Source organism: Ovis aries, chromosome 14 (assembly GCF_016772045.2).
Source record: "Ovis aries strain OAR_USU_Benz2616 breed Rambouillet chromosome 14, ARS-UI_Ramb_v3.0, whole genome shotgun sequence".
In the NCBI taxonomy this organism is placed as follows: domain Eukaryota; kingdom Metazoa; phylum Chordata; class Mammalia; order Artiodactyla; family Bovidae; genus Ovis; species Ovis aries.
In genome coordinates this window covers 15,985,195-16,129,373 of record NC_056067.1, presented here as the reverse complement: position 1 = coordinate 16,129,373, position 144,179 = coordinate 15,985,195, and the positions used below count along the sequence as shown (strand labels likewise).

Genomic DNA, 144,179 nt, shown 5'->3' with positions numbered 1-144,179 from the left:
CAGTTGCTCAGTCATGTCTGACTCTTTGCGACCCCATGAACTGCAGCACGCCAGGCCTCCCTGTCTCTCGCTGTCTCCTGGAGTTTGCCCAAGTTCATGTCCCTTGAATCGGCGATGCCACCCAACCAGCTCATCCTCTGCCCCTCTCTTCTCCTCTTGCCTTCAATTTTTCTCAGCATCAGGGTCTTTTCCAGTGAGTTGGCTGTTCACATCAGGTGGCCACAGTATTGGAGCTTCAGCATCAGTCATACTGGAGAGTTCTAACAAAACATGGTCCACTGGAGGAGAGAATGGCAAACCACTCCAGTATTCTTGTCCCAAGAACCCCACAAACAGTATAAAAAGGCAAAAAGATATGACACCTAAAGATGAGCCCCATAGTTTGGAAGGTGTCCAGTATGCCACTGGGGAAGAGCAAGGTCAGTTACCTCTGCAAGCCTCTCTCCTCTTATACTCACTGATGTCAACACAAGTTCAGTTTAAAAAATGCAAGCAAACAATCCACAGAAAATAGACTCCGCACAAAATATCCTCACGGCTCTCTACAGGAACATTTGTAGCAACTCTAACAGTTTCAAACATTCATCAATAGAAAAATGGATGGATTGTGTAATTTGGATATAGAATGTTACTCCATAACTCATTTATTTTGTGACTAAGAGTGTTTTTACCTCTTAATCTCCCTCACTATTTCATTCACCCTTGCCTCCCTCTGGCAACTGCCTGTTTGTTATCTTTATCTGTGAGTCTGTTTCTGATTTGTTATGTTTGTTCATTTGTCCTTTTAGATCCCACATGTAAGTGAAATCATATGGCATTTGTCTTTCTCTGTCAACTTATTTCACTTAACATAATACCCTCTGGATCTACCCATGTTGTCGCAAATGCCAAGATTTCATGAAGTGTAATCACTGGATTGTACGGCAGTTCTATGTTTAATTTTTTGAGGACTCTCCATATTGTTTTTTTATAGTGGCTGCACCAATTCACATTCTTCCCAACAATGCATGAGGGTTCCCTTTTCTCCACATCCTCCTCAGCACTTGTTATTTGTTGCCTTTTGACGGTAGCCATTCTGACAGGTGTGAGGTGATATCTCATTGTGATTTTGATTTGCATTTCCCTGATGATTAGTGATACCGAACATCTTTTCATGTGCCTATTGGCCATCTGCATGTCTTCTTTGGAAAAATGTCTATCAGGTTCTCTGCCCATTTTTTAATTGGGTTGTTGGAATTTTTGATGTTAAATTTTAAGACTTCTATGTTTATTTTGGATATAGACCCCTTATCAGATGTATCATTTGCAAATATCTTCACCCATTCAGTAGGTGGCCTTTTCATTTTGTTGATAGCTTCTTTTGCTGTGAAAAAGCTTTAGTTTGATGTAGTCCCACTTGTTTGTTTTTTCTTTTATTTCTCTTGCTTGAGAAGACATAACCAAAAAATACTTCTAAGGGCAATGTCAAAGAGTGTACACTGCCTTCATTTTCATCTAGTTTTATGGTTTTAGGTCTTTAAGTCTGAGTTTATTTTTTTATATGGTGTGAGAAAATAGTCCTGTTTGATTCATTTCCAGGTTGCAGACCAGTTTTCCTAACACTATTGAAAAGTCTGTCTTTCCCCCATTGTGTATTCTTGCCTCTTTTGTGTGGATTAACTGACCATACCAGTGTGGGTTTATTTCTCATCTCTTGATTCTGTTCCACTGACCTATATGTCTGGTTTTGTGCCTGTATCATACTATTTTGATTCCTGTCACTTTGTAATATACTATGAAATCTGGCTTTGTTCTTTCTTAAGATTGTTTTGCCCACCTGGGGTCTTTTGTGTTTCCATACAACTTTTAGAATTCTTTATTCTAATACTGTGAAAAATGCCACTAGTCTTTTGATATGGATTCTGTTGAATCTGTAGGTTGCCTTGGATAGTATGGTCATTTTAATAATGCGAATTATTCCAATCCATGAGCATAGTGTATCTTTCCATTTGTGTCATCTTTCATTTCTTTCATTAACCTTGTAATTTTCTGAGTACAGGTCTTTTAACCCCTGGTTTGATTTATTCCTAGGTATTTTATTCTTTTTGATGCAATTGTGAATGGGATTGCTTCTTAATTTCACTTTCTGATAGTTCATTGTTAGTTTATAGAAGTGCAACAGATTTCTATATATTAATTTTGTATTCTGCGTTACTAAATTCATTGATGAGTTCTAATAGTTTTTTAGTGGCATCCTGAGGACTGTGTACATAGTGTTATGTTATCTGCAAACTGACAGTTTTACTTCCTTTCTAATTTCTTTTTTTTCTTTTTTTTTTAATTATGAAAGTATGATAACACATTTATAGGAGACAGAAAATACAGGACAAAGTTACATATAATCCGGCTATCTATTCCAATTATTTTTTAAGTAGATAAATTAAGATTTTTTTTGCTTTCGAACTGTGACTCTTGAGAGTCCCTTGGACTGCAAGGAGATCAAACCAGTCAATTCAAAAGGAAGTCAACCCCGAATATACATTGGAAGGACTGATGCTAAAGCTGAAGCTCCAATACTTTGGCCACCTGATGCGAACAGGCAACTCATTGGAAAAGACCCTGATGCTGGGAAAGATTGAAGGCCAAAGGAGAAGGAGGGAGGCAGAGCATGAGATGGTTGGAATGCATCATCGACTTAATGGACACGAGTTTGAGAAACTCTGGGAGATAGTGAAGGGGAGTCTGGCATTGCAGAGTTGGACATGATTTAGTTACTGAACAACCACATCAAAATTAAGATTTTTAGCTGGAGTTTCAATATCAAACTCTCAAAAATCAATAGAATGAATATAGAGAAAAGTAGAATATAGTAGACCTAAAAAGCACTATGAACCAATTCAACATATTTATGCAATTTTCACACATCAGTAGGATACAAATTCTATTCAAGTTCCCATAGACTATAAACTAGGAGATACTGGGACATATACAGGGACATAAAACAAGGTGCAAAAATTTCATGGTCTTGTAGTAGTCTCAAGATCTTTTTTATTTCTGTGGTGTCCATTGTCACTTCTCCTTTTAATTCCGCATTTTTAAAATTTGGCCCCTTTTTCTTTTTTTCTTGATGAATTTGGCTCAAGGTTTATCAATTTTATTTTTTCAAAGAAACAGCTATTACTTTCATTGATCTTTTCTATTGCTTTTAATCTCTATTTCATTTATTTCTGAGGATCTGTTCTGATCTTCATTATTTCTTTCCCTTTACTAACTTTGGGTTCATTTGTTCTTCATTTTCTAGTCCCTTTAGCATAAGGTTAGGTTGTTTATTTGTGATTTTTCTTATTTCCTGATGTGGGGTTTTACTGTTATAAAATTCCTTTTTAGAACTCTTTTGCTGTGTACCATACATTTTGGATCATTTCGGTTTCATTTGTTTCCAGATATTTTTAAATTTCCTCTTTGACTTATTCAGTGATCTATTGGTTGTTTAGTAGCATATTGTTTAGCCTCCAGGGGTTTGTGTTTTTTGCAATTTTTTTCTTGTATCGGGTATCTAGCCTCATACATTTGTGGTCAGAAGAGATGCTTGATATGACTTCAATCGACTAAATTTATTTGGATTTGTTTTGAGGCCTAGCATTTGGTCTATCCTAGAGAATGTCCTGGGCTTCCTTGGTGGCTTACTGGTAAAGAATCCTCCTGCAATGCAAAAGCCCCAGGAGATGAGGGTTCAATCCCTGGGTTGGGAAAATCCCCTGGAGGAGGGCATGGCAACCCACTACAGTATTCTTGCCTGGAGAATCTCATGGACAGAGGAGCCTGGTGGACTACAGTCCCTAGGCATGCAAAGAGTTGGACATGACTGATGTGACTTAGCATTCACTCAGAGAATGTTATACATGCACTTGAAAAATTTTCAGGCCAGAAAACTGGAGTGGGTAGCCATTCCCTTCCCCAGGTGATCTTCCAAACTGAGAGATTGAACCCAGGTCTCCTTCACTGCAGGTGGATTCTTTACCAGCTGAGCCACCAGGAAAGCCCAAGAATACAGGAATGAGTAGCCTATCCCTTCTTCAGCAGATCTTCCTGACCCAGGAATCGAACTGGGGTCTCCTGCTTTGCAGGCAGATTCTATACTAGCCGAACTACCAGAGAAGTCCAAGGAATGTGTATGCTGCTGCTGTTGAATGAAGTGTTCTGTATGTATACCTATCAAGTCCCTTTGCTGTAATGTATTATTTAAGGCTTGTGTTCCCTTGTTGATTTTATGTATGATCTGTCCATTACTGTAGGTGGAGTGTGAAAGTCCTCTAATATTATTGTGTTACTGTCAGTTTTCCCCTTTATTTTGTTAATATTTGATTTATGTATTTAGCTGCTCTCATGTTGTGTGCATATATATCTTCAATTATTATATTTTCTTGTTGGATTGATCCTTTGATCTCATGTAATGTCTTTTTATCTTGTTACAGTCTTTGTTTTAAAGTCTATTTTTCTGATGTATGTATTGCTCTTCCAGTTGAGCTATTTCAAATTCTGAAAGATGATGCTGTGAAAGTGCTGCACTCAATATGCCAGCAAATTTGGAAAACTCAGCAGTGGCCACAGGATTGGAAAAGGTCTGTTTTCATTCCAATCCCAAAGAAAGGCAATGCCAAAGAATGCTCAAACTACCACACAATTGCACTCATCTCACACTCTAGTAAAGTGATGCTTAAAATTCTCCAAGCCAGGCTTCAGCAGTACATGAACTGTGAACTTCCAGATGTTCAAGCTGATTTTAGAAAAGGCAGAGGAACCAGAGATCAAATTGCCAACATCTGCTGGATCATGGAAAAAGCAAGAGAGTTCCAGAAAAACATCTATTTCTGCTTTATTGATTATGCCAAAGCCTTTGACTGTGTGGATCACAATAAACTGTGGAAAATTCTGAAAGAGATGGGAACACCAGACCACCTGACCTGCCTCTTGAGAAACCTATATGTAGGTCAGGAAGCAACAGTTAGAACTGGACATGGAACAACAGACTGGTTCCCAATAGGAAAAGGAGTACATCAAGGCTGTATACTGTCACCCTGCTTATTTAACTTATATGCAGAGTACATCATGAGAAACGCTGGGCTGGAGGAAGCACAAGCTGGAATCAAGATTGCCGGGAGAGATATCAATAACCTCAGATATGCAGATGACACTACCCTATGGCAGAAAGTGAAGAGGAACTAAAAAGCCTCTTGATGAAAGTGAAAGAGGAGAGTGAAAAAGTTGGCTTAAAGCTCAACATTCAGAAAATGAAGATCATGGCACCCAGTCCCATCCCTTCATGGGAAATAGATTGGGAAACAGTGGAAACAGAGGCTGACTTTATTTTTCTGGGCTCCAAAATCACTGCAGATGGTGATTACAGCCATGAAATTAAAAGACGCTTACTCATTGGAAGGAAAGTTATGACCAACTTAGACAGCATATTAAAAAGCAGAGACATTACTTAACCGACAAGGGTCTGTCTAGTCAAGGCTATGGTTTCTCCAGTGGTCATGTATGGATGTGAGAGTTGGACTATAAAGAAATCTGAGCACAGAAGAACTGATGCTTTGAACTGTGGTGTTGAAGAAGACTCTTGAGAGTCCGTTGGACAGCAAGGAGATCCAACTAGTCCATCCTAAAGGAGATCAGTCCTGGGTGTTCATTGGAAAGACTGATGCTGAGGGTGAAACTCCAATATTTTGGCCACCTCATGTGAGGAGTTGACTCATTGGAAAAGACCCTGATGCTGGGAAAGATTGAGGGCAGGAGGAGAAGGGGACGACAGAGGATGAGATGACTGGATGGCATCACTGACTTGATGGACATGAGTTTGAGTGAACTCCGGGAGTTGGTGATGGACAGGGAGGCCTGGCGTGCTGCGATTCATGGGGTTGCAAAGAGTCGGACACGACTGAGCGACTGAACTGAACTGAACTGATGTACTTATTGCCATTTTGTTAACTGTTTGGAGGTTGTTTTTGTAGTTCATTTTTGTTCCTTTTTCCCTTTGCGATTTAATGTCTATTTTAGCATTATCTCTGGATTCCTTTCTCTTTTTTGTGTGTATATCTATCACAAGTTTTTGGTCTGTGTTCCCATAAGGTTTACATAGTAACAGACTGTATAATGACTGGCTGGTGGTTTAGTCCCTAAGTTGTGCCCAGTTCTGGGAACCCCGTGGACTGTAGCCTGCCAGGTTCCTCTGTCCATGGGATTTCCAAGGCGAGAATACTGGAGTGGGTTGCTGTTTCCTTCTCTTCCTGACCTAGGAATTGGACCCAGGTCTCCTACATTGCAGGTGGAATCTTCACTGAATGAGCCTCCAGGGATAGCCTGTGTATATAGCGAATTATTTTAAGTTGATGATCTCTTAAGTTTGATTACATTTTGACCCTGCATTGTTTACTGCCCCCATCTCTCCTGTTTAATGCTTTTGATATCACATTTTACATCTTTTTTTTTTTTTGCTTATTTCTTAACTGCTTATTGTGGATATAGATGATTTTACCACTTTTGTCTTTTAACCTTCCTTTTATCCTTGTACGTGATTGATATATTACCTTTACTGTATATTTGCTTTACCAATAATTTTTTTTAGTAATTCTTGTATTTCTAGTTATAGTCTTTTTCTCCATTTGGAAAAGTCCCTTTAACATTTCTTGTAATGCTAGTTTAGTGGTGCTGAACTCTTTTAGGTTTTGTTTGTCTATAAAACTCTGCCTCTACATACAACCTGAATAATAGCTCTGTTTAGTAGAATATTCTTGGCTTTGGGCTTTTTCCTTCCATTGCTCTAAATATATTGTGACACTCTTTTAGCCTGCAAAGCTTTTGCTAAAAAGTGATCTGACAGTCTTACGGAAGTTCTCTTGAATGTAACTGGTTACTTTTTCCATGCTGCTATTATGGAATTGTTATTATGGATTGTCTCTTTATCGTATTTTTTTGCCATTTTAGTTACATGGTGGATCTCTTTGGTTTGATCTTGTTTAGGACTCTGTGGTTCCTAGACCTGGATGTCTGTTTCCTTTCTAGGAACTTACTAGGGAAGTTTCAGCTAGTAAGTCTTTAGATATATTCTTTGCAATTTCTCTTGCTCTCCTTCTGGGACCTCTATAATGTGAAAGTTAATGGTTTTGATGTCTTTCCAGAAGTCTTGAAAACGGTCCTTGTTTTTTAAAAATTCTCTCTTTTTTTGGTTCAGTTTGGGTGTTTTCACTACTCTGCCACTTCACTGACCTAGTCCTGTCTTCTAATCTACTGTTGATTTTTCTAGACTCTTTAATTTCAGTTACTGTGCTCTTCAGCTCTGTTTGGTTCTTCTTTCTATATTCTAACTGTTTGTTAAACTTACCACTCCATTCTTCTCCTGAGTTCATTGAGCATATCTGTAATCATTACTTTGACCTCTTTATTGGGGTAAATTACCTCCACTTCATTTTGTCTTTTTTGGGGGATTTATCTTGTTCCTTCATTTGGAACCTATTCCTCTGTCGCTTCTTTTTGTCTGATTTTCTGGTTTTATTTTTATATATTAGGTAGACGGGTTAGTTTTTTGATCTTGAAGAAGTAGGCTGTGTAAGAGATGTCCTTGGGGCCAGCAGGACCCTGTCTTCTGGCCACTGCATCTCTGTTCTAAGGGTGCACCCTCTGCAGACTGCATGCTCCCTTCTGTTGTGGAAGGGCCAATTACTGTGGGCATGTTGGTGGTTGGGCACGCCTCCAGCCCTGTTGGTTCCTAGGCTCTGCCTCATATGTGATCTCCCTGTGGGCACATTCAGGTCTCAAAGCAGCTGGCTCTGGGTCCCAGAAGGTCCCAAGGCTGGTGCTGGCCCAGTGATGGGTGGAGCCCAGAAGGTCCCAAGGCTGGTGCTGGCCTGCTGGTTGGTTAGAAAGATCCTAAGGTGACAGGAGTAGGGCTTGGGTGGGCCTAGCTGGAATCTTAATTTATTTTAATTTACATTTTTTAAAAAGTATCTTTTGATTAATGACATATTTTCCTTTTTTGTATTTACTGTACTCTTAAAAGCACTTTATTCCACTTGATTAAGCTGTTTATCAAAATGCTTTTGGGTTGACAATTCTGATACTGTTATCATGGTTTTTTGCATCCTTTTTTTTTTCAACCCATTTGTGTCTTTATATTGAATGGATCTCTCATAAGCAGCATATCACTGGGCATTACTTTTATATGCAATCTGACAATCTCTGCTTTCTAACTGAAGTATAATCTCCATTTATATTTAATGTAATTATTGATTTAGTTGTGTTTCTGTCAGCTTGATATTATCTTCTATTCGCTTTTCCTCTGTTCCTCCTTGCCTATATTTTTTGGAGTTAATCTGCAACTTAGTGCTCCATTTTATTTCCTGATTGACTTCTTGGCTCAAAGTCCTCATTTGTGTGTGCACGTGTGTGTGTGTGTGTTTTCTAGGGCTAACACTATGCTTCCCTGGCGGCTCAGAAAGTAAAGAATCCGCCTGCAATGTGGGAGACCTGGGTTTGATTCCTGGGTCGGGAAGATCCCCTGGAGAAGGAAATGGGAACCCATTCCAGTAATCTTCCCTGGAGAATCCCCATGGATAGAGGAGCCTGGTGGGCTACAGTCCATGGAGTTGCAGAGTCGGACACGACCGAGCGACTAAGCACACACGAGACTATGCTATGGATCTATAGTTCCATGTGTGTTATTGTGTGATAATTTCTCCCTTCTGGAGGAAAGGAATTTTGTCTTAGAATTCTCTCCTATTATCATTATTCATTCATTCAATTCATTTATTCATTCAACATATTGTTATCAAACATCTACTATGTACCAAGGACTTTTAAGTGTTAGAAATACAACTGTGATCCACACAGATATGAAGCCAACAGTCTGCTTGGAAATAGATAATTAAGTAGGACAGTTTTCCCAAAGGAGGAAACATCTGAACTAAGCCGTGAAGGCTCAACAGTGAAGTTCAATTTTTTCAAGGGAAGGGAATAATGTTAGATTGTTTCAGATTGTGGCAATAGTGATTTCAAAGACCCAGAAACAGGAGCAACTGGTAATTCGCTCAGGGAGTGGTAAGACACGCAGCATGGCTGGAGCACAGTGTTAGATGGAGCAAATGGGGTGGAATGTAGAGTATGGAATAGGTTGGCAAGAAGTTTAAGGAGTCCCTATGTTGCGATTCATGGGGTTGCAAAGAGTCAGACATGACTGAGCGACTGAACTGAACTGAACTGATGATAACTTCTAATTTTGGGAGGAGTCTATGATATATCCATGATATTCATGTTATTAATGTTCATTAATTGAATGGCTGAAGAGATTTTGAACCAAACTGTTGCCTATAAACCATGTGCCTCGTCCAGTTGTCTATAATGCCTGCTTTCACTTAGAGAGATTTGTCTTTTGGAGGTGAAGAAATTTTGATTGTCAAATCCTATTATAAAGAAGAATATATTATTCCAGAGGAGTGCTTTTTGTAACATAACATAAGCAAGGGATTTTCCAAGGTTATTGGAGAAGAGAGTGTGCATCCATTTACCTATACCTAGATTGCTTCAGATGAGAAAGTGCTCCTTATTTTACATATATTCTCCCCCTGCCCAGCTTCATTGGGATGTAATCGCTCTATAACATTGTGTAATTTTTAGATGTACAATGTGTTATTTTTCTGTTTTTTAACTTTATTTTTAATTGGACGATAATTGCTTTACAATATTGTGTTAGTTTCTGCCATACATCAATGTAAATCAGCCATAGGTATACATATGTCCCTTCCCTCTTCAACCCCCCTCCCACCTCCCCTTCCATCCCACCCTTCTAGGTTGTCAGAGAGCATCAAGCAATGTGTCAGTTTGACACATGTGTATATTACAAAGTGATGACCACAGTAGCATTAGTTAAGTCCTCTATCTATTCACATAATTACCAGTTCTTTTTTATGGTGAGAACACTTAACGTCCACTCTTAGCAACTTTCAAGTGTATAGTACAGTATTGTAAACTATAATCGCCATAATGTACATTAGATCCCCAAAAAACTTATTCATTTTATCACTGGAGGTTTTTCATACTTTGACCAATAGCTCCCTATTTCTCCTGACATCCCAACCCTAACCCCTGACAATCGCTAGTCTATGCTCTGTTCCTATGAGTTTCTGTGAGTTGGGCATTGAATATATATATTTACTTGGCTGCATCAGATCTTAGTTGCAGCCTGCAGGATCTTTATCGCATCATGTGAGGTCTTCCGTTGCGGTGCATTGGACTTTATAGTTGTGGTGCGACAGCTCCGCGGGCACGGGGCTCTGGAATACGCACATTCAGTTGTTGCCATGCACAGGCTTTGTTGCTTCACAGCATGTAGATCTTGGTTCTCTGACCAGGGATAGAACCTCTATCCCCTGCATTGCAAGGTGGATTCTTAACCATTGGACCACTAGGGAAGTCCTAAAGTGAAAGTGAAAGTGAAGTCGCTCAGTCGTGTCCAACTCTTTGCGACCCAGGTACTGTAGCCCACCAAGCTCCTCCGTCCATAGGATTCTCCAGGCAAGAATACTGGAGTGGGTTGCCATTTCCTCTCCAGGGGATCTTCCTAAGTTAGGTATTTTTAGCTTTCACACATAGGTGATATCATATAATATTTGTCTTTCTCTGACTTATTTCACTTGGCATAATGTCCTCAAGGTCTGTCCATGTTGTCACAAATGGCAGGGTTTCCTTCTTTCTCATAGATAAATAATATTCTACTGTCTATACAACTGACCCTTGAACAAAGCAGAGGTTATTGCTGCTAACCCCCCAGTGCAGTGCAAACTCATGTACAGATACCAATGGACAACTATAAACTTGGATACCGATGGTATCCAAGGAGAACTGGTTCCAAGACCTGGCACAGATATTCAAACCTGAAGACGCCCAGATCCCACAGTCAGCCCTCTGCATCTGTGGTTCTGCGTCAGTGGATTCAACCACCCTGGATCATATAGTACTGCAGTTATTGAAAAGAACTGTATATAAATAGACCCACACAGTTCAAACTGGTTTTATTCAATGGTAAATTATATATACACTTCATCTTTATCCATTACTTAGATTGTTTCCATATCTTGAAAGTGTTAGTCACTCAGTCATGTCTGACTCTTTGTGACCCTGTGGACTGTGGCCCGCTAGGCTTCTCTGTCCATGGAATTCTCCAGGCAAGAATACTGGAGAGTATAGCCTTTTCCTTCTCCAGGGGATCTTCCTGACCCAGAGATTGAATCTGTATCTCTTACGTCTCCTACATTGGCAGACAGGTTCATTACCACTAGCGCCACCTGGGAAACCCAAGATTGCTTTATCATGCTGTATTTTACTTTCATTCTCTTTTTTTGAAAAATATAAATTTATTTTTTTTAATTTGGAGGCTAATTACTTTACAATATTGTAATGGTTTTGCCATACATCAACATGAATCCGCCACGAGTGTACATGTGTTCCCTGTCCCGAACCCCATTCCCGCTTACCTCTCCATCCCATCCCTCTGGGTCATCCCAGTGCACCAGCCCCGAGCACCCTGTCTCATGCATCGAACCTGGACTGGCAATCCATTTCACATATGATAATATACATGTTTCAGTGACATTCTCCCAAATCATCCCATCCTTGCCCAAAGCCGTGGTACTTTCATTCTCAAAGGATAATTTCATTGAACATAGAATTCTTGATCCTTTTCTTTCATCCCTTTCAGCCACCAGGGAAGCCCTTCCATATCTTGGTTATTGTAAATAAGGCTGCCACGTACATGGGGGTGCAGATATCTCCTTGAGATACTGATTTCATTTCCCTAGGATATATACCCAGAAATGGGATGGGTTGGATCATATGGTAGTTCTATTTTTAATTTATTGAGGAACCTTCAGACTGTTTCTATAGTGGCTGTACCACTTTATATTTTTACTAACCATATTTTCTGTATCTTTGTCAACACTTGGTTCCCTGGTGAATCAGATGGTAAAGAATCTGCCTGCAATGCAGGAGACCTGGGTTTGACCCTTGGGTCAGGAAGATCCCCTGGAGAAGGGAATGGCTATCCACTCCAGTATTCTTCCCTGGAGAATCCTATGGACAGGGGAGCCTAATGGGCTACAGTTCATGAGGTCGCAAAGAACTTGACCAAGTGACTAACACTTTCACTTCGCTTTCAACACTTGGTTATGTCTCATCTTTTTGATGCTAGCCATTCTCACAGGTGAAAGGTGTTATGCCCTTGTGATTTTGATTTTAATTTTTATGGTAATCAGTAATGGTAGCACCTTTTCATGTACTTTATGACTATTTGTGTGTCTTGTATTCAGTTCCTCTACCCATTTTTAAATTGAATTGTTTTTTGTTTTGTTACTGAGTTCCTTATATATTTTGGATATTAACCACCTATCAGATACACAATTTTTTCTCTTCTTCCATAGGTTATCTTTTCATTTTATTGATTGTTTATTTTGCTGTGAAGATGTTTTTCAGTTTGGTGTAGCCCTACTTAATTGTTTTTACTTTTTATTTTGCTTGTGCTTTTGAGGTCATATTAAAAAAATACCTGCTGAGACTATTTCCCTATGTTTTCTTCTAGGATTTTTATGGTTTCATGGCCTATGTTTTAAGTCTTTGATTTAAAAGTGTGGGTTGTGTGTGATAGGAGTGCAATTTTATTCTGTATGTGATTATATGGTTTTTCCCAATACCTTTTATTGAAGAGTTTATCCTTTCTTCATTGAGTGTTCTTGACTCTATTGTCAAATATGGGTTGACTGTGTATGTGAGGGTTTATTTCTGGCCCTAAACTATGTTTTATTGGTCCATGAATCTTTTCTTATGCCAATATCATACTGTTTTGATTAATAAAGCTTTGCAGCATACTTTGAAATTAGGAAGTGTTGTGCCTCCAATTTTCTTATTCTTTCTCAGGATCACTTTGGCTATTCAGGGTCTTTTGCAGTTTCATACAAATTTTAGGATTGTATTTTTCTATTTTTGTGAAAAATGCCATTGGAATTTTGCTAAGCATTGCATTGAATCTATAGGTAGTTTTGGGTAGCATGGGCATTTTAACAGTATTGATTTTTCTGATCTATGAACACAAGATATCTTTCCATTTGTTTGCATCTCTTCAATTTCTTTCCTCCAAGCCTTGTAGTTTTCAGTGTACAGATCTTTTACTTCCTTGGTTAAATTTATTCACAAGTGTTTATTGTTTTTGATGCTACTGTGAATGGGATTATTCTCTTTACTTCTTTTTCAGATATTTTATTTTAGTGTATGGAAACACAACTGGTTTCTATGTGCTGATATTTTATCCTATAACATTATTAAATTTGTTGATTAGTGATAATGGTTCTTTTGGTGGAGCCTTCAAAATTTTCTCTATATAAGGTCATATCATCTACAGAGACAATTTTATTTATTTATTTCCAATTTCCTTTTCTTGTCAATTGTTATGATTTCCAATACTGTGTTGAATAGAAGTAGTGAGAGTAGGCATCATTGTCTTTCTGATCTTAGATGAAAAGCTTTTAACCTTTCACCACTGAGTGTGATATTATGTATGGGTTTGTCAAATATGGCCTTATTATTTTCAGGTGCTTTTCTTCTATACCTAAGATTTTTCTTTTTATTATCATGAATGGATGTTGTATTTTTTAAAAAATACATCTGTTGAGATGCTTACATGATTTTATCTTTTATTCTGTAAGTATGGAGTATTTATTTAGTGATTTATGTTGTTGAACCATCCTTGCATCCCAGGGATAAGTCCCACTTGATCATGGCATATAATCCTTTTAATGTGTCATTGAATTAAACTTGCTAATATTTTGTTAATATTATTACATTGATATTTATTAGGGGAACTGGCCTGTAGTTTTCTTTTTTTTTCCTTATAGCATCCTTATCTGGCATTGGTATCAGGTAACACTGGCCTCATAAAATGAATTTGGGAATATTTCCTCCTCTTTAATTTTTTGGAAGAGTTTGAGAAAGAGTGTCATTTAACTCTTCTTTATTTATTTGCTAGAATTCACTACTGAAACCATCTGGTTCTGGGCTTTTTTTTGTTACGAGATTTCCAATTAATGATTAAATCTCCTTACTCATAACTGGTTTGTTAAGATTTTCTGTTCCTTCATAATTCAATCTTGCTGTTGCTGCTAAGTCGCCTCAGTCGTGTCTGACTCTGTGTAACCCCAGAGATGGCAGCCCACCAGGCTCCCCTGCCCCTGGGATTCTCCAGGCAAGAACACTGGAGTGGGTTGCCATTTCCTTCTCCAATGCATGAAAGTGAAAAGTCAAAGTGAAGTAGCTCAGTCTTGACCGACTCCTAGCGACCCCATGGACTACAGCCCACCAGGCTCCTCCATCCATGGGATTTTCCAGTCAAGAGTACTGGAGTGGGGTGCCATTGCCTTCTCCCAATTCAATCTTAATAAACTGTATATTTCAATGAATTTCTCCATGTTCTCTTACAGAATTTGTTGGTATATAATTGTTTATAGTCTCTTATGATTTTTTGAATTTCTGCCTACTCTTTCTTTCATTTTTTTTCCCTTAGACTAGTTAAATGCTTGTCAGTTTTATCTTTGATATCCCCCTCCCCAGCATTTTGTTTCATTGGTCCTTTCAATTGTTTTTAAATATTGTATTTCACATATTTCTTCTCTGATACTTATTTCCTTCATTCTGCTTTGGTAGACTTAGTTTGTTCCTTGAAGTATAAAGTTATTGTTTATTTGAGATCTCTCTTTTTTCTTAATGTAGGCATTTATCACTGTACACTTTTATCTTGGAACTATTTTTGCTGCATCCCGTAGGTGTGGGTATGTTTTGTTTTCATTTGTTTCAAGATTATTTTTATTTCCCTTTTTATTTTTTTCTTTGACCCCTTGGTTGCTCAGAAGCATGTTGTTTATTTCCACATACTTGTGATTTTTTTCAGCTTTCCTTCTGCTATTGATTTCTAGTTTCATACCATAGTGGTAAGAAAAGATACTTGATATGATGTTAACCTTCTCAGATTTGCTAAGTCTTGTTTTGTGACATATCATCCTCTATCCTGGAGAATATTCTACGTGCACTTGAGAAGAATGTGTATTCTACTCAGTTGGATGGAATGTTCTATACGTGTTTGTTAGGTCCATTTGATCTAAAGGATATTTCAAGCCCATTGTTTCCTTATTGGTGATCTGAATGATCTATTTAATGCTGAAAGTGAGGTATTGAAGTCCCTTATAATATTATATTATTATCTATTTCTCTCTTCCTCATCTGTTAGTATTAATATATTTAGATGCTCTAATATTAGGGATATATATATATCCCCAATATAATTATCATATCTTCTTAATAAAATGACACCTTTACTATTATGTAATAACTTTTGTCTCTTCATATAGTTTTTGGCTAAAGGTACATTTTCTCTGGGCTGGAAGAAGCACAAGCTGAAATCAAGATTGCCGGGAGAAATATCGATAACCTCAGATATGCAGATGACACCACCCTTATGGCAGAAAGTGAAGAAATAAAGAGCCTCTCGATGAAAGTGAAAGAGGAGAGTGAAAAAGTTGACTTAAAGCTCAACATTCAGAAAACTAAGATCATGGCATCTGGTTCCCTTCACTTCATGGGAAATAGATGGGAAAAGAGTGGAAACCGTGGCAGACTTTTTATTTTTTTGGGCTCCAAAATCACTGCAGATGGTGATTGCAGCCATGAAATTAAAAGACGCTTACTCCTTGGAAGAAAAGTTATGACTAACCTAGATAGCATATTCAAAAGCAGAGACATTACTTTGCCAACAAAGGTCTGTCTAGTCAAGGCTATGGTTTTTCCAGTGGTCATGTATGGATGTGAGAGTTGGACTGTGAAGAAGGCTGAGTGCCAAAGAATTGATGCTTTTGAACTGTGGTGTTGGGGAAGATTCTTGAGAGTCCCTTGGACTGCAAGGAGATCCAACCGGTCCATCCTAAAGGAGATCAGTCCTGGGTGTTCACTGGAAGGAATGATGCTAAAGCTGAAACTCCAGTACTTTGGTCAGCTCATGCGAAGAGTTGACTCATTGGAAAAGACTCTCATGCTGGGAGGGATTGCAGGCAGGAAGAGAAGGAGATGACAGAGGATGAGATGGCTGGATGGCATCACTGACTCGATGGACATGAGTTTGAGTGAACTCTGGGAGTTGATGATGGACAGGGAGGCCTGGTGTCCTGCGACTCATGGGGTCACAAAGAGTCCGACATGACTGAGCGACTGAACTGAACTGAACTGACTGATGCTTTCTCTGACGTAAATGTAACTACCCTGCTCTTTTGGTCTCCACTGTCATGGAATATCATTTTATATCCCTTCACTTTGAACCTTTGTGTATTCTTAGAGCTGAAATGAATCTCTTGTAGGTACATAGAGTTGTGTCTTGTTTTTTAAAATCCATTCAGACACTATGCTTTTTGATTGGAGAATTTAATGCATTTACACTTAGAGTAGTTGTTAATACATATGGACTTTCTAGTGCCATCTTATTGTCTTCTGACTGTTTTGTAGTGTCTTTGTTTCTTTCTTCCTCTCTTTCTGCCTTCCTTTGTGAACTGATGATTCTCTGTAGTGTTATGATTTGATTCCCTTCTCTTTTTATCTTTTGCAAATCTATTGTAAGATTTTGCTTTGTGGGTACCATGAGCGTACACAAAACATTTTATAGATATCAGTTCAGTTCAGTTCAGTTGCTGAGTCATGTCTGACCCTTTGTGAACCCATGGGTTGCAACATGCCAGGCCTCCCTGTCCATCACCAACTCCCAGAGTTTACTCAAACTCATGTCCATTGAATCAGTGATGCCATCCAACCATCTCATCGTCTGTCGTCCCCTTCTCCTCCTGTCTTCAATCTTTCCCAGCATCAGGGTCTTTTCCAATGAGTCAGTTCTTCACATCAGGTGGCCAAAGTATTGGAGTTTCAGCTTCAATATCAGTCCTCCGAATGAACACCCAGGACTGATTTCCTTAGGATGGACTGGTTGGATCTCCTTGCAGTCCAAGGGACTCTCAAGAGTCTTCTCCAACACCACAGTTCAAAAGCACCAATTCTTCAGTGCTCAGCTTTCTTCGCAGGCCAACTCTCCCATCTATATATTACTACTGGAAAAACCATAGCCTTGACTAAATGGATCTTTATTGGCAAAGTAATGTTTCTGCTTTTTAATATGCTGTCTAGGTTGGTTATAACTTTCCTTCCAATGAGTAAGCATCTTTTTATTTCATGGCTGCGATCACAATCTGCAGTGCTTTTGGAGCCCCCAAAAGTAAAATCTGCCACTGTTTCCCCATCTATTTGACGTGAAGTGATGGGACTGGATGCCATGATCTTTGTCGTCTGAATGTTTAGCTTTAAGCCAACTTTCTCAATCTCCTCTTTCCCTTTCATTGAGAGGCTCTTTAGTTCTTCTTCACTTTCTGCCATAAGGGTGGTGTCATCTTCATATCTGAGGTTATTGATATTTCTCACAGCAGTCTTGATTCCAATTTGTGCTTCATCCAACCCAACATTTCTCATGATGTACTCTGCATATTAATTAAATAAGCATGGTGACAATATACAGCCTTGACATATTCCTTTTCCTATTTGGAACCAGTCTATAGTTCCATGTCCAGTTCTAACTGTTGTTTCCTGGCCTGCATCCAGGTTTCTCAAGAGGCAGGTCAGGTGGTCTGGTATTCCCATCTATTTCGGAATTTTCCACAGTTTATTGTGATCCACACAGTCAAAGGCTTTGGCGTAGTCAATAAAGCAGAAATAGATGTTTTTCTGAAACTTTCTTGCTTTTTTGATGATCCAGAGGCTGTTGGCAATTTGCTATCTGGTTCCTCTGCCTTTTCTAAAACCAGCTTGAACATCTGGAAATTCACAGTTCATGTATTGCTGAAGCCTGGCTGGGAGAATTTTGAGCATTATTATTAGCATGTGAAATGTGTGCAATGGTGTGGTAGTTTGAGCATTCTTTGGCATTGCCTTTCTTTGGGATTGGAATGAAAACTGGCCTTTTCCAGTCCTATGGCCACTGCTGAGTTTTCCAAATTTGCTGGCATATTGAGTGCAGCACCTTTTCAGCATCATCTTTCAGGATTTTAAATAGTTCAATTGGAATTCCATCACCTCCACTAGCTTTGTTCATAGTGATGCTTCCTAAGGCCCACTTGACTTCACATTCCAGGATGTCTGGCTCTAGGTGATTGATCACACCATCATGATTATCTGGGTTGTGAAGATCTTTTTTGTACCGTTCTTCTGTGTATTCTTGCCACCTCTTATTAACATCTTCTGTTAGGTCCATACCATTTTCTGTCCTTTTTTTGAGCCCATCTTTGCATGAAATGTTCCCCTGGTATCTCTAATTTTCTTGAGGTGATCTCTAGTCTTTCCCACTCTTTCCTGTATCTGACAAAGATACTATTCAGAAATAAAGGAGAGATAAATATTTTCCAGATAAAAGCTGAAGACTTCATTACCTCTAAACCTACATTAAAGAAATGCTAAAATGAGTTCTTCAGGCTGAAATTTAGATCTCTGATCTGAAAACATAGAAAAATATACCACATATTGGTAAAGTAAGTATGTAATCAAATTCAGAATGTCCTACTACTATAATGTGTAATGTGTTAGCCATGATGGGTGAAGCTGTCTTCCCTCCCTGCTGTTTACCTGGAGCCAAATAGCGAGGCAACAGCAAATGTTCAAGGAGAGCTTGCCATGTGCCAGGACCTGTTTGGGTGCTTTACAAACATCTCATTCACTCCTCACAACCACCCTGGATGTGATTATATTTATCTGATGTGTGAATAAGTGAGGCACAGAAAGGTTAAATGTAATAGATACAGGAATAGAGCTTTCCTCTATTTCTTTGCACTGATCACTGAGGAAGGCTTTCTTATCTCTCCTTGCTATTCTTTGGAACTCTGCATTCAAATGGGTATATCTTTCCTTTTCTCCTATGCTTTTCACTTCTCTTCTTTTCAGAGCTATTTGTAAGGCCTCCTCAGATAACCATTTTGCCTTTTTGCATTTCTCTTTCTTGGAGATGATCTTGATCCCTGTCTCCTGTACAATGTCACGCACCTCCGTCCATAGTTCATCAGGCACTCTGTCTATCAGATCTAGGCCCTTAAATCTATTTCTCACTTCTACTGTATAATCATAAGGGGTTTGAATTAGGTCATACCTGAATGGTCTAGTGGTTTTCCCTCCTTTCTTCAATTTAAGTCTGAATTTGGCAATAAGGAGTTCATGATCTGAGCCATAGTCAGCTCCTGGTCTTGTTTTTGCTGACTGTATAGAGCTTCTCCATCTTTGGCTGCAAAGAATATAATCAATCTGATTTTGGTGTTGACCATCTGGTGATGTCCATGTGTAGAGTCTTCTCTTGTGTTGTCGGAAGAGGGTGTTTGCTGTGACCAGTGTGTTCTCTTAGCAAAACTCTATTAGCCTTTGCCCTGCTTCATTCTATACTCCAAGGTCAAATTTGCCTGTTATTCCAGGTGTTTCTTGACTTCCTACTTTTGCATTCCAGTCTCCTATAGTGAAAAGGACATCTGTTTTGGATGTTAGTTCTAGAAGGTCTTGTAGGTCTTCATAGAACCATTCAGCTTCAGTTTCTTCAGCATTACTGGTAGGGGCATAGACTTGGATTACCATGATATTGAATGGTTTGCCTTGGAAACTGAGATCATTCTGTCATTTTTGAGACTGCATCCAAGTAGTGGATTTCAGACTCTTTTGTTGACTATGATGGTTACTCCATTTCTTCTAAGGGATTCTGTGCTTTGCTGGAGCAGCTGTGAAGGTATACCCCATGTCCAAGGTCAAAGAAACCCCAGTAAGTGGGTAGGCCCTGGAGTGGCTATGAGGAGACACCCCACATCCAAGGGGCAAAGAAGAAGCCCCAGCAAGATGGTAGAAGGGGCTAATTCACATTTAGGATCAAACCCTATTCCCACCAGAAATGCTCAGAGGGCTTAAACAAACTTTGTGTGCACCAGGACCCAAGTACCTCACAGAGACTGAGCCAGAACTGTGTTTGAGTGTCTCCTGTGGAGGTACAGGTCAGCAGTGGACTGCCCCAGGGACAGGGTCTCTGGGTGCAGCAGACCTGGGTATGGCATAAGCCCCCTTAGAGGAGGTCACTATTAACCCTACCTTAGAGCTGCTAGAACTTACACAGGACTGGGAAACAGACTCTTGGAGGGGCAGAAACAGAACCTTGTGCACCAGGACCTGGGAGAAAGGAGCAGCGAACCCACAAGAGACTGACCCAGACTTGCCTGTAAGTGTCCAGGAGTCTCTAGCAGAGGCGTGGGTCCATGGTGGCCCGCTGCAGGGTTGGGGGCACTGTGTGTAGCAATACATGCATGGGACCTTTTGAAGGAGGTTGCCATTGTCTTCATTAGCTCCACCATAGTTTGGCCCCAGGTAAACAGCAGGGAGGGAAGACAGCTTCACCCATCCTGGCTAACACATTACACATTATAGTAGTAGGACATTCTGAATTTGATTATATACTTACTTTACCAATATGTGGTATATTTTCATACGTTTTCAGATCAGAGGTCTAAATTTCAGCCTGAAGAACTCATTTTAGCATTTCTTTAATGTAGGTTTAGAGGTAATGAAGCCTTCAGCTTTTATCTGGAAAATATTTATCTCTCCTTTATTTCTAAATAGTATCTTTGTCAGATACAGTATTCTTGGTTGGCAGTTTTTCCTTTTGAATATACCAGCCCACTCTCTCCTGACCTGTGAGATTTCAGCTGAGAAATCTACCAATACCTTTATGGGAATTCGTTTGCAAGTAATGAGCTTCTTTTCTCTTGCTGCTTTTTAGATTCTCTTGTAGTTTGATTTTTGACAGTTTTATTAAAACGTGACTTGGAGAGGATCTCATTAAGTTCAGTTTGTTTGGTGACTATTAACTTCATGAAATGGGATATGAAAATCTCTACCAAATTTGAGAAGTTCTCAGTCATTATTCCTTTAAATTAGATTTCTATCCCCTTCTTCCTCTCTTTTTCTGGAACCCCAATAATTTGCATATTGTTTCCTTTGGTTGTATTCCATAGATAATGTGGGCTTTCTTCACTATTTTTCCTTTGTTGTTCTCTGTCTGGATAATTTCAAAGTTCTTATCTTCCAACTTTTATATTTTTCTTGCTGTTGATATTCTTTATTACAGTTTTCATTTTATTTGTTGCATTTTTCAGATCCAGCATGCTTTTTTTAAAGATTTCATCTCTTTGATAAGTTTCTCATTTGCATTTAAAGTAGTAGTCATCTCTTCTAGTCTTTACTAACTGTCTTTGGGAGAGAAACACCTTCTGTTAGTCCTGCTAGGGACTCTGAGGTTTTCTCAGAGTCAGTTCTGTGGATTCGCCTACAAATTGCTTTTGTTGGACAGGAGGCAGAGAAGCATAAATGAGGTATATCTTAGCCATGAATCTGACGTCACTACTAAATATACTCTTGAGTAAATCCTTTCTCTTCTCTGGACCTCTGTTTACTTTTCTGAACAATGAGGAGCTTGTAAAGATTGCATTTGAGGTTGCTTCCAACTCTGAAATGCCATAGGTCTATCAATGGGGATTGATTAATTTTATGTCTCTAGTCATGAAAAATTCCATAGTGAATTCATGTATTTATAATGGTGAGGGTTCCAGTTGCTAGTGACAGAAACTAACTTGGGATAATTTAGGTTGAAAAAGAGAATTTATTGATAGAATAAGAAGAGCAGAATGTCATGGAACTTTAGGGCAAGAATAGAGCTACGTACCAGGAAAGAGTTTGAACCAGGCATAGAAAACCTTCAGGAATTGTTCTCTATTACTTAGGATTAGGTGATTGGTGAATGGGGTGGTTGGTTTGTGAACTGGACAGGCATTCCCAAAAGTGTCCTCTCAACCTAAATTTTTGATTTCTCTTTGGGACAGTTGTCACAGAAGTGGGGGGAAGGATGCAGACTTGATCAGATGTGCCTGGTCCTGAGAGGTGGTCTCTTTGAAGTTCTCTGATCCTTGGGTTTGGAGACATAGGAATGTGGGTATCTGAAAGAATTAGGGAGAAAAGCCTGTCTGTATGTGTGACAAACTTCAATCTGGGTCACATTAAGGCAGCAAACACACCTTCTTGGGTTCTTTTGCTGGGCTGGTGCTTAGGCTTGGTCATGGGCTGGCTCCTGGTAGAAAACTTGCCATAGCCTTTTCTCCCGGCCAGCCCAAAATGGGAAAAAAGAGGGACAGAATGTCTTTGCTAATAAGGAAGTCTCTTGGTGGAGTTGAGGGAATTATGGGGGATCTGCACTCTCCTCCATGATGTGAAGGCTGATTGGTGAAACCAGACTGGCACTGATCTGGGTGGAGTAGGGGCTGCCTAACCCCATTTCAGAGTGTCCTCATCTCCTCACCTTTCTGCTGCAGAGTGAAGGTCGCTAGACCAGGAGCCCAGGGCTCTAGACTGCCATCAAGATGGTGGGTGATGGCCCCTACCTTATCTCTGATCTGGACCGGCGAGGCCAGCGGAGATCATTCACAGAGAGATATGACCCCAGCCTGAAGACCATGATCCCCGTGAGACCCTATGCAAGGTAAGTCAGGAGGAGGATTGAAGGGAGGTCTGGGCAGAACTTCCAGGAATCATTTCCAGCCCATCAGGACAGTGGACACTGCCCCTGCTCCCCAAGTTGTGGCTCTGTATGCTTGTACTTTTGGCCTTCCATCCATCCATCCATCCATCCATCCATTTAAAAAATTTATTGACCATTCACTTCAAGAATCCTCCTTTCCTTTGGTGGAAAGGAGGCAACAGCAAATGTTTAAGGAGAGCTTGCCATGTGCCAGGACCTGTTTGGGTGCTTTACAAATATCTTCTCATTCACTCCTCACAACCACCCTGGAGGTGTTGTGATTATATTTATCTGATGTGTGAATAAGAGAGGCACAGAAAGGTTAAATAATGTGCACAAAGTTAATCACCTAGATATTACTTTGTAACAAACTGCCTCTGTACTTGGTAGCCTAAAACAATCACCATTTCTTTAGCTTGAAATTTTATAGGTGGTTCAGCAATTTGAGCTAAATAAACGGGATTGTTTTAGGCTTGACCAGATTTTCTTATGCATTGCTGGTCAGCAAGATGGCTGTGCTTCTGGGGGTGATGGGCTGGGGGAAGGTGGGCCCCATGGACTATGAACTTCCAGCAGGCTAGCCTGCACTAGGTTCTCCATTTCTTTCACTGCATTCTATTGGCCAAATCAAGTCACATGTAAGCCCAGATCCAAGGTGTGTGGAGAAACAGATCTGACATCTTGAAGGAAGAAGCTGCAAGGGTCTGGAACACAGATGGAGAGAGAGAATTGGGTTAAACTGCAGAATAGGAAGTCGGGAAGTCTGATTTCCAAGCTCACATCCTTAACTATAATGTGATGTTATATTACTATATGTGTATTCTTAACATTACATTAACTATAATATTTTAAAAAGCTGCTTTTTCTCAGTGGTTAAGAGTCTGTCTGCCAGTGCAGGAGCACAGGAGATGAGGGTTTGAATCCCATGGACAGAGGAGCCCGGGGACTAAAGTCCATCAGGTCACAAAGAGTCCGACATGACTGAGCGGCTGAACGCACATGCACCAAAGCACACACACCTTTTCTACATGAGAAGTGCTCTATAACCTGTCCTCTGAGCAGCAGAAGGCAAAGTGACATCTCCATGGTGAGATGACATAGTACTGCTCTCCTTTCAGAATATGTAGACCAAAGATAAACCTGTGAACCCTCTAAGGTGAGAGGTGAAGGTTGAAGGGTCACAGCATGGGCTACCATCTTTAGTTCCAGGCAGGAGAGCTCTAACTACCCACTGTTTTGGCTCTGTTCACAATTTTGTGGAGAGGCAGTGTGATATAGTGCTTAAGAGAAAGATGGGAGTCAGCAAGTGTTAGTCTTGATTTCCTGCTTCACCACTGACTAGCTATAAGACTTTGGGCAAGTACTATAACCTCTTTTTGCCTTGATGTTCCTGTCTATGAAATGGGATCATAATATCACCCCAATACTTGGGCTGTTGTTAGGATTATATCATGTGATGCATTAATGTTACCCTTTGGGAAATGTTTACTATGTACCAGGCACATAGTATTAATATGTTATTCATGAGTTGGCTTAAAGCTCAACATTCAGAAAATGAAGATCATGGCATCTGGTCCCACCACTTCATGGGAAATAGATGGAGAAACAGTGGAAGCAGTGTCAAACTTTATTTTTGAGGGGCTCCAAAATCACTGCAGATAGGGACTGGAGCCATGAAATTAAAAGATGCTTACTCTTTGGAAGAAAAGTTATGACCAACCTAGATAGCATATTGAAAAGCAGAGACATTACTTTGCCAACTAAGGTCGGTCTAGTCAAGGCTATGGTTTTTCCAGTAGTCATGTATGGATGTGAGAGTTGGACTGTGAAGAAAGCTGAGTGCTGAAGAATTGGTGCTTTTGAACTGTGGTGTTGGAGAAGACTCTTGAGAGTCCCTTGGACTGCAAGGAGATCCAACCAGTCCATTCTAAAGGAGATCAGTTTGGGTGTTCATTGGAAGGACTGATGCTAAAGCTGAAACTCCAGTACTTTGGCCACCTCATGCGAAGAGTTGACTCATTGGAGAAGACTCTGATGCTGGGAGGGATTGGGGGCAGGAGGAGAATGGGACGACAGAGGATGAGATGGCTGGATGGCATCACCGACTCGATGGATGTGAGTTTGAGTGAACTCCAGGAGTTGGTGATGGACAGGGAGGCCTGGCGTGCTATGATTCATGGGGTTGCAAAGAGTCAGACATGACTGAGCGACTGAACTGAACTGAATACTATCTTAGCTTGGGTTCTCCCAAAAGCAGAGCATGAGTCAAAAGCTTGGGTGCAGGTAGCTTACCTGTGAGGCGATACCAAGCAGCAGGAGGAAAGATTTAGGGAGAGTGCGGCAGGGAAGGAGAGCGTGTGTGTTGTCGTGTCACTGCTTGTGGACATGGGGACTGGATTCTACTAGGCCCCCTCCAGAAGTATGCAATTTTCTACCCATAGGGTGGGAGGTGGGGGCAGTTGTCTGTGGGCTCTTATACTCCATTAGTTAGGTTTTCTTCCTGGGGGCATTGAAAGTGAAAGTGAAGTTGCTCAGTCGTGCCCGACTCTTAGCGACCCCATGGACTGCAGCCTGCCAGGCTCCTCCGTCCATGGGATTTTCCAGGCAAGAGTACTGGAGTGGGGTGCCATTGCCTTCTCCAGAGGATCTTCCCGGCCCAGGGATTGAACCCAGGTCTCCCACATTGTAGGCAGACGCTTTACCGTCTGAGCCGTCATTAGCCCCCTGAAATTCTGGGCTACACTTATGCTCTGAGAAGACCCTGAAGGTAGTGAAAAGAGGCACAACACACCTGTGAGAGGGGACACTGTCAGCAGAGCCCAAGCTGCACAGCGTTATCCTCCACAGCTGAGATTGGAGGTAAATGTGACAAAGTCTACACAGAGTCTGTGACTCAGAGCATCTTGACAGCATCTGCTACAAGTACAAAGCTCTTCCAGGGCCTGGAATACCGCAAACACTCAGGAATTAGGAGGTAACACCCTGTGTCTCTGACTCTTATTCCATCTTATATGGTTAATTCCTCAAGGGCAGAAACACAGCTCTTCCTCCTCCCTTATTGCTTTCCTTTTTCCCTTCCTTCTACCTCCCCTGTCCTCCTCCTTTATCTGCTAGCTAATATTTATATCATAGTTGTTGTTTAGCGGCTAAGTTGTGTGCAGCTCTTCCTACTCATGGACTGTAGCCCACCTGTGTAGGCTCTGTAGGCTCCTCTGTCCATGGGATTTCCCAGGTAAGAATGCTGGAGTGGATTGCCATTTCCTCCTCCGGGGATCTTCTCAGCCCAGGAACTGAACCAGTGTCTCCTGCACTGGCAGGGAGATTCTTTGCCACTAGCGCCACCAGGGGAGCCCAGTATTGTGTAGTAGCTTACATACATTAATCCATCCCATCCTCACAATAAACCATGAGTTTGACTTTAGCTCTTGCCTCCTTGGGCAGGGTCACCCCCACACCCTGCTCTGACCCTCCCCGTCCTCCCAAGAGCAAAAGCCAGGTACCCAACTCCTCTGATGATCAGCTACCTGGTCTCCATTTCCTCATGGCAAATGAAGCAGGCACCCTCTTTCCCATGGGGCGGTCATTGCTAAATGTTTAACAACTGGCTCACTAAAAGAATTCCTTCGTTTGTAGCATTTCTCATTTTTTATGGTGTAAATTCTCCCATCATGGCTTATTTCAACATGCTGTCACTGATTGCAAAGTTGAGGAGGGATGCATGGTAACAGAGTCCTATTATGTGTGCTATTTCTACCACAGAGGTCATAGACTTAAACAATTGAAAGAATCAGTTCAGTTCAGTTCAGTTGCTCATCATGTCCGACTCTTTGCAACCCCATGAATCGCAGCACGCCAGGCCTCCCTGTCCATCACCAACTTCCGGAGTTCACTCAGATTCACGTCCATGAGTAAAATCCAGTAAAATAATCTAGGAAGCTATGAGTTTTGCGTATTGATTGCATTTGTCTCTAAGATAATTTACTTACATTAATGTAATTCAATTTTTCATACTGGCTGTGTTTAAGAATTGACTTGCAGAATTCCTAAAAATCAGCTCTTACAAGCTAGCAAGGGCTGGCCCAGCACACGGCTGCTCACAGGGCTGTGATGTGAGTCACCGCCTGAGAGTGGCTATGGTTATCACTGTAGCTTAGAATTCTAGCCAGGGACTCGAGGCAAGGACCCCAACACCCTGGGACACCGAGCGTTTTGCCTGTTTCAGGTTGGCGCCCAACCCCGTGGATGACGCAGGCCTCCTCTCGTTTGCTACATTCTCCTGGCTCACACCCGTGATGGTGCGAGGCTACCAGCACACGCTGACCGTGGACACCCTGCCCCCACTGTCACTGTATGACTCATCCGACACCAATGCCAAAAGGTACGAGGGTTTGTTCGGTCTATTTTGTCTAGAGAGGAGCCCGCCTTGGGAAGGGACCTTCGAGCCCTTTTATGTGCTCCCGTTTTCCCATGGGGAAATCTACACCCACCAGTCTTGGTGGCCACTCTCCCTGGCTCCTCCCTGAGATGTGGGCTGGGCTGACTGGGCTAATATTTCACAGTTTGACTGGCAAAATCACACTTTTCATTGGTTCCTGGCCTAGTCTCCGGGGAGGTGAATACTGGGGCGTTGGTGGGGAGAAAGAGCTTCTTGAGAGCTTGAGGGTTCCGGACCGCTCGGGCGCAGCTGTCAGCTGGTTTGTAGGATCACCGCGTCAGGACAGGAGTGTCTGGAATCTCACTTTGCTCTGTGCTGGCTGGACTCCACCTGCGCTGCTGCCTGCCGTGCCAGGCACGGTGTTTGGTTTCACTTTAAAAGTTGTCATTGGACTTAAAAAGTTTTTTTAAATTTTAAATTGGAGTATACTCCACTAACAATGTTGTATTAGTTCCAGATGCTACAGCAAAGTGATTCACGTACACACACATGTATCTATTGTTTTTCAAATTCTTTTCCAGTTTAGGTTATTACAGAACATCGTAGACTTTCATATTACAAAATACGTTTTGGTTGAACCAAATGAAATATTTGATAATTTTGACTTGCCAAAACATACATTTCAGTGGTTCAACCTAATTCAGATTCATTACAGAAATGTTAAAGCAGCAAAAATTTAAGCAGTGGAAGTGCCCCCACCACACGTCCACCCCACTCCCCAGAGGTCAACAGTGTTAAATGCTGGTTTGCATCTGTCTGGAATTTTTCTACTCTGATTAAACACACCCCGTGCTACCATCTTCTGCAGATCAATACCTCTTCTTCTTTCCTGCTCACAGGTCATCTTTTTTCCCTTTGAAGAAAAACTGAAGCATACTATTTCATGGTTAACCATTGTGCTATTTTCAGTTAAGAGTTTGTATTTTTCCACAGCACAAAAACCTCCCGCTGTGCAGCCCAGTTCCTTCATTCTTGCTAATGGCTGCATTGTTTTAAGCAGTGGGGAAGCTCTCAAAGTCGTCTCTCTGCATTTGTTTCTCTTGGAATTCTCCTTATTTTTGGTCTATATGCTTGAAGGGCTGTGAGTTCCAATCATGCTCCTGCAATTGTGCCTTCCCATCCCCTTATCCGTGTCTTGAAGAAATCTCAGCCAGTGGTGGTTTCCAAAACCTACGGTCCAGGGAGCAGAGAGAAATGGGCTGGACCCGTGTCTGGGGAGTACCAGGTTTCCCTTCTACCCCCCTCTCTTTAATGTTGCCTTCCTTCTACCCAATATCAGCTTAGATCCTTTTCCAAACACATGCTTGACAACCTTAATAACACGTGATCTTCAGTCCATGCCTCTCTTCCGGACTCTGAGTTCATACACCCACCATCCAACAGGACTTGGATGATTCACAGGTATCCTACATCAAAAGCTATGTTCTTGATCCTCAGCCCTACCTGATGATATTCCCTTTCTCCGTCTCTGTCAACTCCATTCCCACAGTTCCCCTTTTCTCCCGCATCTAATTCATCTGCAAGTCCCAATGTCTCCCCTGTCTACCTTTCTGTAAATTCTCGGCCACCTCCCACCTGGATGCCCGTGCGCTTCCAAGGTGGTCTGCCTGCTCCCCACCCTCATAACCCACCATTCTCACAGCAGCCAGATGTTCTCTTAGATATGTAAAGCAATCCTGTCACATCAGCTTGAAAACCTGCGATGGCTTCCTTTGTACTTGGAATGAAATCTAATCTCCTTCCTGAGGACCATGAAGTCCCATGAGATCTGGCCTTGCTTTGCCTCCCTGTGCCCCTACATGCCTGGCACACTGGCCTCTGTTCTGATTTTTGACATGGACAAACTCCTCCTGGCACTGGAAATTTTCTTCCTGATTTCTCTATTGCCTCTGTGTTTCTGTCACAACTGGTATTGTGCCAGGGACAGGCAGGAGGAGGAAATCAGGGCCTGGAAAGAGCCCAAATGCCAGATCCCAGCTTGTTCTGTGTCAGGGCTCTGGCCACTGCCAGTCCCATGTCCCACCCACCCTGTGAAACTGTGGTCCCCAGTTATTTTGGCATCAAGGACCAGTTTTGTGGAAGACAGTTTTTCCACGGATCAGGGGTGAGGGGATTGGTTTCATGTTGCACAGTATTGATTTCGTATTACATATAATAAGCATGTTACATTTATTGTGAACTTTATTTGTATTATTACATTGTGGTATATAATTAGATAATTATAGAACTCGCCTTAATGCAGAATCAGTAGGAGCCCACCAGTTCAGTTCAGTTCAGTCTTTCAGTTGTGTCCAACTCTTCACGACCCCAGGAGCCCACCAGACGCAGCTTAATTGTCCCTTGCCACTCACTGATAGGGTTTTGATATGAGTCTGGAAGCAGTTGATTTATTGTGGTCTCTGCAGTCAAATCCGGAGAAGGCAATGGCACCCCACTCCAGTACTCCTGCCTGGAAAATCCCATGGATGGAAGAGCCTGGTAGGCTGCAGTCCCTGGGGTCGCTAAGAGTCAGACACGACTGAGCGACTTCACTTTGACTTTTCACTTTCATGCATTGGAGAAGGAAATGGCAACCCACTCCAGTGTTCTTGCCTGGAGAATCCCAGGGACGGGGGAGCCTGGTGGGCTGCCGTCTATGGGGTCGCACAGAGTCGGACACAACTGAAGCGACTTAGCAGCAGCAGCTGCAGTCAAATCTCTCTGCTAATGATAATCTGTACTTGCAGCCACTCCCCAGTGCTAGCGTCACCACCTCAGCTCCACCTCAGATCATCAGGAATCAGGTTCTCATAAGGAGCGTGTAACCTAGATCCCTGGCACGGCAGTTCACAGTAGGGTTCATGCTCCTGTGAGAATCCAGTGCCATCACTGATCTGACAGGAGGCAAAGTTCAGGCAGTAACTGAGTGATGGAGAACAGTTGTAAATACAGATGAAACCCACTGCTCACCTCCCGCTGTGCAGCCCGGTTCCTAGCGGGCCACAGACAGGTATCAGTTCGTGGCCCAGGGGTTGGGGACCCCTGCTGTAAAAGGTGACAGAACTAATGCTGTTCTGAAGCTGCCACTGCCAGGGATGTGGGTTGTGGATCCTTGCACTATTTTATCCATCAGCATAGCTTTCAACAGCAAGTGGGAAGGAATATAAGTCCCTGTCCTTCTTCCTGTTCTTTTGTCACAGATTTCGAATCCTTTGGGATGAAGAGGTAGAGAGGATGGGTCCCGAGAAAGCCTCTCTGGGCCGAGTGGTCTGGAAATTCCAGAGGACGCGTGTTTTGATGGATTTCGTGGCCAACATCCTGTGCATTGTCATGGCAGCCATAGGGCCGGTGAGTGCAGTGTGCCTTCCCTGCTCTTGTCTCCCAGGTCCCCAGACTGGCAAAGAATGTTATTAGTTACTTTCTCTACGAGCTGGTGGGTTTAGTACATTGTTGTTATCTTTTCACTCCTTGGGGGAGAATTTTCATAAAGCTAATCCTTGTCAAGCACGGCAGCTACCACTGAAATTAATTAAAACGTTTGCCTCATAAAGTCTGCTTGCTGACATTATCTGAAGCCTCCTGTACCTGCCTCGAACCCCAGCGGCACTCTCCTCTCCTCACCGCACTGTTTTACAGACAGTTCTCATTCACCAAATCCTCCAGCAGACCGAAAGCGTCTCCAGGAAGGTCTGGATTGGCGTTGGCCTGTGCGCAGCCCTTTTCACCACTGAGTTTACCAAAGTCCTCTTTTGGGCCCTCGCCTGGGCCATAAATTACCGCACGGCAATCCGGTTGAAGGTGGCCGTCTCCACCTTGGTTTTCGAAAACCTGGTGTCCTTCAAGACGCTGACGCACATCTCTGTTGGTGAGGTAAGCTGGTCCAGAAGGAGTCTAACTTAAGGAAGCTGCATTCAGACTTTTCTGAATATGAGTGAGGTGTGCTTCCTGGGTGGAATATCTGCCCCCTCTTTCGGTTGTCTATGTCCTGTCCATCATTTCCCTTCTTCCTGCTAAGTGAAGTGGTGGACACTCAAAACACCAGAAGAATTCAGAGAAAGGAGGATTCCATTCGAGCTGAAGAATTTGGAAAGGCTTCCCTGTTCCAGTTGGAACAGGGCTTAGGGGTGAGCTCATTCAGTCCCTCTGATTGTCAGTGAGGACATCGAAGCAGTACAGAGCACACTACGGCATTTAATAAAATTGACTAATGGATCTGATGATTCCAACTGTGTAGCATTTTGGATGCCAAGTCACAACAAAGACCATGCCTGTTAGACTTTAGAGTTGACATTTCCTTAAGCCCTTAATCCTTAGCAATAAAAACTTCACCTTTTACATGGGAATATTTCCCTGGCCAAGGGAACCCTAGGTAGTGTGAGGTAAGGGAAGAGACTGTTTCTTTCAGTTGCTCTTTCAGTTTGTTTAAAGCATCCAGTATCAATTGTGATTAGATTCACTTGTGTTAAACCAAAACCCCCAAATAACAGTGGGTTAAACAGGATGAATTTATTTCACTCTATGTAAAAGGAGTCTGAAAGAGGGTGATCGAGGGCTGGAATGGGGGCTTCCAGGTTCGTCTATCTTTCTTTATCACTACCTTAGTACATGGTTTCCATAATTGTTCAGGATGGAAACTGCAGGTCCAGACATCCAGTCATGTTTCAGAGAACTGGTAGGAAGAAGCAGAGAAGAGAAAGGGATAAGTCTTCCAAGTCGAGCTGGCTCCCTGTCAGAATTCACCCCCAAAGCTCCTTGGCTTGTGTCTCATTACCCTTAGCACAGACGCATGGTCACAATGCTTCCGCAAAACAGGCTTGGAAATGTGCTCTTTTTCCTGGGCCCATGGATGCCCTGATTAAGCAGGGTTGAGCTAACAAAGATGGAGCGAGAGCTGTCAGGTAGACAGTGGGCTTTGCCGATGTCTTCCTAGGTGGTATTTACGCCTTTCTTCATTGGGATTCTCAGTCCTAAAAGATGGGCTTCTCCAGAGTCATACTAGCATGAAACTCGCAAAACTCACTGTGTCGGTTCTCCGATGACCTCCAACCCCTTTAAGGCAGTTTTCCCTTTCCTTCCGCAGATGCCCCAGCCATTCCAAAGGCCGTCCGTTGAGGAAATGCTCGGGTGGCCCTTCCAAAGCCTGAACTTGTGTGCTTTCTTTCCAGGTGCTCAATATACTGTCGAGTGATAGTTATTCCTTGTTTGAAGCTGCCTTGTTTTGTCCCTTGCCAGCCACCATCCCTATCCTAATGGCTGTCTGTGCAGTGTACGCCTTTTTCATTCTGGGGCCCACAGCTTTCATCGGGATATCCGTGTATATGCTATTCATCCCCATCCAGGTAATAGCAGGTCTTTGCAGTTGTATTTCACGCACACTCTCACTGAAGTGGGTAGAAGGCTTTGCTTCCAGGGCCTGGCCCTGAAACCTGAGCCCTTACTTTGGGCTCAAGGACAGTATAGTTTTTAAAGAACTTGACTTTGAATGCCCTGGGGAAGTGGGCATGCTTCTTCAATTTGCTAAAGTCCCCAGTGTGTCCCTTGTATCCTGGTGATTCATGCATTTATATTACCTGGCCAGACTCAGGTCGTGTCCCCAGAGAACATTGACCACAACTCAATGGAAGGATTCAGCTGAGAATCTCTCCCTTAGAACTTTTCCTGGCACTTACACTCCGATCCCTGGATTTTTAGGCCAACAGCAACTCAGCAATTCTCTCTGAACACTGTACCTTGATTTCAGATGTTTCTGGCTAAGCTCAATTCAGCTTTCCGACAATCAGCAATTTCAGTGACAGACAAGCGAGTTCAGACAATGAATGAGTTTCTGACCTGCATCAAGCTGATTAAAATGTATGCCTGGGAGAAATCTTTTACCAACACCATCCGAGGTAGGATGAGCAACTGCTGATAGAACCACTTACCCCGTAGAGTGTGCTTTTCCAATGGGTTCTTAAGATTTTGGGTTTGGGAATTCTGGAAATGGACTGAGGGGACCTCCAAGCTGATCTGCAGGCTTTTCAAAAGAGTATAGAGATTTTGGAATAGTCCCAGGCATCTCTTCTAGGGAACCGAAAGCTTAGTAGGTGAGTGGCATATGGTTTAGCCATACTGAGGCTGGTGAGTGCTTGTACTGGCCAGCTACCCTTCACAAAAATAATCCACTAAAGCATTATGAGCAGAAGAGCTGGCTCAGGCTATTTTGTTGACTTGGAAGCTATCCATATGGGCACATGTATGCACTCACACTTATACACGTGTCCCCTCCTTGCTGGCAGCAGCCTCATCAGGATCGGATGTCCCACTGACTTGACATGCTTTAGGCAGATAGGAGAATGCATATATAGCTGTTTTGTTTTAAAGATGGTTTTTGAAACTCTCAATCAAATAAAAATGCAAATCGAATTGCAGGAATATTTACATAATTGCTGACATAGACTCAGGTGGTTGACCAGCTAATGATCTGAACCACTGTTACACCCGACTGTCTGGATCTACAATTACACGTGTAGACCAGCCTGTAATTGGGCCCAAAGTTGTGTATCCACTGTTTCGAAAGTGGCTTTAGAAAATCTGCTTTTGAACTTGCCAAAGGAAGGGTCCCAGGTTGAGACACTGGCAGCCTTATGTACCCTCTTTCAAGAGCCAGAAATATTTCCGTGCACACTGAACTTCACTTTAATACAATTTATTTGATGTGATTATATTTGATTCCATTTTATGTAATTCAATGTAACTCAATTTAATTCAGTAAATATGTACCAAGTTTCTACTATGTACAAGGCCACAGGAGTCACACAAAATAATTAGAAAGGATCTCTATTTTTAAAATGAAGGAAGGATGAGCTAACTAAGTTCAAAAATAGCTATAAGTTTGTTGGCTCTGCTTCTAGGATATATCCAGAATCTGTCTACTTCTCTTCATTCCACTGCCACCCCGGTCCAAGCCAATATCCTCTCCCTTCCCATTTATGGAAAGAACTTCTAGATGCAACCTCTGCTTTCTGCCTGCCCCGTAAAATCCATGATGCACTCAACAGCCAGAATGACCTTTTAAAAATGTCAATCAGATCCTGTCTCTCCCCTGCTGAAAAATCGTTAGTGACTTCTTATCACACTTAAGTGTTTTCAAATTTAGGACTTCTGAATGAAGTCCAGATTCCTTCCAACAGCCTATTAGATCCAGCACCATCTGACCCTGCTGACCTCCTGACCTCATCACATCTCATCCCAGGCTGATAACTCTGCATGAGCCACTCGGATCCTCTGTTTTTGAAACAGCATCCGCATCCATCCACTCTGCAGCTGCTGTTCCCTCTGCCTTGGATGTCTTCTGCTAGATGTTTGTGCTAACTTTATCTTAACTGTGGGTCTCCTAAAGTAATGTCAGTGACGCACGAGGCCTTCTTGACCACAGTCCCAAGCAGGTCCACTCCCTCTTTAGCTCTTAGTCTTGTCACCCTGTTCATTTCTTTCATATCACCCAACACAGTTTGTAGTGATCTTATTTACTTGTTTATTTCTTGTCTATTGCTCCTACTGGAAAAGCTGAGACCCTCTTTACCCCTATATTCCCCAGAACCAGGCACAGCCCCTGGCATATAGTAGACATCAGATTAAAATTTATTAAAAATAATAAGCAAACACGTGAATTAATTATAGAATAAAATGGGTAAAAAGCCACAAAAGAAACTGAGAGGAGATCCGTGGGCATGAGAGATGAGGAAAAGCCTCCTGGCAGAGGTGGCATTTTAAAAAGGCCCTGAAGGACAGGAGGGATGTGGACACCGCAGGAGCTGGGGAAGCCCCACTGGGCAGGCGCAAAGGCCTAGAGGCTGTGCTTGGAAAGGAGGTGGCTGCTGTTCTCGAGGGGAAGGGTGTGTGGACAGCAAGTGTTGAATCCCAGAACTGGATTCTAATTCTGCCCTGATCTCTTAAGGATCAAGTCACTTAGCCCAGGAAGACTTTCCTCTACTGTCGGGGGGCATAGTGATGGCTTCTCGTTTGTCACACGGTGGGGAGAGTAGCTTAATGAGAGCCTGCCTGTGCAGGGCTCAGCCCAGCACCTGGTCCACAGGCCGCACTCCCCAAGCAGGGCTGTGGCACCATGCTGCTAACGTGGAAGGGTTTCTGTGGAGGAGGCTGGTGTTGGTGTTGAGAACTTTAAACACCAGGGGAAGGATGCTTGAATTCTATCTGAAAGTGGTACAGAGTCTTGGTGTCATCTGGACTACGGAAGGCAGACACGTTCTTGGGGTTTTGTAGCTGTTCCTGAGATACAGGGCCGGGGCCTCAATCTGGCAGTCTTCAGGCTGGCATATGTGTTTTGTTTGGCTCCTACAGTACTTTAACTTTTTCTATTAGTTCCCAAGATTTAAATGTAGGGCGATGTCTCACAAAATTCCAGATCTCAGATTTCAGAACAGTCTAGTGAGCCTGGGACACCCTCGCCCTGGTCTTGCTCTCTGCCTGCTCCCTTTATTTACATTACTTAGCTGTAGGCATCTGAGTGTATGATTCCTGACACACAGGGAATCAGATCAGAAAGGACCTTGGAGGCCATCCAGCAATGGCAGCTGACAAGAACTGAGCCCCCAGTACATGCCGGCATTGTGCTCAGGGCCGTCTGTGCTTCCTCTCATTTAAACTTCTCAGCAGGAGCCCTTAACACTAATTTGCAGGAGGATCCAGCAGAAGTTATGCTTTTTTTTTTTTAATTGAAGCAGGTGGCGCTAGTGGTAAAGAACATGCCTGCAAAGGCAAGAACTGTAAGAGATGCAAGTTGAATCGCTGGGTGGGGAGAAGGGCATGGCAACCCATTCCAGTATTCTTGCCTGGGGAATCTCATGGACAGAGAAGCCTGGTGGGCTACCATCCATAGCATTGCAAAGAGTTGGGCATGGCTGAAGTGACTTAGCATGCACACACATAGTTGATTTACAGTGTTGCGCTAGTTTGGGGTAAACAGCAAAGTCGTTCAGTTATATATATATATATATATATATATATATATATATATATATATATATATAGGCTTCCCAGGTGGCTCAGTGGTAAAGAACCTACCTGCCAATGCAGGAGACAAGAGATATGGGTTCAGTCCCTGAGTCGGGAAGATCCCCTGGAGGAGGGCATGGCAATCCACTCCAGTATTCATGCTTGGAGAATTCCATGGAAAGAGGAGCCTAGTGGGCTACAGTCCATAGGGTCACAAAGAGTCAGACATGGCTGAAGCGACTCAGCACACATGTTTATGTATATATTCTTGTAGGGATGACATGGAAAAGAATCTGAAAAAGAATATTTTTCAGATTCTTTTCCAATATGGTTTGCAGTAGTTTAGTGGCTAAGTCATGCCTGACTCTTGTGTTTAGTTGCTAAGTTGTGTCCGACCAAGTCCTGTCTGACCAAATCGTGTCTGATTTCCCAGGTGAGAATACTGAAGTTGGTTCCTGTGCCTTTCTCCAGGGGATCTTCCCAACTCAGTGATCCAACCATCACCTAAAGGAACTGGATAGATTCTTTACCAGTGGACCACCTGGGAAGCCCGAGTATCTGTTAAGACCAAACTCCCAATTTATCCATCTCCCTACCTCTTCCTCTTTGGTAACCGTAACTTTGTTTTATATGTCTATAAGTCACTTTCTATTTTATAAATAAACTCATTTGTATTATTTTTAAGATTCCACATATAAGTGATGTCATATTTTTGTCTTTTCTGACTTCACTTACATTTATATATATATATATATGATAATCATCCATGTTGTTGCAAATGGCAATGGTTCATTCTTTATTTATGACTGAGTAATATTCCACTGGACTTCCCTGGTGGCTCAGATGATAAAGAATCTGTCTGCAATGCAGTAGACTGGATTTGATCCCTCGGTTAGGAAGATCCCTCGGAGAAGGGAGTGGTTCCCCTCTCCAGGATGCTTGCCTGGAGAATTCAATGGACAGAGGAGCCTGGCAGGCAACAGTCTATGGGGTTGCAAAAAGCTGGACACTACTGAGTGATTAACACTTTCAATATTCCATTGAGTAATATGTTTCTCAATGCTGGTGCTTGACATGCAAATTAAGACCACTATGGACCGTTTCTATTTACTAGGTATAAGGAAGAAGGAAAGGAAGTTACTGGAAAAAGCTGGATTTGTCCAGAGTGGAAACTCAGCATTGGCCCCCATTGCATCCACCATTGCCATTGTACTGACGTTCACCTGCCACATCCTCTTAAGACGCAAGCTCACTGCCCCTGTGGTAAGTGCCTCTCTAGAACTGGCCTCTTCTGAACCAAACTCTGCCAAGTGCCGGATGGGGAGCTCCTCCCCACCTTTGCCCAGCCCTGACACCAGAACACCTTATCATGGTGAGCTAGGTGACACCAGAATTCCATCCCAATTTCTAAAACCAGTGCTTGGACTAACAGGGAGCAGAGGAGAGCTTAGTAGCAATTCTTGCTTAGTCTACCACAGGATAGGGATAGTAGTTAACATTGGAACACAGTTTTACATTTGGAAAACAAAATTGAAGCCACAGGAGCCCTTTGTTCATATGTATACATATATACGACAGGAGCAGTTTGTGGACTTTCTCTGGGTGGGAGGAGGTATCGGTGTTGGGAGAAGCAGTATGGTGTCTAGATCAGAGTCCCCCTTGTTTCAATCCCCACTCCACTCTTTGCTGTGACTTACAGCAGTTCATGGAGCCTCTCTTGCTTCAGTTTTATCATCTGTAAATGGGGTGATGACACTCTCTATGGCTGTGAAGACAGAAGTTTTTTTAAACAAAGCCCATGGGCCAGCACCTAGAATGCAGCAAATTCTGTAGAAGTGTTTGCTCTTCTTATTAGCCTGATGCTCACCGAGGCCGGGCATAACTGAGTTGAAAGCCTCAGAGGGAGAATTGGATTGAAGTTGGGGGGTCAGGCGGGTCTTGAATTACAAGGGGGCTGCGCATTCAAAGGTAAACCTGAGCTAGAGGGGGAATGGCTCCGAACCGAAATAAACAAACAGATTTTGAACAAGTGTCTGAAAGGTGAACGGTTGGAGGAAAAAACACAAAGGCAAGAAAAAGAGAGAGAGGAAAGTAAATAAACTAGGAGAAGTATGCTCACAGGGGAAGAAATGCACCAAAATCAGGGATCTAGAGGGAAGGTGGCGGGGACATTTGAGAAGGCAGGATCTCTTCTGGTGCGTCCATTGTCAGGCCGTCAGTCCTGTTGCTGCCCATGTTTCTTTAGAAGGCACTTTCTTGCCCAGTGTGTCACACACGCACATTCTGGGAGCTTGAACCTAGCCACAGACCCAAAGCCGGTGTGAATGTCAATGATGATTGTGCTGGAGCCTGAATGAATGCTACCTGATTCTTGTAACTGCTGTCTATGATCCCAAGCCAAAAAACAAACAAACAAACAAACAAAAAAACCCAGAACACACCAAGCAAATTAATTTGAAGCCAAATAGAGTGCATGTAGTTAATATTTTCTAAAACAATGATTTAGAAGAAATCTAGATCCAGAACAGTCTGACTGAACGTGAGGCTTGTATTTCTTTAGACTAATAATCCTTGCAGTCTGCTTCTCTGCCAGATTCACATCAGTAGGAGGTCAGCCCTGAGGTGCTGTCACATCAGGTAGCCTGGGGGCTCTGCATTTCCTGAGCCAAGAGGTACTTTGGAACCTGGAAGAGCTGAATTCTCTTTGGGGATGTATTTAGGATCAGATGTGATGAACGTGGCGGGGAGCGGGCTTCCCCAGGGCCTCAGTGGTAAAGAATCTGCCTGAAATGCAGGAGCCACAGGAGATGCAGGCTTGATCCCTGAGTCGGGAAGATCCCCCAGAGGAGGGCATGGCAGCACACTCCAGTATTCTTGCCTGGAGAATCCCATGGACAGAGGAGCCTGGTGGGCTACAGTCCATGGGGTCATAAAATGTCTGGCATGACTGAAGCGACTGAACTCACTCATGATGAAGGGAGCATCCTTCATCACGCTCTTAATGAACTAAGTGGGATTAGTTGACACCTGGGAGCCCTGACCACAGGGCCCATTCAGCAGCAGGAAGGATCACTCCAGATTTGCTGAAGGAAGTTGTGTTTTTAATTTCTTAGATGGGTGGTTAGGGAGAGGCTGCTAATTACAAGTCGGACAGATGAGAAGATGAAATCTGAGTTCATGTCCCCCCTGGGGCACTCGCAGAGCAAGGAAACTTGTCTTCATTGAAGCTGTATGATATTAGCCACCCACTAGGCAAGGCTCAGTGGGGAAGGCCCTAGTGAAGAGGATGATTTTTTTTGGAAATGGTGGCGGAACAAAGGCTCTCAAATCAGTCCCTTATGAGTGTGTGGAGGTAGAACATGGAGGCCAGCCCCTGAGGGCAGGAGAACGAGCAACCAGCCTAGGCCAAGCACATCATTGCAGGGAGCGTCCGCCTTCAACACTGGCCTGTGTGGTGTGTAAAAGGATGCCCTACCTCTGAAGGGTCAGATGCCTCTGAAAGAAGGGGATGATTTAGGAAAATCTGCGTATGGTTTCAGTGAATTGTGTAGGCCAAATAAGGATGTGGGATGGATGGGGCTTTCCAAATGCACTCAATTAGAGGCCCTTCTCGGACTTTATCCTCTGGACTGACAGAGATAAGGGGATAAGTTTCCCACCATGTTGATGAAAATCCAAAAACAAAATAGATTAAGATGTTGATATCTTTAATTTGCCATCCCATGATTTCTGAGCCATGAAATGAGAAAATTGTTCCTCTGAGAATCCCAACTGTGCTACTGTTTCTCATTTCAGCAAGTTTAATCCCCATGGACTTAATGGTTCAAAGGCAAGGCAACATCCCATCTTAAACTCTATACCTCTCTTTTGTTCTTCAGGCATTTAGTGTGATAGCCATGTTTAATGTAATGAAGTTTTCAATTGCAATCTTACCTTTCTCGGTCAAAGCAGCGGCTGAAGCCAATGTCTCTCTAAGGAGAATGAAGGTATAACTAACACTGGGTGAGTAGGGAAGAGAGATCTCATTTTTGGGTGGGAAAATTCTCAGAGAAGGGGAGGCTGGGGCTTCCCAGGTGGTGATAGTGGTAAAGAACCCATCTGCCAATGCAGGAGAGACAGGAGAGGCTGGTTCGATCCCTGGGTCAGGAAGATTCCCTGGAGGAGGACATGGCAACTTACTCCAGTATTCTTGCCTGGAGAATCCCATGGACAGAGAACTCTGGTGGACTACAGTCCGAGGGGTCTCAAAGAGTCAGACATGACTGAAGCAACTTAGCAAGCATGCACATGTCAGTCCTTTGGAAGGCTTGGTCACTGGTTTGGTGGATATTGGGAGAAGACCCTCCATTCATAAATATGCATCATATTTATGATACATAAATATGCATCAAGCAGGATAGAGGCAGAATATTATAGGCGGCCTGTTCTTTTAGTAGAAGTAAGATGGAGTCTCCACTCGGGGAGATGATGTTCCTGACCCTCTACTCTTTTTCCAAGCTACAAATCTTAAGTTGTTCCAGGAGCGGAGTTCAGTCTGCACTGAGCCATCCCCTCTTGCCTATCTAGTTTGTCCTATGATGGTGACAGGAGTGATGATAGCGTGGGGGCACCATATTTATACACTCATTTAGCCACTTTAGTTTTTTTAACTTTTCCATTCACCAAAGACTTATTGTATGAGTCCCAAACAGGACAAACCAAAAGAGGACCGCACCAAGACACTTTGCAATTAAAGTGGTAAAAGGCAGCAGGGACTTCCCTAGTGGAGCGGCGGTAAAGAATTCACTTCCAATGCAGGGTATGCAAGAGACGCAGGTTCATTCCCTGGGTTGGGAAGATCCTCTGGAGTAGGAAATGGCAACCAACTTTAGTATTCTTGCTTGGAGAATTTACATGGAGAGAGGAGCCTGGCGGACTACAGTCCACAGGGTTGCAAAGAGTCAGACACAACTGAGCGACTCAGCCTGCACATTAAAAGCAGCAAGGGGAAAGCAACAAGTTATATACAAGGGAACTCCCATAAAGCTAACAGCTGACTTCAGCAGAAGTTCTGCAGGCCAGAAGGGAGTGGCACAATATATTTAAAGCGATGAAAGGGAAAAGTCTACAACCAAGAATAATCTACACAGCAAAGTTCTCATTCAGATTTGTTGGAGAGATCAAAAGCTTTCAGTTCAGTTCAGTTCAGTCACTCAGTCGTGTGCGACTCTTTGCGACCCCATGAATTGCAGCACGCCAGGCCTCCCTGTCCATCACCAACTCCCAGAGTTCTCAGACTCACGTCCATCAAGTCAGTGATGCCATCCAGCCATCTCATCCTCTGTCGTCCCCTTCTCTTCCTGCCCTCAATCCCTCCCAGCATCAGAGCCTTTTCCAATGAGTCAACTCTTCACATGAGGTTGCCAAAGTGGAGTTTCAGCTTTAGCATCATTCCTTCCAAAGAAATCCCAGGGCTAATCTCCTTCAGAACGCACTGGTTGGATCTCCTTGCAGTCCAAGGGACTCTCGAGAGTCTTCTCCAACACCACAGTTCAAAAGCTTTACAGATAAGCAAAACCAAAAGAGTTCAGAACCATAAAACCAGTTTTACAAGAAATGTTAAAGGGACTTTTCTAAGCTAGAAAGAAAAGGCTACCACTAGAAACATGAAAATTACAAAAGGAAAAAGCTCGTCAATAAAGGCAAATATACAGTAAAGGCAGTAAGTCAACCTTGTACAAAGTTAGTAGGTAGGTTAAAAGACAAAAGTCTTAAACTAATCTAAATCCACCATAAACAGTTAAGGGATAACACAACAAAAAGATGTAAAATATGCAGAACAGCGCTCATGGAGGGAGGAGAATAAAGACACAGGGTTATTAAAATGCATTTGAAATGGAGAGATGTGTAACTTGAAATAATTGTGTATTCATATATAGATTGCTATATATAAACCTCATAGTAATCACAAATCAAACATTTATAAGAGATACACACACAAGAGAAAGGAATCCAAACATAACACTAAAGATAGTTGTCAAATCACAAAGGAAGAGAACAAAAGAAGAGAGGAATTTTTTTTCCTCAAAAAATTAAAAATAGAACTGCCATATGACCAGGAAGCCTGCAGTATATATCTGAAGAAAACCAAAACATTAATTTGAAAAGATACATGCACGTGTACCCTACTGTTCATAGCAGTATTATTTATAAAAGCCAAGATATAGAAGGAACCTAAGTGTCCATTTATAGATAAATGGATAAAGAAGATTGTGGTATATATATACACAGTGGAATACCACTCAGCCATAAAAAGAATGAAATTTTGAGATTTGCATCAACATGGATGGATTTGGAGGGCATTATGCTAAATGAAATAAGTCAAAGAAATACAAATACTGAATGATATCACTTATATCTAGAATCTTAAAAAACCCCCACAAAACCCTGACTATAACAAAAAAGAAACAGACTCACAGATAGAGAGAAAAAATTAGTGGTTATCAGTGGGAAGATGGAAGGGGGAAGGGGCAAAGTAGGGGTAAGGGAATTAAGATTTACAAACTACTGTGTATAAAATAGATAAGGTACAAGGATATATTGTACAGCACAGAGAACAGGGAATATAGCCAATATTTTATAATAAATTTAAGTGGCATGTAATCTATAAAAATTTGCAATCACTATATTGTACATGTGAAACTAATATAATATTGTAAATCAATTGTACTCTGATTTTAAACAAGATTTACTGTGTGCTTCCATATACACAGCATTGTGGAAAGTGCAAATACAAAGAAGAGGCTCTTTACTCTGAAAAGCCTCCAGTCTAGTATAGGACCCGGTAGCCCAGTAACTGCTATAAGTAAGGATGTGAAGTGCAGGAAGGACTGAGTAAGTGGCGTTGAAGTTGAGGCGAGAAAAGGAAAGGAGGGGATTTCAGTCAAGAGAGCAACATGTTCAGATGCCTGTGAATTGATGGGAAGATCTTATCCACTCAAGCCTGAAATGTAGATGTCGTTTTCAATGTCTTAGGGTGGCGCTAGTGGCAAAGAACCTGCCTGCCAATGCAGGAGACGTAAGCCACAGGGGTTCGATCCCTGGGTCAGGAAGATCCCCTGGAGGAGGGCCTGGCAACCCACTCCAGTATTCTTACCTGGGAAATCCCATGGACAGAGCAGCCTGGTGGGCTACAGTCCGTGGGGTCGCAAAGAGCCGGACGCGACTGAGCGCACGCGCGTGGGTGCCCGCATCCCTCTTCTCCCGTTCTGGCTGTATCCAACCAGTCATGAATCTTGCTGACTCACCTCCTGATTGCTGAATTCCTTCAAGTTTAAGAGGCACCATTGTAAGACTGGATTGGAAGATTGCATCTGTATTTTTTTTAAAAATAAGACACAAGTCGATCTCATCACATTATTAGTATAATAATATCCGAAGTCTTAGACTAGAGGAAAAATTCTATTTCTTGACTCCTCAACCTCCACTCTGTCCCTAGGTGATCCCCAGTAGGGATGGGGATCACCTCCATTTAAGGCCTCATAGTCTCTCACGTAAGTCTCGGTGACTTAAGAATCCATCATCTTTTCCCACAGTTGTCCTTTTCAAATCCATGTTGCACTGTTAATTGAGCTGTTAAATGATTTGTCTGATCACTGATATCAACCTGCTTGAAATCCTTGTCCTTCACCCTCCAGGGCTGAGCCCTTGATCAGCAGGTCCTCAGTTATTTCTCCACCTCATTTCCTTTCCACCTTGGGCTCTGGGCCTGGTGATCCTGAATTTCTTGCTTCATAAACCTTCTCCCTGAAAACCACTCTATTCCATGTTTCCTTGCATTTGCTCACGCTGTGCCCTCTACTATAAGATAAAGCTCTCCTCCCCCTCCCCTCCCTCATCACTGCCTATACAACACTGTAAGGACTCAGCTCGGGCATCAGTTACCTGGGTCTCCAGGATGGGGATCAAGGATCCCATCTCTGACAGTTATAGGGTGCTGTCCCTATCACGTTTCACTGAAATGACCCATGCGTGTTCCTGTCTCCTACGAGACTGCAATCTCTTCAAGGACAGGAAGTGTGCTTTATTAATACTTGCATTTCTGTTGCTTACCCCAGAATCTAGCATAGACTAAGCACTTGGCAGGTGTTTTGTTGAACTGAGCTGAGTGGGGACTTAGGAAGGTGACACAGCAGAGACTGAACATGTGACCTTAGTTTCATAAGCATTAGTGCCAAGCAATAAAGCCCACTGCCCAAAGACTGGCATAAACTGGCCCTCGTGGGCATGAGGGTAAAAATGTAGCTGGAATCAGCATCCTCTAATGTGGGTGACCCAGATAGGCCTTGTGGTTGAAGAGTCGTCTGTCCTGGATAGTATGAGCTAGTGGACTATTTTTGTTGCAGCTTCTCCTGGGGGGAATATCTTCAGAATACCTTTCCTGGATGTCCCTGGTAGAATTGCCAAGATTGTGATTTGAGGTCATTAGAAGATATATTGGGATGATTCTTGCAAATGGATGACATCTGCCAAGTTAATTTTGTTTCTTTAATCTTAGAAAATTCTCATAGCTAAAAGCCCCCCATCTTACATCACCCAACCAGAAGACCCAGATACTGTCTTGCTTTTAGCAAATGCCACCTTGACATGGGAGCAAGAAACCAGCAGGAAAAGTGGCCTAAAGAATGTGCAGAACCAGAAAAAGCATTTTCTCAAGAAGCAGAGGCCAGAGGCATACAATTTGAGTCCATCAGCTCAGGGAGCCTCTGACGAGGAGGATCAACAAGACAGCCCCAAATCAGTTCTGCACAATATAAGCTTTGTGGTGAGAAAGGTGGGTATGTGTTCCAAAGGTGCGGCCTGAATATGATTCAGTTTGAGCAGGAGGTGGTGGTGGGATGTCTCCACTTCTCCCCAGATTTTAAAGCTAGTAAATCAACCATGGGCTTATCTCTCCAAGCCGAGAGAATACCATGGTCTTGGTGGTTGTTTGTGCTGATCTTGAAATTACAGAGTTGACAACCAGTTCCAGGGTTGAATGGACACTCCATTTCAGGTGGCTAGACTCAAACTGACTAGCCTTCATAAATCTTTTCGGATTTATTCTTAATTTCACATTGGAGTCCTATGATAGATTATAATAGCTGACAATTATGAGCAATTTCTATTTACCAGGCACGAAATGAACTCATTTAACCACCCCAATGACCCTATGAGATGGGTATATAGCCACCCCACTTGATGACTGAGGAACCAGGGGAACAGCAGGTTAAAAACCTTGTTCAACTCACACAGCTCGAAAGTGGCAGAAGAGGGCTTCACACCCTGGGTGCCTGGCCCCACAGTCTGCACTTAACCATTATGAGACACCGCTCTTTTAAAAAAACAGAATGAGAGCAATAAGCAGCCCAGCAACAGAAGCCAGCCAGAGTCTGCTGCCTGCCCCTCTGGGGATTGCGGGTGGGGCAGAGTGTTTAGAGAAGCTCTGCCTTTGGGGAATGTCTGACCTTCTCCTGCGTGTGGTTTTCTTGCCCTGGGAACTCAGCAGCCATGCTCCCCGGATGGCAGTGTTGATTTTGTTGCAAAGGGCTCAGCATTAATCTTGTGCCTAATATTTTAATCTCCCCTCTTGTTGACTCACCTTTTCCCCATGTGAGCACTATAGAGGGAGAGGTTCTCATGTGTTATGCGACGCTAAGCTCAATAGCTGGTGTAGAGTGGTACTTCTTGTAGTTAACAAGCCTGTCTGCACACATTCACTGGAAATGATATTTGGTTGGCTGAGTGCAATCGAGCTTGGCTCGCAGCTAAGTCCTGCTGTGTGCAGCCCACCTGCTTGCTCATCACTTTCCCCCGCCTATGACATGCAACACCCAGATTACTTCAACCATGCCTTCAGAGTTGCTCCCAAGAGGCCTCAGTGAACTGCTCTTGGGTTGTGAAGAAGCTGCCTCTGATCTCTGCACTTGCTTTCCTCCTTTTCAGTACATTGGTTGCTCCTGACTTGTCATCAATGACACGGTCAATGTTTTGTGAAGTAAGGTGAAGTTCAAAGGGGCAGCACACTGTCCTGGGGGTTCGGGCTCTGTCTCTCCAGCCTAGTGGACCTGGGCTCCAGTCCCTGCCACTGGTCAGCTGTGTACCTGGACATACTCTCTAACCTCTGAAGTCAGCTTCTTTACCTGCTCCATGGGTCTTTTAACAATCGTACTGGCTTCCCAAGGTGGGTGTGAGGACAGAAAGACATCACACACAATTGCTAAGTCCCCGTGGAGGTGAGCTATGGTTGTTGCCTTTTTCCTTCAATAATCATGTCTGGCTCAAGTGCTGCCCATAAGTGTCCTAAGTTCAAGACATCTATGTTTTCCCAAATTCAGTTCCAAGATTCTATTAGACTGTAGCTTCTTCAAGGTCAGGGCCCAGGTCTACACAGCTGTGACCTTACACTGGGCCCAGTGCCTGGCACAGAATAGATTCCGATGACTACAAGGCATCTGCCCTGATCACTGTTTTATCGCTAGTGCCTACTGCTGTGCCTGGTGTTTCGTGAAGACTTACCCAAGGGATGAGTGTGGACAGGCAGCAACCCTCATGTGCTGCGGTAGCAGGCCAGCAAGAGGCCCTTCTGATCTAGCTCAGGTGGAAAAGGAGTCATATTTGGTCCCATGCTGTAGCATCTTCATTCCGAGGGATTGCTGCAGGTCTTTTTTTTTTTTTAATAATTTTATTTATTCATTTTTATGGCTGTGCTGGGTCTTTGATGCTGTGCAGGCTTTTCTCCAGTTCATGAGAGCAGGGCTACTCTTCGTTGCAGTGCAAAGGCTGCGCATTGCAGTGGCTTCTCTCGTTGCAGAGCGTGGGTGTTAGGCTGTGCAGGCTTGGTAGCTGTAGCATGTTGTCTGAGTAGTTGCGGTTCCTGGGCTCTCGAGCGCAGGCTCATTAGTTGTGGCACATGGGCTTAGCTGTGCATGTGGGACCTTCCCAGATCAGGGACTGAACCCGTGTCTCCTGCATTGGCAGGCAGATTCTTTACCACTGAGCCGCCAGGGACGCCCTGGGAGCAGGTCTTAATGAGAATGTTCCAGATGTTGCAACCACAGCTTTGCAATAGCTGCTTGAACTCGAGTGGGTCTGTGCCAACCTCAGAGTCTCAGCGTGGACTCCTCCTCTGCCAGCAGCGGCTCCCTGCTGATAGCTACACAGCTCACCCCCTCACCTCCCCCGGGTCTCACTCAGACATCACCAGTAGCAGGTACTATCGCTGACCCATCTGTGTGTCCTGGCCACCTTCCAATGGCCAGATCAGCATGTGTGTGCCTGGGCGCCCTCCCCACCATGCTCAATGAGTCAAGACATCAACAGTTGAGGAAACAGCTCTCAAACACTGGCTGCGGGATATTTATCCTGATTCCTTCAACCATTGGGAGGATAAAGACTCCGTTTCTGCGATTCCTTGAGTTTCCCAGCAGCATTGAGCTTCATTTGCCTCCTGTGGGAGCTGACCCAACAGCACACCCTTGATGGGCCACCTTCCTTCTCCTGTACCATGCCCCCCCCCTCCCTGCACCTCCCCAATGAGCTACCGTCACTCAACTCCTTGCTTTGGGTCCTCTTTCTGGGAGAACTCAAGCTAAGATATCCACATTCCCGGTAAGGCCCCCGCCCCCATTTCCTGCCTGCTTTGTTTGTTTCCGCAGCAGACATCGGTCCTACTTCATATTTTATTCAATTATCTTGTTTGCTGTCTGCCCAACTAAAGCATAAGCTCCATTAGGGTAGACCCAGACTGGACTGTTGTGGTCTTTGCTATACCGTGCTGTTGCTGGGATTCAGAACAGCACCCGGCACAAAGCAGGCTTTAACAACGATTTACTAGTTGAATTAATAAATCTGCTGCTGCTGCTAAGTCACTTCAGTCGTGTCCGACTCTGTGTGACCCTGTAGACGGCAGCCCACCAGGTTCCCCCGTCCCTGGGATTCTCCAGGCAAGAACACTGGAGTGGGTTGCCATTTCCTTCTCCAGTGCATGAAAGTGAAAAGTCAAAGTGTAGTCGCTCAGTCGTGTCCAACCCTCAGCGACCCCATGGACTGCAGCCTTCCAGGCTCTTCCGTCCATGGGATTTTCCAGGCAGGAGTACTGGAGTGGGGTGCCATTGCCTTCTCCGTATATAAATCTGCAGCCATAGAAAAATTCATGAACCCAGCATGCTGAAACAACATAACTGCTCAGTAATTCTGGACTGAGATGTTATGGTGGGAGGGTGCTTTAAGAGGACTTTTAGAAAGCTCCCAGGCCTCTGCACTTCAAGGCTGCCCCTGTCCCTTCAAGCGTCCACTGAATTTGCTTTCCTGGAGTCTGGGCACAGGACAACTCTCAGATTCAGGGCCTGTGTGTCCCAGACCAGCACAGGCTGTTTCGCATCAGTGCTTACACGTGATATCTAGAAGTCCTCCAGGCACTCTGCTGGGCTGTGCAGGGGAGGCACTCAATTAAGGCTGAGGTTCCAGCATCCTCCCAGGCTGTGCATCAGGACTGGGGTGTGAAGCTGTGGCTGCCACCTCACAGAGCCAGCAGTGACCCATTGGTCCCTGCCTGGCCTGGCCAGCACAATTTGCGGATGACCCTCTAAGAGCTGGGAGACTGACTGTCTTTTTTCTGTTTTTCTGATAGGGGAAGATCTTGGGCATCTGCGGGAATGTCGGGAGTGGGAAGAGCTCCCTTATCGCAGCTCTGCTAGGACAGGTAAGCTACGTGAGCAGTGCTATGACGGTGGAGTGGTTCCCCGCCTGCTTTGTCCGGGGTCCTGGCCTCGGCCGTACTGGATGCTGTCCTCAGAGTTAACAGTGAGTCCCAGGCAGTCGATGCGCTTGGCAGCTCCAGGCCTGAGGGGCCGGACCTTCCACACTCTCTCTGCTTTGCCCGCTGAGTTAAGCAGTGAGAGCTTTCTTGCCTGGAGCTCCATCTTGGTCAAAGGGAGAGACGGGTCATTAAACCCACGGTTTTCTCATGACATGCTTGGCCTGCGCTGATTAGAAAGGCCAGCCAGGCGGCTTGGCGGGGAAGCACCCGAGGACCCGCAAGTCGCCGGAACTTTAGATCCACCTCCGTTTCCCCAGCGTCTGCCCAGAGCAGGTGCTGGTCCTTGGAGGAGGGGCTGAGTGGATGCATGAACCAGAGCACACCTCGTGGTAGGAATGGGAGGGGACCCTTGTCCCTTATTTGCTATTTCTAGCTGCGTGACCCCAGGTAAATGGCCAAGCCTTTCACTGTATCCACAGTAAATGAACCGTTCACAGTTACCAAGGCTTCCCAAGTGAATGAGAAACATTCAGGGAAAATATTAAGTCCCTTTTCCCCTCACTGTATGCTCCAAAAGAGCTTGGGACGTGCAACTGCCTTTGCCTGCAGCAGAGACAGGGGAATGCCAGGCTCAGAAGAGCCTCTCCAAACAGGGTGACTTCTGCTGGCCTCAGTTGGCTCGCTTGTAGGAAGGGTGACAGCTCCTTCCCTGCTTGAAGGCAGAGGTAGGGACTGAGGCAGGTGAGCTGCTCAGCCTCTTGTGCTCTGGGATTTGGCATGTGTCTCTGTGACAACCCTAGAGTCGGCAGGTGCATGACAGGTGACTCAACCTAATTCTCCACCTGGAATCCTTTCCACGAAATCCTGTAAGAGATGAACCAGCCTCTACTCAGGTACCTCCAGTGACGGGGGACTCATGACCTCACCCTGATCCCTCTTTGGAGAGTTTCGAGGTGTGTGGGAGTGAAGTCTCCCTCCTTCTAACTTCTACTCTTGCCCTGCTCCTTTGGAACGTCCCAGAGAAAACAGAATCCAGCTGCCGTGGGACAGGTGCATGGTGTCCACAGCAGCCACACAGCCTGTGTACTCCAGCATGCAGGGGATGCCTCTGCCCCTTCTGGAACTTTCCCACCTGGCCTCTCAAACGTGTTTGAGTGCCTCGGTCAGCAGAGCTGGGCTTTGTGTATGGCGAGACATCCTGTCACCCTCCCTGCCTTCAGAATTTGTGCTCATGGAATAAGCAAGTGGCAAAGGCCCAGCGGGGCTTCCCTGGTGGATCAGTGGTAAAGCATCCACTTGCAATGCAGGAGCCTCAGGGGATGTGGGTTCAGTCCCTGGGTAGGGAAGCTGCTACCCTGGGATTGAGATGGGCATGGTGACCCACTCCAGTATTCTGGCCTGGATAATCCCATGGACAGAGGAGCCTGGTGGGCTACAGTCCATAGGTTCGCAAAGACTCAGACACAACTGAAGCGACTTAGCACACACTTATGCACACATGCAAAAGTGCAACAGGGCCCTGAGGAGAAGACAGTGAGGCCTGGCTCCTGAGCGTTCTCTGGTGTTGTTGCTTCAGATGCAGTTACAACAAGGGATTGTGGCCGTCAGTGGGACTCTGGCCTATGTTTCCCAGCAAGCATGGATCTTTCATGGAAATGTGAGAGAAAACATATTATTTGGAGAAAAGTACGATCACCGAAGGTAATATTAACTTTGAAAGTGTGAAGTACTTTTGTGTTTGGTACACTCTGCTACAGAGGCTGATGTCATGGGTAATGATTGCTAAGTGGGTTTCTTTAATGAGTTCTGATTAAACATTCATCATATGTGGAAGGGTGCTGGTTTTTTTCTTCCTGATCCCAGAGTTCAGGAGAGGTGCCTTCTGCAGATCTGAGATCACACTCCCAGAAATGAATGGAATCAGCGCTCCATCCCAATGCAGAGTAGCATATGTTCTGAGGTTTTCTGTAGCAGTGCATATGGTGTCTGACTGCAGAAAGAGGAATCTGACAGTTTTGCTTTAGGCCAAGTAACAGGAACTTTCCTTGAAACCGTGTGCAGCAGGTATGCAATTAATCAACCCTGAAACTATTAACTGACACCAGAGCTGTCGGGATATGTTGCTGTTGATGTCCTCAACATGAAAGGAATGAAAACAAAATTCATAATTTTTGAATCCATGGATAGGGCCATTATATTTAAGCTCTAGAAATACATTCTTAAGGTTCTTTGCCAAATTTGATCTGTTGCCACATACATTCTTTTATTAGAATCCCATAACCAACCGTTTAGGGGGACTCTGGCATCGTATCCCCATTTAACAGAAGAGACTAAGGCCCAGAGAGGAGAGCTGACCTGCCAAAGAGAGTTGACCCTGCCAACCTCCATAACTGCTGGCTGGCATTGGCCAGCATATGGGTTCTCAGCAGGAGAGATGTTACCTCCCCTCCTCGTCCCTGGTCATGACATCCTGCTGTCAAGAGGCTCTGTCAGGGAGTCCTTAGCACTGGCCACACGGTTCTTCCCAGCATCTCCTGGCCTGCCTTTTCCTGGGCCTCCTCCGAGCCCTGTCTGGAACGGCTTCTCTCCGCAGGGGCAGACTAGAGGAAGGGATTCTTATCTTTATCTCTTAGAGCATCAGAATGCAAGTATTTACCAAATGCCCGCAAGACACAGGACTGTGCGTGACCAGGGGGGCCACCGGGGTGGCTCAGACATGTCTTTGGCCTTCAAGCGCTCAAGTCTGGAATGCGTGGTAGGAGACACACAGAAGTGACAATGGGCCGAGGAGGAATATGCCAAGGGCAGGAGGCTGCCAGACTGTTCAGAGGCAGCAGAGACCACAAGAGGGAAGAGAGAGTGGCGCTTGAATTGGGCCTTGAAGGATGGACTGAGCACCCTTTGTGTGTGGCGTCTCTAGCAGAGGTTTTGCTCTTGGGATGGATATTGAGACTCTCAGGACCAAGGGAAGCAGGAGGGTGGGAGGAAGTTTAAGATGGGAGTGGAGGTGGCAAGATGAAGATGTCCCGAGCAGCCTGAGGCTCATAGGCAAAGACTGGCCAAGGTGATAACATCAGTTGTAACTACTGCTGATGGAGAATTTGAGCATCAGACAGCGTTCCCACTTCTCCCAACCCGATGAGTTCTTAACCTAATGTACAGAGTGGAGGGTGAGGATCAGGGAGGTATAGTCATTTGTTCAAGGTTACCCAGCTGGATTCAAACCCAGGTTGTTCTGATTCCAAAGCCAATGGTCTCAGCCACCAGGCGGGGCAGCCCTGAAGCTGACACATGGGGGCAGTGCTCAGGGCATCAGGTGCGTCCCGAGCCTGGTGCAGACCTGTGATCTGCCTGCTCACTGTCTGCTGGTGCCACCCACGTGCATCTTCTTGTCCATCAGCAGTCTTGCGTCCCCTGGGAGGTCTCCTCCAGTGACCTCAGCCTTCACTGGTGACTCCCTGCTCTGACCCCCGTGAGTAATTTTCCCTTCAGAGGTCTTGTGTGCACTGATTTCATCTTTCTCAAATGGTAGGAAGCCTGTGAGGGGAGGGACCGGGATCCTCCCGAATCAACTCTGCATCAGATAGGCGGGAAGAAGTCAAGAGGGAGTTGCCCTCGGACATCAAAGATCAAGCAACCAGCCACCTCCTTGCCTGCCCATGACACCAGTGTGCCTTTTGAGCCACCCTGGGCTGCATGGACGTGGGGTCTTTCTCACTGTACTGACCTCGAGCTTTGCTCCCACAGGTATCAGCACGCAGTTCGCGTCTGTGCCCTCCAGGAGGACCTGAGCAGCCTTCCTTATGGAGACCTGACTGAGGTGAGTAGGACCCAGAGCTCAGCCCCACAGCAGTGGGTAGCAGCCCAGATGCCCACTGGGCTGAAGCTCTGCCGGCTCTGGCTCCATCATATCCAGGGTGCCCCAAGGACTGAAGGGTCCCAGGAGAGGTGGGGAAAGTCAGGCTCTACCATCCTGTGTTCTCCACCTGGGTCCTTTCCTGGGAGATACCACAATGGGTGTGACACCAGCTCCACTTGGGTTGGGCTCTGCCTGGCCACTTTCCTGGGGTCACTTCCAGTTTGTCTGCCATCTCAGGGATGGTTTCTGGCAACAGCTGCTTCCCCACCTCCCAGGCTGGCTTGTCCTCCAAAGACAGAGGCTGGGGGTACAGCACTGTGGCTGGATGCTCAGAGGCCCCTTCTTGCTTTGCGGCCTCACCTGCCCAGGAGTGTAAGGGTCATCTCCAGATATCTCCCCTGAAAGGTGTTCATTTAAAGGGCGGGGGCTGAGCCTGCCAACTCAGGTGGCTGAGGGAAGCCCCCAGACCATCTTCTGTCTCCCCATCCCAGTGGGCCCTCTGCACAGTCTTCCGATCTGCCAGGAGCCCGGAGAAGGAAGGCATCTGACGAAAGGCCTGTTCAGAGCCCACTGTCACTCTGCTGGTGCCGCAATGTGCCTGCATTAGGGGAAGGGCCGCCACAGCCGCCAAGGCCCAAGCCACTGCCAGCGTCTGCTTTCACTCACCCCTGCGTGCTTGCCTAGCTGCGCCCTCCCTTCCAGGGTCTAGACCTCTGCTCCTGCCGATTACCACCATTCGAGATCCCACTCCAAATCCATCCCCTTGAGAAGACTTCCCTGAGTCCCAGAGTCTAAAGTAATATGCCCCAGAGTACTCCATTTATGCTTCTCAGTCGGCACCTGTTAAAATCTCCCTTGTGCCATTACTATGTGAACTAAAACTGCCCGCCCCTGCTAAGATGTGAGCTCCCGGGAGACAGGGGACTCTTCCTGTCTGACTTCACATATCCTGTCCTAGCGCTCAGTCCAACGCCTGGCTGAAGTCCTGGAGGCTCGCTTTGGGGTCAGTTGGATAGAATCACCTCAAGCAGGCAACCTAGGCTTTTCACCTTTTCAACAAATGTTTGCTGAGCACCTGTTCTGGTCCAGGCTTGGTGCCAGGCCTTAGGAATGTAATGGTCAACAAAGCAAACACATCTCTTTTCTTCATAGAGCTTAGAGTTGCCTAGTGGGAGTGAAAAGTTGATCCACATGTGGACAAATAGAGACACCCCCTGCTTGACCCTCTGCTCCCATCCACTTCTCCCCCCTGTTCACTTGTCTCCTGGCTTTCTTGCTCCACAATGAGAGATTCCTGCTCAACAATGCCCTCTGGTGCTACTGGTCAAGATGAAGCCCTCCCTATGGGGTTGTACTGGGGTGGTGGTATTGTGAGCCAGGTACCCCTCACTCAACACTGGAAGGAGCATTTCCCTAGTTGCCACTGCTCACCAGGCTTCCTGCATAAGTGGAGCCTCCCACTGCTCAGGGTACCTGGTATGGCCAGGGCATTTCTGGAAGGGGGTGGAGGAATTGGATTATAGTGATGTGCGGTCTGCTGAAGAGTCTCCAGGAAGCTCCTGGTCCCCAAGGACTGCGGGGTGAGAGATGGGGCCTCATGATGGACCGTAGTATTGCTCTTGTCCACAGATCGGGGAGCGGGGCCTCAACCTCTCTGGGGGGCAGAGGCAGAGGATCAGCCTGGCCCGCGCCATCTACTCGAATCATGAGATCTACCTGCTGGATGACCCGCTGTCGGCCGTGGATGCCCACGTGGGGAAGCACGTCTTTGAGGAGTGCATTAAGAAGGCGCTCAGGGGGAAGACCGTTGTCCTGGTGACCCACCAGCTGCAGGTGACTGGGACCAGCAGGACCCATGAGGCCATGAAATGAATGTGGCATCTGATGCTCGCAAAGACTCCTCTTCTGCCTAAACCTGCAGTCCTCACCTGGACCAGGTCAGGGAAGGGGCAGGGGACACTGTGATGGTCCCCAGCCATCCAGGCTTGCGTGGAGCCCTGCCCAGTCCTCTCTGGGCTTGGCCTCCATTACCCTACCTTTGGGCTCAGTGGAGCCAAGACCATCCATCAGAGGGAAATTCTCCAGGAATACCTGACCCCTACCTGTGGGGTTGACATGGGGCACCTCCTCCAGCTCTGGATCACTGATGGTGGGGAGGTGGGAAGCCCGGTAGGAACAGCCTTCTCCTCCATCAAGGGCTGGGCAGGCCTGAGGCCAGGGGTAGGGGGTGACAGGAGATGCGGAACACTTGATCGGGGTTCAGATGCCCCTTATATCACTCCCTAGGGGAAAGGGGCTGGAGACTAGGACTTCAGGCCTGAGGCAAGAAGCTTCTCCCCACTCAGAGCCACTCTCAGGCTTAGGAACATGAATATTGCCCAGAAAAGGGACTGACTGAACTCCCTGAATAAGCTTGGGAATTTGGCAAAGTGGCGGCAGTACTTACTGTGTCAGCCCCACGGAAAGGGTTCAGGACCCCTCTCCACCCTGAGATAAGTTAGGTCGGTCCTGGCTCATCTACAGGGAGTAGGTAAGTGAGTCCCAGAGGTGTGCTTTGTGCATCTGTGTGTGCATGTGTGTGTGTGTGTTGCTGGAGGAGAGAGCCCCCAGCATTGGACTATAATGAGAAGTCAGTTGGAGCAGTGGTAGCAGAAGTCCTGTCTTCTGACTCAGGGGGAATGTTAAACTAGGAGTAAGAGATGGGACTCCCGGCCTTTGCAAGGGTAAGACAAGCTGGGGGAGGGCTCCGAGCTGACAGTATGTGAAGTTGCCATGGTTACTGGATGCAGTAGCCAGCATCTTTAGGCTCCTCTGTCAGTGGCCAAAAGGTCTAGCTGAAGAAGGCCGGGTTCTCAAGGACCAGGAAAACCAGGTCTTCCTATACCTGTGGCTTTGCCCCGACCTCTGCCTCTCTGTCTCAGAAGAAGCACCGAGCATCTGCATTTAGCGTATGGGGTTTACCCGAGTGGTGTCCATCACCTCCAGCAAGCATCTTAGCTGGGCGGGTGAGATAAGAGCTCCTTGTTCCTCTGCTAGGCAGGGGCAGGGTGTGGACAAGGCTGGGTTTCTTCTGGGCCCCCGTGAGGTGACCCAGAACAGGCTCTCACCCAGCCTGGGAGCTAAATGTGGTGACCACAGCTCTGCCCCGTGAGGCTCCAGTCCCTGGAGACCACAGGCAGTGGGAAGGGCTATCCTCCTGGAGGGTCCGACGGATGTGGGTCAGAGCTGTCTGTGCAGGAGTCCTCAAGGGGTACAACGTGGCCTTGGCCCTGGCCCAGTCTCTGAACCTTGCTCACCAGCAGAATGACCTCAGACTAGATCCCAGGAGGCTCAGTCTCCTCAGAGACTCTATTTTTCACCAAGGTCATGTCATCTTACTTTTTGCGTGTTGAAAATACAGGCAGCCACTAGATGGCGCCGGAGTCTCAATCCGGTCATCCTTTATGGGAAGGAGGAGCTCAGAGGCGGACCTGAAGCCCCCTGGGCTTTTCCAGAACATTTCCCCGGCTACTTTCACTCGGGGGTCCACAGGCAATCTGGATGCTTTTGGGTGCTCAGACTGGACAATTGCTCTTCTGAAACTTGAGGAAACAAATGAAATGAGGCCAGCGGCCGACTGCTGACATCCAACCCAGGGCCAGATTTTGTGTTTGGAGAACAAAGCTGCGCAGATCACTCTCCATCTCCCTGAAGAGAACTGGGAGCTCACTGGCCAGAGGGGCTTCACCGGGAGTGTCAGGGGCTGGGATGTGTGCTCTCACATCTGTGCCTTAGTTTCCCCATCTGGGAAATGGGCTGATAATCATGCTGCCTGTTTTCTTGATTGGACTGTGGGAGACAGAGAGGAGATGAAATCAGGCTTTGAAAATTAGAAGATGCTGTGCAGAGATAAGAGACTTTCTGTCAGAAAGTGTCTCAACTGGATATTAAGACCCAGCTGTTCCTCCGTGGCCTGTCTGGGAAAGTGGACATGGAACCAGGCAGTTAGTCCAAAGAAGCCAGAAAGGCTGGAGCTGTCCAAGGCCAAGAAAAACTTGTCATTTGGCTTCTTTCCCACAAACCCCAACAGATGCAGAGGGACCAAATGTAGCTACTTCTTTCAGGGTTTCAATCAAGAGCATCAAGTGAACCCTTGTGTGAACCCCAAAGTACAAGGGAAGACCTCTCACCTTAATTGCAAAGCCCTGTTTAGGCTGAACTATCTTAGATCTCATAGCATCTTGTCCACCTCTAGGAGGGTCTTCCTGCCCCCAGATGGGCTGATCCTATGGGGAGAGCTTAGTCTCATTCCAAAATGAAAGGAAAGTCCTCTTAGCAGCTCTTTGATCTCAGGCATGATACAGAAATGAAAGGAACTCAAATCAGAAAAACAGAAGTGCTTTGGACAAAATGTAGGATGCTATCATTGAAGGTACAGATAAGGCTGGTGTAAACTCCTCAAGCCAGGTAATGTGGCCTGGAGGCCAGGGGCTGTGCCATGGGCTGCATCTCCCGGGCTGGATAAGGATGGCGAGGAGGGATTGTAACGTTACAACAGAGGGGAGCCATCGCTGAGGTCATGCTTTCCTTCTCCACCAAATCATGGCTTCAGTGGCCTTGTTAACTTCATACTCCAAGTTCCCGTGATCAGATTTCTTAGCAAGGAGGCTCATATAGGGACCAGTAGCAGAGGAGGTTTCATCGTGCTTCACAGTGACAGCTAAAGGCCCCCTTTGCTCTCATGAGACACATAGGCACTAAGTCAGTGTTTCTCAACTGGGGGCCACTTTATCTCCTAGTGGACATTGGGCAATGTCTGGAAACACTTTTACTTGTCACAACCTGGGAGTGGGGGGTGCTCCTAACATCTAGTGGATAGAAGCCAGAGAGGCTGCTAAATATCCTGCAATGCACAGGTCAGTCCCCACCTCACTCCCGACTAAGAATTATCTGACCCTCAATATCAGTGTTCCCAATATCGGGACCCCCTGGATCACATGAGCCCAGGACGCTACTGGATAGGAGTCCAGCACCATGCTCTTCTCTCTTTTCCAAGACAGAAGCTCACTGTAGATTGCTTTAATATCCCTGCAGTTCTTAGAGTCTTGTGATGAAGTCATCTTGTTGGAAGACGGGGAGATTTGTGAAAAGGGAACCCACAAGGAGTTAATGGAGGAGAGGGGACGCTATGCAAAACTGATTCACAATCTCCGTGGGCTGCAATTCAAGGTAAGTCTCTCCCTACTTGGGTGCAAGAGACTGGGTGCCTCCCCTCATAATTTCTGGCCTGAAGTTCTGTCATTTCGTTTTCAGAGGAATTTCATTTTGTCTCTAGGATCCTGAGCACATGTACGATGCGGCGGCGGTGGAAGCCCTGAAGGAGAGCCCTGCTGAGAGAAATGAAGATGCTGGTACAATCAGAGTTCCCATCACACTTCTCTTATCACTCATGGCTCATGAGTGGACACAGATCTTTCTTTATTTCTCACCCTAGTTTTGGCTCCAGGAGATGAGAAACGTGAAGGAAAAGAATCTGAAACAGAATCAGAATTTGTAGACATAAAAGGTATTTACTGTTCATTCCCTCAGTTACATACTCTTGAGTATTTGTTGGGCATCTACCGTTTGGGATAGAGAAGTGCAGGCATGCTGTCCTTTGTGGGCAGCTGGAATTGTGTGGTTTACTGTAGTGTAAGCCTTGGGGTTCTACTCCCTGAGTTTTAATTCTGGCTCAACCACTTAGTAGTTTTAGGACTTTGAAGCAAGATGCTTGGCCATGCTGAACCTTAGTTTCTTAATCCATAAAATGGGGGAAATAAGAGTACCAACTTCATAGGTTCTTGCAAAGATTACAAGAGAAACTCTACATAGAATGACTAGCACAGTGCCTGACATATAGTTATGATTGTTATTAGTTGTTGTTGTTATTTGGAAAGATCGAAACAATGCAGAGAGATCATGTGCATAATCAAAAAAATGCACACGCAGGAGATGAGATGTTTCCCAGTTTTTATGCTGAGTGTTGAGAAAGAATTGTATAGCAGAGAGGAGATCGCGGTGGAGTAAGGGTATTCATTCTTCCCACAAATAAGGACTCAGCATTCTACTCTATGCCAGTCACTAAGCTAGACTGCCCCTGTCTTCAGGATCTTTTGGTTCGGTGGGGGCCATAGGTAAAAGGATAATCATGGGCAGATGTGATCAGAGGAATAGGGAGCTGAAGTGGGAGCAAGAAGTCAGGAAGGGAGGGCGTCCCAGAAGAGGTGACCTTTGAACTGGTCCTTTAAGCATATGTAGGAGTTTGCCCAGGACACTCTGGTGAAAAGGTGGGGAAAGCAGGGGGATTTGGGGTCGAGGGTAACGGGTAATTCCAGGAATGCAGAGAGAAGAGATGTGGGAGATAAACCTGCCAAGGACCAGGCGGGTCAAACTCCGTCTCCTTCTTAGACTCTGCTGCCTTTCATCCCTTCATCCAGTTAGCATTTGTTGAGCACCTGCTCTATACCCTGCCCCTCGAAGGGCACTGAGAAGACAGGAATCAAAATGCACCTTCCTAAACACGCCCACAGCAAGGCCCCTCAATAATGTGTGGCTGAAAAAAAAAAAACCTTAGTATATTTCATCACATTTAAGATGCCATCTATTTTAAGAGCAGCGTCATTTTATGTACCACTAAGAAAAGTCTCTGCCAATTAAATGATATGGCATGCTACCGAACGGGGCACATCCTGATTTCAGAGATGTTAAAATGTGGGAAAAAATGTGAGTCTTCACATCGATGGAAGTTGGCACCATTAATGGTGCTTGTGACAAACGCATGCCCATTTGGACAATGTATTTTTATCACTCTGGAGGCGGCCAAGGCTGAAGTGGGGCCCTGGTAGTCTCTTCCATGCTTTCCTAGGAAAGCTCCAGGCTACTGAGGATTCGGGGTCTTGTGGGGAGAGTAAACCCTGCTCCTCTTCTCCTCCTCACCCCACCCCCTTCTCTGAAGAGGAAAGGGAAGATGTGAAGCTGAATGCTCTGAGAGCTGTAGGGATGGAAGAGTTGAAGGCGGCACAGCCCGCAAAGGTACGCAGTGTCAGCAGCAGAGCTGACTGGGTTGGGACTGCAAGGGGGTCTGACAGGTCCTTTAACGTTCCAGGATGCTGTTCATTAGGCTCTGCTGACCCATCAAGGCGACCCCTGCATGCTGCAGCCCCAGAGGGAGACACAATGATGAGCAAAAGTCAGGCTGAACATTTTAAAGAAGCCCGAGCGAGTGTTCCCAGGCAGAGGGGATAATGGCAGCTCTGTTCACAGAGGCACTTTTGAGATGCGAGCTCTCTTTGCCGGGGCAGGGTACCAAGAGCGCTGCGCAGGGGGGACCCCTTGTCAGGCTCCAATCATCTCTGTTTACAAGAGCCAGGCATAAGCATAGGATGCTCCTTCGGAGCCGACATTCTCGTACCTCTCATGCTGGAGAGGGGAGAGACGTGCATTCACTCCTGGCTGCTGGGAGCTCATGCCTGCACCTCTGGACGTTGCTCCAGTGGGAGCTTGGTGGTCCTTTGCCCTTACACCTTGGAAAATGGAAAGGACTTGGGGGAGCCACGTGGTGGGATCCAGGGACCCACCTGGGAGGATGCCCTGGTTTCTTCTCATGGTGTGATGTCTGTGGTGGAGACCTTCCTGTTGGCCCTGTAGTAGACGGCTTGGGTACCCTCAGCACGTCTGCACCACCCAGCCCAACTCCCAGCTGGCATTTCACACCTGCAGGCCTTTGCCTGGAGCTCTTTCAGAGCTGCCAGCCACAGGTCAAACCTGAAGTGTGGGGAAATTAACCCCTTGGGGGGAGCCCTCACCGGATGCCAATGGGAGTTGGTGTAGAAACATCCCAGGTCTCACTGATCATGCGAAAACCCTCTGAGGTGTAGCGATGCCCCAGTCTAAAAGCTCTCTGTGCTGAGATAACCTACCATTGCCCATGGAAGTGGGTAGGGGGGCGGAGCAGGGAGCGCTGCCTTGATGAGACACCTTTTGCTGTTGACTTCCTTTCCCTGTACCCTCTAGCTCCGGAGTAAATTGCATGTGCTCACATCCTCTTCTTAGGATCTGCTTCTGTAGAGCTAGACAAAGACAACCCTTGTCTCCCCCGAGCTGAGCACATCAGTTCAGTCGCTCAGTTGTGTCCGACTCTTTGCGACCTCATGGACTGCAGCACTCTGAGCACATAGTAGTTGCTTAATAAATATGTCTCAGGAGACTGAAAGCCCCCTGCCTCACTAGGCTGTCATGAGGACCAACCAGGATAAAACGAGCAGAAGTGTGTTGGGAATTTCAAAGCATAGGGCTAGTGGAAGGAAGGATGACAGCTGGCCTTAGTGGTGGGGGTGGAGAGGTGGGCGGGAGGGGGCCACCCCGCTGGGGGTGTCACAGGACTCATGTTTGTCTCCACAGTTCCTCCGCACCAGCTCATCCAGACTGAGTCCCCCCGGGAAGGAACTGTGACCTGGAAAACGTATCACACGTACATTAAGGCTTCTGGAGGTTTGGTAGAAAACAACGGGTTTCTTGATTTAATTTGCATTAAAAATTCTTTCTTAAACTGTTGGGTTCATGTTTTATGATTCCTCTAACAATTGCTCTCTTTATGCTAGGGTCGTTTATCAGTGATTTTATTTTTTTCCCCTTATAATCCAAAGTCTGCTAAAGTGGCCTTTTAAATGGAATCATCCTTTATCTCCATTAAAGCTGCCAGACGCTATTTATTGAAACTGAATGAGCAGCAGCGTGACCTGGCTGTGCTGCGTGTGTAACCTTGCACTCTAATCTCCGAGTGCAGTGCCATCTGCTCGTTGCCTGCCTTCAGGGCGAGAATCGCTGCCCTGTGCAAAAGATACCTATACCTCCGTTTCTTGTCACTCTCCAGCAAGACCGGGTTTTTTTAAAATTTGTTTGTTTTCAAAACAGTGAGTCACTTCTATTACAGTGAATAGTGGTGTTTTTCCCTTTTTAAACATGTTGACATTTGGATCCATTTTCCAACCAGGTGGAATAGATGTCCCCATTGGGGTTTCTGGGACCTAATGCTCAGAGTTGTCACGTCAGCCTAGAAAGTGGTTCCCAGGGTGGAAGCCCTTTCCCTATAGGCTTCGATTCTCCCCGCCAGGACTGGACCCCGAGGAAGAGGAGCCCGCCGCTGCCGCGCGGCCTCTGCAGCCCCTGGCCTTGTCTCTTCCCCTGCAGGGTACTTGCTCTCTCTCTTCGTGGTGTCCCTTTTCCTCTTGATGATCGGCAGCTCTGCCTTCAGCAGCTGGTGGCTGGGTGTCTGGTTAGACAAGGGCTCACAGGTGAGTTCCCCTTTGGCTCTGGCAAATGTTGAGTCAGTTGCTAACAGAGAGTCTGAACACAATGAGCCTCCCACAGCCCCCTCCACAAGACGGAGGTCAGCGGCTTATAACAACGCAACTTGACTCCCGCAATCCCCTTTGATCTTTCAAGACAAGCGGGGCATCTGAATTTGTATGTGCCACTTTCGAACTTTAAAGGATTGGCTAAAAAGCTTGTGCCGGGCAAATGCAGCCTGTCTGGAGTCACGCACAGGCAGGATAGGGTCAGTTTTTTGCAGCCTCTGTCGTAAGGGACCTCCAAGGAGAGTCTGGGAGGGACTGGGGAAGCCTAACGTGAATTTCCATCTTCTTGTCTCTGAAGAGAAACTGACATCTCATCACGGACACTATCTGATGTTAGTGGCTTCCACTTGGCTTGGCTCCCCAAAGTCCCTCTAAAGGAAGAGGACATGCGAAAGTCAGCCTGGATCTGCTGCAGGGCTCCTGCAGGCGCCTCCCTGCCTCTCTAACTTGCATCCAGGCCAGGCCCCTCTTGAGGACTGATAAGTCTACTCTCCCTCAGGCCTGCTGGAAACTCTCCCAGCTTTTGGCCCATGGTTTCAAAGCTTTCCTGGAGCCCCCAGGAAATGCTGTGAGGTTGCCTCCCCATCCTCTAAGATTACATTTTGGTATAGTGCTGTTGCTATGACAACCAAAGTGGGGAGGCCTTGGGAAGACACAGGCAGAGGAGAGGATGGGATTGCTCTCCTGGAGTTCAGTACAGCTCCCTGAGACCAGTCTCAGGGGGATGGCCTGCACTTTGCAGAAAGAGAGGCACCTCTGGAACATTCCCCCAGATCCTGGCTTGCTCCTGAAGAGTCCTTTTCTTGGAGAGCCCAGGGTGTTAGTCAGAGTAAAGCCTCCCCAGGAGGCCAGTGCTAGGCTAACTGGGCAGCAGCCATGACGGCCTACCCACGTGCTGGCTCCACCCCCAGACACCGTGGACACAGCCCACAGCACAGTGAAGCCTCCTCTTTAAGCTGGTCCTTTGGTCGATTAGCTCCCCAGGGATGCTCTCACTTTTATGGATGTGCATCCATCAGCCACCACCTCTGGTTTACATTTCCTCTAGGGCTGTAATCAGCAAAATGGCATTTAGAAGGAAGATGCTTGTTTGCGCCCCGAAGGCAGTCTTGACTTTTAGCACACAGCTCTGAAAAGAATGAAACTGCCAATTTCTCAGGAGGAGGAGATGGCCTCTCCCCAGAAATGGAGGCAAAAATGTGTTCTCCTGGGGCACGATGGAGCCAAGTGGGGTCACTTTGGATCCTCCCAGAGTCTTTGGTTCATCAGACTCTCTCCTACCCCCTGGGGACTCCAGGGCAGTGAACCAGTGCCCTCCTAGGTGCGCCCCCAGAAAAGGAAAGAAAGAGGGCCCTGGGGCTGACCCCTCCTACAGAGATGCTCCTGAGTCTCCCCAAAGGCCCGGTGGCTTCTGCCTTCAGGTCGCTGATTCCCTGACCTGTCTGTGCCTCCTGAGGGCTGCACAGCCAGCCTGTGGAATCCACATGTTGTTGCTTCTGTGACTTTCCTGGCCCAGCATCACCTCTAGTCCCCTAAGGCACTGTTGGTTTCCAAGATGACTGTCCTGTACATGTCTGATCTGTCTGTTTTGCTTTTTCCACTGACTGTGCTGAGCCTCGTCAGCCAGGCACCCTTGTCATCCCAGAGAGCCCCGCAGGAGGACCCACGCAAAGTTCAAGAGCCCCGCAGGGAACTGACTTGACTTTACCACCTGATTCATCCTTATCATTTATGCTCGTCCGTTTAGTTTCTTTTCCCCGGGAACATTCTCCAGAAAATTCCTATTCTTTTGACAGTTGATCAGTTCTTGGTGCTTCTTGTTTTCCTCTCAAGATGATGTGTGGGGCTCACAGCAACATGAGCACGTGCGAGGTGGGCACGGTGCTGGCAGACTCCGGGCCGAGGGTGTACCAGTGGGTGTACCCAGGGAGCATGGTGTCCATACTGGTGTTTGGCATCACCAAAGGCTTCATGTTCACCAAGACTACACTGATGGCCTCCTCCTCCCTGCATGACCGAGTGTTTGACAAGGTACAGTCCCCCTGCCCCTCGCCTTGGGGCTGCATGCATATCCCGGTACAGCAGTCAGTAGGGTTTATACAGATCACCTGCGATGCTCCAGACGCAGTGCTGGGGTCTGGGGTGGACACAGTTGCTCGCCGAGCTTACCGTTGAGTTTCCCATATCTGATTGTCAACAACAAAGGCAAACTCTGGGGAGCTGCAGGCGTGTCATGGACCCGACAGGGCTGGGGGTGAAGGTGAGGGTGGTCAGGTGTTAAGCCGGCGAGCGCAGGCCCAGAGAGCATCTCTTGAGTACCTGGGACCCCCTCCTCACTCCCTAGCGGCCGCGAGGTCCCTGGCTGGAGCGCACAGGGGAGGCCGCATAGAGACAGTGGAACTTGACTTTTTATTGCCCTGGGGCACAAAATCCCTCCATCCTTCATGGAGGCTGAATCCCTCCCCCGTCACGCTCCTCCACGGTGGCCGCAGCCTCACTTTCCCAGGATGTCGGGCCCCGGAGGGAAACTCAGGCCTGGTTCGCGATCCCAGGCACCGGGCAGGCCTCCCGGGGTGTTGGCAGGCGGGGGGCGGCCACCAAACGCGCACCTCGACCCTGACTCTCCGTGGTCACCTGCAGATCCTGGAGAGCCCCATGAGCTTCTTTGACAGGACGCCCACCGGCAGGCTAATGAACCGCTTCTCCAAGGATATGGACGAGCTGGACGTGAGGCTGCCGTTTCACGCTGAGAACTTTCTGCAGCAGTTTTTCATGGTGCTGTTTATTCTCGTGATACTGGCTGCTGTGTTTCCCGCTGTCCTTTTAGTCCTGGCCATCCTGGCTGTAGGCTTCTTCATTCTGTTACGGTAGGTTGATGTGCTGTTCAAAGCGGAGCACACAAAACTGGGGCAGGGACCGGTGGTGTCCGGTGGTGCTGAGTCCTTGCTGTCTTCTGTGAATGCCAGAGCATGTTGACTTGGGTGCTGCGCTAAGTGCTCGGCGTACATCAGGCATTTGATCCTCAGAGCCATGCTGAGAGGTGGGTAGGGTTGGGAGATTAAGTCACTGGTCCCAGGTCAGGAAAGTAGCCACAGTCGTTGCTCTCTGACTGATGTTATGTTCTTAACCACAGGGCTCTGCGGTTTCTGCTACTGCAGGAGAGAGGAGACCAGTACTCAGTCTCTCTGAGCTTTGAGAAATAGCCCCATCTGACCACTGATGGTCCCTGTGCCCACCTTCTCACTCACCCTGGGGAAAAGCAGGAGGGTAGCATCTGTCCCAGCCTTCCAGGAAACCCAGCTCTGCCCTGTCCTGGATGAGCTGGAGTTCTCAGCCAGCAGCTGGTGGTGTTGCATGAGGGCTAAGGATTAGAGATCAGATGAAATTTGCACCAGAGTCCCAACTCTGCTGCACAACTAGCTGGAGGACCTTGGAGAAGTCAAGGAATGCTGCAAGCCTCGGTCTCCTCATCTCTAAAATGGTAACCACCAAACCATGCAACTACCCTCTTCCAAAGGGGTTCTCGCAAGGGTCAGATGAGACTAGGCTGCCTAAATGTTATACAAACTTTGAGTTTCAATAAAACTCAGCAAAATTGCTTTGGACTGGACACACAGCATCTTGAAGAGGGTCCCCTAGATTGCAAAGGATCCAGCCCACAAATCCAGGGACACCACACTCAGAGTTGAGCTCGCAAAATATTGCTTTGACCACAGTGTGGAGGGTGGATGAAGCTTCAGAAACAACGGGGAAGGGCTGTAGGACTGGAGACCCTTGCATGGCAGAGTCCGACTGAGAGATGAGACATAGGCAGCAGCAGTCCTGGCAGAAAACAGGTAGATCCTAAAGCCATTTCCAAGAGAGTCCACTGAGGTTAGGGGATGGGAGAGGCCAAGGATGCATCCGAGATGGGGAGCAATGTGAAGACAGATATGAGTGACGCAGGAGGAGATGCAGTTGAGGGTGATCAAGATTAGGGGTTTGGTTTTGGGTAGTTCAAGGCTGTGGATCAAGTCCACAGATGAGCCAGCCGACAGTGGGAAATGTGAATGCAGGGACGCATGGGTGGAGAGGCAGACTGCATCCTCTGCTGAAGCTGGCATCACCATGGGAACCAGCACGTGCGCCCTGGGAGTTGGGTGAGCTGGGCTCTCACTTCCGTCTCCCACTGCCCCCTTGGTGACTGCGAGAGAGGACACATGGGCCTCCGTGTCTGGCCTCAACGGTTTATTGTGATGATCTAATAAAAATGATGTCTGCAGGTCTTTTTTACAAATATAAAAGGTGCATGCCCACTCAGTCGCTCAGTGTCAGACTCTGTGACCCCGTGGACTGTAGCCTGCCAGGCTCCTCAGTCCATGGGATTTTCCAGGCAAGAATACTGGAGTGGATTGTCATTTCCTCCTCCAGGGCATCTTCCCTACCCAGGGATCAAACCCATGTCTCCCACATCTACATTGGCGGGCAGGTTCTTTACCACTGAGCCACTGGAGAATCCCCCACGTCTGGGTGCCGCGTCTTATTAAGAAAAGTGATTCCCTGGGCTAGTGTTCGTTTTTACAATCCACGTGTTTGACCGTCGTTCCTGTCTGTTCTCCTCTCTGTGTTTTTTATTTACTTTGCAAAAGGTTCTTCTCTGCACTGCATTCTTATTTGCTGTAAGACAGGCCAGATCAGGCTGATCCAGACTGAATTGTTCTATGTTTCTAACCAGCTTACTTGAGCTCTGAACAAATGAGGTTTCTCTTCCTCTGCCCTGGGTCACTCATTGTCATGGGTCAGCTGCCACTGTGCGTGCTGAGGGCAGTGATCTCTCACTGACTGGGGCCCGGGGGAGTTACATACTGTGGAGAGTCTGGTTTTAAAGTCAGTTCCTAAGGAGATGATGTTCGTATATGGCTCAAAATTACCTTTGAAACTGCCTTTAGAAGACCACACACTGGCAGTTGATATGCCAGATTCAGATTTTCCTCCAGAATTGGAAGAGATCCCTTTTTATTTGGTTGTGTGTATAGTCACTCAGGTGTGTCTGACTCTTTGCGATCCTTTTTGGACTGTAGCCGGCCAGGCTCCTCAGTCCATGGGATTTCCCAGACGAGAATACTGGAGTGGGTTGCCACGCCCTTCTCCAGGGGATCTTCCCCACCCAGGAATCTCGCCTCTTGTGTCTCCTGCATTGCAAGCGAATTTTTTACCCACTGAGCCGTCGGGGAAGCCCTTTCTGTTTGGCTGGGCACCCCAAAGTGGCTGGCTTGTATTTAGGAGTTGCAGTGTGTGAAAATCTCTAGTCTTTGAAAAGACTAGAGTCATAGCGCATGCAGTGAGACCCTCATGCTACAGGAAGCCTTCAGAACTGAGAACGCAGGAAGGAGTGGCTCGACTTTCTGAGACCCTCCCTCCCTCCCTGACACACAGGGATGGCTGCTCCTGGGGGAGAACGGCGGGCCAGCCCCTCCTCCCTTGTTCGGTGGCACCGGCCGTCTTACATTTGTCTTGAGCGCCCAGTTGGGTTTGAGTGAGCCAAGGGGAGCCCTGGGAAACCCTATCTGGGGCTCTCGTGGTCTCCCTGCAGCGTCTTCCACAGAGGAATCCAGGAGCTCAAGAAGGTGGAGAACATCAGCCGGTCCCCCTGGTTCTCCCACATCACCTCGTCCATGCAGGGCCTGGGAACCATCCACGCCTACAACAGGAGGGAAGACTGCGTTAACAAGTGAGTCCTGGGCTGTGCTGCCCCCGGGCTTCTGCTCCCCGCTGGCCCGGCTCTGAGGAGGGAAGTCTGAGGGATGGGGACTGGCCGGATGGAGAGCTGGTAGAATGGAGGGGGAGCCCCTTATGCACTAAGCCTTTTTCCCCAGTGTCCGAGGCCCCCAAAGACTTGAGTTCATCCAATGACAAGCTTACCATGGCACTTTATGTGTTTTATTTTTCCTCTCTAAAAGTAGAATGTATTCAGTTCAGGAAAATAGGAGAAAATAACGACAACAAAAATCACCCATAGGCCTGCAACCCAAATCCTAGTAATATTTTTGTGTATTTACTTCCAATCTTTTCTGGTTTTCTATTTCTGAAGCATTTTAGTCTTGTTTTATTTTTTAAAAGCAGTTTTTTCATGTTATTACATATTCCTTGTAAAGGTCATTCTGAAAGTGAAAGTCACTCAGTCGTGTCTGACTCTTTGCAACCCTGTGGACTATCCAGTCCATGGAATTCTCCAGGCCAGAATCCTGGAGTGGGTAGCCTTTCCCTTCTCCAGGGGATCTTCCCAACCCGGGGATCGAACCTAGGTCTCCCACATTGCAGGCGGATTCTTTACCAGCTGAGCCACCAGGGAAGTCCAAAAGGCCACATTACATCTCATTTAATAGATGGACCAGTTTTCTTCTTTTTAAGATGCCAGGACTAGGTTAATAAATTTCTCTGGAGTCCTCCAGCTCCAAACTTCTAAAACACCATATAATCACATGTTATCACTGTGTTATCAGTCATAGTAGGCTCACTGTGGTAACAAACAGCTCCAGATTTTAGGGGCTAAGCTAACATATGCTCATTCTTCCTCAAGTAGTAAGTGAACAAAGGTCCGTGGGGCAGGGGTCGGCGATTCTGCTCCGTACCCAGGCACACGGTCTCTCCATCTCACAGCTCCTCTGGTCCAACTGGAAGGTAAGAGCAGAGATGTGAGTGGAGGACCCCAGCGAAGGTGCTTATCATTTGTGTACATTCACTGGCCGGATTTCAGTTACATGGGTGCGGCTAACTGCAAAGGAGGCTGGGAAATGTAGTCCAGCTGTAAAAATGGAATTTGGTGAATCTGTAGGACACAACTGAGCGGCTTCGCTTTCACTTTTCACTTTCATGCACTGGAGAAGGAAATGGCAGCCCACTCCAGTGTTCTTGCCTGGAGAATCCCAGGGACAGGGGAGCCTGGTGGGCTGCCGTCTATGGGGTCGCACAGAGTTGGACACAACTGAAGTGACTCAGCAGCAGCAGCATAGTGTCTCTGCCACACGGATGTTCTTATTCCAGCCCCATCCTTTCCTTTCTTAAAAGCTTAATGTACACTTCAAAGGTTGCATCTCTTTCTCCCTGCCACCCACAGCCTCAGTGTAGACCTGGCACTCCAGCCTGTCTTCACTTCATTCAGCAGCTAGCCTTGTTACTGGTTTGACCTGAACATCGTCTGTCAAGGGCCCTGCAACCCCCCTTCCAGTGTCTTGGTCGTGGGCCATTCATCAACTCTCAACAAGCAACAGAGTCAAGCCTTGTCTTCCAGCAGATTGTCCTCCAAGGTTTCCGGAATGATCCTATAGGCGAGCTGAGCCCCCACAGTGTTGATGGGCTCTGCCGTCTTCATCCATTCTTTCCAGTCATGGACTTTCCAGAGGGCTTGGGCTTCTGACCTGAGTTGCTTTTGCAACCAGACAAAAACGCTGCAGCACGAAAAAAAAGGTTTGAGGTCAGATTCCAATTTGACCCCAGCCAGTGGTTCTGTTTCTGCACAACCTAACCAAGCACGCAGAGGAGACCACAGATGACTCCTAAGTCACTCAAGCTGTCAGTTGAATTTGTAGGCTTTACAGCGACATGGTAAAAAACATCATGGTGTTTGGAAGAATATTTTAACTGAGGAAAGTAAGTTAGAGTGGAAACAGGGCCAGCCTGGGTGCTGAGAGGTGTTTCAGGCCAGAAACCTTGGAGGAGGTTTAGAACAGGATGGAGCAGCAGTGCCTGAGGATGTCATGACTGTGCCAGTGGAGGAATCTCAGCTCTTAGGGGTTTAAACATCGAATGGTTTTCAATTTTACCAATAATTTATTTTGCCAGTTGTTCTGAAGAAGCCCCTTTCCCAGGAGGTCAGGGGAGCCTTTAGTGGCAATTGTGATTGATGTCCCTTCTGGTCTGTTTAGCTCAGTTAAGTTAAAATTACACTCTTAAATGTACACAAGTCATAGCACACACACCCCCGCCCCCTGGGCATCTGCTCAGAGAATTGGAGCCATCATGCTGTGTTGCCATATGTCTCGGGCAAGGGGGCAGGGTAGCTGTTAGGAAGCACCTGGTCTGTTGGATTAAACGCCCCCTCCCTTTTCTCTGAGCCTGGTTATCTGAGGCTGGTGCAAGGAGATGGAGTGGGGGAGTAGGGGAGGGACACACTCTCAGGTGACCACTGTCTATTTCTGCTGCTCATTTCTGCTGAGCCAGCTCCTCATGCAGATGTGGCGTGGCAGGGGAGAGCCCCCGCCAGGACCCAGGTCCCCAGCCACTCTGCTGGACACTGCCCCTGGGCTCTTTGTTCTTCTGTGAGCTCTGCCTGGCAGCGTCACTGCTTTCCTTTGATGTGGGGCCTCTTGCTTCATGCCAATCAGTATGGCATCAAGATTGCAGCCCCACATGCCATCTTCCCTCTGAACCCCGACTCTAGGTACTGCAGGAATGGGCAGGACCATCTTCCATACATCTGGGGAATGGGCAGCTCCGGGGATGGGTCTTCCCCATCCCCTGGCCGTGTCATTGCTCTGTGGCTCTGCCCGGTGCCCCCTCTCCTCTTTGGCCCAGGAGACGCGCAGCAGGGGTGCAGGATGTCAGCTTACTCTTTTTCCCTCCAGCTTCGAATCTTCTTTCCCTGAACTGGGGATGAGAATCAGTCCAGCACTCTCTCTTCCTTTCCCTACCATCACAAACACTGAGATTCCCTCTACCTCCCCCCACCCCCTCTATAGATCAAAGGGGTTAACAGTCGTTTCCACTGGGCCTTTGGGGGATGGCTACCCTGAAGACAAGGGTCCTTTGAAGGTTGAACATAAGGTTCTCAGCCCCTTTTGTTCTCAGCTATGGGTTCCAGCTGCCAGTTCTGGGAAAAACAGAAAGAGCCCACTCAGCACCATACTCTGTTGCCACCTGGGATTTCTCAAAATACATGCAAATCAAAGATGCTTATGGTGGCAGATTTTAGAGTCTGGATCTATGCTCATTTTTGTAAGAGACTCCTATGTACTAATGTGTTGGCCTTTGATTAAAAGTTCCTCTTGCCCTATTTCTCGGGTAGCCCTAACCGTTAAGTCTATGGAAGCACAACCTGAGCTCCTGTTTTGTCTCATCTCTTGACGTTAGGTTCAAGGTGCTGAATGATGAAAACGGCAGCCATCTGCTGTACTTTAACTGCGCTCTCAGGTGGTTTGCTCTAAGGATGGATGTCCTCATGAACATCGTCACCTTCACTGTGGCCTTGTTGGTGACCCTGAGTTTCTCCTCAATCAGTGCTTCTTCCAAAGGCTTGTCATTGTCTTACATCATCCAGGTAACACCTAGTGTAAGGCTGGGCTTGGCCTGGAGGCTCTGGCATAGAGTGTATCAGGCAGGCTGGACATAACAGAAAACCTAACTCGGATGGGCTTAAATAATAAAGAAGGCTCGCAGCAGCTCACATGGTTAAAAGGTCTGGCAGCTGTATGGGCTTCAGGCACAGCTGGATCATGGCCCCTGGCTTTATCCTCCTATGATGACTTCCTTCATGGTTGTACAATGGTGGCTGGCAGCCTCTAGGGGCTCTAGCAGGAAGAAAGCAGGAGGAGAGTCTTTCTTGCTCCAGCTGCTGAACAAAAACCCTTGCTCTACTCTTACTGGATTAATTTAGGCATCCCAGAACTATTGATAATTCGTGAACTGATGGGATTGAGATGATTGGCTTAGGCCAAGGGAGGGAGTCACACTCCATCCTGCCCCAAGTCACACAGCTGCCCCACAGTGGGAAGAGGGAAGGGAATACTGGAGAGGCAGCCATGATATCCATGACGAATAATTACTGACTTCTCTTTTGAGTTGCTTTGGTGTTTTTCTTTTGAAAAATAACAACAATATGGAAATAATAGTAATAAGGAATGATAATAGGGAAATACACGCTATTTTCAGCACTGTTTTAAATCCTTTACATAAATTAACTCATTTATCTTCACAATAACCCATGAGGTAGGCATGCCATAATCCCCATTTTACAGGTGAGGAGACTGAGGTCCAGAAAGACTTGCCAGGATCACACACCTGCATGTGTGAGAGCCAGGATCTGAACCCAGGCCATCTGGGTCTGATACCCATCTGAGTTTGCATAGAGTAGACACGGGCTACATGCTTCACGTTTCTCTCTTTGGAAGCTGTTCCTATGCAGTTCTTACCCCCAGTGCTCTGACATTCTAGGACGACGAATCCGAGTGGTGGTCTGTTTCCATTGATTCTGTTCAGGCTGGGAAGAGAGTCAAGTCAAGTCTCTCTGCAAGCGGAGAAATTCCTCCTTTTCCTCCCTGACTCTTCTTCCTCCTGTCGATACTGTCTTTGTCTCCTTTCCCTTTGTTTTCTCTTCCTGTGACTCACGCATTGCTTGAATATTGGATTTCTTGCATCAGTGCTCTGTGTTTCCATTCTTTCATCTCAAAGTCTCCCTGTTCTTGTCTTTTTATTTGCATTCTGGGAATTTTCCTTTGCTTTGTCATTCAGCCGTTCTTTGCATACTTAATTTTCACATACCCTTTCTTAGCCTCTGAGTTTTTAAAAGAATCATCTTTAAACATGTATTTTATAGCTCTCTGAGGATATTAATCAGATTAAACTCTAAACTCTGCCTTCCTTAAAGTCTCCTCCCTTCTTTGACTGGTAGCTGCTGTTTTCCAGGGTCAGGGGTTTTGTTTGTTTATCCGGTTCTGTTTGTTGTCTGGTTCGTGCTCTTCCCTGCATTGGTTCTGATCATAGGTCCCTTCATCCTTTTGCGTTTGAGTGTGAGGGTCTATGTTGGGTTTTCCGGGCTTCCTCTGTCTTCATGTATGCTTCACTAGGTCTCTCCTGATGGGAGGTTTTGCGACTGTGGATGGGTGGGTTGGACTTGTCCACAGGCTGCCTCACTTCAGGAAGGCAGCCAGGGAGCAGGCCTCCAGGCACACAAAAGCTAGATTTAAAGGGGCTTTATCCAGGAGCCCCATTTAGCCCAAAATAATTTATTCAATTTCTTTAAAGAAGCCTCTGTGTGTGTGTGTGTGTTGGCCTAGGGATAGTATCCAGCTGGGAGGAAGATGAGGAAAGGGGAGAAATGGGCCCAACAGAAATTTTGTCAAGGCACCATCTCTCAGTCAGTCTTTGAGGGCCCCTCATACCTGGAGCCTCTCTGAGTTCTGCTACATAGAACACTCTGGAAACCCCTGCAGCACATTCGGCCTCAATCCTATCAAAAGGCTTTCATCCTCTTTCCATCTTCCAGAAACTTGTAACTCTCATTCACCATCTCTTCCCTAGCCCCTTGCTGTTCATGGTCCATTCCTTTTTGAAGTCTCTCTACCATCATTTGAATAATACTTTGGAAAAGAGGAGGAACAAAAATATATGCTCAGGACTCTATGTTAAAGCGAGGAAAATGGATTTCCCTTGGGTAGGCAGTTTCCCTCATTGATGGCTGATCTTATTTGTTGTTGCCTAGTAAAGTATGAAACAGATGATGTCAACTAGATTCCTGTGTTGTTTCAGCTTTCCTCAACTGAGGTCATGCTCTTGGGAGATATCACCAGCTTTCTGTGAGACTGTTTTCAGACATGCCTGTAAGGCTGGAGAACCTGCCCACGTCAAGATCTAGGGGATATGTTTCTCGCAACTGGCTTTCTTGAACATTAGCCCCCTTTGGAGAATACAGAAAATCCAGCTGACAGAGCTTCCCTTGAGAACAGAGGCAAATCCTAGATGGATGAGAATTTGTTGTGAAGTCCCACAGAGCAGAAAGCAAGTGCAAAGTAATATCACGTAACATCATGGAGAGAACAAACACTTCCTGGGGCCAGCACTGTGCTGACAAGGGGATTCTAACCCTGTGGAGGGCTGCCTGGGGCCTTGAAGAGCTGATACCCTTGAATTTTTTTTAAACGTTTTATTTTGTATTGGAGTATCGACAGTTAACAATGTTGAGATCTTTACAGGTGAACAGCGAAGGGACTTAGGCATGTATGTGCGTATGTCCATTCCTCCCCAAACTCGCCTCCCATCCAGGTTGCCACGTAACATTGAGCAGAGTTCCATGTGCTATGCAGTGGATCCTTGCTGATTGTCCATTTTGAATATAGCAGTATGTACATGTCCATTCCAGCTCTCCAACTATCCCTTCCCCACTTCCTTCTCCCTCGGCAACCATAAGTTCATCTCTTTCTGTTGTAAGTAAGTTCATTTGCTGACACCCTTAAATTTAACAACAACAACAACAAAAATGTATGTGCCTTTCTCAAGAGCAGAGTTTGTTCACTCACTCACCAGATGTCCATTGAGCACCTGCCAGGAGCTGGAACCATGCCGGCTGCTGTGGGTTCAGCTGTGAACAAGCTGGGCAAGTCCGAGCACTCATGAGCTTACACTCTAGTGGGATGGGATAAATGAGTGTGCAAGTAAATAGATAAGACTTCAGAAAGTGTTAGGCTGTTATGAAGATAATGAAGCAGGGTAACTGGCTGTCAGTGGGGAAGCCACAGGAGACCCCATAGAGTCAAGGAGGGTCTCTGCCAGGAGGTGACTTGCAGGCTGATATCTGAACTTGACAAAGAAGGAGCCAAGGGAAGACGGAGGGAGGAGAGCTTCAGGCTGAAGGACCAGGGATTTGGGTAGGGCATATCTGTGGGGGAACCACCATCCAACCTGCCCAGTACACTCCTGCCCTCGAATCTCAGGGTTGGCTTCTGGGGGATCCTGCCCTAAGGCGGGTGTCCTTAGCAGGCCATGGTCTAAGGCTAGATTCTCTCATGTCTCAAGCAGGCTGATGGGCTTGGTGGTTTTCTTCCTCTTCTGCCATCTGTGGTGACTAGGGCTTTCCGGCTGCAGGCAGGGTAATCGGGGAGGGCACAGAGGTGCAGGAGCCCACAAAGTGGCTTCAAGGGGTGGGCACCCAGCAGTGCAGAGGCGCCCTGGAGAATTTCTGCTTACAGGAACTCCCCGCCGCTCCAACCAAGAGATCTGTGCTGGAGCGATGCTGTGGTGGGTTGACTCTGACCATCTGGCGTGCCAGGGAGGATGTAATTACCATTTGTTTCTACATACAAAGGAAGTGTTTAAGGCAAAACAGCCCAACAGGAGTGTCCTTACATCTGGACCCTTGGCTGGGAGTGGAGGCCTATTTTTGTGTGGTCCTGAGTGAGGCCGGAGGGTGATTCACAGCTGCCCCTGAAGGTGGAAAGGGCTCTGACTGCGGTCTCTTGTTCCCCCTCCACAGCTAAGCGGGCTGCTCCAAGTATGCGTGCGAACGGGGACCGAGACCCAGGCCAAGTTCACCTCTGTGGAGCTGCTCAGGGAGTACATTTCGGTAAGAAATTGGGGTCAGAGGAGCAGCCAGTTAACTCTGGCAGAACTTAGGCATTTGCTCGTTTTCCCGCGTGGATTTTCTTAAAATCTGTATTTATATAGTCTAAAGTCCTTAATGCTGAGGGAGAGGTTCTTTTTAAAAATATTTCCTCAAGGGGTTTCTGTACCCAGAAAAGAGAATTCAGTGGCTTACTTTAGTTTCTAAAAATTAATATTTGACTGACTAAATTAAAAAAAAAAAAAAAAAACACTAGTCTTTAAAAGCTTTTTCTGTTCCCCTTACAAATCTTGCTGTTCTTTGAAAAGCAGTCTCGCCAATTCAAGCAATCACTTTTAAGGGCCTTTGAACAGCATTTGGCCCCATTTGCAAACTTAATTAAACACTTTAAAACATTTTAAACTGCATTTTAAAATTTAATGCATTCCGTTTCCTTTTTAAGTACCTCGATAATCTGATTCAACAAACAAACCTTCCTGAGGTTATATAAATCTAATAAATTAAACTTATAAATATGGAGAGCTTTAAGTTCTCCTAACAATCCCAATGCAGTATATAAACAGTAAGTTTTAAAACCTAAAACCATGTTAAGATAAGTTATTCAATTATACATTTTAACTTAGAATCACAGTCTGAATGTTATTAACATTATGAATAGTTAAAACACCAAGTATGCAGAGTTCATAAACTAAAAATATTACCATTATAATTTTGCTTCTCTTAAATACTATTATTACTAATTCTAAATCTTCTAGGGGTTAAAAATACTCACTGTCTAGGAATACTATTATTTTCCCAGCTAATTGTGGTTGCCTATAGTCCAGCAACTTGAGCTGGTCAGCCACCCTAATGGGGATCATGGGAGCCTTATTTCTCCCTGGTTAACAGGGACTTTATAATTCAGAGGAGGGGTTAGTCTTGTAATGCAGTCACGTTGCTTCACTGCTTAATTAGACTTTGCATTTCTTGGGCTCTTAGGAAACTTTAATTCCTTTTCCCTGTAACTCTGAACTTGACATGCTGTGCTTCCTACTTCTAACACCACAGTGAGTCTTGCAGATAATGAAACTGTGTCTGGCTGAATTCTGCAAATCTCTCAAGGCTTGGTCTGGATTGCTCACAATGCTGACACATGCCGAGGCTCACAAGGACCAGTATGCCCTGCTCCTTATATTTATGCATCCCTCTATTCACTAAGCCCTGGCCGTACAACTTCTCTTTCTATTTCTCAAAGTCCTCAAGATTGTTCTGGCCTCAGGGCCTTTGCACTAGCAGCTCTCTGTCTGGGATGAATCTTCTCATAGTTGGCATTGTCTCAGCACTCCAGGTCTCGGCTTGAACGTCACATCCTCACAGATGCCTTCCTCAACACTGTTCCTTTCACTTCTACCCCTTTGACCACACATACTCTGTATTCTCCAGCAATAGTCTGTTTAATTGTCTTATTTCTCACTTCTTTTCTTGTTTTATTATCTGAATTCCCCTTGCAGTGTGAGTTTCTGCAGGATCCTTATTGATCTAGTTCACCATCATGAATACCAGTACCTAGAACTGTGTGAATGCATACGTGAATGAAAGAGTGAAATGAATGGAAAAGCAAATGACTATTAACCTGCCATTTGTTATTCTGCTTTTCAGACCTGTGTTCCCGAATGTACTCACCGCCTCAAGGTGGGGACCTGTCCCCAAGACTGGCCCAGCCACGGGGAGATAACATTCAGAGACTATCAGATGAGATACAGAGACGATTCTCCCCTTGTTCTCAACGGGCTGAACTTGAACATCCAAAGTGGGCAGACAGTTGGGATCGTTGGAAGAACAGGTTCTGGTGAGGACAAGCTCTGATTGTGTCTTTTGCAGGCTGTTTTATTTGCATTTCCACTGGGTGTGCTAGTTATATCACACCAGAGGGTGATGTGTGTGTGTGGCGAATTGGCTGTTGTTTTCCTGAAATGTCTTTATTGTAAATTGGGATTTCAGGTTGAATGGGTGTGTATGCAGTTGGAAGTAAACACACATCAGTTTTTGAATTAATTAAGTGAGAATCATTCTGGTGAGACAAGGCCCAGAGGATGAGTCACGCGCTAACAGCCCTGCAGGGACGGGCAGGGTAATAGTGTTAGGGCAGCCAATCACCCCTGCAGAGTGGGACTTCTGTCTGTACACTCATCCGCACAGAGCCATTTTCATTGCATTAAAAATTCACTTGATTAGACAGCTACTCAGATATGATGCAATGCAAACTTATGTGATATTTGCTGCTTCCTCATTTATTGTCCCAGGCAAGTCATCCTTAGGAATGGCCTTGTTTCGTCTGGTGGAGCCCGCTGGTGGCACGATCCTCATTGATGGCGTGGATATCTGCACTGTTGATTTGCAAGACCTCAGAACCAAGCTGACTGTGATCCCCCAGGATCCTGTCCTGTTTGTAGGTACAGTAAGGTAGCTGTTTTTGATTGCTGTGCATCCCTATTTTTGGATAGTGAAATCAGAGTAACAAGAGCTTTGAGAAGTTGTCACATAGTGGCTGGCCTGGGGTTGTTCTATCTGACGGAAGTCATGTCCTGAGATGTTCACAAGCACTGGGGGAGCTGAGGACCAAGGCCCTGAAACCTGTGTTTTATAAACTGCACTGCAAATAAGCAAGATGCTATGTGCAGGGTGAGCAGACATCCCGGTTGACTCTGGGATGCCTGTCCAGCATCCTATCAGGTTTAGCCATGGCCACTCCCTAAAGTACCCCAGTTTGCACAATACAATAAATGGTTATTCTACATATGTAGCCATCCTTTGGAAGCACGTCAGTTTATTCCCACTAAGAAGTGAACAGAGGCACTCACCTGGTAGTCCAGCGGTTAAGATTCTGTCTTGCAATGCAGGGGACTTAGGTTACATCCTCGGTTGGGGAACTAAGATCCCACATGCTGCAGAGCAACTAAGCCCACTTGCTCTGGGGCCTGTGAGCCACAACGAGAGAGAAGTCCTGACACAGCCAAATGAACAAATAAATATTAAAAGAGAGAGAGAAGTGAACAGAAGCTGCTCAAGTACAAGCAAAGTAGGGCCACTGCAACCTCTACAGGGTTCAAGATCTGTTGGCAAGGCACAAGGGGAAAACCACAGTTTCTCACTTAGCCCAGTGCAGCGGCTGCCCCTCTAACAAGAGGGACCTTTCCCTGACTGAGTTCCAGCTGAAGTAGGGGGCTGTATTGATAGTTGTGTGAAAAGAAGGACATTCTGTGTCTTGAAACACCAGACTCACACCCTGCACATGAGATGCTCACCCTCTGCGAGGCCCTGAAGCTGCTGACAAAGCGTTGCCTCTCAAGGCAGAGTGAACGCACCAGCAAGTGGAATTGCTTGCTCCCTCTTACACTGCCAAGACTTTGCATGAGGTCAGACCTGCTGTCCTGCACACAGCCACCGAGAGGACCGAATGTGTTTCCTTGGTGCCTCGCTTGGCGGTGGTCTGCCCACCTTGGTGTGGTCTCTGCTCCATCCGAGAGTCATGGGTCTGCGGTCTCTCGGCCTGAGGTTTGTATTCCATGGACCACTGTCCCAGGCTAAGCACTGCCCTTGTTGCCACGGCATCATCACTTACCACCTCTGCTCTTCCCCTCGTGCTGTGGAAAATATGCTCTTCCATCCGCTCATCCTCAGAAATTCAGCTTCTTCTCCTTTCCTTCACTGTAGGTACAACTTGGACCCATTTGAGAGTCACAGTGATGAGATGCTCTGGCAGGTTCTGGAGAGAACATTCATGAGAGACACAGTAGGTCACTGGGGCTGTCCGGGATGTGTCCATTTCCTAGCCCCAGTGCCCCAAATACCTGGTCCGGGTTTACATTTGGCTAGATGTTTGCTGGCACCACATCACTCCTAGTTAAAGATTGCAATAGACTATTTATTAGGCCAGTTCAATGGCCTAAATAGAGTCAAGAGCTCTACCTGCAGTATCTCAGTTGGTCCTGATTACAACCCTCTGAGGCTGGTACTCCTCCCCTCGCTTTTAGAGATGCAGCAGTTAAGACTCAGGAAAGTAAGGTATGAGTGGCAGAATGGAGACTTGAACTGAAGGCCATCTGACTCCAGAGCAGAGGAAGTGCCAGTAGCCCCATTTGCTTATGGAAACAGATAAGCTCTGGGAAGGTGAGGGGTGTGGTATGGAATGAACCATCTGTGAGACGTGCCCCTGTCCTGTATGAGCTGAAGCTGGGTCAGCAGGTGAGCGTGGGCACCTCTGCAGCCCAGAGGGAATTTTCCCCCAGGACTTGGGACCAAGGTGAGCATCTCGCAAAGCCGCTTTGACTTAAAATGCTAAATAAATCAGACCCTGTCTTACCTTTCCTTGATGACCAGAAAACACCCATCCCGTCTCTATTTTATCCGTGGAAACAGGGACGCTGAAAGCCGTTTACAGTTGTCTGCGTTTCTCTGGAGCCGTCTGTGCATCACTTGTACTGCTTTGGCAAGGTGTCTACGGGGTTCTGTGAATCACGCTGTGATTTTAAATTATTAATGTCTGCCTACTCCTTGGTCTCTCCCTGGTGCCTGTTCACAATATTGAAATGATTGTTGTTTTGCGCTTTCTTTTCTGCAGTAAAATAAAGCCAGCTGATAAATGCAAGAGAAGGGGGCCATCGGTATAGCGGATGCAGGACAATGTTATAGATCGTCAGTACAGATATGGCATTCTCTGTGTTTCATAGATAATGAAACTCCCGGAAAAACTGCAGGCAGAAGTCACAGAAAATGGAGAAAACTTCTCAGTAGGGGAACGTCAGCTGCTCTGTATGGCCCGAGCGCTTCTCCGTGGTTCAAAAGTAAGGAAGCAGCATGAAAAATGGATCGGTCAAATTTTTGATATTCCCTGCAGCGCCGCTCAATCCAGGGGATAAAGCCACGTGTTCGTCTTTCAGCAAAGAGAGAGGAATTGGTCCATTTAAAAACCGATCACTTTTCTCAAGACAAAGTTGTGAAGGGTAAAAATTGAAAAATAACAGCTATTTACAGCAATAGCACCTGCCTCCCCTGGGCCTTTCCCCAGGAGGGCTTGCTTAGGTATTCTTTCTGTCCTCCTAAGTGGTTTGGGTTTGAGAAATCAGCCTCTCAACATTTCTCCTTTGTCCCTGAACAATTCTGAGGCCTGATAAACAGTACTCAGGATACTGAAAAAGGGCTTCAGTATGCCAGTCTATGAGGACTATACAATTATACTCATTTTTCTTAGTGACTTAGTCATCTTTGCTTACTGATTTCAAGGAAAGGATTGCTGCTGCTTTAGAAATCCCATTCTCTAATCAACCAGACTTTTAAAAATACCGTGAAAACAAATAAGCGGTTGCCTATTTTGTCCACTCTTAAGAAGGTATTTAAACATTAGGTAGATAATTGTAAGCATATTCTGTGTGTTTAAGTGTAAGTTTGTTACAATCTTTCAATTAAATTCAGTGATCCAGAGAAAATTCTGCCATAAGAAATTCAGTCTTTTCCATAATGTTAAGTTGTATTTGGGCTTCCCTGGTGGCTCAGTGGTAAAGAATCTGCCTACAATGCAGAAGACCTGGGTTCGATCCCTGGGTCCGGAAGATCCTCTGAAGAAGGAAATGGCAACCCACTCCAGTATTCTTGCCTGGGAAATCCCGTGGAGAGAGGAGCCTGGTGGGCTGCAGTCCATGAGGTCACAAGAGTCAGACACAACTTAAGTGACTAAACCATCAAGTTGTATTTTATGATATACTACAAAACTGTGATAGGTATAGGTGAACAGTCTTAGACATGGTAATTGACATGGTTTTTATTTACTATATTAAAGAATATTTTGGTAGAATTTTAACTTTATAATAAAATCAATAATTTGAAGTGGGAAAAAAAAAAAAAGAAATCATGTCCTCTGAACCCCGATCAAAGCGTAACCCATCACATGGGCTCTCCAGCGTGCTAATGGCAGGGAAGGGGGCCGATATACGTTCACTGCTGACTGTGGCCCTACACGGTGCTGAGTGGTTGATGGGTTGTCCTTGCATTTTACATACTAAATAAGGTGTAACCCCCTTTCACAGACAATGAAATAGAGGCTTGGGGAAGTTATATTATTTAGCCAAAGTCAAGCAGAGTTGGAGCTGAGCTGATCAAGTCCTCTGATTTGCAAACCAGTACTGTGGCAGGCCGGAGAAGGCAATTGAGTACTCCAGTACTCTTGCCTGGAAAATCCCATGGATGGAGGAGGCTGGTGGGCTACAGTCCATGGGGTCTCGAAGAGTAGGACACGACTGAGCGACTTCACTTTGACTTTTCACTTTCATGCATTGGAGAAGGAAATGGCAACCCACTCCAGTGTTCTTGCCTGGAGAATCCCAGGGACAGGGGAGCCTGGTGGGCTGCCATCTATGGCGTCGCACAGAGTCGGACACGACTGAAGCGACTTAGCAGCAGCAGCAGCAGCAACTGTGGCAGGCATAATAATGCCCCCCCACCGCCCCGCCACCAAAGATGCTCATGTCCTGATACTCAGAATCTGTGAACGTGTTACCTTACCTGGGGAAAAGAGTTTTGCAAATGTGATTAAGTCAAGGATCTTGAGATGGGAGATTACACTGGATTACCTTGGTGGGCCCAGTGTAATTACACAAGTCTCTGTAAGAGAGAGGCAAGAGAGTCAGAAAGGAAGTGACGATGGAAGCAGAGGTTAGAGTGATACCAGGAAGGGGTCACGAGCTAAGGAATGCAGACAACCTCTAGAAGCTGAAAAAGGCAAGAAAAACATTTCTCCTTCTGAGCCTGGAGATGGAACGCAGTGCCAACACGACCTTGGCTTTAGGACCTCTGACCTCCAGAAGTAAGTGTAAGATAGCCTGTGCTGTGTTGAGCCTCTGATTTATGTGACTCTGTTACAGCAAAAACTGGAAATTAATACAAGTGCTGTTATTATGCCTTATGCTGACTCATAAGCGCGGTAGATAAAGATCATGGGGCATTTCTTCCCACTAGTTTGTGGGATTAGAATAAACCATTTATAAAAAGGTAAGTAAAGAATGCACAGTCTTGTTACTCCAGCAAGTCAATTCCCTCTGAGAAAGATAAAGATTGTGTGACATGACTTTTCTCTTGCTCTTTTTTCTAACTTTCTGAGATGGATACTTAGCTCCTTAACTTTTCAGCCCTTCCTCTTCTTCTTTTTTAATGAATTGAGCTAAGTAAGACTGTAAGTTTCCCTCTAGGTACAGCTTTGGCTTGGTGTGACATTCACAACATTCCTTCCTCAACAGATCATTCTCCTGGATGAAGCCACTGCCTCCATGGACTCTAAGACGGACACCCTTGTTCAGAACACCATCAAAGACGCCTTCAGAGACTGCACTGTGTTGACCATTGCCCACCGGCTCAACACAGTGCTCAACTGTGACCGTGTCCTGGTCCTGGAGAATGGGAAGGTACAGAAAGTTGGTGTCACCTCTCCAGAGGTTTCAGTGGTTTGGGCTCTGTGGTGGGTAGCTTTCTTCTGACAATTTCAGCTCTTCTTCTCTGACTTTCAGGTAGTCGAGTTTGATAAGCCTGAAGTCCTTGCTGAGAAGCCAGGTTCTGCGTTTGCGATGTTACTAGCCGCAGAAAACAAAGTCCGAATATAAGAGTTCCAAAGGACGCCATCAGTGGATTTTAGAGGAAGAGGAGGCTGTGTGAGCCGAGTCAGATGTGCCTATGCGGGCAGGGGCTGTCATCTCAGGGGTTAGATCTGGTCCACCATCCCGCCCCCCACCCCGCCCTGCCCTGCCCTGCCCTGTCCCAGAGCCCAGAACACAGGAAGAGCCGGGGTGGAGGTTGCTTCCCTGCTTTGCCCAGCACATGCCTCCTGGAGGGCTTGGGACAGGCTCTCAGTGATGAGCAGAGGCAGAAGAAGCTCATGGATTAGAAAATTGACCCTCAATTCCTAAATCCCTCATCATCCTCCCTGTGTTCTCATCAGTACACCTCAGAGCCTGGGAATGAAAACATTGTAACTTCCAAAAAGGTTACGAACAGAATGGGAAAATGCCTAAGTACTTAGTAAAGGTTTCCTGCCTGGTTATCAGAAGGAAAGAGAAGAGTTTTCTTCCCACTTCCTATTCACATCTATTTTGAGTGTGTGACAAGAGGTAACTACACAGATCTGTAGCTTGAAAGATTGATTACAGTGTTTGGTGAAAAAAATTAAAAAAAAAATCATATTGTATGTCCCATTTGATCTATTAGAACAACCAGGGAAACAAAATGTTGGAGTTTGTCTGTAAACGACATTTTTATATCTTCTATATTGGTCATTAAAATGCAGTAGGAAATTAAACTACCCTGAAATGTTGCCTTGCAATTATTTTGCTGAAGATATTCTAGTCTTTGTACTATTTCCTCTCACAGACTCCCTTTGCTTTCAACATTGACTCAGTAATAAACCCCCACAGCGTTTCTCAAATAAAAGGCTTTTCTTTCCAGCCTTAAGGTTTGCTACAACGGAGGCTGTAAAGACATAGTCCCAGTGGCTCAGGAGTGAGTGCTGCTAATTCACAGTAACATTTGATAAGGAAAAAAAAAAAAAAAAAAAAATCCAAAGGGTTCTTCTACAGTATTTTCCATAGTCTGTCTGCTTCTTCTTCCTTAGGACTGAAGTCCCTGGCGGTGTTTCAGTGAGGTTTCCTGGACTCTCCTCCTGGCCCCCAGGCTGAGCGCTAGATGTGGCATGGGGCAGCCATGGTCCATGAACTCCCCACCCCAAACCCTTCTTAACCTTGGTCCCGTACTGCACCCTACCCTTCCAAACGATGAGGAAGACAAGCCTGGCACATAGTAGTCAAAGATGAGGGACATGAGTGCTTGACACCATGAGGAACTCATCCTGGCAGGTACCCCTCATCTCCCTACTCCTTGGGTATATTTGCATGTTGAGGGTTTAACCTGGAGAGACTGAGATTTAGGGCAGACAAGCTATGGGCTAGCATTTCAAAGGCTAGGCTTGTGGGATGTGCCTTCAACAAGTCACTCTCCAGCTCTCTGACCAGGCCTGGGCAGGTATCTGCAGGACAGGAGATGAAGTAAGTACAACCAGCTGCAGGTAGAGCTCCCCATCTGGTGAGCCTCAAGGCCCTGGCTAAGGTAGCTGGGCAGCAACTCTGCCACAGCAAAAAGGGTACACAGCAAAAACGATGTGGCTGAAAAGTCTACGAGTGAGGGGGCTCCTTTTGTGGGCAGCTCCATGCCGTTTGGATCTCCACTGTGAAAGGGCACAGTGTATCTTAGAATGCTCCACTGCCCCAATCTGATTCTTCCTCCATCATGGTATGTGACCTTGATCTGGGGTCGTTAAACCCACATGCACTGGGCAGCTGCCTCACTCTGAGTGTAGCCTTCACCTTGATGGATGTCCAGTGACTCCCCCATGTGACAAGCAGACCAGGCAGTTTGTGCTGGTCGTGGGAATCCATGCCAGCTGTGTGATGCAGGGAGGATGCTTTGTTTTCTACCAACTCAGCATAAGCCAGGCAATCAGGCTATGATCTCAGGAAGGCAGAGGGGAACCAAGGCTACAAAGATCCCTGTGGCTTGTTCAGGTGCACTGAAAGATGACTCACCTCCTACCACTTGCTTCTGCCCACACTTCCCTTGGCTGGTACCATCTAGACTAGAATACCAGCCTGACACCTAGTGAGCCCCTGCCATGTGCCAGGCACTGTGGTAAGCATTTTTACACGAATAATTTCATCGAATCTTCACCCCACTCCATGAGGTGGACACTTTTATTATTCCCATTTTACAGAGGTGGAAACTGAGGCTCATTCAGGTTACTAACTGAGCTGTAGATGTATAAGAAGGGAAAAACAGAGGCAGGGATTGAACTCTAGCCAGTCTGGCTCTAAGACCCTGCATGTAATCTCTCCACAAGAGCCCTTCCTGTCCCTTCCCCTGGCCCTGAGCAGGGACAATGATGATTGTCAGCATGGCACACAGCAGAGACTGACTTCTGGTGGGAAGACTGTTTGCATATGCAACGACATGGAGCAGTCTTAGAGAGCCCTCACCTCTCAACCCCTACTGTTGTCGAAACATCAGCCAGGAGGACAGTATGTAGAATAATAATAACCAATGTTTAGCCCGTATACGCAGACCTCCCAGAGATACTGCAGGTTTGGTTCCAGATCACAGCAATAAAGCAAATATTGCAAACATGTGAGTCAGACAGTTTTGGGGAGGGTTTCCCAGTGTGTGTGAAATTTATATTTGCTGTACTATACTGTAGTCCACTAAGTGTGAAGAGTATGTCTAAAAGGCAACGTACATATCTTGATTAAAAAATACTTTTAAAAATGCTGTTATCTGAGCCTTCAGTGAATTATTTTTTTATTGGCATCATTATTATTCTTTTATTAGCGTTAAAGATCACGGATCACAGGTCACCATAAGAAATACAACAATAATGAAAAGTTTGAAACATTGTGAGAATTACCAAAATGTGGCAAAGATGCAAGAAGAGAGCAGATGCTATTGGATAAGTGGTACTGATAGACTTGCTCGATGCAGGGTTGGCATAAACCTTTGGTTTGTAAAACACTCAGTATGTACAAAGTGCAACAAAGCAAAGAGCCATCAAATGAGGTGGGTTATAGTCCTTACAACACAGATTAGTTCGTTGAATCCTCACCAGATCACTGTAGAGAAGGTACTGATCTCTATGTTACTGATGAGGACGCTGAGGCACAAAGAGCCCCTGGCCTATCACACAGCTGAAATCTGAACCCAGGCAGACTGACGCTGGAATGTGTGCTCCTCACACACAGCCTGTGGCATAAATCCTTTTGGAAGAGATTGCCACTAGCCCCACCACAGAGCTGCCAGGTGGGTGACCCACAAACGAGAACAACTATACCAAGAAGTTCTTGCACTGTTGCGAAAGTTCTAGGCACCACAACAGACTTTCCCACCTGGGGATCCAGCAAAGGGACTGAGCATCCCCAGGGAATCTGACATTGACGGTCAGTGGGATCATAGAAGTTCCACAGGACTGGGGAAACAGAGGCACTTGAAGGGCACAAACGAATCCTAGTGCACAAGGATCCATGAGAAAAGAGAAGTGACCCCACAGGAGACTGAGCCAGACTCACCTGTGAGTGTTTGGGAGTCTCTGCCAGATGTGCGGGTCCACAGTGGACTGCTGTGGGGTCAGGGGCACTGGGAGCAGTGATCCCGGGAGGCTCGGCATAAGTCCTTTTGGAGGAGTTTCCATTACCCCATGATAGTCTGACCTGAGCCCAAACTATAGAGAGGGAGCACAGCCCCACCCATCAGCAGAAAATTGGGTTAAAGATTTACTGATCATGGTCTTGAAGTACTCCTTTTCCTATTTGAAACCAGTCTGTTGTTCCATGTCCAGTTCTAACTGCTCTGTGTAACTCAGTGAAACTATGGGCCACACGGTGTAGGGCCACCCAAGACGGACGGGTCATGGTGGAGAGTCCTGACAAAACGTGGTTCACTGGAGAAGGGAATGGCAAACCACTTCAGTATTCTTGCTTTGAGAACCCCATGAACAGAATGAAAAATCAAAAAGATATGATACTGAAAGATGAACCCCCCAGGTCAATAGGTGTTCAATATGCTGCTGAAGAAGAGTGGAGAAATAGCTCCATAAGGAATGAAGAGGCTGAGCCAAAGCAGAAACTACACTCAGTTATGGATGTCTCTGGTGGTGAAAGCAAAGCCTGATGCTTAAAGAACAATATTGCATAGGAACCTGGAATGTTAGGTTCAAGAATCAAGGTAATTCAAAGTGGTCAAACAGATGGCAAGAGTGAACATCGACATTTTAGGAATCAATGAACTAAAATGGACTGGAATGGGTGAATTTAATCCAGATGACCATTATGTCTACTACTGTGGGCAAGAATCCCTTAGAAGAAATGGAGTAGCCTTCATAGTCAACAAAAGAGTCCGAAATGCAGTACGTGGGTGCAATCTCAAAAATGACTAAATGATCTCTGTTCATTTCCAAGGCGCACCATTCAATATCACAGTAATCCAGGTCTATGCCCCAACCACTAATGTCAAAGAAGATGAGGTTGAGTTCAGTGAAGACCTACAAAACTACTAGAACTCACACCCCCAAAAGATGTCCTTTTCACCACAGGGGACTGGAATGCAAAAGTAGGAAGTCAAGAGATACCTGGAGTAACAGGCAAGTTTGGCCTTGGAGTACAAAATGAAGCAGGGCAAAGGCTAACAGAGTTTTGCCAAGAGAAGAAACTGGTCATAGCAAACACCTTCTTCCAACAACACAAGAGATGACTCTACACATGGACATCACCAAATGATCAATACTGAAATCAGATTGATTATTTTCTTTGCAGCCAAAGATGGAGAAGCTCTATATAGTCAGTAAAAACAGGACCGGAAGCTCACTATGGCTCAGATCATGATCATGAACTCCTTATTTCAAAATTCAGACTTAAATTGAAGAAAGTTGGGAAAACCACTAGGCCATTCAGGTAAGACCTAAATCAAATCCCTTATGATTATACAGTGGAAGTGACAATTAGATTCAAGGGGTTAGATCTGATAGATGAATGTCTGAAGAACTATGGACAGAGGTTCATAACATTATACAGGAAGTGGTGATCAAAACCATCCCCAAGAAAAAGAAACACAAGGCAAAATGGTTGTCTGTGGAGGGCTTACAAAAAGCTGAGAAAAGAATAGAAGGGAAAGTCAGAGAAGAAAAGGAAAGATATACCTATCTGAATGCAGAATTCCAAAGAAAAGCAAGAAGAGATAGGAAAGCCTTCTTAAGTGAAAAATGCAAAGAAATAGAGAAAAGCAATAGAATGGAAAAGAATAGAGATCCATTCAAGAAAATTAGAGATATCAAGGGAACATTTCATGCAAAGATGGGCACAATAAAGGACAGAAATTGTATGGACCTAACAGAAGCAGAGAACATCAAGAAGAGGTGGAAAGAATACACAGAAGAACTGTACAAAAAAGGTCTTAATGCCTTGATAACCATGATGGTGTGATCACTTACCTAAAGCCAGACATCCTGGAGTGTGAAGTTAAGTGGGCCTTAAGGAGCATTAGTACAAACAAAGCTAGTGGAGATGATGGAATTCCAGCTGAGCTACTTCAAATCCTAAATGATGATGCTGTAAAAGTTCTGTATTCAAGATGCCAGCAAATTTGAAAAACTCAGCAGTGGCCACAGGACTGGAAAAGGTTATAGTTTTCTTTCCAATTCCAAAGAAGGGAAATGCCAAAGAATGCTCAAACTACCACTCAATTGCACTCATTTCAAATGCTAGCAAGGTAATGCTCAAAATCCTTCAAAACAGGCTTCAACAGTACATGAACCAAGAACTTCCAGATATACAAGCTGGATTTTAGAGCTTGTAAGCAGAGGAATCAGAGACCAAATTACCAACATCCATTGGATCATAGAAAAAATAAGGGATTTCCAGAAAAACCTCTATTTATGCCTCATTGACTATGCTAAAGCCTATGACTGTATGGATCACAACAAACTGTGAAAAATATTCAATAAATAAGAATACCAGACCATCTTACCTGCCTCTTGAGAAACCTGTGTGCAGGTCAAGAAGCAACAGTTAGAACCGGCATAGAAAAATCGACTGGTTCAAAACTTGGAAAGGAGTATGTCAGGGCTGTACATTGTCACCCTGTTTGTTTAAATTCTATGCAGAGTACATCTGCGAAATGCCTGGCTTGATGAAGTTCAAGCTGGAATCACGATTGCCAGGAGAAATATCAATAGCCTCTGATATGCGAATGATACCACAGTAATGGCAGAAAGCAAAGAAGAACTAGAGATCTTCTTAATGAAGATGAAAAAGCAGAGTGAAAAAGTTGACTTAAAACTCAGCCTTCAAAAAAACAAGATTATGGCACCTGGTCCTATATCTTCATGGCAAATAGATGTGTAAACAATGGAAACAGTGACAGACTTTCTTTCCTTGGGCTCCAAAATCACTGCAGATAGTGACTACAGCCATGAAATTAAAAGACGCTTACTGCTTGGGAGGAAATCTATGACAAACTTAGACAGCATATCAAAAAGCAGAGGCATCACTTTGCCAACAAAGTTCAGAATACTCAAAGCTATGGTTTTTCCAGTAGTCGTGTATGGATGTGAGAATTGTACCATAAAGAAGGCTGAGTGCCAAAGAATTGATGCTTATGAACTGTGGTGTTGGAGAAGACTCTTGAGAGTCCCTTGGACTGCAAGGATATTAAACCGGTCAATCCTTGACAAAATCAACCCTAAATATTCATTGGAAGGATTGATGCTGAAGCTGAAGCTCCAATACATTGGCCGCCTGATATGAAGAACTGACTCATTTGTAAAGACCGTGATGCTGGGAAAGATTGAAGGCAGGAGGAGAAGCAGATGACAGAGGATTAGATGGTAGGATGGCATCACTGACTCAATGGATATGAGTTTGAGCAAACTCCGGGAGACAGTGAAGGACAAGGAAGCCTGAGGTGCCGCAGTCCATGGGGGTCACAGAGTCGGACATGACTGAGTGCCTGGGCAACAACAGTTCTGAGTAGCACCACTGGAAACCTGAGACTCTCCAGGTGAGACAGAGCCCAGTGTTCAGAGTTGTAAAGCCTGTGTATTGGTCAGGAGCAGGCTCAGTTAAGCTGTTGTAACAAACAGCCTCACACTTCGGGGGTTTATTTCACATGCACATGGCAAGCCTATCACAGGTCAGCTGTATTGGTGCTACTTATCGTCTTCCCCCTGTAGCCCAGGCTGGAGGAGTAATCCGAAGGGCCATGTGCCCACTTCACCACACTTCATGGACAGCAAGTCACTTGGCCACTCTGGAGTTCAGCAAGGAGGTGGGTTATGTACTCTGGCTCCAGGGAGGGGCACGCCAAGGCAAATGTCAAATTTTTCCTTGCAGGAGTTTGTAGATTCCACCTCCTGGGAGGGGCAGCAGATATTTTGAACAAGATTACAACCTACCACAGCCTGGCTTTGGGTCTTAATTTTGGCACTGTGTGGCTGTGTGATCTGGGGAAAGTAGCTTGTCCTTTTTGAGCCTCCATTCCTTCATCTATAAAATTTGGGGGTTTGGACTGAGTTCTTTTCAGTCTTGACTTTCAATACAGAAAGAATAAAAAGGAGATATGAAAATAGCTTCTAGGGCATAGAATTTGGACTTCCAAGGGGATTATAGTGAGCCCTGGATGTTTTGCAAATGTTAATTTGTAAAGTAAGCTACAAAGCAAGTACAGAACAAGGTTTAACTGAACTCTGAGTCTTCCCTTAGTGTCTACTTTGGTGCTCATTAGAACGTAAGAAATTCTTTGAAATTTTTACTTCATTTGGTGTCCCAGTTTTGCTGTGTTCTGTTAAAATGCCTATTAGATGATCATACATTCAATGTTATGAATTAGAACTTCTCCAATATCTTTTGTTAGATGCCAGCAAAAAATAGAATAAGCCGCTTACAAGTATTATTATAAAATAACAAATTGCTTGTGATATGTTTCAGAATGGTCGATCTAGAGCATGGATGGGTAAACTACAGCCCATAGGCCAAATCCAACTTGCTTGTTTTTTAAGGATTTTTTTTTTTTTTGCCTTGCCATGTGGCAAGCAGGATTTTAGTTTCCCTGACTAGGAATCAAACTCATGCACCCTGCTGTGGAAGCATGAAGTCTTAACCACTGGACCACCAGGAAAGTCCAGTCGGTTTTTATCAATAAAGTGTTTTCCTAACAGAGCCACTGTCGTTTGTTAATGCGTTATTGATGGCTGCCTTTTGGTAGAGCTGTGTACAACCAAACACATGTCTTCAAAGCCAGAAATATTTATTCTCTTGGCCCTTTACAGAAAAAGTTTGCCGACTCCTGGTTTACGCATTGGTGTGTGATGCAATTCAGGCCAATGAAAAGTCAGCTGAGGGGGCTGGGTTCTGGAAATTATTCTCTCCCATGGCCTGGTGTATGCATGGCGTCTGGAGCTGCAGCAGCCATCTAGTGCCCGCGGAGGAAGTGGAGAGATGGACAGAGAATAAGTCTTTGCTTATGACACTGAGCAGCTGGTTTGCTGACCCTGCAGTCATCCCCTCCTCTTCGTCATGTCAGAGGCTGAATTCTCCCTAGAGATGAGTTGCTGTTGCTGCTGCTGCTGCTGCTAAGTTGCTTCAGTCGTGTCTGACCCTGTGCAACCCCATAGGCGGCAGCCCACGAGGCTCCTCTGTCCCTGGGATTCTCCAGGCAAGAACACTGGAGTGGGTTGCCATTTCCTTCTCCAATGCATGAAAGTGAAAAGTCAAAGTGAAGTCGCTCAGTCGTGCCTGACTCTTAGCGACCCCATGGACTGAAGCCTATCAGGCTCGTCCATCCATGGGATTTTCCAGGCAAGAGTACTGGAGTGGGGTGCCATTGCTTGCAGCCAAAAACGTCATAAACTACGCAGAAGAAAATGAGGTCTTTCTTTTTGGGAAGATGCTGAGTCTGACCCAAGGAAAGCGAATTCAGGTCCCTGCCCTGGAGTCACACCAGTCTTCTTCTAATCTTGGATGTGGTCCAAATGGGCACTAGTTCACATCCAAGCAAGGAGGACTTTCCAATTCGCATCGTCTGCCCTAGGCTCATGCCACTTACGGCTATTTCCTTCCCTGCTGCCTGAGATCAGAAAGATCCAGAAAGAACTCACAAATTTTATTCTTGCTATTCAAGTGAACAAGTCTGAAATTGGCCCAGAATTACTGGTCAAAATGTGAAATATTCTTTGCTAAGAGGTAGAATCACTTTGGCCAGAACAGTGTGATTTAAAATGAATTGAAAAGCACAGGAGGTCAGTTTGTGGTCAGATGGACGATCAAAGAAATCACTTTTCTTTTGGCCCTGTGTAGAAGGTCACCTCTGGGTGAGGCTAAATCGGGCACTAAAACCTTCAAATACATGCTGATTTCCACAGAGAGGGTCTGCCTGACTTCCCAGTGTGCATGTTCACAGCTTCTGCTGAAAGACTTTTCCTCTGTGGGACTGGCATTAAAGGGCCAGACCCAGGCTGTTGCCACGGTTTCAGCACGAAGCACGGAGGCAGCCAGGCTGATCTTTACCCTCAGTTCCAGGAGCCTCTGGCAAATTTGGTTTATGGCAATTGTTTTATATTTCCTTAAAATATTTGTATCATGTTAGAGTATATATAATGTAAAATCTACCACTTTAACCATTTTCAAGTGAACAATTCAGTAGCATTAAATACATTTACATTGTTATGCAACCATCCCCACCCACACAGCCTCAGATCTTATTCATCCTTCCAAACTGAAACTCCATACCCATTAATAATACCCCCAGTTCCACCCTCCCCCAGCCCCTGGTAATCGCTATTCTACTTTCTGTCTCCATGAATTTGACTACTCTGGACACCTCATGTAAGCAGATTTATACAGTGTTTGTCTTTTTGTGACTGGATCATTTCTTTTAGTGTACTGTCTCCAAGGCATGTGTCAGAATTTCATTCCTTTTAAAGGCCAACCTAGTAAGTGTGAAGGCTTCCCTGGTGGCTCAGATGGTAAAGAATCTGCCTGTAATGTAGGAGACTCGAGTTCAATCTGCGGGTCAGGAACATCCCCTGGAGAAGGAAATGGCAACTCAGAATCCCATGGACGGAGGAGCCTGGTGGGCTACACCCCATGGGGTGGCAAAGAATCAGACACGATTGAGCAAGTAACACACATTGGCCTTGCATTTCTTTTAATGAGAAATTTGTACCAAGGGCTCAGTGGTAAAGAATCCACCTGCAAGGCAGGAGATGTAGAAGTGAGTTCAATCCCTGGGTCAAGAAGATCCCCTGGAGGAGGAAATGGCAACCCACTCCAGCATTCTTGCCTGAAAATATATCCCATGGACAGAAGCATGGCGGGCTATGGTGCATAGGGTTTCAAGGAGTAGCAAAAGACTGAGAGACTAACACTTTCACTTTCTCTGTAAAAAGGAGGAGGTAAATGAATGTCAGAAGAGGTGAGAATGATTAACAGGCCCGGCAGGACATGTAGGGTCCATGAAGGCGGGGAATTGGGAAGGGTGTTCCTGGTTGGGAAAGTCATTCAAACACATGAGGTGAGTGTTCACCTTGTCGGATGACGGCAGTTGATTGCCTAACTAGGGTTGAGGACTGGTTGAAAAATTGTCAGGTACTTCACAGTCTGCATCTCCAAACTCAGTTGGAGACCACCAACGGCTGGGATATAATTGGTGGTGGAGAACAGCTTGTTGTGGAAACAATTAGGGCAGTTGCTGGAAATAGCTCATTAGCAATCCAGGGAGTCTGGCCAGGGAGAGCAGGCCTTGGACAATCCCACTGCCGTGGAGCCAACAAGCCATGGGGGACAGAGTGGTTTGGTTCCACCACATCACCCCCTCCCCAGGGCAGGTGGCGTGTCCTGAGGACAAACTGCCAGTGACATGCAAGGCTCACATTCACCAGCCGGTAACGAGCAGGCTGCCCGCGCACTGGAAGCTCTCTCCCCGGCACGTGGTAGAAGGGAAGCCAAGTTTCCTCTGGCACACCTGTTTCTACTTCATGTCTCTTTGCTTCAGCAGCGGGGAAGTCTGAGGTGATCTGCACAGCAGGATCATTTAGGAAATGATGAGACTGCTCTGTGCAGAGCGCACACTTGGCTTGGCAACCGAAGGGCTTCTTTGGTAAGTGGTCATTATGGTGCTTCAACACTAATCAAATTCCTCAATGTTCTCTGACGTAGGAATTTTAGAGCCAAGTGTCCTCATTCTCAGTGAAGGCAACATGTTACTATCTGGACTGACAAAGTGGAGGGCATGGCGTGAAGGGAGAAAAACGAGCCTGGACCCTGGCCTTCTAGGAAGTGCTGTTGGTGACTTGCCTGGATCCCTCTGGTCAGGGGATGCTCCAGCCAGCTCTTGCTTCCCGAGGGCTCTACCATTTCCTCTTCTCCCCAGAACCACCCTGGCTGCTGGAGTCACTGAGTTCACACAAGGAAATGCGGAAGAGCCTGGAAGTTCACAGTCTTCCAGGTTAAAGGAAGCTCTGAACTGATCAGAGGCCAGCCCCCTAGTCTCAGGGTGGGGCTCTCTGGAAGCGAAACTCACGCTGGCAGGGTCCCCTGTGGGATCAGGGAGCCTGCCCAGGACGTGGCCAGAATCTGACCTCTGTTCTTCATTATTCTGCTTCCCCTCTGCCCTTACAGATGTTCCCTGGGGGCACTTCCTTGATAAACTGTGTGTGTGTGTGCTCAGTTGCCCAGTCATGTCTGACTCTTCATGACTCCGTGTACTGTAGCCCACCAGGCTCCTCAGTCCATGGGATTTTCCAGGCAAGAATACTGGAGTGGGTACCCATTTCCTTCTCCAGGGGACCTTCCCAACCCAGGGACTGAACCCACATCTCCTGCTCTGATAGTTGAGTTCTTTATCACTGAGCCACCAGGGAAGGCCAGTATAGTCTTGCTTGATAAATGACTTTCATATAAATCCTTATCTCTGGGTCTGTTTCTGGGAAAGCCTACCTGAGACAGAAGATCAAGGAGATCTCAACTCAAATCCAAACCAATCATTTCCAAGATCTCAGCACTTCTTGGGGGACCACTACCCACTTTATTCTTAACCCAGGTCCTGGGCAGTTCAGATGATGCGGACTCACCAACTGTGTCTCAGGGTGGGCCAACCAGTGAGTTACACCTCTGTGGTGTTATGAGAGGTCTAGAGTGGGCACATGACCCCAGGCCAGGTCAGTGAGAGTCAAACCCAGGACTTTAGCTAGAACTAAGGTGGGTCAGACAGTAAAGAATCTGCCTGCAATACAGGAGACCCAGGTTTGATCTCTGAGTTGGGAAGATCCCCTGAAGAAAGGAAAGGCAAATCCATTCCAGTACCCTTGCCTGGAGAATTCCATGGACAGAGGAGCCTGGCAGGCTACAGTCCATGGGGTCACAAAGAGTTGGACATGAATGAATGACTAACACTTTCACTTTTTCAAGGGGGAAGCCGGGAACTCTCCTTGAATGGAGGTGAGGGAGCCACAGACCTCTTTAACTTCCTGCTTCCAGATGTCAGTTTTGATATCCCAGGGAGAGCGTCTGCCTGAGAATGGAGCCAATACAGAAGAAAAAAGACCTGAGAGATGGGGAAGATGTTACCATGTGCCCTGGGTGTTTCTAATCTCTTTTGGATAGCACAGTGCCTGTTGGGGCTTTGCTGTTGATGGGGTGTTGACCCTAAAGTACCCAAATTTTCCCACTCTGGAAGAGCCATACTGTGTCATGCCTTGAATGGGGAGAAGGGCCTTCACAAGAAGGCCAGGTGGGGAGCTAGATGTTCTTTCAGGCCCAGGCCTGCCCTGCGCAAAGCCTCCTCCTACAAGTCAATCCCAGGCGGTCCCCTGCACTATTACACTGTTCCACAAGCATCTTGAAGCACAGAACTAAGAACAGATTTGTATAGAGCCTGCCATGTGCCAAATCCTGTTTTTCAACTTTTGTGGGATGACCCCACTCACTTCTCATAAGAGATGTTGTCATCCCACCGTTGGGATCCATGCTTCACTAGGGCCTAGGGAAATGAAGTTACTTCCTCAAGGATCCTGCATTTTAAAAGCACCATTGAATTTTCCCAATGATTTTACATTTTAACCTCCTTTTATCATCACGACAGTTTCCTGAATTGGAATTATGATTCTTCATTTAGAATTTTAAAAGGCTTCCCAGGTGGTGCTAGTGGTAAAAAACTTGACTGCTAATGCAGGAGACTTAAGAGACTCAGGCTCAGTCCCTGGGTGGGGAAGATCCCCTGGAGGAGGGCATGGCAACCCACTCCAGTATTCTTGCCTGGAGAATCCCATGGACAGGGGAGCCTGGCAGGCTACAGCTCATAGGGTTGCAAAGAGTCGGACACAAATGAAGTGACTTAAGACACAGAATTTTTTTAAAACCCCAAAGCATAAAAAGTTGAAATAAATTGCTTATGGTCAGATAGAGTCTCACGTCAGGGTTCATTCACAGAAACATGGGAGCTCAGGGTTGGAAGAACTTTGGAAACCACGCAGTTCCAGCTGTTTATCTAACTGCAGGGGAGATGGACTCAGAGGAAAGAGAAGTTTGTCCGAAAGCAACTTGAGGTCTGCTGGCTTAATCTTCTCAGCTCTTTCACTCTACCATGCTCCCCGAAGGGGTGTGTTTCTGTCTCCCTGCAACTCTGTCTCACACACACACACAGGCACACATGAACGCATATGGCACCCGCCCACCCTCTCAGAACTGCTCATTTTCACCCTCACCCTCCAACCCCTTATCTTTCCCTCTGACATTAGGAGGAGCAAAAGGTCTGTGCTAGCCACCATCCCTCTAATGAGCTAGGCAGCATTTCAGCTCAAACCCAGATGACTCTATTCCCCACCCCCACCCCCCGGGAAATATCCTTATTGTCCAAGGGAGTTTAAGGTTTCCCTGATTTTTTTCTGAGCTGAGGAGGGAGGCAAGTACATGATGGAGGGACCACCATCCTGGGATGGGGGGCGGTGGTCAGAGCTGTGTGCAACAGGGCTGCTGTGAGGCCTCTGGTCTTTCTCTGCCCAGACTGTGAATGTCTGGGAGAGCGAACAGGGAGAAGGTGGGAGCGGAGGGCTTACCAGCCAGGCAGGCAGGCCTGTGCACTGTCACTAATGCAGAGAAGACACAGAAGGAGGCTGCAGCCGAGAGGAGCTCATAGTTGGGAAGAGAAACCCATCACCCTCTCTAGGGAGGTCGTGAAGAATGCAGATCAGCAGAGGCAATGCAGACTCCAACCGCTAAGCGGAGCCTCTTCACTCTCCCTTCTGGAAAGCTGCCATGTGTGGATTGATGTATATCTACTAGGTCGAAGTCAGCAGCACAAACAAAATTAATGAGGGCAATAGAATGGAAATGCCTTGTATTAATAGACTCAAGCAAAAAACAAATTAAAATGGCTTTCATGAATGAGGCCAAGTGAGGAACAACAACAAAAAGACGCAGAGCGCAGTCAGAGGTGTTGAGGGCAGGGATGTGGGAAGACACAGAAAATGGTTACCAAAAGCTACTTGTTGGAAGCCCTTGGTGACAGCAGCCCCAGAGATGAGCTATCTGATTAAACTGAAACAGGATTCAAGAGACTGGCATCAGAAAGGAGGATGAGGGTGAGAGCAGAGGAAAAGTTGGAAGTTAAGAACGTGAAGAGCATGATGCTATAAAATTTGATTTTGCAACTGTGTGCAGAGTGGAGTCCCTGTGGGCAGGCTTCCACCAGAGGAAGGCAGGGGTGTTGAGGGGTGCAGCGGAGAATCATTGCTCCATGGGCTCCTGGCACCTGCCTGAAGATGGAGCTCTCTTGGAGGTGTTGGTAACCACACTGGGGAAGAAGGCTGGGGACCAGTCAGATCTGGGCAGCTTTTCCAAGGACAGATGGACATAACAGGAGTGTTTCAAAGGCTTCAGGCTTCACAATTTCCTGTGTTCCTGGGAGCTGGGCAATGGGATCCCAGGCTGTGCTGCGCAGGTTGATGACTTTCCCACAGTGGTGCCCCTCTGCCTCCTCTGATGAAGAAAAAGCGGTGGGAATTTTAGCTTCTGCCTGGAGAGGTGAGGTTGGGCAGCCCTCCTCTACATGTGTATTATACCAGCCCCATCACAGCAGCATTTTGTAATTTCTTGCCTGTCTTCCTCATTGTGTTGGGACTGCTTAATGTCAGGACTGCCGCTGTATTCCTAGAGCCCAGTAGAGGGCTTGCCCCATAGCAGATACAAAACAAAATGTGAAAAAGTAAATAAAAACAGGAAAAACATACAGTCTAATTAAAAAACAACTCAAGATTCTGTCACAGACCTACAGAAGTTTGGGTTCTATCAGATTCCAGATTCTAGGTTTAATGAGGAGGAGGAGGGGGGCAGAGAGGGCTACATAAGGCAGGATTCTAGGAGCCTGGGGAAAATGCAGTCCAGCTGGGAGAAATCAGCTGAGCCAGGAGAGGACTGATTCTTATGAGCAAAGAAGGACCATGACTCAATGTGGGAAAGTCATGGAGGCCCAGTGAACTGCTATTGGCCAGAAAATAGCATCCTGCTTCCTGTGATTTCTAATTTATTCAGGAGCCTTTCTCTGCTGTTCTGGAATTTCTGTTAACTCATGTGTCACCATGGTGAATTCCAAATGCCTTTGTTCTTGTTGATGTTTCTTCCAGGCTGAGAACCGAAGCTGGTTCTGTGACTGGGAGTCAGCAAACGCTTGTTGAGCCCTTGCTCTGGAAGAGCTGTAGGCCTGGCAGTGGGGAGGACACCATGCAGACAGGACGTAAATGGGAAGGTACGGTTTAAGGGGAAATGGACATGTTCTACACTGTCAGAAGTGGTGGTGGGGTGCAGAGCCAGCCCAGATAGCATCAGGCATGAGGGTGGTCTAGGGACTGGAGGACTACTCTTGCCTGGAAAATCCCATGGATGGAGAAGCCTGGTGGGCTGCAGTCCATGGGGTCGCTGAGGTCGGACACGACTGAGCGACTTCACTTTGACTTTCCACTTCCATGCATTGGAGAAGGAAATGGCAACCCACTCCAGTGTTCTTGCCTGGAGAATCCCAGGGACAGGGGAGCCTGGTGGGCTGCCGTCTAGGGCGTCGCACAGAGTCGGACATGACTGAAGTGACTTAGCAGCAGCAGCAGGGACTGGAGGAAGGCTGGGCTGTGCTCAGGCTGGAGGCTTAGGATAGGAGAGAACCAGAAAGAGAAAAAAACTGTTTCCTAAGGACAGCAAGGATAGACACCAGGGATGTCAACTTCCGTGCTCAAGTTCAAGGAGGATGCTCGGGCCAAAAAGGCCCTGGAACTACTGGAAAGTCAGAAGTCGAGAAAAAAACTGGTAAACGGTGAGGAACAGGACTGGAAGAAAAGGTTTCCTGACACTCTGCTGAGAACTGGGCTGGAAGTCCCGATGCCTCTTTTTATTGATCATTAGCCATACATTGTGTGGGTGAGTGGTGTTTAAAGTCTCGGGGTCTGGATGTGTATCTCTGCAGTGCTTTACACTGTGAGCCACAAAACCCTGTCCCAAGGTGGGTTTAGAGCTCAAGAGGATCCACAGTCAAGAGTAATTTCAAAGCAAGCACTCTTATGCTTAGTTTACATTTTTCAGACACCAAAGAGGGCACAAAAATCTTCAGCCATTCTTAACCCGTTCTTGTTTTCTCTCTCACCCATCTTGCTCATGCACTGCAGCAGCTCTGATCTTATTTTTTTCAAGCCACCCCAGAAAACTCCCCCTCTAAACTCTGGCTCCCAGACTCCTTGTGCTTCTCTCCCTTTTCCTTTCTCTAGATTCTGTGCTTCCAATTCTGAAGAGCTGGTCTGCTAAGCAGTGCCCTTCTCAGAGGGTGGGAAGCAGGCCCAGCCAGAATGTTCAAGATTGGGTAGGGATCAGGAAAGATTCAGAACATACTCTTCTAAAATTATATCCCATCACATATATAACAGACCACCAAATGCCAAACGTGAAGCAATTGCCAAGCGGAAGGCTAAGGATCAGTGTGCAGGTTCAGACAGAGTTTCCTGTCTGCTGTGGATCATCACAGAGATTTCCTGGGACAGTACTGTGGAGTGTCCCAGAGAGGACATCCCGTGTCCTTCTAGGGCAAAGTAACATTTCCCAGTCCTTGCCGAAACTTGGAGGGTTCCATGCGCCTCTGTGATGCTCTGGATTCCAAACACAGGTTCAACCCAGCATTTCATGGTTGATTTCCCTCCTCCCACCTTCTGCATCTTCCACTAACATTGTTAAATGCCTGTGCTTTGCTGGGCACACCTTAGATTTTCCAACTATAAAATGATCCTATTTTATAACACTGCAGGTTCTGCATCGCTTGAATGCCTCTCAGACCTGGACTCAATCCTGCTCAAGCCAAGTTGTTGGAAAAATTCCTCCCCAGCTATTTTCCATTCATCTCAAATGTTGAGTTTCCTGACAGAATTGCCCAGTCCTGGGGTGTCTTTGCCTCTCCATCTCACAGCTGGAAGGAGATTGGTACCGTTTCCTTACAGGTAGGAAGAGGGCAGGGCGGTTTGTTCCCTCTCAGGCAGCAAAATATTCTTTGTTTGTGAAGTGTGAATCCTCTAGGAATTAGCCTAATCCACACCCTGTCCTTGATACAGGAGAGCAGGAATTCAAAGCAGGCCCTGTAACAGCAGATGAAGCTGTTTAACTCCCATGTCAGAACTTCCAGGCAGCCTGGGCCTTTGGGAGGCTCTGTCCCTGAGGAGTCCTAAGCCCAGGTATTTCTGGGAGGCTGAATATTCCCTCGCCAACATCTCTCCTGCCTCACATACTGCCAACCCATCCCTGACTTCTTCCCCTGACACAACTCTGTGACAAGTGCTCATCCTGCCCAGGAGTTACCACCACAGGGCTTCCCAAAGACTATTCTCTAGAATCCTCGCTCTCCAAGATAAACTGTGAGAGAAGGGTTCCTTGGTCAAATATGTTTAAGAAGGCCCCAGACTCTGGGCCTTGGTTGGAGAGTTAACATGTGTCTTGGTTGTGTCTTTGTCTCCGTTTCCCAGGAGCACTGACTGAGATAAAGTTTCCTGATTCCAGAGAATTCCTGGTGATCCAGTGTTCAGAATCTGCCTTCCAATGCAGATCCATCCCTGGCTGTTTGGTACGTGCGTTCCATCCCTGGCCAGGGAACTAAGATCCCACACACTGGGGGGAGGCGTGGGCAGCTAAGCCTGTGAGCCATAGCTGCTGAGCCTGTGCACTCTGGACCCCACGTGCCACAACTAGAGACCTGGCATGCTGCAACCACTGAAACCTTTGCACCATAACGAAAGATGCCGCATGATGTAACAAAGATCCTGCATGTCACAGCTAAGACCCAACACAACCAAAAAAAAAAAAAAAGAGAGAAGAGAGAGACGGGGAGGAAATTTCAAGGTTTGTTGTTGTTACTGTTGCTGTTGTTTTTTAAAGTGCTCAAAAAAAAAAAAAAAAAAAAAGGCTTCCTGATTCCTAATAGATAGGGGATGAAGGCAGGGAAGTGAGACAGCTAAGGATGAGTTGCAGGGCCAGCGACCCTGTGACTGAAGCTTGATCCTACTGGGCAGCTTTGCAGCAGTGAGAGCATGGGTCTGCTGCCCCCATGAAAGGGTGGGGTGGGAGATCTGGGTGGTCACATACCACTTCCTGGCTCTTTGGCTAGAGGGCTGCTCCTCAGGCGTGCCCAGGCCTTGGCACTTCTTGCTTGTCTTGGGTGAGCAGGGTGGACTCCAAGGGTCAAACAAAGCCTTTAGGAACAGAAATGTAGATTCCGACCATGGAATTTGGACCACATTCACTGAAGAGTCAGGGACGTGGCACCAACAGTGACTGCCAAAGTTGATTAATCCAGCATTTTCAAGCTTATTTGACCACAGACTTCTATTCTCCTTCAGGGAGTACCAGTTTCTACACTGTGACACGTATTGGATAAACCTGGCTCAGATGGTTAGCAGGCAAACATAAAACCAAAGGCTGAAAGTAGTGCTTTGGTATGAGAATAACAGGCTCTCTATCCAGAAGAGGCAATACTTGAGAGATGGGGGAGGCCTGGGGGTGGTTAGGGAGGCAGACTGCATCCTTCTTCCCCTGGGAGTCAGTGCACAGATCTGGCTCAGAGGCAGGAGGAAGTGGCGCACTCGGGCCAGAGACGGTGAGGATGGAAGGACTGCGAGCTTCCTGGCACCTAGGAAGATCCTAACAGCATCTAGGGTCTGTGAGAGGGTAGGGGAGGGGGCGGGATGTGTAAGGGAGGAGACATTTGTCAGAAGGCTGACATTCTAGCTCTGAGACTGTGTCCTTTTCACATTGTCATTTTGATGCTAGCTCCAAAATTGGAGGAGGCTTCCCAGGTAGCTCAGTGGTAAAGAATCTGCCTGCCAATTCAGGAGACACAGGGAACATGGACTGGATCCCTGGGTTGGGAAGATCCCCTGGAGGAGGAAATGACAACCTGCTCCAGTATTCCTGCTTGGGAAATCCCATGGACAGAGGAGACTGGTGGGTCACAGTCTATGGGGTTGCGAAGAGTCAGGCATGACTGAACAGGATTGGAGGGCAGGAAGAGGGGAAAGCCAAGGCACTATTTCCCAATCTCTCTGCTTATTTGGCATCTCTAGCACTAGCTAGATGCCAACACAGGAGATGCAAGAGACGTGGGTTCGATCATTAACTCTGGAAGATCCCCTGGAGTAGGAAATGGCTACCCACTCCAGTATTCCTGCCTGGAAAATTCCATGGACAGAGGAGCTTGGCAGACTGCAGTCCGTGAGGTTGCAAAGACTCAGGCACGACTGAGCGCAAATCCTGGTATAGCCTACCAGTAGCGGGGTCTCTCAGTGCCCCCAGGCAGTCTCTGCCATGGCTTCGTTTCTGCCAGAAACCCCAGCTTGTGAACTTTGTACCAAAGATGCAAGGCTCACTTCTGCTTGCATTCGAATCGTCTCCCTCAATAGGCATTTACTCTTGGGTTGAGGGGAAACTGCCCTTTTCACACAGCTGGAGTGGGAGACAGTGGCGGGAAAGCAGTATCCAAGGTCCTAAAGTCTTTGCCTGGTGTGGCAAAAGCCATCCTCTTTCTTCCTCCCTTTCCAACTATGTTAAAAATCCCACAAGACATTCTGTGCTGAGATCCTCAACCAAGTCTCAAGCCTTCAGATTCCAAGGGGGCAGGGAGCTTCTTGGGGTTTTCACTCAAACAGCTGTGCTTTTCTGTTGATAAGAAATAATAATTGTCCTTTGTTCAGTCAGAGAAATGGATTAGCCCCTTGGGAACTGACAGATTTGGTTTAAATTAATCTTCTCAAAGATGTATGAAGAACATGAAAGAAAAATTTCAAATTAATAATAAAAAGAATGAAAGCACTTGTCAGAAAAAATTTAAAGAAAACAAGGAAACTTAATCTCAGCCTCATTTTCTTTCCTAACAGCATTCCATCCCAACAGAACTGCTCTGGGGGTGGAGTGTGGTTCCAGGACCCTCTGATGCTTCTCAGGTGAGAAATGTCCCTTTGCATTTTAATTCACTCAAGAGACAAAATTCAGTGCTGGCTCCAGGGGAGATGAGTGCCTTAGCAACTCGGAGAGGAGGCTATGCCTGTTGACTACCCTTCTCTCTCATGCGTTGCCTGCATTCTGTATCCCAAATTGGTGTCATAAGAAACTACATTTCCCAGACTCCCTTGCTCACTGGATGGAAAGAGAGGAGGAGAAAAGCCAGGGTTTTTTTCCGGTCTCCCTCTGTTTACTATGCTGTTTTATAGCATACAGAGCAGTGGCTCTGTCTCTTCCAAGGCTTTGTTGTTTTTCAGGCTCAAAATCATGTCCAGCTCTTTTGTGATCCCATGGACTATGGTCCTCCAGACTCCTCTGTCCATGGGATTTCCCAGGCAAGAATATCAGAGTGGGTTGCCATTTCCTTCTCCAGGAGATCTTCCTGACCTAGGGATTGAACCCACGTCTCCTGCATTGGCAGGCATCCATGGCTTTAGCTTCCACCAAACTGTCCCTCCCTCCAGGGTCCCAGGTACATCCTAGCAGCACCTTATGGTTTCAGCACCTACCTGGAAGCCTGGCCTCTGGGGTCTGTAGAGCCATATTTCCTCATGTCCTTCCAATCCTCAGATAATAGTGACTTCTTGCCGATGCTAATTTCTGGCTCACCTCACTGTCCTTTGCTTGGCTTCTTGGCCCTTGCATTACCAGTGTCACCAGCTCCCCCCACTAAACCTGCTTCTGTTTGGAAGACCTGGTGTGATTTCCACACTTTTGACTGGATCCTGGTTAAAATGGTCTATCTTATGGGTTGGGGACCGATAAGACCTCCACTGGCCAATGAGGTGGGAAGCTGATTCCCTTAATTGAGGACTATGCTGAACAGAGGCCAGGCTGCAAAGAGCAAGGATCTGGGTCAACATGATTATCACACAACAGTCACAGAGGCTCCCTCAATGTTCTAGTTCTCACAATTCATCTCTACCTGACCTAGAACATTCCAAGATTGTTACCATTACTATTACTGTCCTATTTTACAAATATGGAAATTGAAGCCTAGAGAAGTGAAGTTGAATGCCAAAGGTCAGTGTGGGGTTTGAACACAGGTAGGTTGACTCCAGAGTTCATGTTCCTGACCACCATACTACTCTGATCCCCTGACCTGTTGTCCCTGTGGTCTTCCAAATAAGTGTTACCCAAGGCCCCCTGTTTCTGATCTGCTCAGACCTGCTTTGGTTTCTTTTGACTTTAAGTGGAAACTGGACTAAACCAAAAGAAAGTATATGCCTGATTTTTGCCTCTTAAATCTTATTTGACTTCTAACAAAGATAAAAGTCCTTAATTAATTCTGCTATAAAATAGTCAAATCAGTACCCAGGTCCTGAATGCTTAGCTATGACTGCGGGGCTGCCTCACAGATAGAGAACAGTATGGAGGTGCCTCAAAAAACTCAGAGTAAAACTACCATATGACCCTACAACCTCACTGCTGTGCAAATACCTTGAAAAAATGATAATTCAAAATGACACATGTACCCCAATGTTCACTGCAGCACTATTTACAACAGCCAAGACATGGGAGAAGCCTAGATGTCTGCTGACAGATGAATGGATAAAGAAATTGTGCTACACATATGCAATGAAATATTACCCAGCCATAAAAAGGAATGAATGTAAAAAAAAAAAAAAAAAAGGAATGAATGTGAGTTAGTTGAACGGAGGTATATGAACCTAGATCCTGTTGTACAGAGTGAACTAAGTCAGAAAGAGAAAGGCAAATATTGCATATTAATGTATATATATGGAAGCTAGAAAAATGGTACTGTAAACCTATCTGCAAGGAGATCCAACCAGTCCATTCTAAAGGAGATCAGTCCTGGGTGTTCTTTGGAAGGAATCATGGTAAAGCTGAAACTCCAGTACTCTGGCCACCTCATGCGAAGAGTTGACTCATTGGAAAAGACTCTGGTGCTGGGAGGGATTGGGGGCAGGAGGAAAAGGGGACAACAGAGGATGAGATGGCTGGATGGCATCACCGACTCGATGGACATGAGTTTGAGTGAACTCCGGGTGTTGGTGATGGACAGGGAGGCTTGGCGTGCTGTGATTCATGGGGTCGCAAAGAGTCGGACACGACTGAGCGACTGAACTGAACTGAACTGAACTGAAACCTATTTGCAGGGCAGGGATCGAGATGTACAGGTAGAGAATGTAACTGTGGACACGGCAGGGGAAGAAGAGGGTTGGGTGGGTTGGGAGAGTAGCACTGATATACATACACTACTGTATGTGAAATAGCTAGTGGAAAGCTGCTGTATAAAACAGGGAGCCCAGCCCTGTGACTGGTGATGACCTAGAGGGCTGGGATGGGGGTGGGGTGGGAGACAGGCTCAAGAAGGAGGGGACATATATATACTTACAGCTGATTCGTGTTGTTGTATGGGGGGAACCAACACAACATTGTAAAGCGATTATCCTTCAATTAAAAAAAGGATGCTCCCTCCAATCCAGCAGTAATGAGCCATCCTCCACACCCTCTTACCATCTGTATGAATGCTCCAAGGACAGTTGACAGATGCTGGGTGAGGTTAGGAGAGGACTTTGCTAACAGAACAAGCAAAGTTTGTTACTCTGTATGGGGGTGGAGCCCTGACACTAGCCTCATTAGCAAATATCTCTGAACAACTGGTGACAACCACTGATGCAAGTGCCTTTTCTTCCAAACACATTTTAGGCTGTAGATGAAAAGTCTGTGTCCCTGTCCATCCCCTAGGAACCAGACCTTATTAAGGAAAGAACTAGTTGTACCCCGAAGTTCCTCAAAATGACAAATTAACTAAGCTTTTTATAAAATGTGGCCTTGGAGATGAGAAAGAACTGGGTTATTCCCAGTGAGTCTGCTCCACTGATGTTGTCTTGCAAAGAGTCCTGTATGGAGTGACCAGGAAGGCACAAGGAAGGCACCTATTTGAGAAGAAAAGAATTTGCAGAGATCAAACTGGGGTTGACCTGATTTCTTATGGGGGAACTGTCCTGCAGCTGAGAATAGAAACACAAGAGTGAATATGTTTCAGGTTTTCATCACCATCACCACCATCATCATCGACATTACCATCCTCATCCTTACACAGTGTTTTTAAGTCTGCAGGATTAGGCACCTTGTGATGATAACCAAATAAACTTGGGGTAATCAATTATGAAATTTGGGTCCTCATCTGGTCTCAATTCAATCAATCAAATAACCATTGACTATTTTCTGAGTATCTGTGATGTGCTGAACCATTAGTTTTCGATCCTGTCTGCACAGTAGAATCACCTGGAAAGCTTTACAGTAAAACCTGAAATCAGTTAAATTTAAATCTCTGGTCATGGGACCTGGTGTTTATATTTGTTTTACAAAGCTCTGTTGGAGACTCTAAAGTAAAGCCAGCATTGAGAAGAATTATAATAAGAAATGTGTTTGGAATCATGGCCAGATTGAAAGAAAAAAACAATCCTGGCCTCTAAATATTTGCTACCTACTGCCTAGTTAGGGAAATAAGATACAGTTAAAAAATGATGTACGTATTAGCAAATGAACTAAGACAAGACTCAAAAGATGTTTCAAAGTAGAGAGAGAGAGAGAACTTTCCATATGAGAGGAAAGAAAAAATAAAGTTTAGAAGGTGTGGAGATGAGAGTAAGTTCAAGTGTTCAGGAGGACTTTGCAGGAGAATTGGAGCTTGAGAAGGGATTTAGGAGAATTAGATAACAGATGTATCATTCCAAGTTAAAGTGGTCTCAATAGTTCTAGAAAAGCAGATTAAACTTGTTATTTCCTGAAAGTAGTCTTTAGCTCAAGGATATATTCAATGGTGGGTCAGAAAGAAGATTAAAAAGGTAGGTCACGGGCTGGATTGAAAGGTCCTTGTGTTGTTCAGTCACCAAGTATCTGACTCTTTGTGACCCCATGGACTGCAGCACGCCAGGCCTCCCTGGCTCCCATCATCTTCTGGAGTCTGCCCAAGTTCATGTCCATTGAATCTGTGATGCCATCCAACCATCTCATCCTCTGTTGCTCTCTTCTCCTTCTGCCTTCAATCTTTTGCAGCATCAAAGTCTTTGCCGGTGAGTTGGCTCTTCCCATCAGGTGGCCAAAGTATTGGTGCTTCAGCTTCAGCATCAGTCCTTCCAATGCATATTCAAGATCGATTCCCTTTAGGATGGACTGGTTTTATCTCCTTGCAGTCCAAGGGACTCTCAAGAGCCTTCTCCAGCACCACAGTTCGAAAGCATCATTTCTTCAGCACTCTGCTTTCTTTTATGGTCCAACTCTCATGTCTGTACATGACTACTGGAAAGACCACAGCCTTGATTATGTCACACAACAGATTTCTAGAACTTATTCACTGTGTTTAACTGAAACTTTCTACCAATTGAACATAGTTAACAATACTGTATTGTGCACTTAAAAATTTTAAATTTGTTAAGAGGGTCGTTGTTTGATGCTGTTGCTATATTCAGTCATGTCTGACTCTTTGGGGCCCCGCAGGCTATAAGCCCACCAGGCTGCTCTGTCCATGGGATTTCCCAGGCAAGAATACCGGAGTGGGTTGCCATTTCCTTCTCCAGGGGATCTTCAAGACCCAAGGATCAAGCCGACATCTCCTGCCTTGCAGTCAGATTCTTTACCACTGAGCCATGGGGTAAGAGGGTAGACCTCACATTAAATATTTTTATCTCAGACACACAAAAGGACACAAGAAAACTTTTGGAGGTGACAGGTATGTCTGCTGCCTTGATTGAGGTGATGGTTTCATGTGTCTATGCTTATGTCCAAACTTCCCAAGTTGTATATGTGTATGTGTATTTGTGTATATATGTATGTAAATGCATAAGATTATGTGTAAAATTATACACAATAATTGTGTGTAATTTTTTGTATACAATTTATATCAATGAAGATATTAAAAGAAAACAAAAAGAAAAGAAAGTGCACTTGGCTTCAAGCTAAGGTGCTTGGTTTTTATTCTGAGCAGAGGAGTCTCAAGAGGTAGAGACTTGTTATTTTTGTTCTTTTAGGTTTGGCTTTATGGTGTAATGAAATGTACACTGGAGTGGAATGGAAAGAGCGAATATTTAGAAGACTGTGTTTCCTCAGGAATAAAAACCTTTACCAAGATAAAGGCTGTGTAGAGAGAGGAAGACAGAGAGATGCCTAGAAGAGTCAGCGGGCCCTAATGACCAAAGGGATATGAGTTGCTGACTTGTGAGACTGACTGAATGGTGGGGGCCTTAACCAAACAAGAAGACACCAAGCCTGACATAGTAGAGTTGAAGGCAGGCAGCAAGGATTGGGCCTGAAGATAAATTGTGACTCAGTCACTTACTAATCAAATGAGCTTAGACTCTTTGAGATGTAGTTACGTCATCTGATAGTAGGGCTTATACTCTCTGCCTTGCATGTTAGTTGGGAAGGCTACAAATGATTATATATTGCCTACTAGAGGGCCTTGCACAGAGCTCATTTGTTGCTATTGCTTTTAGTAGTATTATGAAACATAGGAGAAAATGTTTGGAGGGGTGAGGCTATATAATGAGTTGAGTTTTAGGTGTTATATTTGCAAGATTTCTCAGTAGGAACATTCAGTAGACAGTAGATAGTATGAATCCAGTGGTAAAGTTAGGGCCTGAAATAAAGATAGGAAGGTCATCTAAGTAAAGGTGATGGCAGAACCTCATGGACGTAGATAAGATTGCCCAGAGAAAGCACTCAGAATAAAGAGAAAGGCTGTTCAAGAATGGGTTTGGTTTTGTATCAGTCAAGACTCTGGTTCCAAAAGACAGAACCCCAATTCAATTGGATTAAGAAAAAATGGAGAAGGGAGGAATGTTTACTGACTCCTGTAGCCAAAGGTACAAGGGAAGGCACAAAAGGCCTCATTCACGGCTGCGTGGTTGATCCTGGGGTGCTCAGAGATGACGTGAGGTTTCTTCCTTCTGCCTTCCTTCCAGATGGCTGCATTCTCATGCATGCTCTCCCCGTATTGTGACAAAGATGACCCTGAGGACTTACTCTATTTATTTAGAAATCCCAATAGAAACGGAGTATATCTTTTTCATCACTCACAGAAAAAGGACCAAGATTACTTCTTATCTGTTCACTGGCTTTGGACCCATTCCTGAGACAATCACTACGACTTTGTCCGAGCCTGGGTCACACGACCACCCCTAGCCCTGAGGAGTGGACTCGGACCTATCCAAACATGAAATGAAATGAAAGAAGAGCAGCGTGTATTTCCAAAGAAAGATTGGAGGTGCTGTTAATCCACTAAAACTGAAGTCCACAGGTCAAATCCCTCCCTCCTGCAACCCATTTTGTATATAAAGTTTTATTAGGATACAGCCATGTGTATTTGTGCATTGCCTATGGCTGCTTTTGAGCTATAAAAACAGAGCTTGAAATGTTGGTCAACCGTTGCATGAGAATCTAAGGCCCCGGGACTTTATATTCACTGTTGCATCCTCAGGGTTGGAAGAGTGCCTGACAGATGGTGTAGGCATTTAATGAACATGACAGAATAAATGGATAAAAGGGAAGAGGCTTTGTACAGAGTGGATGCCCACCACCAAACCACAGGTAGCATCAACAAAATGATGCGTGTCAGCAAGACAGCATCACCAAGGGTGACTTGAGCATGAGGAAGAACAGCGGATGCCTCAGGAGCTCCATGAGGAGAGCAGCTCAGAGAGTCAGGTGAGCTGCAGGAAGGGCTGGGAGGAGGTTCTTGGGTCTGCATGGGGAGAGGGTGCGCAGCGTGGTACTGTTGCTGTTGTTTAGTGGCTAGATCGCGCCTGACTGTTTGGGACCCCATGGACTATAACCTGTCAGGTTCCTCCATCCATGGGATTTCCTAGGCAAGAATACTGGAGTGGGTTGCCTTTTCCTTCTCCAGGGGATCTTGCCAACCCAGGAACTGAACCCACATCTCCTGCCTTGCAGGCAGATTCTTTACCGCTGAGCCACCAGGGAAGGCCACTCCACATGGTGCCCTTCCCCAAAGCTGCTTTAGCGAGGCAGCCAGCTGAAGGTGGATGGACAGGTGGAAACAGCTCGTGTGTGTCACATTTTGAGATTTGGGAGGAGCTTAGAAATATTCAGTAACCCCACGTCACCCACAGAAAGCTGAGAGCAGGCCTTGTGAGAAGGAGGCTCATGCTCTTAAACTGCCTGGATTCCTTGGGAAGGTTTCCTTCTCTCCTGGTCTTGGTTTAGAAGTTAATCCCTGAATGCCCAGCCTTCCTGCTCTGACATCCATCCTCCAAACAACCAAGAAGCAAGCCATACCAAGTCCAAGACCACACATGGCTGGAAGGATCTGCCATCCACTTACTGTCTAACTCATATTTCTCTCCAAGATCCAGAGCTCCAGGCTTTTCCTCATGGGTTAAACATCTTCTGAGACTTTGAAATAAGCCCTAGGGGAATTGCCCTGTGTGCACTGTTTTAATTTCAAGCAGAAAGTATAAGGGCTGTTTATTCTTATCTTTTTTTTTGGGGGGGGTGCTTAATTCAAAGACCCCTTCTGCTAACTTCATTGGAGTATACTAATTGACGTCAAAATCAACCAACTCAGTTTCAGTTGCATTTGAATCCATTTAAACTTCAGGGTCCATTAAAGGCAGGATCAAGAGTTCCATTCGCCTAAGCATCAATTCCCTCCCAGAAGAATTCTCCTCAAGCTAGGCTCTCTGTGCAGAGTCTGAAGTGAGCTAAATTCAGTGAAGGAAGCATTCAATAGAGCCTCAGCCCACAGTAGGCATCCACAGGTCATTTCTCCTCCCTTCCCAGCCCCTCCAAAATGGGTCTGGGAGCAGCCTCGTATTTCCACAGCCTCTGATTCCAGGAAGAGGGGATTGTGAAGGGATTGACTACTTAAATTCCCTTAAGAAAAAGTAGTCTTTATATCAATTCATCACCTGGGTTAGGGATCCAAAGACTCCCCTGGGATGCTGTTTGAATAAGCATCTGCGTTTAGGTTTTCTTGAAGAAAAGTTGTTTAAACTGTCATCCAAGCTAGAAGTTTGAGGTTTTATGAAGTCATTGCCTGGGAAGAGAGAAGGCATTCTGTTGCTTAATGAGGGGCGCTCTCTCTCAAGGGTGCCGTTGCGCCTTTCTCACCTCGGCTGCTGGCAGCTGCCTGTGGGGGTGTGAGGATAAAGGCAGATATTGCGAGCCCCTGGGTGAGGCCTGCCCCACCCAGCCCTCACTCTTCAACAGCAGATTCTGCTGGACAAAGGTCAAGTCGGAGCCAGGCCCCAGTTTCCCAGGCCACGCTGGACCAGTGAACAGTGGGTTTTGCTAAGACACCCTCCCTCCTCGCTGATCTCCAGCTCTGCACCCCCTCTACCCGCAAGGCTCCTTGATCTGGGTGCCACGCCCCCCCACACAGAGTCAGCGTGAGTGAACATTTATTTGTATGCATTTGCATGCATTGAAAAACCAAAAGGTTAACCTCTGCCCGCAAGAAATAAACAATAGATGGATGAAGGTGAGCAGGGAGGGTGTGCTTGGAACTGTCTGGATGCCTGGGATCCTGTGCAGGAGTGCACGGCCCAGCTGGCTGCCACTAGGGGCTGCTGTGGGCAGGGAGTAGACAGAATGGAGTGCTGTTTACTCAGAGGGAGAAAGAAGAAAGACAAAGCAGGAGTTATTTCAGCTTGTGAATATCCTTGTGATTTCCGAGGATCTGGGTGCTTGCCCTCTGCCCCCATTTATCAAGTACGTGGGTCCTTTCTTACAGCGTGGCCCTGCCAGGGCAGTCCCATATGAAGGTCTCCTCTGGCTGATCAGGGACTTGTGTTGACAGGTGCAGGCTGCTGTGGCTGACATGGGCTGGGCTGGGCTGGGCTGGGCTTCGGGCTTCATCTGCATCACTTGGCTTAGGGAGGAAGAGCTTCTCCAAGGGGGCTGAGCAGAGCTGGACCATCAGTGACAAACCTTGAATAATAAACATGGAAGAGGGCAACCTAGATTAGGGAGGCAAGGTATCTTTCCCCCAGATTCTGTAATTCCCTATCAGGCTGAGGCCAAGATAAGGAACTATTAGTGCTTCAGTGTTATCCAGGGTACCCTTTATTAAGCACCTACCTCATGCAAGATACCTTACTCTAGTTTAAGAATATTTACATAAACTCTATTCAGAAGAGCCATGTTAGAAATTTGGAGGGAGGGATGGGGGAGAGTTAAGAGGCTTTTGAGAACAGAGCTCACAGGAGCAAGGAAAGTAAGAAAAGCCTGTAAACTGCACCTATTTATTTACCAGGAAATAAAAATTCTCACTGGATGGGAGAAACAGTGAATTAGAGTCACATGCACTGCTTTCTTTATTTCCTGTGGTTTGGAAAATGATTCCCTGCTGAAGAGAGATTTCCTCCACATGCTAAAAAAGCATGGTGGCATCGTCATTGCTGTTGTTATTATTATCGTCCTTCTTACCTGGAATGTTTTTTGCCAGTGTGAGCAATTGTCCATAGAGGATACCTATCGTTGCTTATTAATTTAGCCCTTTTCAATTTGAAAAAAAAAGACAAACCTATTCCTCCCCTATTGACAATAGATCTGGAACCAGCAGCATTGATACCAAGGTGTTTGTGCAACAACATTTTGGTCTGGGCTCTGGCACTCAATGGATGGCATTTCAGCCTCCAGCAGAGGATTTGTAATTTTGGCGAGGGTAGAATCTGGGCAGGACTTCTGCCTTTGCTACCTGCAGCCACTCCTAGGAGCAGACAGCCCGAGGAGGAAAGAATTTGGAGCCAGCCTTGCTCGAGTCTCATTGTGCAGCCAGGCGGCCTTGATCTGGGCACACTCTGGTGTCTGTCGTGGCCCCCCAGAGACAGTGGGAGGTTTCTGGATATAGTCAAAGTTGGGACCTGTGTGGCGGGACAGGAGAGCAGTCTGAGAACTGTTAGCTCACTCCTGACACTAACGCATAGGCAGGAAGCTTCTTGTTCTGTCTGTAGCCTTCACTGCCCTCTAAACGTAGTGCAGTGTGCATTAGGGGAAAAGGTGTGAATAAGCCTGGTCCATTGTCTGGCACGCAGCTTGTGCACAGCGATGTGATTCCTCCTCCCCTTCTTCCTTTCCTCTCAACCTGCTACCCCCACTCCAAAGGGAAGCTGTCGATTCAGTGATCTCTGCTGAGGAAGGAATGGCCAGCGGTTTAGGAATGGCTGGTGTCCTCAGCTCAAGGGCCTGGAGGGCAATTTCCTGGGCTCTCCAGGGCCACATGGAGGAACAGCATCAGGGTGAAAATCTGGAAGAAAAGCTGGTAACCCAGAGAAACAGACTCAGTGGAGACGCTGTGGGAGTACGAGAGACCCCGTTTTGCTGAGAGTAACAGCAAAGGGCCTTAACTCTCTCATGGGTTCTGCATGAGTTATGTATTTTCTGCTTGTAAAGCATTTGACAGGTTTTAAATGCATCAAGCCAAGCAGATTCGTTGTGAAGTGTGGTACACATATGCTGAGTATTTTAGAATCATAGCCACCAGGAATGCTTTTCTCCTGGCGTGAAAACACAAAGACAAATAAATACCTCCTCCATCCTTTGATCACAGTTCCCAGCATAGAGATCTCTGGATTTACATAAATATAAAGATGCATTTGTATGTCTGGAAATCACACCATACCAGACTTCTCAACTTTGTCTTTTTTTGTAGAAGGTTCAGCACTCAGGGACTCTTAGAGAAGGAAGTGATCTAAAGTGATGATTAACACTAACGTCGCTGAGGAATTTCACCTATATCCTTCCTGCCCAAAGGATGGTCCACAATTAGCAGCATCACCTGGAAGCTTGTTGACAATGCGAAATCACAGCTCCACCCCAGACCTAATGAGTCAGGATCTGCATTTTAGAAAGAGCTCCAGGTGATTCTGGAGCATGCTGAAATTTGAGAAGCACCGTTCTTCAGCTCTGACAGATACCACCCACTTCCCCCAAAGTCAGACAGCTCTTCGAAACTTTTTACTTATTAGCTATCATCGGGCTTTCTGAAGCAGCATGTAGTACATCATCCCCTTCTTTTCCAAGTAAAGCAGTTAAATCACTCACCCAACAAATATTTATGGTGAGCCCACTCTGCTAAGTGTTTGCATGGTAGGAAAGATGTGTATGTGAAGATAACAGTCTTCATCCCATGGCTTTTTCTTCTCCAGACTCCCAATGCATTCAAACAATATGGCTCTCAGACCCCTTTCCCATTCTTCTTCAGTTCATCCAAGTTGTCAAAGTAATTCTTTCCAAAGAATTATCCCTCTTAAAAATTGGCGCTTAACCAAGACCCTCATAGCTCAGTTGGTAAAGGATCTGCCTGCAATTCAGGAGACCTGGGTTCGATTCCTGGGTTGGAAAGATCCTCTGGAGAAGGAAATGGCAATCTACTCTAGTGTTCTTGCCTGGAAAACCCCAGGACAGAGAAGCCTTGCAGGCTACCGTCCACAGGGTTGCAAGAGTTGGACACGACTTAGCAACTAAACCACCAGCTAAGACCATATTTTTTTTTCCCCTTTTAAATCATATGATCCAGTAATCTCGATTTGGTGTATTCATGGACTAACCACTTGTTAAGATGAAATGAAGATGACACATGGTAGTATCTATCTAATTCAATAGAATATTCTGTATTTGGGCTCATGTGTGCATGCTAAGTCGCTTCTGGTGTGTCTGCCTCTTTGTGACCCTACGGGCTATAGCCCGCCAGGCTCCTCTGTCCGTGGGATTCTCCAGGCAAAAAGGCTGCAGTAGGTTGCCATTTCTTCCTCTAGAGGATCTTCCCAGCCCAGGGATCCAATCCAAGTCTCATCTCTGCTGGGTTGGCAGGCAGGTTCTTTACCTCTAGTGCCAACTGGGAGGCCCGTATTTAGGCATAGAGAAGTATACTACCACAATTGGAAGCAGATACAAAATGTAAATATTTCCAAAAAAAAGTTTATTTGCCCAAAAGAACTGAAATCAGGATCTTGAAGAGGTACTATCACTGTAATGTTCATTACAGCACTCTTCACAACAGCCCGGATGTGGAAGCAACTTAAATATCCATTAGCGGGTGAATGGATAAGGAGAATGTAGTATATACGCGTAACATACATGACATATACACATAACAGGATATGACTCACTCTTAGAGAGAAGGGAAGTTCTACAACATGCAAAGACATGGATGAAACTTGAGAGCGTTACATGAATGAAATAAACTAGTCTCGGTCAAATACTGCATGATACAACTAACATGAAGTAATTAAATAGTCAAATTCATAGGATCCAAGAGCGAAATAGCAGTTTTCAGGGGCTGGTGAAAGAGAGAACTGGGAAGTTACAAATTGAAAGGCATAAAATCTCAATTAAGCAAGGGGAATAAGTTATAGAAATCTGTGTACACCATTGTACCTATCATTAACAAAACTTTAAAATTTAAGAGGGTAGATCTCATGTTCAATGTTCTTACCACAATTCAATTATATTTTAAAAATCATGTATTTCCACTGTAGCCTGAAGAAATAGTAATTTAGAGGGACTTATACTTTTGTGTTCTGGACAGAAGTGTCAGGGAGTCCTGTGGGAGAGGGAGTAAATCCTCTCACTTCTTTGGGCATCTTCATCTAAAATCAGGCCATTGGCACAGATGCATTTACAGAAGAGCAGCGCTAATAAGAAAGGCACTGAATTGTATCTAGGCATCAATTGCTTTAACACATCGCTTTAAAAAAGTCTTTAAAAATAAAGCGTTTTAGAGTTAAAAGAATTCAGGGGAATGTGGAGTGATTCAATGCGTGTGGCGTTTCTCTTTGGCCTTGATGAAAATATTCTAAAATTGATTGTGGCGATGGTTGCACAACTCTGTAAATACATTAAAACCATTGACTTGTACATGTTTAAATGGGTGAACTGTGTGGTATTTGAATTATGTCTCAGTAAAGCTGGTAATTAAAAGCATTTTTAAAAGAATAAAATGAGGCTGTTGGGACACATCACCAATTCCCTGCATGTTCTATCTTATCATTCTGGGCTCTGACTGGAAGGAAAAAGACTCCCCACCACCACATGGCACCACTGGGGCACCCTACTTCTTTTCACCCCACCCTCCAGGCATGTTCCTAGGCCCTGGAGATGCAGAGCACAGCGCCTCAGCCTTCACGGAGCTTCCTTTCTAAGAAAGAACGACAGAATTATGAGACCGCCTTGGAGAAAGGTGGAGTGGTACATGACACTGGGATAACATAATGTGCTTCCAGATAATAGTGGTCCATGTCCTTCGGAGTAACTGCCTGTTGCCTCTGCTGCCTTTTGAACCATGTACACAGATAGGGACTGTGAACACCTGATTCTGAACATGTAGGTTGGGGGTCTTGTCCAATTTTTATGTGGTTTAATTGCCAAGTGTCTAAAGCTTAATGTGCTGTGCTATGTAAATATTTTATAGATTTAACACTGGTTAGCTGTCATATTTTGATGCCAGCAAAGTTTTAAGGGATAAAATGGTACCTGACCAACATCAAGTGACTTTATAGCTACAAGAAATTCAATGTGTGGAAAAGTTCTGTATGTGAGGAAGAAAAAGGAAAATAAAAGTGGATTTGAAAGGTTAAAAAAAAAAAAAGAAAGAAAGAACGACAGAACGGAGGAGCCAGCAGAGCGGCACCGGCCTAGCAGCTCTCCAGCCTGCACTCTGCAACTCAGATGGGGGAGGCCAGAAAGCAGCATTTGCTGCTACAGCTGTAGGCCCATCAGGTATTCCTTATCTCTGTTTTGTCAGCAGCCCTGTTAAGAATGAGAGAATGAATAAAGCAAAAGAAAAGCTTTTTGTCTGGGGCTAAACCCACTCTTTTGTTCAACATTGACTCCCACAAGGAGCAACTACATCGCTTTGCCTGGACAGCAAGAGGAGGAAACGGGAGAAGCAGAGTTCCCATGGCACCAAGTAAGCCGCATTTTCCACCCCAACGGCAGCAAGAAAGAGCCTGAAAGAAGTGGGCTCCGGGGTATGATTTACGGAGGCTCTTATGCCCATCCACTCCCCAAGTAAGTGCTCTGAAAACACAGGTCTGCCATAAAATGCAAAATGTATGCTCAGGGGCAGCCAAGGGGGTGGATGCCGCCCCAGTGCAGATCCAGAGAACAGCGCTCCAGATGACTCACTGACATTTCCTGGGCAAGCTCTCTCAAGCATCTCTACTGCAAACAGCAATCAGAAGCCAGAAAAGCCTTTGCATAGGATGCCTGCCATTCTACTGGTGCAGGGAACCAGTTGTAGGAGGAAATAACACTTTGAAAAGGCTTTGTGATAGACAGGCACTTCTGAGAGGTTCCTTACAAAGCCTGTGTACAGGCAACCCCAGCTTAATGCAGCCTTTCGTCCCAGAGTCCCCCTTGAGACAGGAACTCCTCTGGTTGGCCAGGAATCTACCATCGTGGAGGTTCCAGGAGCTTCTCACTATGACCCAGTGATGTTGCTGACCATCCACCAGACTCCGGACCTGCTTATGTGTAGCTGCATGGTCCAATGAGGACTTAGTCCTCTCTGCTCCCTTCCCAGTTTCTTGGTTGTTCTGTGAGGGCCCCAGTGACCAAGCAGGGGGCTGTAGTTTTGGAAAGATTTTTCATCCTGCCAGCGCTTCGTATTGGTTAGGGTTCTGGGTTGCCTGCAACAGCAAGCAACTTTGGCTTCTTTGTACGAATGGAGATTTATGGAAAGATATAACAGGCAGGACCTGCTCCACCTGCCACAGCTACACTGAATGACCTCTGACCATTAACCCTTTTCTTTTCAGCATTTTTCCAGATTGAAGGTCTGGGGAGAGACCATGCGCTCTCATTATCCTGGGGTGGGATTGACTCAGTTTTTGTAGTGAAAGGTGATCACCTGGAATTATTTTTCACCAAGACCATCACCAGTGGAGAGGGGCAGATGATTCTGCAATACAAAAGTGGTGGGCCATCAGGGAAGGGGCTATGGTGGATAGTCAAAGCTGATGGATGTCCACTAGGTAGCTGGCCCAGGCTCCATCTTGCAAAAGGCAATGAAAAAACTTACAGTGCAAAGTCTTTTCTTTTTATTGTCTTTGAATATACTGGAGGCAGCACATGGGGACCTCAACCTGCGTTAGCATGCGGGGCCCTAGTCTCAGCCCCGCATCTCCAGGTTTGGCATCCTTGTGATAAAATGGGGCGAGTTCTGTCAACTTTGCAGGGTGGCTATGAATGAGGAAATGAGTGGGAACATTCTCGAAGAGCAGAGCTCATCCTGTAATTGAGAGGTATTCAGCTAGCTGTGAATGGACCAGCTGTGCCTGATCACCAGCTTTTCATTCCCTCCTATTCTCACTCCCCTTTCATTTGCCTTTGCTCTGATTGAGTTAGTTTCACTCTGCTTTTGCCTCAGAGGGTTCAGCTCTCAGGTGGCAGAACGCCTCCTTCAGAACTCCTCCTCCGTCCCCTGGCAGGCTCACATCCAGTCTTCTGGGATTTTGTGGTGCTCCTGCCCTCCCACTGGACTCCATGTCAGCTGGTGGGAGAGCTGGAACAAGTGTGGGAGTCACCCTCTGATGGGGGGCCCCTCCATGGCACCCGCAGAGGACCAGGGTGCCTTCCCCTCATCTGGGCTGAAGCAGAATCTAGGCATTCCACCCGCTGCTGCTCTTGCACATTTTCCTCGGCCTCCTCCTCCTCCCCAGTTCATTCTCCTTCTAAGCCTGACGATGTTGGGGCCACTGAAGCCCAACAGACTGGGTGCCAAGTCGCCTGCATCTCTGAGGCTCTGAATGTCACACAGTTTTCTAATCTATTCTGCTCCAACTAGGTGTCATTTGGCTATAGCAGTAGCAGACCCAGATTTTCATTGGAAAGAACCACGGAAAAACAATATTGAGTCCTCTTGAAAAGAACACCCAACAGCATAGTAAAGAAGCACTGGGGAAAGGGCAGATTCTGAGCAACAGAGTCGCCTCAATATAAATCAGGATGAAATAAATTGGGAATCATAATCATAGACTAGACTGTGCATGTCATAAACCTTAAAAATTTTTGTTAACAACTAACAAAAGAAGGGAGGGTAATGCTGATTTTCATATCTTCCACACAGAATGGAGTAAATAAATATTATTTAAAATTGATTTATAAAGTTAAAAATGACAAACATTTTCACGTTTTAATTATTATTATTATCTTAATCTAAGAAGGCTTTTTTAAGGAGTTAATACCTCTAGTGGTACTATAATTTTTACTTCAAATTTGTAAACTCTTTTAGTTTAATGTCATTTTTCCTACTAAATTTAAGTAAAATTAAATTTAAAACACAGCATGTATAGTATCATCCACTTCACAGAAATATAGTTTACATAATTTATGTGGCTTCCAATTCATATATATGTAAAAGAGAAAGAGGTATTTGAAATCATATTTTTATAATTTAAAAAATATTCACACTATTTTACTGGTATCTATTTCTAGGGGTTAGATTTGGGATAAGTCTTTAACTTCATTCTGTATAGATTTGGCATTGCCTAAATTCTTTATAACAAACACAAACTGTTAAAAACAAAACAGCCCCGTATAATAATTACTCTCAAAAAAAAAGCATCTTGAGGAAAAGAACCCTGGGTTAATTGGAAAATCTGCTGTAGAGATAAATAATTTAAAGTGGATTCTTAGGATAACATATGTGATTTTTCATGTTTACCTGGACTATTTGAATATCTCTATAAATCCTGGTGATGTATAGCTTAAGATACATGCTTTCTAAGCATAAAGACTTCTGCCAATTAAAAAAGCAGACAAACGAAAGAATCCACTCTGCAACGTAAGGGATACAAGTTCAGTCTCTGGTTGGGGAATCTCTGGTTGTTGTCCCACGTGCCGGGGCAACTAAGCCTGTGATGCAACTGCTGAGCCCGTATGTTCTAGAGCCCGTATGCCGCAGCTAAGACCCTAGGCAGCTAAATAAATAAATAAGTATTTAGAAAGAAATTCTAAAAAGACTTCCAACTTAGCGATTTCTCTGTATGTTAACAGCAATGGTGCTGTTGAAGCATGACACTGTGCTTTCTTTATCCATGTGGGGGTGCAGAGCTGGTGATAAGTTTGGGGCAGAAGGTGAGGAATGAGCTCTTGTGTTAAAGGCAAATGAATTTATTTTGATCAGTCTTACCAGAGTGAAGCAAAAGGTGAATATACAACAGAGTTATGATGTGAGGGAAGAGCTGAAAGGCTCCCGTCAATGACAGCAAGCTTAGCCTGTAGGACCTAAAGCCCTGTTTTACGTTTCTACCGCCTCCAGTTTGGGCTTGATTATCGTGACAGCCCCATGCTCTTAGACTCTCTCTTCCACGAGTAATTTTTTGGTGGCTGGCATCTCTTCTGCTCTCAGTTCAGGGAGCGTGAACTGAGAGCGAGTGGGTTGGTGGGAGAGGGCTAGCCTGGGAAAACAGGGCGCTGCAGGCTGCTCTTCCAATCCCCAGCACCTATTGAGGAGATGCGCTAGGCAAAGTGGATCACATAGTGCCCTCTGTAAAAGTGGGTGGGATTATTTTTCAACTGACCTGGGCAAATTACATTTCTCCAAATTTACACCAGTCTTCTGACCCAAGCCCAGACATTGCTGCCACCCAAAGAACTGATGTTTAACTAGGGCCTTCCAAATGTATGCCCCCAAACAAGAAATAAATGACTAAAGTCTATTTCTACTGAAACTATGGGAAATCTTTGAAATTGCTTGCCATAAAGAAACAAGGGAGTATACGCATTTTTATTTAAACATGGAGAAATATGTGGCATTATTTTGTATGCATTTTGAAATAAATATAACATATATAAAATACAATGAAATATAATATATATATATGGTGTTGGAGAAGACTCTTGAGAGTCCCTTGGACTGCAAGGAGATCCAACCAGTCCATTCTGAAGGAGATCAACCCTGGGATTTCTTTGGAGGGAATGTTGCTAAAGCTGAAACTCCAGTACTTTGGCCACCTCATGCGAAGAGTTGACTCACTGGAAAAGACTTTGGTGCTGGAGGGATTGGGGACAGGAGAAGAAGGGGACAACCGAGGATGAGATAGCTGGATGGCATCACTGACTCGATGGACGTGAGTCTGAGTGAACTCCGGGAGTTGGTGACAGGGAGGCCTGGCGTGCTGCGATTCATGGGATTGCAAAGAGTCGGACACGACTGAGCGACTGAACTGAACTGAACTGACCTGAATACACAGTATGATATAACAGTTATATAAATGCATCTGAAAAGCTCTGCAAATCTCGTAACAACGGTGGCCTTTAGGGAGAAGGGAGGGGACCAATGCTGGCCATAGGGAGGAAAGAGACCTGAACAAAGGGACATGCGTAACATTCTCTCCTATTCTCCCTTTTCTCTTTTTTCTCTTTTTTAAGAAATAGGAACATACTTTACTTCCACAACTGAAAATTACTTTTAAGAATTTAGGAATAATACTCTTTAAAATCACTGCAGAATGTGACTGTGTGGCTAAAAGATGCTTGCTCCATGGAAGAAAAGCTATGACAAACCTAGATAGTGTATTCAAAAGCAGACATCACTTTGCCCATAAAGGTCCGTATAGTCAAAGCTATGTCTTTTCCAGTAGTCATGTACAGATATGAAAGTTGGGCCATAAAAAAGGCTGGGCGCTGAAGGAAGAGTTGATGCTTTTGAACTGTGGTGTTGGAGAAGATTTTTGAGAGTTCCCTGGACTGCAAGGAGAGCAAACCAGTCAATCCTAAAGGAAATCAACCCTGAATATTCATTGGAAGGACTAATGCTGAAGCTGACGCTCCAATACTTTGGTCACCTGGTGCAAGGAGCCGATTCATTGGAAAAGACCCTGATGCTGGAAAAGATTGAAGGCAGGAGGAGAATGGGGTGACAGAGGATGAGATGGTTGGATGGCATCACTGACTTGATGGACATGAGTTTGAGCAAGCTCCAGGAGATGGTGAAGGGCAGGAAAGCCAGGCATGCTGAAGTTCATGGGGTCACAAAGAGTTGGACGTGACTGAGTGACTGAACAACAATGAAAAACAACTCTCCAGGAAGTTCAGTTATAAACTTAATTATTGCCTAGTTGTAGTGCTTCTTTGTTTTAAAAACTGATATCTGTTATTTAATTTTTTCTTTTTTTGACAGGTGGGACTATGTTCCTTCTTACTAGTTGTTTGATGTATACCTATGGTTGATTCATATTGATGTATGGCAGAAACCAACACAATATTATAAAGCAATTATCCTCCAATTAAAAAATAACATTGAAAAAAACTGATATCTGCATGGTACCTATATTTTTTTATACAGTTGATTCCATAACATCATTGGAATGAATTAAAATGTAAAAAGATGTCTGTTATCTGGTGTTTATACACGAATAAATATTATTTGCAACTGGGAAGAGCCATAAACTTGTTCATGAACGGAACACAGTATTCACTCAACAAAACACTTGTTAAAATGGCTAATTGTCTGTCTGGCTGGCTGGCTGGATGAGTGGATGGATTACTGGCTGGGTGAATAAATGACTCATGTGGTGTGAAAGATAATCATTTATTAGATTAAAGACGACCTTGAGCACAGTTTATAAATTTGAAACAAAAAATGTGGTTAAAACACATTCTCATTTACTTTGGTTAAGAGCTGAATTTGATAAAGACAGTGTTTCTTAACTTAAAAAAATCAGCCAAATGAGTGGTTGGACAAGATGATCTAAATCTAACGGTAAAGCTGAAGCTAAGACTTCTGGTGTGCAACTAGGGAGCAGTAAACTGTTTCTCTCTCTCTGTGAAATGAGAGGAAAACATACAAATGAGCACCAGAATCATTTAGAAATGTGGCGGAGTGATTACGCAAGTTACCAGAGAGGACAACAGTGCCCAGAGGTGCTGCAAAGCAGTCAGGAAAACCGAATCCACTGCACAAATATGGGTTTCATTCCAAAAGGGACAATAGAAAGAGACAGACAGTCACTGGCAGCCAAGTTTCTGCTCCACCACAAACACGACAATGGAACCAATAATCGCATCAAAGGAAGCAAGAGATGCATCTTCTCACAGGCACTCGGGGAAGGGTGCTTGACCAGAGCGATGTCACGTCCTTTCCTAAATGATCACCTTCTTCCTCTCTTTTCACTTCCCACCACAGGGTCACTGCCCTCCCCTCCCCACGTTGTTATAGCTCCAAGACGTGGAAAATATGAAGAATGAATGACCGAGGATGAGATGGCTGGATGGCATCACTGACTCGATGGACGTGAGTCTGAGTGAACTCCGGGAGTTGGTGATGGACAGGGAGGCCTGGCGTGCTGCGATTCATGGGGTTGCAAAGAGTCGGACGTGACTGAGTGACTGAACTGGACTGAACTGAACTGAACTGAACTGAATGTGTAGCATGAAACTTTCATCTTGGTTCCACTATCAGCCCACTCTGTCCCAGCCCATCAGGGCAAACAAAATCTTTTCTCTAAGCTCTAGAGGGCTTTTGGCAGGCATCTTGCCAGAAAACATCTCCTGGTTTATGCAGCAAAGAATCTCCTAGACGACAGTTTGAAAAGCTCGGTATTATATGATGCCCTGGGGTCCATGGTTCTCCAGGAGCTTCTAAGTATCATCACAAAGGGAACACCAAAGCAGAGAGTGACTTGGAAATTAGTGGGAATGAGAGGGAAGTGATTTTGCCTATTTACGCAACCGTCTAAAGAGGGCAGACTGACGCTCTGGGTGGAAGGAAGAAAGGAGAGAGAAATAAAGGCCCCCTCCCTCCCATCCTCCCCCCTCCTCACTGGCTGGCAGTGACTGACTTTAGAAGTGCCATGTACAAATCTCTACTTAAAACACATGCTGTCAAATTTGTTTTTCTGCACCTTGAAAAATTCTGTCAAATGCCATAAGCCATTCTGTCAAGAAAACTCTTGTTTTTCACTGCCAGATCCTTTGCCTTGCCTCTTTCTTCTTCAGAGCATTAACCTTCTTCATGGGCTGTTGGCCAAAGATGATGGAGGAGACGGATGCTCTCCTTGGGCATCCCGATGATTGAATGGACTATTTGGTGATACATTAAACCACTTGCTTCAAACTCTAATGCCTACAGGAGCCAGCCAGGCCACATAAATGAGCAAGCAGAACTGCTGGCAGCTTTGACAAAGTGGACTGTCCCCTTCCCACCTGAGGACCTGGTCCTCCGCTCCAGCTGACTGTTGACCTGCAAGTCTACTGTTGCCAGATCTGCTGATCTGTCCCATCCACTTCAGGAACAACAAGAAAACTCAGAGAAACATAAAGGTTAACACAAACTGGTTTTCCTGCTTGTAGTAATTTTTCCACTGGCAAATCTGTGCTTTCTCCATCTTTCAGGGAATTGGTTTTTCTCCTATTCTGTACTCTTTTTAAAATAACATAAAACACTTTTTGTTATTTAAAATTAAAAAAATAACATAAAAATGTTATTTACAGAAGCTATTTTCTCTCTCCGTCTGCAGTAACCTCTCCAAGGATGCGTACCTAACAGAGCCTGAATGATCCTGGTACCTCAGCCTGCTGGCTATGGACACAGTGATTGGTCCAGGTCATGGGCATGGGGCCCAACTTGGTCAGTCAGAATCCCTTCCTGTTTCTTCTTCTCTCTCTCTTTCTCTTTTTTAAACAATTGGAGAGTTGGGCCAAGAGGCTTCTTTTCATTGTGAAGTTAGGAGAGTGTCAGTTAAGAAAAAAAGACTCCAGCCTTGTGAAAGAAGCCAGCTTGAAGGAACACCTGGAGATCAGAAGCAGAGAGGCCTGACGGCAGTCAAATTCTCTGTCTCCATTGTCTCAGAAAGCCGCTCCCTTCCTGTTCTTTTCAAGGACTGGTTTTGTGAGGAAACAAACCCTACTTTTTGCCTAGCTAATTTGAGTTGAGCTTCTGTCACTTGTCATTCGAAAAACTCTGATGGGTATATGGACTCTGGCACTAGAGTTCAATTCAATCTCATCTGACTCTTGCTAGCTGTGTGGCCTTGAGAAAGTTTATTAATCTCATTGCCTCAGTTTCCTCATCTGTAAAATGGGAACATGGGATAATTGGAAAGATTAAAATAGTCAGTACCCATAAAGCACCCAGAACATGTGTTGTCATTGACGTATGATCAGGTGGCAAAAAGCCCCAGAGGGAAGAACCCAATCTGTCTTCAAAAGGACCCAAGCTGTAGCTCTCCAAGAATAATTTGAAAGTTGAAAGGTGATTCTTCTTCTAAGCAGCTTCTTACTCTTTAAGGAATGGTAGCTACATAAGGAAGACATTTCTCTTTTCCTTTCCCAAAGAGAAGGAAAAAAGAACTTTATGAAATCAAATTCATGTTACATCAAGAAATTAGAAGACAAACTAGAAACTCTAGAACAAGGTGGAATTTATTGCTTTTCTGGGAGGGATGGAAAGTTGAAGAGGGAGCAGAGTCACTGTAAGACATTTAAACACCCACCACAAAGAGAAGTTACTAATGGGTGAGTGTAGGGATAATTTAATGCTTGCTTTTATGAGAGAATCCAGGAAATGACAGGCCTGTAATTTTGACTTTAGTTGTAGAGGGAATGAAAATTCTGTTCAGGATTAGAGCAGCAGAATGCTGTGAAAGTTATTATTTAATTAGGAGCTGTGAGCACAGATTCAAACAAGGGAAGAATTCTCATTTTACAGGCAGTATGTTCACTGGATCCTAAAGAAATGAAGAGACAGCAGAGAAGTGAGCTACCAACTTCTCCAAGACAGCCTATCTGAAATGCAGCCCAGAGTGAGAACGCGGGGTCATGAGTCCAAGGAAACCTCCCTGTGAACTGCTCTTACCCCCGAGAGCCCTTGGTGCCAGTCTCATCGGAAATGATGTCATGTGAAGAATAAGAACGGAAAGAACAAGTTGAGTGTCAATTGCTGTGTTTCAAACACCAAACTGAGAAAGGAAGAAGTTAAAAGGATGTTGAAGGGGTTGCAGTTCTGATCAGAGAATCAGCTTGGTGGAAGTCTCATGATAAAACACCAGGTAGAAGCTATGGAGTCAGGGCACAGCCTGCCCCTTCTTGGAGATTTTCAGGAAACGATGTGATAGCTACCTGAAGACAGCGCCAGGAGAGGGAGTGGGACAGGTCCTTTTTTTTCTGTTAATTTTTACTAGAGTAGAGTTGCTAGCAATGTTGTGTTAGTTTCTGGTGTCCAGCAAAGTAAATCAGCTATTCATACACATATATCCCCTCTTTTGTTGGATTTTCTTCCTATTTATGGTATCACAGACCATTGAGTAGGGTTCTCTGAGTTATAACATAGGTTCTTAATAGTTGAGGGTGATTTCACAGCTATTTTGCCCACTTTCACTTCCTCCACAACACCATGAGTGATACTGACATTTACAGACTCTTGTGGAAAGTTTCAACACTAAATCTCCTTTATAGAGAAATGAAGATTTCATGAGTTCATGATACCTGGGAAGCCCTCTCTGTTGAAATGGTGGAGAAGGTGGGTTAAATGACTAAGGAAACTCATGGTTATGTTTGAAATCACTATTTTTCCAAGGGTAGACAGCAACCTTAAAAAATGGAGGATCAGGAAAAGGGTGGCTGATCAGTCCCAACATTTAGTTTACTCCAATTTGAACAGGTTAAAAAAGGAAGTAAATCAGAGACTGACTTGAATAATCCATGTGCATCCACAGAGCATCCCAGGTTCAGTCTACTCAACTGCAAGGTAACATGATCTGGTTACTAATCCCAGCAATCCATGGCCAAAAGTATTTCTAGGTTGTCTCAGAGAGGATACTAATTTCAATTCAGACAGTATTGTCTCACACTGTCAATTTAATCTCCAAGTTATACCCCCAGGAGGTGACCAGGTACAGAGAAGAAAGCTTATCTGAACCAAATGACACAGATTCTTGTCCCAACTCTCATTCTCATTCTGGTGACCTTAGGCAAGTCATGTTTCCCCCCTAAGCCAGTTTTCCATACTATAAATTTGAGGCAATCAAGGGAGAGACTTCTCTTAGGACCATCAGTGGTCCTTCACAGCCTAAAAAGTGGAGTCTAAAAATCCACATCTAGTCTCCAAATATTTTTTTCCTCTTTATCTTTTCAGACTTCTCTCTATACTGCCTCTGGCAAAGGCTGAACACTTCATCCCCTCCAGAATGTTCCTGAACATTATCCCACCATTTTCTTCTTTCTAGAAAGCCCTTCAGCTCCCTCTCTGCTGCTGGAACACTCTCCTCTTTCAAGATCTATGCCATCATTCCTGACCCCAAGAGGATTTATCCATCAGGCCCCATAGGGCATTCATAAGCCTGTGACAAGGTTTGAGACCCACAGTGGAGGTTCCTCTCAGAAAGAAAGCATGAGTTCCAAAATATGAAAACTGCAAAATTCTAATATTTTCAAGATAAATGTTGACAAAAATTATTAAATTTAACATGAGAACTGGGTGTATTTTAGTATGATTACCATATCTTGGGTGGGAACTTCAAAGGAAAAAGTATATGAGGTCTTACAGATGTCTCACAGGGAAGACTCCTGCTGAACCTCAGGCTTGGAGGGCTCTCCCCCGCCTTACTGCTTTGCCAGGAGTTTGCGGATACATCTATCCCACCACTAACCTCACTCTACTCTGTAGCAAGTGACCTGTGTCCACTGCCGCCTCTTGTTCTTGAGGACAGGAGTCCTGTCTCCAGTAGGGCATCCCAATTAGCAGCCATAGGCCAACAGACAGTTTTCAAATCAGAACATTTTACCAAATGCCCGAGTTCATGGCTTCTTTTAAAAATTTAGATGATGTGGCCACACCTCTTCCTTTCACATCTGCATGAAGTAATAGAGCTGAGAAGTCAGGGATGTGTGGTCTCCCGTTTGCTGAGTGCCTTGTGCCCACTTGGGCCATTTATGTCATCAGCCTGGCAACTGCAAACCCTGAATCTGGGGCCCTCCTTTCTTACTTTTCTGTGAAACTCCTCTTCTTCCTCTTTATACCCAGCACAGTGTCTAGCAAGGTATGTATTTATTAAGCAAATAAGTGATCACAAGGCTTGGAGCTTAACATCCCCAAAATTCACTACTAAAATCAGACTTTGAGTTGCACAAAAAAACTTTATCCATTTACTAATGGCATGACATTCTTTTCCCTTTTCCAGCTGGTTGAGGGAGAGAAACTAATAATAAGCTATGTGGAGTGTAATTGGATCATTTTACTGAAAATGATCACAGCAGTAACAAATTATATCTGTATGATGGAGCTCCAGCATTACTGAATTTTTGGTCAAATTTGCAGGCAAATTGTTGTCTTAACTCCAAAATGATGCATCCAAGGATTTGTTAACGCAAGAGTGTCAGATGCAATGGAAATGCTTTATGAAACATGAACCAAAAGCAAGATGAGTACCTACCATCTAGTGTCTCTATTTTTCTTATATCAAATAAAATTAGTTTTCTTTCATCAGTTGATAAAAAAATTCTTGATGAGACGAGAAATTCAGCTGAAAGGAATGCCGGAGAAGCCTAAGCACTACTGATAAGAGATTTGAAATCATCATTTCAGAAAATGGAATTTTTTTTTTACGTTTCATATTTGCTTCTGAGATTCAAGTTATAGAGGTCCGATTTGAGAACATGTGGGAAAATATGCTATTCTATGGCTCAACTCTGGAATTTAAGGTGATATTTTCAGTGACGGTTTGGCCTGAACCACACGCACACTGCAGTGCTAATGTGGCTGGCTTGTGTTGGCACAGGGAGCATATCATCTTCCCAACCAGACTCCAAGCTCCTTGAGGGTAGGCACTGTCTCTTCCCACTCAGTCTCTTTGCTTTCCTACTGCAGTGCCCTATGCATAACTGGTACCCACACATCTAAGATTACTTGCTAATAAAAACACCCAACCTATTTGCCTTTACACACAGCAAAGCTTCACAGAAAGCTCTTAGAAAAGTAGCAAGCTCTAAAATCTGAAAAGGCCAAGGAAAAGTGAGTAGATTTATGAGGGGAGTGTTTGTCATTAATAATTCATGCAGGGAGAAAACTACTATTGGAGAATAGTGCTCTCTTCCAATGCTATGGTAAGTTTCTATGTTATTGCAATGGAAATGTCACCACCTTGGTAATGGAAAATGAGATTTATATATTGGCAAATTACATCAAATCAGATGTAGTTCAGTTTCAGAGATGGGATTTAACCTGTGAAATATTGGAAACAATGAGCCAGAATGTAATAGAAATCTCTTATAGCATTATTTTACAAACCAAGAATACACCCACTATTATCCTTGAAGCATGATGTGTGTTTCTATTCCTTGGTCAAATAGTCATTGACACCAATAGTCATATGGCTCAGATCAATAAAGGGACATAGTAGATTGGATTATCCTCAAACAAACAAAATTTCCTCCCACATATCTCATCCAGTCTCCATGGGAGAAGTGAATTTCCCTGCCCTGACTTTGAGCTGAGCCATGTGACTTGCTTTGACCAATTAGATGTTAGCAGATGGGCATATAAACCAAGGCTCAAAGTGTGCTAGAGGATTGCTATTACCCGCTTGTGCTTCTGCCCCTGACTTGAGAAGAACATTCCTTGAATAGTCATTATCCCTTCAGTCTGAGCCCTGAGCCTAGATCTGTGAAGCAAAGATGCCCCCAGAGACCTACACACATGTCCATTTGGGGGTACTCTGTAACACAGCAGTAACTGACTGATACAAGGGCCCTGCCTGCCCAAGGCCTCTTCTATGTGTATATACAGGAAACTTGAAGAGTCACAGCATCTCAGAGGAAGGAGGGGCACGGGCAACTGGGAAGTACTGTTTTTGAGGATTCAGAACACCAGTGGTTGGATGGAGAAAGATGGCTGTTGATTCTAAGAATTCTAGAGCTGGGCTCTTGTCACATAGCTGTGCTCTGAAGGAAAGCTCACCTGGATTGCTTTGAAAAATTCTATCACTGAAGACTTATCATTGAAGGAATTGAAAAATGGAAGAAATAGAAAAATTGAAAAGCTTATCATTGAACAATTCTATCATTAAAGGAAGAAACCAATGAATTACAGACCCCTCAAACTCTCCTCTTTCTCTCTCCCTCTCTTTCAATTTAGGGGTGGACGCTTCGGATAAAGAAGCAAGAAACTTCATCCCGCTGCTGACTCTGCCACTGCCTCTCTGAGACTTGGGCTACGTTACTTCACTTCTTGGAGCTTCATTTTCCTCATCAGTAAAGCAGAGCTGGTAATGCGACCTGCCTCACAGAGGCATTGAAGGGATTTATGAAATACCAATTCTAAAGTGTTCACGACAATGTCTGGCTCAAGCTCTGCCTCTGGGGAGAGGCTGATAGCTCTTCCTTTTACAACCTCCTGTAGCAGAAAAGGTTACATATTTTCCCCGTCTGTCAGGTAAACATGTGCAGAGCCAGCACCCACAAGTATCTTCCTGTCAACAAAGCTGGCATGTGGCAGCCTCCCTGCAGAGCAAAACAGGCCTCTAGGGTCTTGAGCTCTTTCTGTAAGAGCCATGTGTTTCCTGCAATCCCTGAGCGGGCCATTCTTAGTAGAAGGGTAACACCTCATATACTCCAATCTGGTCTTCTGACTTTACTTCCTGTTTCACACATCAGTCCCTACCAGGTTTGGTTCCTGGAGCTGCAGTCGGCTTTCAATCTCGCCCCAATAACCTTCACTCAGCAAATGCGTGCCACTCACAGTGTATTTGAGATTTGGGTACCCTCCCTATCTCCCAGGCAGATAGGCCCTGATTTGTCCTCCAGAAGTCCATAATCCCTTTGAGGAAGACTTCTAGTGGGGAATGTTGCTGTATCCAAGAGGTATTATTTTTTCTTTTTTTTTGAAATACAGTTGATTTACAATATTGTGTTAGTTTCAGGTATACAGCAAAGTAGTTAGTTTCAGTCACACACACACACACTCATATGTATGTGTATATATTATTTTTCAGATTCTTTTCCATTATAGGTTATTATAAGATATTGAATATAGGTCCCTCTGTTTGAGGTTCCCAGGTGGCACAGTGGTAAAGAACCAGCAGACACAAGAGCCTTGGGTTTGATCTCCCATAGGGACAATTGCCGGGAGTCCTCTTTGGTAATCACAAAGGCCTAGAGAAGCTGGCTAGCAGTGGAAGGCAATGGGTACCTGCATTCAAACAGGAATGGTGAGGTTAGGAGGGAGGTGGAGCTGGGCCTCAGAGAAGGAAGGGGGAGAGAGATGGCACATCAGTGCTGCACCGAAAGTCAGCTCTGCGTGCTGATGAGGACTGTGTGAGGAGAGGGTGGAGCAGATGTGTTGGAGGAATTCAAACACAGATCATCCCTGCCACAGAAGCATTCTGAAAGGAGAAAAGCCAGCTGGGAGTACCATGGGCCCAAAAGTGAGGTTTGGCCTTTGAACATGGGTTCACTTTTTATTTATACACAACTATTTATGGAATTTATTTATGGGCTTCCTTGATAGCTCAGTTGGTAAAGAATCCCCCTGCAGTGCAGGAGACCCTGATTTGATTCCTGGGTTGGGAAGACCCCCTGGAGAAGGGGTAGGCTACCCACTCCAGTATTCTTGGGCTTCCTTTGTGGCTCAGATGGTAAAGAATCCACCTGCAATGTGGTCTACCTGGGTTCGATCCCTGGGTTGGGAAGATTTCCTGGAGAAGGGAAAGACTACCCAGTTCAGAATTCTGGCCTGGAGAACTTCATGGACTGTATAGTCCATGGGGTCCTAAAGAATTGGACACGACGGAGTGACTTTCACTTTCTTTCATTTATGGAACACCTACAATGTGCCAGAGATTGTGAATATGGTGGTGAACAAGATGGCCTCTTCTCCACAGAAATCACATTATGTTGGAGGTGGGGAGTAGAGGAAACAACCAGTAAATAAATAGAACAGTTTCTGATAGTGGTAAATACACGGAAGGGTGGGGAATGAACAAGATGAAATGATGGGCACGGTCTGGTTGTGTGGTCAGAATGGGTGGTATTCTCCATCTTCCCCTGCAGACCCATTCTCTCCCCTGCCCTATATACCAGGAGGCTGAACTCTGTGAGGTACAATAGCAGACACATCCTCTCTTTGTTTTCCCTATTGGGTCTGGCCAATGGAGGACACCCACAGGAGACTGAAGAGTGGGAGGCAAAGGTTAGTACACTCCCAGACCCACCTCTGACCCAGCCTGGACCATGGGTTGGGCAGTGGTTGAGTTCCTGAACCTGTGGTTCCAGCTCTTGCCAAGCACTGTTGGCATTCTTTCCTCCTCTTGTGCCTCCAAGCCAGGGATCAGTAATGCCCCCCATCTGGCTCATCCCCGATGCTTCCTATAAGTCCATCCGTACCTCTGTAAAATACGCCTTCATTAAATTTTCCTCAGTCACTCTAAGTATTCCTACCACTTCACTCACGGTCAGGGAGGCCTCCTTGGGCTTCGGCTTGAGTGACAAGGAGCTAGCCAAGGTAACAACTGGGCAAGGATACTCCAGGCAGAGGGGCCCCAGGAGCAAAGGACTTGCAGATGACAAGCTAGGTGTGCCACAGGTGTAAGAAGAGACCCAGAGGGAGCCAGGCTCAGCAGGAAACAGGAGAGTAAGAAAAGTGAGGCCAGATTACACAGGGGCTCATGTGCTGAGGGAAACCTCTGGGTTTAGTCTGAGCACAACGAGAACCACTAGGAGGTTTCGAGCTGAAGACTAACATGTCTAATTGATGCATTAAAAATACATGGCTCAGGACTTCCCTGGTGGTACAGTGGATAGGAGTTCACTGCCAATGAAGGGGACACACGTTCAATTCCTGGTCTGGGAAGATTCCACGTGCCACCTGCAACTAAGGCGGTGCACCACAGCTGCTAAACCTGTGCGCTGAAATGAAGAGCAGCCCCCGCCCACCACAACTAGAAAAGCAATGTGCAGCAGTGAAGACCCAGCACAGCCAAAAAAAATACATTAAAAAAAAAAACAGAGAGTAAACCCTTAAAAAGTTCTCATTGCAAGGAAAAAAAAATTTAATATATGGCTCAATAACAATAAGATTAATAGTCAAGATATTTCTGTTCGCAGGAAGAAAGAAAAACAAAACAACCAAACCAAACCCAAACCAAACCCCTAAAGGCTGGGATCATATTAAAAAGTCACAGACACCAACCTGAAATAGCTCCCAATGAACAAACTAAAATACTTTCAGCAACAAAATGAATAATAATGGTCTTGTATTTTAACCCAAAAAGGAAAATACATAGTCATGAGCCCATCCTGTATAAATAAATGATTGAAAAAATAAATGAATGGAGGGAAAAGGATGACTCTCCCTTCAGAAGAATTCCAATTAATAATTGGAGAAGGAGTGAGGGGAATAGAAAATCACTATTAGAGCACTGCAGTACTCATTGCTGCAGGCAAAATCCACCAATATATGCTAAAATTCATGGGAAAAATTTAAGAAGAAATAGGATATTTGCCTCAAAGTATCTCATTTCAAATATTAATTACTGTGGTGGATTTAATATATACCTATTAATACAAGCTTTCACTGCAGATGGTGACTGCAGCCATGAAATTAAAAGACACTTGCTCATTGAAAGAAAAGTTATGACCAACCTAGACAGCACATTAAAAAACAGAGACATTACTTTGCCAACAAAGGTCCGTCTAGTCAATGCTATGGTTTTTCCAGTAGTCATGTATGGATTGGAGAAGGCAATGGCACCCCACTCCAGTACTCTTGCCTAGAGAATCCCGTGGACGGAGGAGCCTGGTAGGCTGCAGTCCATGGGGTCTCAAAGAGTCGGACATGACTGAGCGACTTCACTTTCACCCATTGGAGAAGGAAATGGCAACCCACTCCAGTGTTCTTGCCTGGAGAATCCCAGGGATGGGGAAGCCTGGTGGGCTGCCGTCTTTGGGGTCGCACAGAGTTGGACATGACTGAAGTGACTTAGCAGCAGCAGCAACATGTATGGATGAGAGAGTTGGACTATAAAGAAAGCTGAGCACTGAAGAACTGATGGCTTTTGAACTGTGGTGTTGGAGAAGATTCTTGAGAATCCCTTGGACTGCAAGGAGATCCAACCAGTTCATCCTAAAGGAAATTGGTACTGAATATTCATTGGAAGGACTGATGTTGAAGCTGAAACTCCAATACTTTGGCCACCTGATACGAAGAGCTGACTCATTGGAAAAGACCCTGATGCTGGGAAAGATTGAAGGCAGGAGGAGAAGGGGATGACAGAGGATGAGATGGATGGATGGCATCACCGACTCAATAGACGAGAGTTTGGGTAAACTCCAGGAGTTGGTGATGGACAGGGAGGCCTGGTGTGCTGAAGTCTATGGGGTCACAAAGAGTTGGACATGACTGAGCAACTGAACTGAACTGAACTGAACTGAATACAAGCTCTTTGACAGGCCTTGCTCCAGGAGGGTGAGCTTATCTCCTGTATCCTTGAGTGTGAGTGGGGTTCTGTGAGTCACATCTAATTCACAGAGTACGGAAAGGGGAAAATAGTAACTCTATAGGGAGAAACACAATTGACACCAATTTCACCAAGCGATGAAAGTTAACATTACCAGCAATAAGACATGTTGGTCTCCCCTGACATGATGGGATGAGAAGAACTCATCTTTGTGGTATACTTCCCCAACTCTACAGCCTCATCTAATTACAAGAAATCTTCAGCCAAATTCAAATAGCCTATGGTATTCTTCAAAAGTCAAGGTCATGCAGGACAAGACAAGACTGAGGAACTGTCACGGATTAGAGAAGACTAGGAGATGATGACTGAATGCTATGTGATGGCCTGGATTGGATTCTGGAACAGAAAAAGGGCATCTAAATAGAGCCTATAGTTTAGTTAACAGTATTACATCAATATTAACTTCTTAGTTTTGACAACTGTTTATGGTTATATAAGACATTAAAATTGGGGGAGATTGGATGAAAGGTATATATATGGAAACATTATGTTATCTTTGCAATTCTTCTATGCCTGAAATTATTTCAAAATAAAAGTTTAAAAAATACATGGTTATATAAATATCTACATATACGCACATATGTAGATTGGCTATATATGGCTCACATAATTATGAGGTTGAACCATCCTATGACCTGCTGTCTATAAACCAGAAACCTAGGAAAGTTGTTGGTGTAATTCAGTTTGAGTTGGAAGGGCTGAGAACCAGGGGAACTGATGGTATAATTCTCATTTTAAAGTCGGGAGAAGACCAAAGTCTCAGTTCAAGCAGTCAGGCAGGGAAGGAAAAATTCTCCTTTCTTTTTCCTTTTGTTCTACTCAGGCCCTCAGTGGATGGGATGGCGCCCACCCACGTTGGGGAGGGCCATCTACTTTACTGAGTCTACCAATTCAAATGCCAATCTAATCTGGAAACACTCAAACATATCCAGAAATAACGTTTAGCCAAATATCTGGGTTCCCTGTGATCCGCCCAAGCTGGCACATAAAATTGACCGTGACAGTGGTCCAGGATGAAAGTGCACGTGACAGCAAGAAATTTACATCTAGTCATACCCACAAGAGAAAAGCAGGGAAGTTTTAGTACAAATCAAGCTAGCACGCCCTCAGAGCTCTCCTTTCTGCCTACACACTTTTTAACACAGGGGCAGAGGGACGAATCCATACTCCCAGTGAGTTTCAGGACCTGAGGTCTGGCCTCTCTGGGCCTCAGTGGTTCTATCTGTAAAGTGGGAGGTTGGGTTGTATATTTCTAAGGCCTTCTGGGTTTGAGATATTCAACTCTGAGGGCAGATTTGCTGGATGATAATAATAGCTCAAGCTACTGCAGCCAAGTAAAAACTTGTTCTCCTTCTTGTATAGTAAGATCACCACGGTAAGAGGCAATCATAACAACAACTATAAAGCTAACACTCGCTGAATTCTTGCTGTGTGCTGGGCACTATTCTAGGCACTTGACAGGTATCAGCTTTCTAAACCCTCAGCACATTCATTATCAGAACCTCAGAACACTATCATTATGATCCTCTCCCCTTTAGCGATGAGAAAGCTGAGTCAGAGAGAGCTGGAGGGAGTTGCCTGGGGTTACACTGCTCAGGAGCAGTACAGTTAGCACTTGAACTCTGAAGGATTATACCAGGGTTCTGGATTGTTCTGTGCAGGAAGGCACAGGATGGGGGCCCTGGAGAAGATGATGAAGTCCCAGTGAAGACAGGGGACAGAGTCTGCCTCCTCTCCCAGAGAGGGAACAGTACAACCTGGCTGCTCTCTGCCCCGTCTATGCATAGGACCACAAGGGGCCACGTTCTCAGGCCAGGCCTGGGCTCTGGAACGGGAGCACTGGAGGAAGGAAACACAGACTTGCTGACTCTGAAAGCAATTTCCTTTCAGCTGCCCCCCTGGGAACAGGGGAAGACCACTCTCTCATACGGATTCTCCCTATCCCTGCTCCGTCTCCTTCCAGCCTGCCTCTTTGTGGATGATGTGGGCTCACGGGTACATGAAGTTCATTTATTTTGCTTCCTCTATTGGTTTTACAGAAATTACAAAGTGATAAATACTCAATGTGAAGATATTCAAATAACAAATAGCATAGACAAATACAATGAAAGAAGTGAAAACACCACCCTCCTTCTTCCCCACCACCCCCACCTTCTGTGGTTTTTCCCAAATCCCACACTCTGGGGACAGTGGCCATTAGCAGGCATTTTCTGAGGATGTGACATCAACTTTTTCTATACCAAAAACAGGCCCGTGAGAACCAGGACTGTGTCTGTCTTGCTCCTTGTTGTTCTGTTGACCTAAAACAAAAAGACAGCCAGATATTTCTCCAGTGAAGATGAGTTTATTCAGGATCAACAGAGAACTGTAATTTGCGGTCTGCAACTGTGGTGAGCCACACACAAGCCCCCACAGGGCGAGGGCTTTTATAGAGGGGAAAGGAAGGCAGGAGGGCTCTAGTAAACAGTCCCTGGCTTTCCACTGACCAAATCCTAGACAGGAAATAAGAGAGGTCTTTCTTCTTCCTGTTGGGCTCTGCTGTGGTCACAGGGTGTGAGAACTCCCCCTTTTAGTCTCCCAACTCTATTTAAATGAAATTTCCATTTATTCATTTTTTTTTACAGTTCCCAGAAGAAGTCCTGGGTAGGTGGCCAATCATGTGTGTTGAATGCTAGATGAATAAATGGTTTGTTCATCAACGTACTCTTTTTTTTTTTCTTCCCAAGAAGCAGGTCTATCGACCTACTTCACTTTTTTTTAAAGACCACCAAGCATTCCATAATCTAAATGTACCTTCATGTGTTTAACCATCTCCTTGATAATAAACACTTGGGTATTTCTATAGTGTTTTTTTTTTTAATCACAAATACGGTGCAACGAGCCCTCCTTTCTGGAGGTCTTAGTATGTGTGGATGATCCCGTCATAAGGCTGATTCTCTGACATGGAAATGCATTGAAGAATGCACTTAAATTCTGCCCTAAAGATGTTAAAGGACACCACAGCAGCTGGACAGAGGACAGGGGCTTGTGGGGGAGGGTGACAAGTACTTCCCGATGGGGTAAACTCAGCGTCTCCTGTTCAGGCTTGGGTTGGGGCTTAGAAGGAGCCTCCTTCAGGGCTCTGGACAATGAACCTGCAGGCGGCTGAGGGGACAGACGAGGGTCTCTCTACCTGGGTGCTGACGACTCCTTCTTGGAACTCTTACTGTTAGTGCTTGTGATTTTCAAACTCCTTCCCTGGATAGGCTGCTCTGAATCTTCTGACCACCACAACGCAGGCTGGGAAGCTAATGCCACCTGCATCTACTGGAGAGGCGAATGACATAGCCATCCTGAAGCCAAACTCTTTTGGGCTTTTCAAGGAAGACAGTCAATAAATTCCCCTTTTTCGTTTAATCTGGTTTGGTCTCCATCACTGAAGGACTCCTCATTAAGACTGATCCTAGGACACAAAACGTTAAACACAAGTAGAGTGATAATGAATGGTAATGATTTTACTTGTAATTTTTAATGAGGGTATAGTTTATACACAGTAAACCTCAGGGCTTAGATCTTCAGTTCAATGAGTTTTGATGACAAATGTATGAACACCCCTATTAAGACACAGGACAATTCCTTTACTTTTGCAAGACCCCTTGCATCTCTTCCTGGTCCGTCTGTCCCCACCTCCCGCCTCAAGGAGAACTGCTGTTTTAACGTCTTTTACCATAGATTTCTCCTGCCTGTTTTAGAACTTCCTCTCAAGGAAACCAGACAGTGTGTGCTCTTTTGTGTCTGGCTTCTCTCACTCCACATGATGTTTTCAGATTCATCTACATTCTTTCAAATAACACCTAACATATTCCAAGCCTCCTGGTGTGCCAGGAGCTGTTCAGTGCTTTCCATTCCTTACGTCCTTGTAATAATCTTATGGCGTGTGGTTATCACCCCCATTTCGCAGGGCACACTGAGGCTTGCGGAGTTTGAGTAACTTGCTCAGATCACATTGCCAGTCAGTGAATCAGTCAGAATTTGAACTTAAGGGTCTGAGTCCAGAGCCAGGGGACCAAGAACCTGGTGCAGGTCACGTGGAGCTAGAAGCAGGTCATTAACCACCTCACCCAGTCCCCTCTGGGCCTCCCTGACCGGACTGAGGTCTCATCTCCGATTCCTCTGTGGTGGGGGGTCACCTTCACAACCCCCTCCCGTGTGAGCCAGCTTGGGGAGAGAGAGCCGAGTGTGTGAAGGTGCCTTGGTTGCCGCGGTGAGTTACTGCTCTGTCTTCATCCTCTGAGTGATGATCGTCTGCGAAGCCTGACCCATAAATACAGTTACATTTCTGGGCCTGTCTGTGGAAAGAAAGATTATCTACGGCTATAAAAAGGGTAAGGTGAAGCTGAAAAAAACAACTGCCACCCAGATAACCCAAATTAAACAAAAGCCTTTCCGTCTAAGATGACACCCGATTCAGAGTGGAATCTGAGGGGACTGTGCAGAGCTATTAGGCTTACGCAGCAGGAGCCCAACAGCCCAGCCCACGACCTCCTCTCGGCCATCAGCCACCTAGGAGCCGGCAAGGCTGCAGCTGTTAGAAAGCTCTCAGTTTGGAAGAGCAGGAGCCCTGCTCCTTGTCCTGCTGGCTTGGCTTCCTGCCACACCTTCCCATACCCATCAGCCTAGACTTCTTGAAATCAGAGAGAAAGGATCCCTGGAGTTCTCTGCAAGGGGAGTAGGGAGGCAGCTGTGGGCAACTGGAATTGGTAGGAATTTGGGTCAAATAAGCTGAGCAAAGGAAACAGGGAAGGACAGTAACTCCCTTGCCTGCTTTGATGGACCCAGGGCATTTCCTGGCTGTGTGATCTTGAGCAAGTGGCTTAACCTCTCTGTGCCACTGTTTTCTCATGTGGGTAATAATAAAACTGACATGATCAGGTTTTGGGGGCTTCCCTGGTGGCTCAGCAGTAAAGAATCTGCCTGCAGTGCAAGAGACCTGGGTTCGATCCCTGGGTGGAGAAATCCCCTGGAGCAGGGCATGGCAAGCTACTCCAGTATTCTTGCCTGGAGAGTCCCTTGGACAGAGGAGCCTAGTGGGTACAGTCCATAGGGTTGCAAAGAGTAGGACACGACTGAGGCGACCCAGCACGTACACATGAATCAGGATGTTGCGAGGCATAATCGAGTTTATACATGTAACTGGTATGGTGTCTGGTAGATAATAGACACTCAATAAATGTTTATTATATTGCTATTACCTCCACTGTGGTCACTGGGACTGTGGAAGCAGCATTCTGGCCTGAAAGTCCTCGTCTTGTCTCTGCCACTAACTGGTTGTATAGTCTTCAGCAAGTCACTTCCCCTTTCTGAGTCTCAATGTCCCTATCGTCAAAGCTAAAAGGCAATTCCAGAGCACATATTTCAGTCTATACTTCTTGGAAAGACAATATTCAAGCAAAGCTTTCCAGCTCTTCTTCCAGCTCTTCCCACTCCTCCTCAACACCCCAACTTGTCTGAAGATGTCTACAGCCCCTTCTCCCCCGCATCTGAACCTGGAAAAGGAGGGACAGCTCCAAGCCCAGTTCGGAAGACTATCCCCCTCCATAGAAGATGCATTCTGCTGGCTGCATCCCTTAGGGTGTTGCTTTAAGTCAAACTGTCCAAGTCCCCACTCAGCCACTGGCCAGCTGGTTGCCTGACATCTCTGAGTCCAGGCTCCTCTTGTGTAAAGTGGGGGTAATAGTAACAGCTACGCTGCACAGTTATTATGAAGAATAGATGCGACTGTGCCAGTTAAAGAGCTCAAATGTTTAACAGATGTCAGTCATTTCTATATTTCTGTGATCATCATCATGACTGTCTCTTCTTTTCTTATGCTGCATCTCAGGGACAAGCAGTGCTCAGTTTGGGGAAACCGTGGCCTTGTTCACCACTCCTGAGAGCCATCTGTTTTTGCTGCCCTCCTCATGTGCCCAGCCCACCCCCTGCACCCCCCTGAACCCCCCCACCCCCCCACCCCCCGACACCTCTCCCTTGACCACCTGGCTCTGGGAGTGCCTGGGCTGGCTGTCCCGTAGGGTGAGGGCAAGGGCAAGGAGCTGGCATATAGCTTCTGGCCTGAACATCATGAATTTTAGCCAAACTGGGCTATTTCTGCAGGTTCACCAGCAATTTCAGCTGTTCAATAAATGCAGCCTGTGAGTCAGCAGAAGGGTAAACTGTGTGCTCAGACACATATTTAACATCATCCTTGTGCCGTGATTGGCAGTCAGAAAGCCAAGGGTGTAATTTTCTATTAGCGCATCACGAGCCTCCAGGTTTGCCTAGACCACCATGCTCTCTTCTGGAATTAATGGTGCAACTGACTGTGATCTGAAAACAAGTCAGTTCTAGACTTTTGCAAGAAAACAATCCATATGTGAGGATTTCTAAGGCCGACCCCCACCCCAACACACACAGCAGCCTGTTGAAGGAACTGCACCCCTTCCACCCCACCCTGGGTTCTCCCCACTCTGTTCCCCACCCTCCCCTTCTTCTTACTATTCAGTACATTAGGGATCATCCTGCATGATGTCCTGGCTTCATTTCCACCACTGCTTTATCCAGCCTTGAACTCCCAAATGACCACACTTCAGTGAACATTCCTCCTTCTGCATGATTTAAAAGCAGTAACAACCCCAATAGCAACAGTGATAATGATGATACTATTTAGAGGCCATTTTCTATGCCATGTCAAGCATGGTGCTAAGTGCCTTATAAGCACTATTTCAGTTAATTTCAGAGCAGTCCTTGGGACTTAGATACCACAAACATGACTCCCACCTTGTCAGGAAGGAAATGAAGATTACAGAAGCTAAGTAACTTGGCTGAATTCTCTATAGCAGTGATCTTGAACCAGGGGAGCCTGATTCCAGAGCCCAGGTTCTTAGCATCTGGGCATCGGTGTTCTAAAGAGTCACATGTCATCGTCCACAGCTTTCTTCACATCTTGGCTTGTGACCCACAAAGTCGTGTTAGGGAATCATGCACTTGTAAAAATAGACTACATCAGGTTCCAAATGGGAACATCAAAGCACACTGTCCATATTAAGGACTTTTATTCTTTCTCGACACTTGATTTCAACTCAACACATAGGTGTGTGCACATCCCTGTTTACAGTGTAAGGAGTCCCTCCTAAGTTTAGTTACAACCGAAGAAAACAGTCTGAAGGTCTCTGGGCTATGGGGCCCCTCTGGGGAAATGTTGGTTGGGTCCTGCTCCCTCTCTTTGCTACTTCTTGTAATTATGTGATCAGTGGCAGAGATTTTTCCTTGCTCTGATGGACATGAAGTTGCTGAGCAAATGCTGAAATGTTGCATATCATCAGTATCCAGGTTGATTTTCATTTCTGCTGAGTGGTTTTGCTCACATATCCAGGGGCAGAAGTGTGGGTGGGGGTGGTGTGTATCACAGGGATGTCATCACGGGCTCCGAGTCTCCCATTTCACTGCCCTGTGGGCACTGCCACCTGCCAGCCCTCGGGTGCTGTTGCTTCCAATTAGAAGCTCAATGCCCAGAGGTTATCTGCTTAGGTGATGGGGATAGAAAAGCTTCCAGTCCTTTGGGGAATGTTTCCAGGAAGATTTAGCCCTGTCAGTTTTTTCCCATACACCTGAGCGCTAGTCAGGGCAGGAAATCGTGCACCCCAGCAGCTGGGGAGACTGAGGCAGGACTCTGCTGGCTCCTCCTTGGCCCCTGCCAGCTTCCCCGACCCCAGCCTTTGCTCTACTGTTCTTTCACAGGTCAGACTTGACTCCCAGGCAACTTCAGACTTCACCATCAGTGCAGGAATCACAACGATCTTATAGATTTACGTGGGGTCTCGCTTCTTACAAGCTCAGAACAGTTTCTTGGGTGTTGGACTCATTTCTTCCAAGGTCACTATGGAAGGTGTGCTTTCTCCTGCCTGTCCTTAATACCTAGGTGGTATAAAAGGAGGATGGTCAGGACATTCTGGCTGTGACAGCCTGTAGGGAATGCAGGCTGGCACTGGATTTGCCTCAGCCTAGCTTCCCAAATCTTCCTGGGTGCTAACTTCTTCACCCTGTTTCATTATCACCTTTATCAAAAGTATTTTTAGACATTTTTCCTTATTTGCCTTCCACTCATCCATGAAATATTAGTACCACAGATACACTGTATGTCTGTTTACATACTATATACATCTCTGCGTGTGCCTAAAGAGAGAGAGAGATGTTTTTTTTACCCCTGTCCTCCCAGGGACCAATTTTTACCCCCCTGGGGGTGATTTTGCCCCGTTGAGAATGCAGGCTCTAGAGAGATAGTACAGATTAGCGTGGCCTCTGCTTCTGGTCTGTACAGGAAAAAACAGCACATCCTCATGGGGTTATTGAAGAACTAAAGGTCATACTGCAAGTAACGAGCTCAGCACATCCTTGGGGTCAGTTAAGCACTCATAACTACTATCACATTATTACTAGCATTAATCATAAGAGCTAATGTTTACTGGGGAATTATTATGTGATGGGATTAGAGCTTGCCATAAAACTCAGTGACTTATTGCTCATAGAAACCCTGCGAATTAGGGACTGTTATTATCATCTTACAGATTAGAACATTGAGGCACAGATTCATTGTCTGAGGTCACAGAGCCCATACTTGACAAAGGCAGCATTTGATTCCATGGAGTCTGGCTCCTCACCTTACTGTTAACCCTGAGGCTGTGCACATTACTCGTGAGAGTACAATGTTAGTGGAAGCATTAGGATTAATTAACACTTAAACTTTTTCAACACGCAAGCGGCCTCACTGGTACTTTGACTTCAAATGGTTCTGGCCCCTGTGGTCATCTCAGGACTCTGAAATGAACTTGCTCGATCCTTTCATTGCAGGCAGAGCTGCCTGAATTCCTGATAAGGATCAGTAATTTGAGTTCCCACTTCCCGGCCTGGGGAAACTACTCAGGCATCCCCAGGACCATTTCTCCCTCTTTGGAATCAAGATGGCACCGAGTGTGGGCTGCTGCTGAGGAGACGCCTGTTGCCATGGCAGCGGCTCCTGCCTCCTTCCCACCCTCTCAGAGGTGCTCTGACACAGGCAGCAGTTTCTATGGTAACAAGCTGAGTGGAGGGTCCATGAAGAAAGAACTGTGTGTTCTGACATGGGGGAGTTGAAAATGAACCCTGGGCATTTGGAGGGCTACCCACCACATGTCCAAGGTAAACAGC

At 45.6% G+C, this 144,179-nt stretch overlaps 1 protein-coding gene across 4 annotated transcripts; it reads left to right on the top strand.

Annotated features, from left to right (window-relative positions):
• Positions 1 to 22,526: 22,526 nt before the first annotated feature.
• ABCC12 (ATP binding cassette subfamily C member 12) lies at positions 22,527 to 83,738 on the top strand. 4 transcript variants are annotated; one of them, XM_042231367.2, is made up of 29 exons: positions 22,527 to 22,645; positions 26,907 to 27,062; positions 30,299 to 30,446; positions 30,735 to 30,968; positions 32,264 to 32,437; positions 32,839 to 32,986; positions 37,207 to 37,355; positions 39,971 to 40,078; positions 44,629 to 44,904; positions 48,742 to 48,813; positions 50,447 to 50,571; positions 52,618 to 52,690; positions 54,359 to 54,562; positions 57,803 to 57,937; positions 58,044 to 58,119; positions 58,203 to 58,274; positions 61,148 to 61,237; positions 61,937 to 62,040; positions 63,937 to 64,134; positions 64,744 to 64,970; positions 67,676 to 67,813; positions 71,212 to 71,398; positions 75,326 to 75,415; positions 77,051 to 77,240; positions 77,695 to 77,854; positions 79,106 to 79,184; positions 80,122 to 80,235; positions 82,681 to 82,845; positions 82,948 to 83,738. In XM_042231367.2, exons 1-29 carry the CDS (start codon positions 22,527 to 22,529, stop codon positions 83,038 to 83,040), a joined length of 4,104 nt encoding a protein of 1,367 aa, XP_042087301.1. In that variant the 3' UTR covers positions 83,041 to 83,738. The 4 variants fall into 4 exon arrangements, with proteins under 4 accessions (XP_042087301.1, XP_042087302.1, XP_027833410.1 ...); XM_042231368.2 differs by having other exon boundaries at positions 58,044 to 58,125; positions 58,200 to 58,274; positions 71,242 to 71,398; XM_027977609.3 differs by having other exon boundaries at positions 30,299 to 30,450; positions 30,739 to 30,968; positions 58,044 to 58,125; positions 58,200 to 58,274; positions 71,242 to 71,398.
• Positions 83,739 to 144,179: the final 60,441 nt, after the last annotated feature.

What these genes read in the sequence shown, in the direction of transcription:
- ABCC12 (XM_042231367.2), top strand. Translation starts at nt 22,527, where the DNA reads ATGGTGGGTGATGGCCCCTACCTTATCTCTGATCTGGACCGGCGAGGC. An exon ending in AGAATTTGTAGACATAAAAG is followed by an intron (nt 58,275 to 61,147) that starts GTATTTACTGTT and finishes TTGTCTCCACAG; the next exon opens with TTCCTCCGCACCAGCTCATC. An exon ending in CGTTGGAAGAACAGGTTCTG is followed by an intron (nt 77,241 to 77,694) that starts GTGAGGACAAGC and finishes TTATTGTCCCAG; the next exon opens with GCAAGTCATCCTTAGGAATG.